General features: G+C 40.8%; 2 protein-coding genes across 2 annotated transcripts; one reads left to right on the forward strand and one right to left on the reverse strand.

Moving 5' to 3' along the window:
* Positions 1-25,496: 25,496 nt before the first annotated feature.
* Positions 25,497-68,194, reverse strand: LOC144597671 (uncharacterized). The gene is made up of 21 exons (XM_078407195.1): positions 68,143-68,194; positions 67,557-67,613; positions 66,668-66,794; positions 63,422-63,511; positions 62,457-62,480; positions 62,253-62,306; positions 60,355-60,542; positions 60,207-60,249; positions 57,774-57,879; positions 56,937-57,034; positions 54,706-54,857; positions 52,684-52,760; positions 46,962-47,078; positions 45,283-45,368; positions 44,610-44,674; positions 40,116-40,192; positions 39,070-39,161; positions 37,783-37,921; positions 35,332-35,394; positions 28,941-29,001; positions 25,497-25,654 (listed from the first exon to the last, which is right to left on the reverse strand). The coding sequence occupies exons 1-21, from the start codon at positions 68,192-68,194 to the stop codon at positions 25,497-25,499; spliced, it is 1,926 nt and encodes a 641-aa protein (XP_078263321.1).
* A 19,416-nt stretch (positions 68,195-87,610) lies between these two features.
* Positions 87,611-90,095, forward strand: six6a (SIX homeobox 6a). Its single transcript, XM_078407197.1, has 2 exons — positions 87,611-88,324; positions 89,008-90,095. The coding sequence occupies exons 1-2, from the start codon at positions 87,753-87,755 to the stop codon at positions 89,186-89,188; spliced, it is 753 nt and encodes a 250-aa protein (XP_078263323.1). The 5' UTR covers positions 87,611-87,752; the 3' UTR covers positions 89,189-90,095.
* The last annotated feature ends 54,084 nt before the right edge of the window (positions 90,096-144,179 follow it).

Below are 144,179 nucleotides of genomic sequence, written 5' to 3' on the forward strand. Positions count from 1 at the left end.
TTCACTGTACCTTGTTACACATGACAATAAACTAGACTAAACAAGGGTTGTGAAGGTCGGTTCTAGAATCCACTGTTGTGGGAAAGAAGCTGTTCCTGAACTTGGTGGCATGGGTTCAGTACTGATATAGTGCTTCACTACTAGAGATAGCATTCATCAGCTGAGTTATTGAACCCCTCTTCACCCCTTGAGGTAGATGCAAACAAAATTAGGATTTTATATCAAAAGAGAGTTCCAGTAACCTGGAATATTTATATCTATCACAACCAAATTGACTGTTTATTACACATTATTATTTGTTACTTTACAAATTGAGTGTTGTGTTTTTTACAGTGCAAAAGTGACTTTACCACAAAAGTATATATTTGCTTCTGAATCTCTTCAGATGTTCTGCTGAAGCTGCGAAAGGCACTGTATAAATGTGAGTCATTATTTTATTAAGTTCACTATATTTGTTTCACAAATCTTTGAAGAGGTCACCAGGACGATTGATGAGGACAGGTTTGTGGGCATTGTCCATATGGACTTTAGCAAGGCCTTTGACAAGATCCTGCATGGTACTGGTGTGAAATGTTAGAGATCATGGAAATGGCAAGCTGGCAAGTTGAATTCAAAATGGCCTTAGAGGAAGAAGTCAAAGGGTAGCTTTTCTGATTGGAGGCTTGTGACCAGTGGGTTATTGCTGGGTCCGCTGCTGTTTGTTATCTACTTTAATGATTTGGATGGCAATGTCATTAAGCTGGAAAGAGGGCAAATAAGATTTACGAGGGTGTTACCAGGACTTGAGTGGCTGAGCTATAGGGAGAGGTTGGGCAGGCTAGGATTTTATTTCATGGAGCACAGGAGGCTGAGGTGTGATCATGTATATACTCACGAGGGGAATAGATAAGGTGAATGCCCAGAATATTTTACCTGGGGTAAGGGAATCAAAAACCAGAAGACATTGTCTAAAGGTGAGAGGGGCAAGATCCAATTGGAACTTGAGGGCAATTTTTTCACCTCAGAGGGTATTGGGTATATGGATTGAGTTACTAGAATAGGTACACTGGGACAGGTGCACTGACAGGAAAGGTTTGGAGGTATATGGGCCAAATGTGAGCAAATGGTATTTGCCTATAGGGAGCATCTTGGTCAAAATTGACTTGTTGGGCTGAAGGGCCTGGTTCTGTGCTGTGTGACTCTGGGACTTTATGACTCCAGCCAGGTGTACAATATCATGAAGGGCATGCATAAAGTGAATTCTCACAGACATTTTCCTAGCATAGAGGATTATAAAAACAAGAGGGCACGGGCTTAAGGTGAGAGGGGAACAATTTAAGCAGATCTCTGGTCTGTAACTGGAATGAGCAGTGAGAGGAAGATACAGAAGCAGATACCATTAAGACTTTTAAAATACATTTAGAAAGATAAATGGAAAGGAAGGATTTAGGGGGATATGGGCCAAATGCAGGGAAATGGTATTAGCCAAGTATGCCAATTTGATCTGCACGGACAAGTTGTGTCGAAGGGCCTGTTTCCATGCCATACAACTCTACGACTCTATATGTTAATAATTAATATTGGAGATTTTAAAATAGTGGATGTTGGTGTAACTTAGTTTGATTGTATGAGCTCATTTAATATGTATTAAGTAATCATTGCAGACTATTTTCTCACTAACCTAACCTGAATCTAAAAAAACATGATATTTTCTTAGAGACAGAATGCACTTTCTCAATGAATATTTAGAATAGAATGTGTTGTCATTATTGAGAATAGCTTTAATTTGCATGCATATATTTACTGTGGATGTCTAACAAACCATCTGAGCTTTGTAATCCTTATTAACTAGCAGATTGTCCTTTTAATCACTATAAAGAACATTATGTTTTATGAAAATAAAAAAATAATCATCTGATTTATTGGATAATGAATTTCATAGAGCCATCGTTTATGTTTTTCATATTAATTCTGAAAATTTGGAAAAGTGCTCATTCTATAATAATGTGATCCTATAAGAAGTGACTAAATTGATTTGTGTGAGAAGGAACTGTAGATGCTGGTTAGAACCAAAGATAGACACAAAAACCTGGAGTAACTCAGCGGAACAGGCAGCATCTCTGGAGAGAAGGAATGGGTGACGTTTCGGGTCGAGACCCTTGACTTATTGGATTTCTACTCACCCATGTGACCTTTCTGCTAATCTCGAATTGTTTCTCTTTATCTAGGCAGGCCGGGACAGCAGCAATGTTATTCTGGTATTGTTTTATTATTGTCACGCACACCGAGATGCAGTGAAAAATGTTATTGGTGTGCTACCCAGAAAGTTACCATTGCATGTATATAGTAAAATGGAACTACTCACAGCACATAGCACACTAGAGCACCGTGTGGTAAACACAAATTCCTTTTTCGTATGTAGTCACGGAGCACGTGAGGTGTAGATAAGAGTTGATATAAAGCGCGTAGTATGCTTTGTATCTGAGAGCATCTGCCCAATGACCTGCGTCTCCCAAGTTGGCCAATTTGTAATAAAGACAGTTTGTTCTGAAAGTAAACCCTGGACTCCGTGTGCATTTTTCCTGTCTATAGAAGGCACAGCTGATGAGGTGCAGAATATGTTTTTTCAAGGAAACAATCAGCACCTCATATTCCACCAGTGTAGTCTACAACCCAATGATATGAGCATTGAGTTTCCCAATTTCAGGTAACCTGCATTCCTTGTGCTTCTTCCTCTCTCTATCTGACAATGTTAAATGAACAGAAGTAGTTTGAATACTACAATGTAAGTGTGGAATTCCAGTATTTATGTATAGTTTAGTTTAGTTTAGTTTAGAGATACACCACGGCAACAGGCCCTTCTGCCCACCGAGTCTGTGCCGGCCAGTGATCCCCCCCACATTAACACTATCCTACACACATTAGGGTCACAGGTAGAACGTAGAAACTCCTTTCAGACAGGCACCCATAGTCAGGACGAACCCGGGTCTCTGGTGCCGTAAGGCAGCAACTCTACCGCTGCGCCACCGTTATTGAAGGGGCAGTAGGATAACTGAATGATCATGACCAAAATGAAATAAATTGTTGGCAGATTAATGATAGGCGTGCTACATTGAGCAATGTGTAAAACAAGTGGTGAGAGGGCAAGATTAGAAACTTTTTCACTGACCTTAAATATGTATGTGAGGTCATTGAATTTCTTGTGGCATTACCTTTGGGCTTGAATCTTTACATTAAGCCTGACAGCTATCTCATTCTCTTTCCACTTTAGCATGCCTGGAGATAATTATTATTTCTCTTCTCATCTCCTCCTCCCATCATGCCTGCTGTTGCTTGCAAAGGCTCATCAGAAAATCTAAGCATTGACTTTCACTGGGATCTGACATGTCTTCCAGCAAGATGCTAAAACCTGCAGATTAGTACCTTTATGGCAGCTAGTGCATAACATAGGAGATAAAAGCTGAGTTTATACAATGTTTAAATTCATCTGGTGCTAGACAGTAACCAGATGGGCCGTAACATGTAGATACACTTAAACAATCACCAACCTTAATTACTGAAATCTTGGTGATGATAACTTTGTCCGCACCCTTTATCAGGTCAAGGGATGTGGGGCGTAATTGCACATTATGATCTTGGTGACTCTTCCAGTATTGTATCACTTTGCCTGTGTGGATTATGAAGAGAATTTTGGAAGAATGTATCCAAATTGAGGGGCACCAAGATAAGAATTGTCCTTATAAAAAAATTCAGTCAGTAATTTTTGGGATAATTTTTGTAAAGGTATTGAAAATAAGGACATTAGACATGAGCTAAATAATTTACATTCTCATACACAATAAAACTTAATGCCAGTGTATGCTTGAAATGCTAAGTGATCCTATAACTGAATTTGCTTCAAACCAAAATAGTCGTGCAAGTTTGGATTCTGTACATTTTTCTCTTCATTTTGTAAAGCTATTTTCATGAGACATTTGATGTACTAAAAATGTTGCTAAAGCACTGTAGTTCTATGGAACTGTCTTGGGTGGCACTAAGGACATTGAGGGTTTTTTTGCACTAAATCTGTGGTTATTGATTTTTAAAATTTTTGTTCATTACATATTATCTATGTGTATTTTGCTTACAGGCCTTTATGCTGTTGCAAGTAAGGATTTCATAGTTCTGTTGTAGGTACATATGACAATTAAACACTCTTGACTTTTAACTCACTTGACTAGATAAAGAAAAAATAGTTTTATACAATTCTTGCTACACATTTAAGAAAATAGAAACTCCTGTTTCTATTTTAGAATTATACTAAACCTAGAATTATACTAAACCTATGTACTTCTTAAGAAATGAACCAGATATTGCAAGTTTACATCAACAGTTCTGAATGAAGTTACCAGACGTTATCTGTATGAAAGCCAACTGGTCTGAGATATCCCTGCATAGGTAACCCATCTTATCAGTATTATTAGCTTGAGGTTTGCCAAAGTTATCTGGCTAATAAACTCCCTTGTCCATGGTTTATGATAGATAACCTATCCCATGGTGATGAGGAGATTTAGAATTTACAAAGAATTGCTATCTGTTTAGAGTTCAAATTAATTCTAAATGTAATCTAACAAAACTAGAGATGGAAATATGTAAGGTTATCAGAGCCTGAACTAAAATATGAGTTTCTCCTAGCTTTAACATGAAAATATTCTTCACCTTTTAATGTGTTTGTATTTATTATTGGGAATATTCAAGAAAATGTAATTTGATTCAATAAAGTCCTTTAAACTTTTTACCTTTGGTCTCAATTTTTTACTAACATTGGAAAATGGTGTATTAAATGTCACTTTATATCTGTTCCAGTGACTGTCCTGCAACTGTTTTGAAATACTGGATGAAATTACTCAGCCAGCAGCAACGAATTGTCAGAAACATCATCATGGCCCTGAGCATGAGTTACTGAAGACAGAGAACATAAAGTCAACTCATAATCCAATCTTATGCCAATGTATTACTTTAAACTTAATTAATCTTGGCAGCATGGAGGCTGATTTTCCTCTCTAATTTCCTTTCGTTATGAAATATTTATGCTTTTCAGGGCATAGTCAGACATTTTCACAATATTGTGATAGCAAACAAATGAAAAGAATGACTATATTTCTAATAAAAACTGAAAATATAAATATTTTTCTCATCAAAGATTCCTAATCTCAAATCCTTTTTTCCCATTGAATGCTATGGTAGATCTTTGTAAAGCACACAATTCAATCACAAAATCAGAAAAAATGCTTTATTATAGTATGAGAATAGCAAGGATGCCAGATAATGAAGACTTAGAATGCGACATCTATTATAAAGTCCAATGAAAGCAATTAGAGAAAGCAATTCATGAAAAATAGCGATTTTTAAAAGAAGTTAATAAGGAATTAAATTAATGCTGGAAATATTCAATAAGTCAGACAGGATAAATGTTAAGAGGGTTAACTTCTCTGGACAATCAGTCTTGATCACAACTAGTGATTATTAACTCAGTAATGTGCATAAGTAATAATAATGGGTATTGGAGATAACATGTTGTGCTTTGTATAACTAAAGTTTTTCTGATATTTGAATGTAAACTGTATTTATTTGTTTGCATTAAGCACACCCTCTTGGAATTGGTAATCAAAATTCATGATCTCCCATTCCCTAAAACTGTAGAGGATGAATTGACAGTTTCTGTGTGATATTGCATCCATCACAAAGTTGGGCAGGATGTTACTATAGGTGATTATGCTAGCATGTCTGACCTTTTCCATGCATCTGACATGCATGAATTGAGATCACCATTTGTGTATTTCTGGCCATCCTGCCACATACTAGAGCTTGAAGGTGGAATCTATCAGCACCATGGAACATTGTCATGGTCATTGCTGGTGATTCAGACTGTGCTCTTCAACTAACACCAAAGAGAGAAAAAGTAATTGGTACAAAAATACAATGATTTATTCCATGAGAGAGGATGGTTAATTAAGTTGCTAAGTCTAAATATTGGATATTGATGTAGAACAAAGCTGCTGAATAAATTAACAAGCTAATATAAATCAACAAGCCAAACTCACTTTAGAGCTTTGATACATTAGTGCCTTTTCATACCTCATGAGTCAAATATTTCAACTTAACGCAAAGGTAAGTGGTAGAAGTTGAAGTTAAAGTGCCATTAAGTTCTCTTTATGACTGGGAGGGTTCGACAGCTGTGCGATCATACAAATGCAATGGGTTTTATAAGCAGGAAGCCAAATGTAGAAATATTAACAACTAATACATTTTCAACAACTGTTTTCAGCTAAAACTATTTGAATGATCTTAATGTAACGTGTGAAGTATTATTATTGAGTGTCTGCTGAATTTTGAAAAGGTGTCCTTTAACAAAGGCAAGTGGAGAGTGGGAGTGGTTTAGGTTATTCATTTGGCTTAATGCCAACACCTGTATTAATATGCATATGAAACCATGACTTTAGTTATTGGGATCAATACCTGCGCAAACTGGAAGTGCACTGTTTCCTTGTTAAATATATGCTTTATCCAAATATTCCATGGATATAATGTGCAGCAATTTTCATCCCAGTGCTTTGGTCTTTAACTTTCAATAAGTGCAATGAAAAATTACAAGAACAGGTTTTGCCCCCATCATCTTGCTTCATGATTATTAAGTTAATTAGTCTTTAATGACTACAAGTTACCATTACTGCTGGCTGCTAATATAGTATGGAAATTATAAACTGGCAGTATGCCCTATCCTCCAAAAAAACAATAACCGCTGGAGCTAAATCTATTCAAGTGCTAATGCCATTAGGAATACCTAGTTCAAGGTCAGTAAACCATTTTCATAAGTTTTCCAGAATGCTAATGAGACTCAAGGAACGAGTCATTTGCCAGCTAGGGACACATACAATGAACAAAATTATTTTTAAAAATTCTAATTAAAAGACCATTCTTTTCCTTTGACGATAATTCTTTCAGTTTACCATTTTTTGCATTACATTTTCAAAGGGAGACTGGGTGGATTAGCTGATGGAATGAACCAGTGAATTTCAAATCTGTTTACAATTTCAGTGTCAAAATTATATATCGAACCACTAACGACGACTGCATTTGCATGTTTAATTTAGCCATTAATTGGTAGAAACTATTTGTCAAAGATGAATTAAATAATTAACCTAAACAATAGGACACAATCTTAATAATCATTTAAACCCTACATTTTAAATAAATGTTACCATTAAATTAGTTTTAATTATAATATATTTATTTACATTGATGCATTCACTACATTAATGTGAAACACAGTAGGGATAACTATATAAATGGACTGTAATTAATATTTGAAAAAATATATATAATAATACATGTACTTTGAAAACACAGAAACCTTTGAAATGTAACATTTTGAATGAAAGTAAGGGAAAAGTAATTTTAGGATCACTTTTAAAGGAAAAATATTCTTGGATCTTATTTTGAATTAAGCAGTATTTCAAAATATCTTTTATTTTAACATTGCAAATATCCTTGCAGGGAGGTTTGCCTGTGTTACTCATGTGGGTTTAATGTAATCTGGCAGGGCATTAAACTTGTGGGAACCAAAGTAGTAGTGTGTCAGATGAGAACGATGAAGCAAATATGGAGATTAAAATAAAAAAGTCCAGTGTGCAGTCAGGGACAGGACAGGGAGCAACACAGGCTAAACTGCATTTACTTTAACACAAGAAGCCGCATAGGTAGGCAGATGAACTCAGGGCAAGGGATTGTGTTGTTATAGCTATTATAGAAACATAATCGAGGGAGAGGCAGGACTAGCAACACAGTGTTCTGAGGCATTGATGTTCTGGCATGACAGGTGGAGGTAAGAGAGAAGTGGGAGACCATCATGACAGAACTCAGAGAAGATATTCCAGGGGGTATTTCTGGCAAAGCCATATCAGTAGCTTAGAAATAAAAATGAGGGATCATTTTGATGGGATTATACTATAGGCTCCCCATTAGATAGTAAGAATTAAAAGAGTATAATAGGGAAATCATAGATTGTGTAGAGATAATAGGGTTTTAATAGAAGGTGATTTTAACTAACTGGAATTTCCTTAGTCCTAAGCAATCCGATGGAGCAGAATTGGTTGAGCTTCCAGGAAAGTTTTATTTTAGTTTTAGCTTAGAGATATAGCATGGAAACAAGCCCTTCAGCCAACCAAGTCCACGCTGACCATCGATCATTCATTCACACTAGTTCAATGTTATCCCACTTTCTTATCCACTCCTTACACACTAGCAGTTAAATTACAGAGGCCAATTAACCTGCAACCCGCATGTCTTTGAGATTTAGAGGGACCTGGAGCTCACAAAGGAAACTGATGTGGTTGCAGGGAAAACATGCAAACTTCACACAGAAGTTGTTTCTCCACACTGAAGATGTTTCTCCACACTGAGGTCAGGATTAAACTTTTTTTCTGAAGCAAAATGTAGATGTTCCAACATGAGAAGTGTCTACACTCAACTTCCTCCTAGGAAATGAGGCTGCACAACTGATCTATATGTTGGTGGAGGAGTACTCTCTGACCAATAACCATAATTCTGATGTTTCAAGATAGTCATGGAAAATTATAGGATTGGCCCTCAAGCTAAACTCCTAAATTGGCAGATAGGTTAGTGGGTCCACTGATGTTTATCACATATATATTAACAATGTGGAAGATAATGTATTTCATATCATATCATATATATACAGCCGGAAACAGGCCTTTTCGGCCCACCAAGTCCGTGCCGCCCAGCGATCCCCGTACATTAACACTATCCTACACCCACTAGGGACAATTTTTTTTTTTTTTTACATTTACCCAGCCAATTAACCTACATACCTGTACGTCTTTGGAGTGTGGGAGGAAACCGAAGATCTCGGAGAAAACCCACGCAGGTCACGGGGAGAACGTACAAACTCCTTACAGTGCAGCACCCGTAGTCAGGATCGAACCTGAGTCTCCGGCGCTGCATTCGCTGTAAAGCTGTAAAGCAGCAACTCTACCGCTGCGCTACCGTGCCGCCCTATTTGAAATGGCTAGTAGGTTTGTGGATGACACCAACATTTGTGGTATTGTGGACAGTGAAGAAAGTTATTTAAGGTAACAGCAGGATCTAAATCAACTGGGAGAGTGGGCCAAAAAATTGCAGATGGAATTTAACTTGGACAAGTGCAAAGTAATTATTTTGGGGCAGTTAAGCTGAAGTAAGACATATGCAATGGATGGCAGGAACCAGGGCGTGTTGTTTGGGGGTGTAGGGGTACGTACACATTTCCCTGAGAATGGTTACACAGGTAGACAGTGTAAGATTTGAGAAGTTTTCCTTCATTCTGCAAAACAACAAAACTAAAGAGCTGCAGTTTGGACATTTTAAACGGGAGACTGGGGCTGATAGCGGAGAAAGGCTGCGGTCAGTTTACCAAGGGATGTCACAATCAGTGGGTCCTAAGATGGTCGCGGGACCTCGTGACCAGCCACAAAAGCAAAAACCTTACAGCCCAGTCTCTAGGTTTCTGCAAAGCCACGGCCAGAACAATGGATGGATATTGGCCGTGCAGAAACCTGCGAAACCAGGTCGAAGTCCAGACACTGGGGCGCTGACATCCACATACTCACAATGCCCCAAGCCGACCTACACATTTAATCTCGTTAAGGGGGCACAATAGCCCATAGAAACCTACCTGGCAGGAGATGGGAAACCAGTTAAACCCATCACCTCTCAACGAGAAACAGATTAACAGACCGTCTGGCCATCACCGGTACCCCCGGACATAACGCAGATCAAAGAGAAATCACAAATACCCATCTTTGAAACAAAGAGATCCTGAGATCTGGCGGGAGATAGGACGAGTCAGAATAGTATAACTGGCCACGACTTTTGGGTTTTAAACTCATGCAAGGAACGCAAGCCAGGAGGGAGAAGAAACTCATGCAAGACAGAAGTCAGAGGAGGCAACAAACGGCACGGAGAACGGAGACTCACCGAGAAGAACAGAAGGAAGAAACTCACGGAACAAGCACGATCCTCACGGAAAACAGCGGAGAAGCAGCACGAACAGCCAGTAACCCCAGTAATAGCCCCATGGTGAGCATGTACCCCGATCCTGCACATCCTGGACATAGTTTAGTGTAGAGGGGAGGGTGGTTTAATTAACGTGGGTGTATAAGTAAATATGTGTTGGCCAATTTTGCGATGTGTCGTACGTTCCCCATCTTACAGTCATGTATATGTCTTGTAGAACTACGTTTTAGAATTCGGAGTCAAAGGTATTCATGTATATGTCTTGTAGAACTGTATGTTTTATGATTCATAGTCAAAAGTATTCATGTATATGTCTTGTAGAACTGTGCATTTTATGATTCATAGTCAAAAGTATTCATGTAATTCGGTATGTGTCTTATAGATATGTCCTATAGAACTGTGAAGAGCATTCATGTACAATAGTCCCAAGCGCTCAATAAAAGTATTTTCCATTTAAACCCTGGTCTTCAAATCTGGTCTGGTTGAGTTTTTCTGCACTATCAACGCTCCTGCATCTAAGTCCAGTGTCTAGAACCGTAGGGGGTGAGTGGGTCGAACCACTCACGGGGAACCAGTGTGCGCGGCCTGGTCAAGGGATCAGAGCAAGGCACGGGGACCTTAGGTCGGGCGAAAGCTCGGCGCAGGAAACCCCTTACAACAGAACGGTGAAGAAGAAAGCGTATTGCATCCTTGCCTTCATTAGCCATACAAAGGTTGGGGCAGCATGTTAATGTTGTACAAAACTTTGGTTAGACCGCAGTTGGAATATTGTGTGTAATTATGTTCAGCACACTACTGGAAAGATGTGATTAAGGGTGCAGAAACGATTCACAAGAATTTTGCCTGGATTGGAGAGTTTGAGGTATGAGGAGAGACCGAATAGACTGGATTGATTTCCCTGTATGTGAGATGTGATAAAACAGAGGTATATAAAACTGTGAAGCATAAATAGGACAGAGCCACAAGTGTCTGCAGATGCTGGGATCTTGAGCAATAAACAAAGTGTTGGAGGAATACAGCAAGCCACGTAGCATCTGTGGAAAGAAATGTTTCGGATCGGGACCCAGGGGATTACCTGTCCTTTTTCCCTCCAAAAATGCTGCCGGGCATGCTGAGTTCCTTACGCACATAGATATGGTAGAGTCTGTTTCCCCATGGTAGGAATATCTAAAACCACAGGGCATAGTTTTAAGATGAGAGGTGAGGAGGTTTAAAGGGAATCCGAGCTGTGAACTTTTGCACAAAACGTAGTTAGTATGTGGAATGAGCAGTCAGAGGAGATGGCAGAGGCAGGAACAGCAACTACATTTAAGTGTCATCTGGACACTTAAAGAGATACAGCATGGAGTTGTGCATTGGGAAAATAGGATTAATGTGGACAAGTGGGATTAATATTAATTGTCATGATAGTTGGTATCGATGCGGTGGGCCGAAAGGCTGCTTCTGTGATGTACAACTCTATGACTGCATGACTAAATTTTCAACAGGTTCAAACTGTTAAGACTGGCATTGAACTTTAAATTGGTGGTTTATACATAGTTTTGTGATTTTCAAAGTAAAAACAAAAAAAATCCTGGATGAACTCAGCAGAACCAGCAACATCTGTGAAGAGATTAAAATATAGAATGCTTTAGGTCAATGATCTTTCATAAGAACTGAAAAAAAAGAGAAAATAAGCATGTTTTAATTTTTGTAGATGAGGGAGGGGGCGGGGTGGGGGGGGGGGATGGAGAAAAGAAAGGGAATGTCTATGATTGGGTGGACACAAAGATAACGTAGATGGCACAAATCTGTTGGAAAAATCTATGGGCAGTGAATGTTTTTTTGTAAATTAAACATCTGTTTAAGGAGATGCAAATTGAGGGAGATTAATCTTCGAGGATAGAAGAGGTGGTAAAAAAACAAGCAATGGTAGAATTGTGAGATACTGAACACAGCTTTTCCTAGAATCTGTAATCAAGGGGAATGTTAGAAATTCTTTGCAGTTCAGGTCATGTCTGCAGAGATAGAAAAAACTGAATTAGCACAACTTATTGGTGACCTTACATTAGAACTGGCCGGTCTGGTCATATGGTAAAAGTTTTTAAATTCACTATTGAGTCCTAAGAACTGCAATCTGCCTAAATGGAAGAGGAAGTGCTGGTCCTCGAGCCCACCAGCAACATTTGGGTCATCTGGATTTTCTTTGTCATCTCTATCATTGATGTTCCCTATTTTGCCTTCCACACCTGCCACTTCTCAACAAATAACAATCCGCCTTTTTCTCACTTTTCCAGTTCTGTTGAAAAATCAGTGACCTGAAATGTTAAATCTATTTCTCTCTTCACAGATGCTACCTGACCAGATGAGAATGTGCAACATTTCTGTTTTCTGTTTTTACTTCAGAGTTCCAGCATCTGTAGTTAATTTTGCTGTTTGCAGTTTCCAATTTTGTTAAATAGGAAAAAAATGCATTAAGGATTGGGGAACTTCAATTACTGGAGGAAATATAGACCTAAAGAAGTTAATAATGCAATTTCTGATCAATAAGTCTGAAAATTTATATCAGTTTCCCAATTAAACCATATAAAGAATAATGACAAAATTCCAATTACATAATGTGATGAAAATAAACAGATTAATCATAGAAAATGTATTACCCAGGATTTAATCTTGAATAAAAACTGCAATCTTCTGTCTGAATTTGAATTGAAGAATTTTGGCATTATATTTTGTGGCAAAATGCCAAACACGATTCGTTTTGCAGATTTCCAGTAGTGTTACTTTTTTTCTTACTCCATACATAAATGTCTGTTCATAAGACTCATGAATTAACATTTAGTATAAAAATGAATATTATAAATGGCTGAGAAAACGCTTTTTTTTAGTATTGTTGCTTTTAGTAATAGAGGCTTTTAAATTTTGCGACAGTTTTTCTAAATTTCGATTCAGATGGTTTGATGAGTAGAAACTTCAGTTGGTGTCATGTTCAGTTTCCTTAGTCGAGATAAAGAAAGCATGCATTCCATGTTGCATTTTATGTTATCATGAATTGATAATTTATATCAAATTTAATTCTAGAGATTAGCAGTTAATGAGTATTTTCTATTTTAATCCTTTTATATATAAACCAAAAAAAAGCCATTGCAAGTGCAGCATGAATTCTAAGTTGAGAAGGGAGAGATTTAAAGAAGATCTGGGGCTTGGTTTTACATGCCAAGGGTGATGAATGTTTGGAAAAGGCTGTCAGAGAGGATTGTGGAGACAGATACTATTACTATATTTAAAAGGCATAAGGCCAGGTACTTGGATAGGAAAAGAGAAGAGGAATAGGAAATTAATGCAGGCAAATCGGATTAGTATAGATAGGCATGATGTAAGGCTGTAAGGGCCTGTTTCTATGCCGTATGTTTCTATGATTCTATGATTGTTAAATTAAACAGTTAAAGTTGATTTTTGAATTAAAGTCAGATGACGGAACCATTGAAAAAGCACTACAGTGTTTTTGATTTTGCTGTTTAATTAAAAATGGGTTAATTTGCATCGCAGTAAACATTTGCTGGGGATGTGATCCAGAAACATCACTGAACATTGAAAATCATGAACACTATTAATTTGTCACTGATTGCAGGAGATGACTTTGCAGGTGGAGTTTGTAGTGTTTATTTGATGGGGAATTTGCCCTGAATTCGCTCATAGAAGTAGATCACTTGAACACTGATAGAGGCACCAAATCTGGGCTATTAGTGGGACATCTAACACTTGGCCAACAGTGGAATAACTTGTTGGGGAAGGGTTAGGCTGTTTGCCACCGTGTGCAAAAACTTTGCATTGTTAAAAATAAAGGAGAAACTCCAGCGTAAATCATCTGATGGGTCAAATGACTAATTTCCTCATTAGCAAAAGTATCAATAGTTTAAGTATTTTATCATGCTATACTAGGGGGCTTTAAGGACTATAAGATGCAACTGTTGGTAGATGGGTGCTGTACTGGAGGGTTTCAATAACTAATTTATGAAACTGTAAAAAGATAAAAGCAAAAGTTAAAAGTTTACTGCATTGAATGAATTAGTGTGATAAACAGCATGCAAATGTACTGTTTGCATTCATTTCGAGAGGACGAGAATATACAATCAGCCATGTAATGCTGAGGCACTGGTCAGAACACATTTGGAGTATTGTGAGTGGTTTTGGGCCCGATATCAGAGGAGGGACGTGCTGGTGTTGGAGAGGGTCCAGGGGAGGTTAATGAGGATGATCCCGGAGATGATTGGGTTAATGTATGGTGAGAGTTTGATGGCTCTGGGCCTGTACTCGCTGGAGTTTAGAAGGATGAGGGGGATCTCATTGAAACTTACCGTATAGTAAAAGGCCCGGATAGAGTGGATGTGGAGAGGATGTTTCAACTAGTGGCAGAGTCTAAGACCAGAGGGCACAGCCTCAGAATAAAAGGACAGACCTTTAGAAAGGAGATGAGGAGGAATGTCTTTAGCCAGAGGGTGGTGAATCTGTGGAATTCATTGCACGGCTGTGGAGTCAAGGTATTTTTAAAGCGGAGATTGATAGGTTCTTGATTAGTAAGGGTGTCAAAGGTTACGGGAAGTAGGTAGGAGAATGGGGTTGAGAGGAAAAGATAGATCAGCCATGATCGAACCAAACTCGATGGGCCTGATGGCCTAATTTTGACTTATGAACATGATCATTAAGAATATATTCATATAAATGGCATGAACATAAATAGACATTTAAAATTATATCAAATATATCGATTCTTGTCGTGTTTAGAAATCCGCAATGTCTTTAATTTAGTATAGATGTGTGGATGATTTACAGATTATTTACATTTAATGGATAACAGGTGGCAATGCCATAATCTTATTAAGTGATTTCAAAACAGATTGCAAATAACTGGCTGGATTAATAGAATGAAGAATACTTTACTTCTGGATCACATGATTTCATCAGTGTATTAAGATGGTTTACAGCCACAATGACAATTCGGGAAATTCAACTTTAGTGCTGCAGGGTCAAACAGCTCACCAGAAAAGAGCATCATGCACTGTTTAAATCAAACCCTACTCAAATGGGCATGGTACAGGGTCAGGGAAGCTACATGCCAAGAGGCGATTTCACAGCAAGTTGTTCACATCAGAAGCACTGTAAGTGATGTGTCTGGAAGCAGAGCAGCAGAGCTGAGAACAACCTGGGTGTGAGTCACAGAGTATTAGAGAAAGCTCTCTCCACCGGGAATGAGGACTTTGATTGCTTTTGACTCATGTCATCTCTTGGGCCATCAAATACAAAACATAACCGAGAACCAAACAACTAGAAATGAGCTCCTCGGCCATACGATTCACTGGGAACGATCTTTTAATAGCTTATTTTTATTTGTTCTCCATATTAAGTAATTATTTGTAATTTAATTTTAATATGATAAAGGTTTGGACATTAAAAGATTTCAATATCATTGTTTTTGAACATTGTTTTAATACGAGCAGTATTTTTTCATTCGAACTCTACCAAAAATGCTTAATAAATTGATTCTTGGTAATATTAATAAATTGCTTAATTAAATTTCATTTTTGTGGTTACGGGACAATTTTACTTCAGTAGCATCAGATGGTTATTACTCTAACTTCATCAAGCCTTTCAATCTACACGGTATTCATTCATACAATAGAACAAACTGATAATTATGAGACATAGGTTGAGGGTCAAAGTAATTTTTTTTCAATGTATGATGATTCCCAGGAGGAGGTTAGAACATCCCTATAGATTCTTCAATAAATATGAAAAAGCTCTTTGTTGATCGTGAAACTTCTTTACTTATTACCTAATGTTTAATATTTTCACTTTTATATTTAAATATAATATTTGTGAATTTGTAGGAGTTTGTTTTTCACGTATTATACCTTAGTTGATACCAAGGTACAAGGGAAAAGATGGTAAAAGAAGATAAGGGACACAAACTCAACGGGTCAGGCAGCATCTCTGGAGAACATGGATAGGTAAAGTTTCAGGTGGAGACACTTCCATAGACTAATTGTAGGGAGGGATAAGAAATTTGGAAAAGGGGAGAGGCAGGACAAAGCGTGGCAGGTAATAGGTCGTCATCTGCGAGGCAGGTGGGTTTGATAGTCAGATGGTTGGAACAAAAGCCAGATATAAGAAAGAATGGTGTGAAACAGGTTTGAAGAGTTGCAGATTATAAAGCCAGACGGAGAAAAGTGGAGGGGGGGAGACGAATGGAGGGGAGAAATGGGTGGGAGTCCAAGTGGGGCACCGGAGAGTGAAGGGGGAAGGGGACAAAGAGGGGGGTTGTGGGGTAGAAAGGGGGAGTTGATGGAGGGTATTAATACACAAGAAGATAGCTTGTGCATTATATTGCATACCCCAGGCTTTGCCTTCTGTCAAAACCTGTTCCAGGGCAGAACATTCACACAATTGCCACAATGCCTCGTCTTTATTTGTGTGCAGCAATTCTGTGTAGCCAGCTAAGAACCAAAGTTCTATAAAGCTGCAACATGACTTCCTATTTCTTAAACTCAAGGCCTGACCAATGAAGGCAAGCATACCATATCCCTTCTTTACCATTCTATCTGCTTGTGCTGTTATTTTCAGGGAGCTTTGACTTTAGACCCCAAGATCACGTGTTAATTAATGCTGTTAAGGTTCTTGGAATTAACTGTATATTTTTCTCTGACATTTGACCTTCCAAAGTACAACACCTGTCACTTGATCAGATTAAACTTCATCTGCCATTTCTCTACCCATATCTGCAACTGATCTATATTGTGCTGTATTCTTTTAATACTTTCTTCACTATCCCCAACTCCACCAAGTTTTATCACCTGTAAGCGTACTAACCGAGCCATCTACACATTCAGCCAAGTCACTTATATATACAAATCACAAGTAACAGCTGTTTCAGCATAAATCCTGTAGAACACCACAGGATTGTAGGCCTCTAGCCAAAATAATATCTTCCACCACAACCCTATGTCTTCAACGGTTAAGCCAGTTCTGATTCCAATTTACCTGGCCTCTGTGGATTCCATTCATCAGAATCTGCCTACCTAGAGGCACCTTGACAAATGCCCTACTAAAATCCATGTAATCAACATCCACTTGCCCAACTCTCATCAATCACCTTTGGCATCTCCTCAAAAAACTCAGTCAAGTAGTAAGAAATTATCTGCTACAGATAAAGCCATTGGGGTCATCCATAATTAGCAAATTCTCTTCCAAATGTAAGTGAATCCTATTCCGGAGTTCTTATTAATAGTTTCCTACCATTTATGTGAGGCTCACCAGCCTGTAATTTCCTGGATTATTCCTATTTCCCTTTTTAAACAAAGGAACAACATTGATTACTCTCCAGTCCCCTGGGACTTCCACGGTGGCTAGAAAGGATAAAAGTATGAATGTCAAGGCTCCAGCAATTTCCTGTCTGGCCTCCTTCAACCTGGGATAGATCCCACCCATCCTTGGGGACTTATCCACCTTAATGCTCTCCAGGTGACCCAACACCATCTCCTTTTAATCTCAAAGTGCCCTTGTATATTAGTATACCCACACTAATCCCCAATCCTCCATGTCCTTGTCTTTGGTGAATACCGATGCAAAATACTTGTTGAGTACACCACCTACATCCTTTGACTCCAAACATAAATTCCTTCCTTTATTCTTGAGTAGTCTCCAAAGTTATCCTCTTGTTTTTAAGATATTTTTTCAAAAGCCTTGAGTTCCAATTTGCCATTTCATAGCCCCTTCTCGTCCTCCTATTTCCCTTCTTTCTTTATATTTCTAAAAGGACTTGTCTGGTTTCATCTTCCTAAGAATTCCATATGCTGCCTTTTACTTATGGACAACATTTACAATCTCCTTCATCTTCCTAAGTTCCTTTATCTGGCCACTGTTGTCCCTCCTCCTGATCTCTGTTCCACAAGTCTTTACATGACTCCCACAGGTCACTTACCCAATCATAGTTGCTCTTAATTTACTCCCCTAGCTCCTGTCTAATAATGTTGTGATTAGCCCCACCCCAATATCTTTCATTCATTTGTTCTATATCTCTCCCCATCAGCGTCTATATCTCTTGTTTCCCTTTCCCGTGACTTTCAGTTATTTTGCTTGTGCAGCTTACAACCCAGTGGTATGAACATTGATTTCTCTAACTTCAAGTAACTCCTGCATTTCCTCTCTCTCCATCCCTCCCCCACCAAGTCGCACCAGCTTCTCGTTCCCACCTAGCAAACAGCTAACAATGGTGTGTTTCCTTTATCGTCGTTACTTTTTTACATACCTTTCATTCATTTGTTCTATATCTCTCTACATCATCGCTACATCTCTCGTTTCTCTTTCCCGTGACTTTGTCTGAAGAACGGTCTTGATCCGAAACGTCACTCATTCCTTCTCTCCAGAGATGCTGCCTGTCCCGCTGAGATATTCCAGCATTTTGTGTCTTTCCCCAATTTTGTACTTTATCATGTCCATACTGATGCCTTCTCGTATTTTGTTGTCAACAGTTTGACTGGCTAACTGGTCTTTGGTGCATTCTCTGCAGTCATCTCCCTAAGAACCCTGAGCTGTAGGTGATCAGATATGTAAAATGTTGCCAGAGGAAACATGTAGAGGCCAATGCAATTGCAATACTTGCAGACATTTGGATGACATCAGGTGTATGAATAGTAAAGGTTTAGAAAGATATGGGCCAAAGGTAGGTAGACATCTTGGTGGGCATGGAAGGCTTAGGTCGATTTACCGTTACAATTCCTCAACTCTATCCACAGTGACTCTACATCGTCAGTCCCTATGTCACCCCTCACAAGGGACTGAATTTCATCCCTCACCAACAGAGCTACCCCACCTCCCCTGCCCACCTGCCTGTCCTTTCTGTAGGACGTATAACCTTGAATATTCAGTTCCCAGTCCTTATCCTTCTGCAGCCACATGTCTGTAATCCTCACAATGTCATATCTACCATTAATTCTGGGGTCTTTCTTCATTTTTCCTATACTCTCTTTCCCTTGAACTCCATCCTTGTCTATCTCATTTGAACCCCCCTCCACTATTTAGTTTAAAACCACCCGTGTAACAGTGTCAAAATTGCCTGCCAAAATGCTGGACCCCGCTTGTTGAGGTGCAACCCGTCCCTTTTGTACAATTCACCCTTACCCCAAAACAGATCCCAGTGGTCTAAGAATCTAAATCCCTGCCCTCTGCACCAGCTCCTCAGCCACACATTCAGATCCCCTATCTTCCTGTTCTTGCCCTCACCAGCACAAGGAACTGGAAGCAAACCGGAGGTAAACCACCCTGGAGGTCCAGGACTCAATAGACTATTTCTTCCTCTGATTGTCTTGATCTTAATAGAAGTAATTCTTTCTATTTTTGTAGAATTTCTTGATTTTATATATTTTTATGTGCTTCACCTTTCAAGTGAAGTTTTGTAACAATGTTTAACTTTTTTTAATGAATTGATTAAGGATTATCATTTTTCAATTAAAATGGATAGACTGTATAGTTGTCATCACTTCCAATATATATTTTCCTTCCTAGCCATTGATTCCCCATTCACCTCCCAATCCATTGTTCGGCTGAACCAGACTGCTTACAATCTGAGTATTCAGTTTGACATCCAGGAGCCTGTATGTAACAAAAAATACCAATTTCCACCTGAGCCCATCCAATACTAAAACGCAAACAAATTCTTTATCCTTGAAGACTCAATTACAAACTGCTTTTGTCGATGTAATATAAAATCTCTATCACTTGCAAATTCTATTACTCATATCTGAATGAGTGGGATGAGATTTTTGAGAGTGCTGCCTTGCAATCACTCGGAATGAATTGGCAATACAATGTTCTTTCTTATTTTTCATTCGTATTCAATAAACTGTTCATGTTTCAGAAAATAATTGACTTTCCCCATTTTAAACTAATTATCAATTTGGCTAACAAAGCTTCTTGCAATGTGTAGTTTGCTTTTCTTGACAACTATGTATGTGTAAGTACAGAAGCAATCCATTTTCAGTTTGTTTCTCAGCAGTTGTTCTATGAAATATTGACTTAATAGCACAATATCATCCCCACGGTACTGGCAGCAAAATCTAGTAACCTAGGTAAACCCATTACTGTGTTTACCAGCCAAATGACTCACTCATTTGCAGTACAATAAAAACTAATCTTCATTTAATACAGAAGGACGAAGGGGATTAACTGGCACTTGGTACTGCTAAAATCATCCTGCTGATTGCTTTAGGAACAATTTTATTACAATTAACATTTTATTATTTTGCAATGAAAACATACTGAGAAAAAGATAGAAATCAAATCATGCAAAACTAATTTCAGCATTACATAAGTGAAAATTGATTTTACCAGAAGTAAAATGCGATAACAATCATTTTCAGCCACTCTGGAAATTTGTCCATGCACCTCCCTGGGTGCACTTGCACATCTGATGTGGTTTTCTTGTCAATTGTGTACCCCAGGATGACAACATCCCCATGGAACACTCATTCAGGAGCATTGTGAGTGAGGAAATAGTCATAGCATACAGCATGGAAGTAAGTCCTTTGGTCCAACTCATCCAACTCGACCAAGATTCCTCATCTAAGCTAGTCTCATTTGACTGCATTTGGCCCTTATTTCTCTAAATCATTCCTATCCATATACCTGTCCAAGTGTCTTTTAAATGCTCTTATAGTATATGCCTCAACTACCTTCTCTGGCAGTTCCTTCCATATGCCCACCAACCTCTGAATGAAAAAGTTGCCCCTCAGGTTCCTATTAAACCTTGCTCTCTCAACCAGCCTATGTCCTCTAGCTTTTGATTCTCTTATCCTGGGAAAAAAGACTGTGCATTCATCATATCTACTCCCCTCATTTGAAAAATTCCCCCATGGTAGGCTGATTAAGATGCATGGGATTATCAGTGACTTAGACTATGGATTCAGAACTAACTTACTGATGAAATACAAATGGTTGTTATGGACGGCTAGAGATCTATGACCAGTGGAGTTCCACAGGGATCTGTGCCGGACCTCTGTTGTTTGTGATATATATAAATGACTAATATAAACGTAGATGGGTTGGTTAATAAGTTTGCAGATGACACCAAGGTTGTGGATCGTGAGGACGGCTATCAAGATACACGGCATGATATAGGTCAGCCATAAGACTTTGTATGTCCAATTAACAAAACCACATAATCATTGCTTGATCATCCTTATTTTTCTTTGATACATTTGCCTGAACTACGACTTATGCAGTGTTCCCTGAGTGCCTGCAACTAAATTGGTGGATGGTTAGACATTTGCAGTAAAGAATATTACAAATAACAGTGAAGGGCAAGTATGAAAAGCTGGAACATTAGCTACGAGATACTACACAGTTCTTAATTCTACATTCCTTGCACAAGGCTGTGCTCTGCTTCCTTGCTGTAAAGGATGGATTCCTTTATCCAGAATACCATCACCTTCAATAATCTCTGATTCTCTGCAGGTTCTGGATCCATAATTCTGAGCCTATTGCTAACTGACTTGTGGCCATGATAAGCTCCCTCCTGCCCGTGACTGCAAGCAGCAATTTCATGTCACCTTCTATAGCAAGAAAGAGATTATTACACTGTGTCTGTATGATGTGTGTGTGTGTGTGTGGTAAAAGCATTTGTGTGATGTGAGACATGTGCATGACTGTTGTAGTCACAGTATATGATTTATCTTGTATTAGGCCAATGGTCTTCATCAAGGAGCGTTAATTACTGATGATTATTGAGAGTTAAGTGTTCAGGGTGTGGTGCATTAACAGGGTATATGTTCAGTGGTACATTTCAATGCAGACGAACCTTGTTGATATACTTAACCATGCATATTACGTTATTAAACTTCATCCGGTATTAGGATTAGATCCTCCATGGCCATCAGCTCTGAAGAAGGGTCTCGACCCGAAACGTCACCCATTCCTTCTCTCCCGAGATGCTGCCTGACCTGCTGAGTTACTCCAGCATTTTGTGAATAAATATTTGTACCAGCATCTGCAGTTATTTTCTTATAGCTCTCACTACTTCTTCATTTTGAAGGCTTGTTGGGCCCCTAGATGTTTTGGAGCTCTTTCACAGTTGCTTCACTTTGACCAGGATGCTGATGAAATGGAATACCAGCTCCCAGACGTGTTACAGTATTATAATACCTGTGCACCTCAAGCAGTTTATTGACTTCAGGTTTTTTTTGTGGACATGAATTTGGGTATTGGTTGGTAGGTAGTAAATCTGGATCTCAAAGGCTCAAAGGAGCACAAGGAGTTAAGATCAGATGCTGGAGCCAGACACACGTAACTGAAAGATCCACTGCCCATAAATGTTTACAAGTTAAAAGCCACTGAGTACATGAAGGATCCAGAAGCAATTTTACCAACCATTGTGAAATACAGTAAATACTCAAATGCTTTCAGTAATCAGCTTTTTGATTAAATTCATTGTGCAGTGCATGTAAATATTGTGCCATTCAAGAACATTTCTTGGCCTTTATTCCTGTGTCTTATTGATGTGTAGCAAATTATTGATGTCTGAAATTTCTATGAAATCTGCTTCTTTCAAGTTCTCGGTGACTCAAGTCCTGCTTGCTGGATCTTATAAAGCCATCGCTTTGCTAAAGGAAAGCATAGAGCAGCACTCTTTCCTGGTGATCATAGTCCAGAGAATTCAGAGCATCATTGATAGATGTCATGCAACTGGACAAGTTTATTTCAGCAAGGCAGTTATGAAGAGCAAGGCTGTCTATTTATTAGAGATTCAAGTGAATGTAAATGCTGGAATCTGGACCAAAAAATAAACTGCTGGGGGCAGTTAATGCACTAACTGTATGGTTTATACATGATCGCCAACATATTAAGAGAGCAGATTAATGCCTGGCTTCCCAATCTGAGCCCAAGAAGGGTTTACATATAGAATGGGACTTTTGATTCAAAACTCAAATGAGTTCTGAAAAAAAAAGAGATTGTGAGGCATTGGTAGTGATCTTTCAAGAATCACTGGAGTCAGGAGTGGTGACAGAAGACTGGAAAACTGCAAATGTTACTCCACTGTTTAAAAAGGGAGTGGGGCAAAAGAGGGGAAACTGTAGGCCAGTTAGCCTGATTTCAGTGGTTGGTAAGATTTTAAAGTCGATTATTAAGGATGAGGTTTCCAAGTACTTAGAAGCACTTGATAAAATAGACTCATACCACAAATTTTGTGCCATAGACATTACACAAAGAATGACAAGAGACAGAAAGATCCCAGAATCAACGATGGCTTCGGATGCAATTTTATTGTGCCCTACAGAAATATCAGAATAATATATACCAAATCATTTATGCCCCTTTTCAGTCCATGATTCTTTCTAATGTTTTGGTTTGTGATTTTGTGGAACTATTTTACCCAATACCCAATATGAACTTCAATCACACCCATTTCTGCTGTCCTAATTCCAAATCGAATGTCACCAAAAAATTGTTAAATTGAGATATTGTAGTGGCCTGGCGGAGGCCAGAGAAAAGGCAAGACGCCAGGCAGTGTTTAGTGAGATTCTTTATTAGGCTGTGAGCTCCTGCCCACAGCGTAGTTCTCCTAGGGATAAGATACGCCTTCCCTTGGTCTGGCTTTTAACCCCTTTCGCCTGTCCGTCACGTAACGAGGGGGCTGACCCAAGGAGTGGCCTGATCCGCCACAGGACCCCCCCAAGAACCGGACCCCCCCCAATATCCTCTTTTTAAGAAATCACAACTGTGTTTAGTTCCTTTAAAATGACAACTTGCATGTTCACTGATGGCAGCTAGTGCCTAATCTCCCAGTTGCTGCTTTATTCATGTACTGCTTATCAGGGAGCAAGTCAGGAATATTGCAGTGATGTCTTTGGGGTGGCGTGGACATGAGGGAAAAGGAAGGCAGTGGAGAGAAGGAGGGAAGGCAGAAAATGGGGGTAAATAGGAAGTAGAAGATAGGTAGGAGAGGCATATTAAGAGAGTGTATATGAATATCAGAAGGAAAAATAATAACTGGGGGATAATCAAGGCAGGGAAATGCTTTGGTTCCCCTTACTACAGAGAGGTCCAATTACGCACAGTATTCTCCATAGCATTCACCAGGGCCAGAGATCACAACACCTTGTTTAAAGGTGCTGTCATCTTTATAATATCTATAAAAAACAACACATGAAATTGTGGTATCATTGAAAATGGAAATTATATCCCATTGGGAACCCATTAATTCACAATTGGTTCCTGCCTTTCTGCATGATTTACTACTTTATTAACGATGAATTAATCATGAATATTAGAGGTCATGGCCATTTGATCCAATTTCTGTTGGTGAATCAGAAACGTGCACCATCCGTTGCTAACTTGATCATGCATAAGATAAAATGCAGTTTTGACATTCATGTTAGAGCGAATTGTGTTTAGAAGCACCAACTTCCTGATGAGGAGACTTCAACATTATTTCTTTGCGTGATTTATGTAGAAAATCAGGTGTTTCTCATTCCTAATTCAATTTCTAAAACAATTAATCAAAAACTTTATGTTTCTTGCACTTTTCCTACTAAAATCAAAGCTGAACCTGGAACAGAATTATGATTGGTGTTTATTTAGATTGCAATTATGTAACAATACAAGGGTGGAAATTCCAGGTCGCCTATGAAAACTATAGATATATTCTGCATTGATAATATTTCTTTACAGTAATCTTTTCAAATCAGTTTCATTTTATTTTTTTATATTTAAAGTATGTCCAGCTTTGCTTTGTCCGTGCATTCAATAGTTATGGTGAATTGAAAATATATAAATTTCTGAAATAGGAATTTTAGAATCTGGTGGTTAAATAATAAGATGAACAAATAAAAATTATATGACATTTATTTTTTATATGACCATTGAACAACACTCTAAGCTTTCATGTTAATGACATATCAAGTAACTACATAATCAAATTACTTTAATCTTATGAAGTGACTATGAACAATATCTAAAGTTGCTTTTGTAAGTATTCAAGTACAATTTTCCATGTCCTTTTATTTATGTTAACACCATTACTTTCACAGAGTCGTATTAAACTAAAAGAACACGTTTTTTCTTGCACAACAGCTGGTGCCAAATTTGAAATGTTTCCGTTTTTCATAACTAATAACCAATAGTCAAGCACTCAAATCAAGTAGTAGATATAGAAAGTATTTTAAACTGGGCTCCCAAATGTTCTTGTTAGTTCTTATTTGCAGAATTTCAGTATAAGACCCAGTAAATGACATTGTAATCATTTTTGTAAAGACATCTTCATCAATTACAACCAACAAAAACAAAATTTCAAGAATTTAAAATAATATTACAAATATTTCAATTAAGACTCCATAACACAAATATTATAAACAAAGATGCAAAACTGGATAACAATTGTTAATTGACCATAGAGGCTTATTAATAAGGAGTAGGTCTGAAAAGGATGCACAATTTTAAAAGAATTTGAATAGACCTGGCTGGGTTGATCTCTGATCTTGTCCAAATGAAAAACCAAAATTGAAGTCATCTTTGCTGTTTCCATAATTATTTGAAGATAAATCAGATTGAAAAGAAAATGTAAATGGTTGTTCACTTGATGGACTCATCATCCCTATGAAAATTCAAAGTAGCATTTTTAAAGTACAATTTCAAGGTAGTTACATGTAATCAATAAAAGTTATACACTCAAAACGAATGGGAGAAAAACAGATGGCATTGAGTATAATGTACTTTTATGTAGCAGGAAATTGCTTCAGGATAAGACTGACGGGAAGAAATGTGGATGTTATTGCAGTTCAGAAGGGGTAAGCTTTGGATAAGGCTAAATACATGTATATGATGAGCGTTTAACGGCATTGGGCCTGCACTCGCTGGAGTTTAGAAGAATGAGGGGGGACCTCATTGAAACATATTCAATTGTGAAAGGCGTGGATAGAGTGGATGTGGAATGGCTGTTTCCACTAGTGGGAGAGTCTAGGATTAGAGCTCATAGCCTCAGAATTAAAGGACGTTCCTTTAGAAAGGAGATGAGAATGAATTTCTTTAGTCAGAGGGTGGTGAATCAGTGGGATCCTTTGCCACAGAAGGCTGTGGAGACTCAGTCAATGGATATTTTTAAGGCATATATAGATATATTCCTGATAAGTATGGGTATCAGGGGTCGTGGAGAGAAGGCAGGAGAATGGGGTTAGGAGGGAGTTACAGATCAACCATAATTGAATGGCGGAATAGACGATGGGCCGAATGGCCTAATTCTGCTCCTATCATTTATGTGCTTAAGATGTCAGCTCCTGCAGAGTGATAGGATGGAGTAGTACCTTTTGAATTTCTTCTTGGTGAAGCTGATATTAGGAGATTGAACAAAAGTAGAGCCATTCAGAGAAACTCCTTTATTGAATGCATTAACTCTTAATCAATTGGTGAGACATAGCGTAGGCTTGGCGACCATTTCACTGAACATTTACGCTCGGTCCGCCAATGGATCTCCCTGTTGCTATCCATTTTATCTCTTGTTTCGCATTCCTAGACTGACCCTTCTGTCCTGGGCCTCCTCTATTGCCAGAGTGAGACCACATGCAAATTGGACAAACAGCACCTCATATTTCACTTGGGTAGCCTATAACCAGTGGTATGAACATTGAATTCTCCAATTTAAGGAAACTACTACAAACACCCTCCTTCCCCTCCCCTTCCCCTATTTTCCCTCCCCCTTCCTCCATTAAAACACCATTAACCAGTTCCACAGTTCACAACAATGTATCCCTCTTGGGCTCACATTGTCTCTCACCAACAATCGGCATATCAGGGAACCTCCTTGCCTGAGGTTTACAGTTGCTGGCCCCGATTTGTTCTGATTTTTTCTCACTTCCAGTTTTCCCTGTTCCCCTCCACTACAATCTGTCTGAAAAAGGGTCCTGATCTGAAACATTACTGATCCATTTTCTCCACAGAGCTGCCTGACCTGCTGAGTTAGGCCAGTGTTTTGTGTCTATCTTTGGTATAAACCAGCATCTGTAGTTTCTTTTTATTACAACTAAACAGCAATGTCTGCCACAACAATGTATCAAGGTTATAACAAATGGGATACTCAGTTCCTTAAGTTAACCTTGTACGTCTATAAATGTCATAGCTTCCTATCCAAGTATCCCTGCAATCTGTACATTATTGGCTTACCTTTAAGTTTCTTTTAAGGACAGGACCACCACATAAAATTCCTCAATCTAAAGGTGTGATTAGTTGATGACTGCAGACATAGTTGAACTTTGTGCAGCCTAGCTTGGAAGGACAGGTGAAGAAAGTGAAGGAACCAGGAGAGGTCACAAGGGGCACCAGGGGGGGGTGTCACAAGGTTGGTGGAGAGAGTTTCAAATGGGATCATAGAGGATTGTGAAGGTAGACTCATGGAGAGATTGTGAAAGTACTAGGAGTCAGGAACCACATGATGAAGAAGGGTCTCGACCCGAAACGTCACCCATTCCTTCTCTCCAGAGATGCTGCCTGTCCCGCTGAGTTACTCCAGCATTTTGTGTCTAACTACATGATGAAGATAGGCAGCAGAACTCAAACAAGCATGTGCTTCAAACAGTACATGTACATCATAAAGTTATAATTCTCATAAAATTCCACAGATTGAACAATTAAAATGTGTTGATAAAGTTTCCACTACACAGGCATGTGAGTGAGATAAAAAATAAGAAAAGATCCGAGCGCTTGCACAAGGCGTACAACGGGGGTCAAATATTTACACACAAAATTACCAGTTTCAAGCCTCATTTAGTGCATTTCAAAGTAAAAACAGACATTACAAAATAATGTGAATATGTCACTGTACACTAATAACATTTTGAAGTAAATTCACACATTAATTGAAAATCAGCCCAAAAAGGTGGTAATTGGCTTTTCTGCTGTTTTATATTTTAACCCTGTCTTAATTAATTTAGTTATATAATCTTGCACTTAAATTTAATATTTACTCATTACAGTTCCACCACTGATTTTCTGGCTCTCTTGGTTCCAGAGCTTTGCTGGTTTATCCAGCAGGCCAAGGAAGACGGCCATGGGGATAGATTTGCTGGAAGATGAGGTCGAGATTGGCTGCCTTGCCCAGCCGAGGTGCCACATTTTCGGGAAGAATTCCACGGTGCGGGGGATTTCTCGCGGAACCCCTAGCGACCGCTAGCAACTGAATTGACAAATTGGCCATGGAAGTCCTGATTAGGTCGAGATTGGCTGCCTTGCCCAGCCTAGGTGCCACATTTCTGGGGAGACTTTCCGGGGGGGATTTCTCGTGGAACCCCTAGCGATCTCTAGCGGAACCCAGTGTTCATTATAAGTCTAAACATTGTTTTTTCGATCCGATTTCTCCGTTTATTTGTCAAAGTGAAAAACGCAGAAACCATGCAAAAAGCGCAGAAAATGGATTTTAAAAACGCGGAAATCCACGGAAACACGGAAAATTCACATGCCTGACTACATCCTCAGCCGCTTTCTCCCATTTCTTTTTGCAATCCACTGTACACTCAAATGAAAGCAAAGGGGCATAGAGCAATGGGTATAGTGTCATTTTGGGAAGTAGGGAACTTTAAGTCAGGATAACAATAACTGTTAAGATACCTTCAAAGAAATATTGATGTTATTGGAGGCAAGCTTTTGTTGCTCTTCTACCTAGAGGACCCCATTCTCCATTCCCATGATACAAATTACTTTAACACTATTCCCTCAAGCTGATACATCCCAATCACATGCCAATAGAATGCCTGGAAGTTTGTTTGTGTTAGTCCAGATATGGCACATAGACCAAGGTAAAGTTATAGACGGATAGATAACTTTATAGATAAGATGATAGTTATACACAACTAAATGACAGTGTTTCTGTTCTTTCGGGCTAGGCTACTTACCAATATCTTTTGGAGGTGATTGAAGATTGCTTGTCACATTAGTTGAGTAAGCTTTTTCAGGCTGAAAAATATAAGTATTTGATTACAATCTCAAGTCAGATTACAAGCAATCATATGTGACAACACCTGTCAAAAAGCCTCACCAGTCTATTTTTGTATTTAAATGTAGTTTAATTTATACCCATCACTATTTCTATGCACTATTTCCATTGCATTTTATTTATTTCTTCACTGGCCATGCAATCTATTATTTAAATGTTGACATGATTGCTGCTTTGTTTATAATGGGCCACATTCAACAATATCACAACCCCTTGTTTTTAAAAACCTTTACACACATATTACTTTGTAAAATTTTACATTTAATTTGCTATCCATTTACATTCTAAACTCTTACTGGAAACAGTCTGTTCCTTTTCACAATTTCTTATTCTCACATAATTGGACAGAAATTGTAAAACAAGAAATCGCAGATCTGGAAATCAGAATAAAGCATCAAAAATACTGGAAATTTCCATCAGCATCCAGTAGGCTCGTTCTTCGCCATGAAGAATGAAATACGGTCAATGCTAAGGTACCATTCTTTCCAGTTTGTATCAGAACTGGCCAGCTGTAAATGCTGAGGGCATTTGAGGCTGAGGACAACTTAATAGAAGTATATAAAATTATGAGTAACATGGATACGGTAGATAGTCAGAGTCTATTTCCCATGGTGGAAATGTCAAATATTAGAGGCAAAGATTTAAGGTAAGAGGGGAAGTTTAAAAGGGATTTGCAAGGCAGGTTTTTGACAGTGATAGGTGCCTAGGATGTGCTGCCAATGGAGGTTATGGAAGCAAATATCATAGAAACATTTAAAAATCAGTCCGACAGGCACGTGATCATGAAAGAGGATGGAGGAATATAGACCACTAGACCAAGTGGACCCGTTGGGCCCAAACTTCTCCAGCATTGGTGCAGCACCCTCTCCTCCCCCCTCCCCTTCCCCTCTCTCCCCCCCTCCCCCCTCCTCCCCCCACCCCCCACTCCATCCCCTCAACCCCCCTTATCCTCACTCCTCCTCCCCTCCCTCCCTCCATCCCCCCCTCCCTCCCTAGGAGATAGATGTAAACTTTAAAATGTGAATAACTTTAAAAATATGACACCGATTTCAATGAAACTTCTTCCATTAGCACCAAAGGGACAACGGTGAGTAAGGTGGGCCTAAAATTGTCACACTATCGTGTACCGTTTTGGCTGTAGTTCAGGAACAAACGAACAAACGAGAGGTTTAGTATATAGATGTTTAGGCAAATGAAATGAGTTTACAATGGCATCATGATTGGCACAGACATTGTGGCCCGTAGTTCCTGTGCTGTACAGCTCTTTTCCTGCAGCCCTTGTGGCTAAAGGGATCAGGGGGTATGGAGAGAAGGCAGGTACGGGATACTGAGTTGGATGATCAGCCATGATCACATTGAATGACGGTGCAGGCTCGAAGGTCCAAATGGCCTACTCCTGCACCTATTTTCTATGTTTCTATGTTTCTATATTCTAAGTGCATTTCATCTGATCCGGTCATCTTTAAATTCAAGAGAGGTGCCGGAAGTCTGGAGGGTAGCAAATGTTGAGCCTCTATTCAAGAAGGGCTGCAGGAAAAGTGCTGGGAACTATACGCCAGTGAGCTTGACATCTGTAGTTGGAAAGTTGCTAAAGAGTATTCTGAGGGATAGGATATACAGGCATTTAGACGAACAAGGGCTTATTAGGGATAGTCAGCATGGGTTTGTAAATGGGAGGTCGTGTCTCACAAATCTGATTGTTTTTTGAAGACGGGACTAAAAATGTCGATGAGGGCAGAGCTGTAGATATTGTATATATGGACTTCAGCATGACGTCGGGCGGAAGAGGAAGGAGGTGCTACAGCGGGAGTTTAGAGAGTTGGGAAAAGCACTGAGAAGTAGGACGTCGAAGGTAGTTATCTCTGGACTGCTACCGGTACCTCGTGCTAGTGAGGCCAGGAACAGAGAGATAGAGGGTATGAATTTATGGCTGAGGGGCTGGTGCAGAGAGCAGGGATTTAGATTTCTGGACCACTGGGATCTCTTCTGGGCTAGGGGTGACTTGTACAAAAGGGACGGGTTGCATCTTAACAGCAGGGGGACAAACATTCTGGCAGGCAGGTTTGCTAGTGTGACACCTGTGGCTTTAAACTAAGTAGTGGGGGGGAGGGGTTAACAAATTGTGAATATGAAGATGAGGTAAAAGGGAATACAGGAGATATTGCAAAAGACTCTCGGAAGAATGGGAACAGAAGTTCTAGAGCGGAAAAGAAATTAAGGGCAGGGCCAATTGTGAACGATGTGAGAGGGGAGGTAAATACAGAAGTTAAAGTGTTGTACTTAAATGCGCGTAGTATAAAAAATAAAGTGGATGAGCTTGAGGCTCAGTTAGTCATGGGCAAGTATGATGTTGTAGGGATCACTGAGACATGGCTACAAGAGGACCAGGGCTGGGAACTGAATATTCAGGGGTACACAACGTATAGAAAAGACAGACAGGTGGGCAGAGGGGGTGGGGTTGCTCTGATGGTAAGGAATGATATTCATTCCCTTGCAAGGGGTGACATAGAATCAGGAGATGTTGAATCAGTATGGATAGAAATGAGAAATTGTAAGGGTAAAAAGACCCTAATGGGAGTTATCTATAGGCCCCCAAACAGTAGCCTCGACGTAGGGTGCAAGTTGAATCAGGAGATAAAATTGGCGTGTCAAAAATGTAATGCTACGGTGGTTGTGGGAGATTTCAACATGCAGGTAGACTGGGAAAATCAGGTTGGAAATGGACCCCAGGAAAGAGAGTTTGTAGAGTGCCTTCGAGATGGATTCTTAGAACAGCTTGTACTGGAGCCTACCAGGGAGAAGGCAATTCTGGATTTAGTGTTGTGTAATGATCCTGATCTGATAAGGGGACTAGAGGTAAAAGAGCCATTAGGAGGCAGTGATCACAACATGATAAGTTTTACTCTGCAAATGGAAAGGCAGAAGGGAAAATCGGAAGTGTCGGTATTACAGTATAGCAAAGGGGATTACAGAGGCATGAGGCAGGAGCTGGCCAAAATTGATTGGAAGGAGGCCCTAGCAGGGAAGACGGTAGAACAGCAATGGCAGGTATTCCTGGGAATAATGCAGAGGTTGCAGGATCAATTTATTCCAAAGAGGTGGAAAGACTCTAAGGGGAGTAAGAGACACCTGTGGCTGACAAGGGAAGTCAGGGACAGCATAAAAATTAAGGAGAGGAAGTATAACATAGCAAAGAAGAGTGGGAAGACAGAGGATTGGGACTCTTTTAAAGAGCAACAAAAGTTAACTAAAAAGGCAATACGGGGAGAAAAGATGAGGTACGAGGGTAAACTAGCCAATAATATAAAGGAGGATAGCAAAAGTTTTTTTAGGTACGTGAAGAGGAAAAAAATAGTCAAGGCAAATGTGGGTCCCTTGAAGACAGAAGCAGGGGAACTTATTATGGGGAACAAAGAAATGGCAGACGAGTTAAACCGTTACTTTGGATCTGTCTTCACTGAGGAAGATACACACAATCTCCCAAATGTTCTAGGGGCCGGAGAACCTAGGGTGATGGAGGAACTGAAGGAAATCCACATTAGGCAGGAAATGGTTTTGGGTAGACTGATGGGACTGAAGGCTGATAAATCCCCAGGGCCTGATGGTCTGCATCCCAGAGTACTTAAGGAGGTGGCTCTAGAAATAGTGGAAGCATTGGAGATCATTTTTCAATGTTCTATAGATTCAGGATCAGTTCCTGTGGATTGGAGGATAGCAAATGTTATCCCACTTTTTAAGAAAGGAGGGAGAGAGAAAACGGATAATTATAGACCAGTTAGTCTGACATCAGTGGTGGGGAAGATGCTGGAGTCAATTATAAAAGACGAAATTGCTGAGCATTTGGATAGCAGTAACGGGATCATTCCGAGTCAGCATGGATTTACGAAGGGGAAATCATGCTTGACAAATCTACTGGAATTTTTTGAGGATGTAACTAGGAAAATTGACAAGGGAGAGTCAGTGGATGTGGTGTACCTCGACTTTCAGAAAGCCTTCGACAAGGTCCCACATAGGAGATTAGTGGGCAAAATTAGGGCACATGGTATTGGGGGTAGGGTACTGACATGGATAGAAAATTGGTTGACAGACAGAAAGCAAAGAGTGGGGATAAATGGGTCCCTTTCGGAATGGCAGGCAGTGACCAGTGGGGTACCGCAAGGTTCGGTGCTGGGACCCCAGCTATTTACGATATACATTAATGACTTAGACGAAGGGATTAAAAGTACCATTAGCAAATTTGCAGATGATACTAAGTTGGGGGGTAGTGTGAATTGTGAGGAAGATGCAATAAGGCTGCAGGGTGACTTGGACAGGTTGTGTGAGTGGGCGGATACATGGCAGATGCAGTTTAATGTAGATAAGTGTGAGGTTATTCACTTTGGAAGTAAGAATAGAAAGGCAGATTATTATCTGAATGGTGTCAAGTTAGGAGGAGGGGGAGTTCAACGAGATCTGGGTGTCCTAGTGCATCAGTCAATGAAAGGAAGCATGCAGGTTCAGCAGGCAGTGAAGAAAGCCAATGGAATGTTGGCCTTCGTAACAAGAGGAGTTGAGTATAGGAGCAAAGAGGTCCTTCTACAGTTGTAACGGGCCCTGGTGAGACCGCACCTGGAGTACTGTGTGCAGTTTTGGTCTCCAAATTTGAGGAAGGATATTCTTGCTATGGAGGGCGTGCAGCGTAGGTTCACTAGGTTAATTCCCGGAATGGCGGGACTGTCGTATGTTGAAAGGCTGGAGCGATTGGGCTTGTATACACTGGAATTTAGAAGGATGAGGGGGGATCTTATTGAAACATATAAGATAATTAGGGGATTGGACACATTAGAGGCAGATAACATGTTCCCAATGTTGGGGGAGTCCAGAACAAGGGGCCACAGTTTGAGAATAAGGGGTAGGCCATTTAGAACGGAGATGAGGAAGAACTTTTTCAGTCAGAGGGTGGTGAAGGTGTGGAATTCTCTGCCTCAGAAGGCAGTGGAGGCCAGTTCGTTGGATGCTTTCAAGAGAGAGCTGGATAGAGCTCTTAAGGATAGCGGAGTGAGGGGGTATGGGGAGAAGGCAGGAACGGGGTACTGATTGAGAGTGATCAGCCATGATCGCATTGAATGGCGGTGCTGGCTCGAAGGGCTGAATGGCCTACTCCTGCACCTATTGTCTATTGTCTATTGTCTATTGTTAGATCGCATAGGATCCAAGGAGAGATAGCTGAATGGGTAAAAAAATTGGCTTCATGGAAGAGAGCAGAGGGTGATGGTGGAAGGTTGTTTCTCGGACTGGAGGCCTGTGACTGGTGGTGTGCCTCAGGGTTCGGTGCTGGGCCAATTACTACTTGTCATCTATATCAATGACTTTGATGAGAACATACACAGCAAGATTTGCAAGTTTACAGGTGATACAAAAGTGGGTGGATTTGCAGCTAGTGAAGATTATTGTGAAAAATGGCAGCATGATCTTGATCAATTGGCCAGGTGGGTTGATGGAATTTAATGCAGAGAAATGTGAGGTGTTGCATTTTGGGAAGTCTAACATGGGCAGGACCTACACAGTGAATGATCGGGCTCTGGGTAGTGTTGTAGAGCAGAGGGATTTAGGAATGCAGGTGCATGGCTCACTGAAGGTGGAGTCATAGGTAGATAGGATGGTCAAAAAGACATTTTACACATTGGCCTTCACCAGTCAGAGTATTGAGTATAGAGGTTGGGTCATGTTGCAGTTGTATAAGACGTTGGTGAGGCCGCATTTAAAGTATTGTGTTCAGTTCTGGCACCATGTTATAGGAAAGATGTTGTCAAGCTGGAAAGGGTACAGAGAAGATTTGTAAGGATATTGCCAGGACTAGAGGGTCTGAACTATAGAGAGGGATTGAGTAGGCTGGGACTCTATTCCTTGGAGCACTGGGGGATGAGGGGTGATCTTATTGAGGTGTATAAAATCATGAGAATAGATAGGATAGATGCACAGTCTCTTGCCCAGAGTAGGTGAATCGAGGACCAGAGGACATAGATTTAAGGAGGAATCTGAAGGGTATGGGTAAGGGTGGTGGGTGTATGGAACAAGCTGCCAGAGGAGGTAATTGAGGCAGGGACTATCCCAGCGTTTAAGAAACAGTTAGACAGGTACATGGATAGGACAGGTTTGGAGGGATATGGACCAAATGTGGGCAGGTGGGACTAGTGTAGCTGGGACATGTTGGCCAGTGTGGGCAAGTTGGGTCGAAGGGCCTGCTTCCACACTGTATCATTCTATGACTATCTAACAATATAAAAATTTGTAATTGCATTGATTTTTACCGTTTTCTTGAAAAACAAACTCGAGAATTCAAACTGATTAACATTGATGTGGGTGTCAGTCTCCTGAAATAAAGGAGGTAATTATTCTTAACAGTAACAATCTGATATGTAAAATAGGAGAAGAACATGAATTGTTCAATATTATTTACAGTCAATTGCAGCCTTGAAGTTGGAAAATCAGAAGAAATTGATCTATTCCTATTTGAAATTTCTGGTAGGAATAAATCTGACATTCTTTTCAACAATATCTTAACATTTTTTGATTTAATGTGATATGTTGGTTTAAATCTTTCTAGGTGCCATCCTTTATATGAAAGTGGTATTAGAGCAAAAATGTCAAATATTCAAGAAAACATATTTTAGTTTGTTGAAGAATTGTCATTCTATATACTTTGGTACAAATACATGTATACCTGGAGAAACTGTATGCAAAAGAGTCTGGCCATAAAAATGGAACAGCACTTTGCTCAGTTGTGATCAAAGTGAAGGTTACATTGACAACAAAATGTTTGCATGTGCTGTAAAATTAACTCTTACATTAAATTTAGAAGGAAATGTTAGCATTGTTCCTACACCCTCCTCTGTCTCTAGAATAAATGGGTTTGTGCTGGGTGGAATGTAAAATTGTTAAAACAGTGAAATCCAAGTCCTATTTTACTTTCTTACAAAGATTAGGTTGATGATAGAGGGTGGTGGGGGTTGAGCAGGGGGAGTGGTTGGAAAAGAGGGGTGGCAGTGGAAGGTAAGTGGCAACCAGTTCACAGTGGACAAAATAGTCACTTAGATATTTTAATAAGGTTAAAGCTTTTAAATGTCTGATCTGTTTAAGATTAACCCATGCAAGCTGGATTTTCTAGGATTTGGGAAATCTAACACTGAGATCTGAGGACTGCTATATTTAGGGATGACCTGAGCTGGTTAACAGTATTTATCCTTCTCTTGCCATATCTTAAAAATTTCCATCCTCTTTTTTTTGTTGTTGCTATAATTATTCACAGTTGGTTTGCTTGTCTTATTATAATTCTCTATTGATTCAAATGATTCCTTTTAACCACTAATTTCTCCTTCCCTCCTCCCAGCCATCTATCTTTCCATTTTTACTTTCCTTCCCTCACAACCTCCATACAATTACCTTAGTTCCTTGTGTCTGCTGTGAAGATATAATATCTTCCAATTCCAATTAAAGGTTATCAGTCTCCATGTATAGAAGGAAATTGATGTATGGTGGAAAGTGTACTACTGGCAACACCAGTTTAATGTCAGGACATTGTCATAATATTTTTCTTTTATTTCCAGCCAGCCAAATTTTGAGACAAATGACTGGCTGTAGATAATCCAGCTGCAGAAATTTCCAGATGGGTTCTCTTGCAGATAATCTCTTCCTATCATGTACTAGAGGTTGGAGGTTCACAGAGGGAACAAACGTGAATGCCAATCAAGAACATACGGGGATCTAAATGCAAAAGAGATTGAAGTACGATGGAGAAAGTAATATATTTTTAGATATTAAAGTAATCAAGACATTTTAATAGCATTCTACAGTTGAAAAGATATTCAGATTTATGTTTAATAGTTGACGACAGGGGAGCCCAGTATTCAGAAAACATAGCAAAATATATCAGCCGGCAATATTAACTTGGGCTATAATAAGTGGGAGAAATTGACGTTAATTATCAATTCTCTTGAGATTTTGATTACCATAATACTGATGTGACATTGCCAAATGAAAACTAGAAGTATCTAAACAGTTTGTAAGGAAGAAAATGTTAGCTTGCTTAGTTTAGTTTAGTTTAGAGATCCAGCTTGCAAATAGGCTCTTCAGCTCACTGAGACCACGCTGTCCAATAATCATCCATATACTAATTCTATCCTACACACTAGGGACAATTTACAAAAGCCAATTAACTTACAAACCTGCACATCTTTGGAATGTGGGAGGAAACTGGAGCACCCAGAGAAAACACACATGGTCACAGGGAGAACGTACAAACTCGGTACAGACAGCACCTTGGTCAGGATAGATCCCAGGTCTCTCGCATTGTAAGGCAGCAACTCTCCCGCTGTCCCACTGTGCCGCCCTTTGCTCCAATAGACAAAGTTGGTTAGGGCACCTGAAGTTTACTTGATTTATTCTGATAAGTCTCAATTACAAAATGTGCAAAAGTAAAAGATTAGCCATGACCAAATTAAGTGGTAGAGCAGATACAAGCATATGTGTCTGCAATGATTCCATCAATATTCATTCCACATATAAAAGCAATACAGTCTGGATATGTGTATAATGTGCCTCCCCAACAGAGATCACATTTCATTTTCCATGCATACCTCTGCTGGAAGTTAAACTTGTGAAACGGATTTCACTTGTAATAATGGTATCATATAAATTATTTTAATCTCTTGCAGTCAAGAGATAAATTTCAAAATGCACTTTACATATTACAGAAATATTACCTGCTCAGGGGTATCAGTTAGGTCAAATGGCATTCTTCCAAATAAATTAAATCCAGTTGATTTAGGTGTAGTAGATGTATTCAGGAAGGAAAAGCCAGAAGACTTTAATGGTGTTTCCTCAAGAGGCAAGTAAGAATTCCTAATGTAAAAATTATATATTTTTATTTAACACTTTTCCTTTTTGAAGGATAAGAATGACTGGTGATACAATATACAGCAATATCAATTTAAATTATCATTGGAAGAATAAAAAGAGAGTAATCATCTATTCTGCTTAAGTATTCAGTACCACACTGATCGGACAATCACCAAACCAGGAACATTCAAACATTTGTTAAGGAAGGGGATACCTACTGCTCATTAGATTTATTCTGACGGGTTTCAGGTAAACTATATTGGATGTGTAGCTTTGTAACTGTAAAGAACTATAAACCAAGGAGAACATCTGTGGAAATATTAATATGGTAGTTCAAGCATTCTTTTCTTAAAGGTAGACCATGTTCAATAAAGGATTTTCTTTAATGGATTAGAAATGTTTTTAGTGACTCTCCCATCTGATGTCAAGTAACAAGTAGGTTTTTATATGGGTTGAGTGAATGAAGAATATATTCCTAAGGCACATGTTTTCTATTGGATGTAACTTGAGCGATTAATTAGGGAACACTATCTACACTACGTGGGCCTAATTGGCAATAACACAATTTTGGTCGGGAATTAGAAAACCACTTGAAGGTTACTTTGGAAATTGACAAGCAGCAAAAAAGCTGTCTTGGATTTAAAAGTAGAGGGGAGGGGGAGAAATGTTGCCATGGAATCTCCCCACTGTAATCAGATACCATTGTCTCTTAAAAACTCAGCTGCTACTTTGACCGTGGCTGGTCTTTCAAGTTATAGCAATCTCTTATATTGACACTTGTGCCAAGATACTCTATTAAACAATGTAACACATAGCTTATAGTATTTTTAGCTTGCACTTACAAAGTAAACTGATTGCCATTGAAAATCCTGTGGAAAAAGTAACATTCGTTGTGCATCTGAAACTCTCTTGCCCCTAACTCCCATTTTCCCATTGATGGAATTGTCTTTATAACATGATCTTGTTTAAGACAAGGTTTCTTAGGAGCGTATTGATTTCCTAACAGCAGAACTACCTGTATTCTATCCTGAAAGGAAGGCAATATTTACTCTTACAAAGTAGTAAATACTAATTTTTTTTAACAGAAATATAATGACTGCCAGATAACAATTATTTTATGACGGTAACTGTATTGTTAACTATATCATTACATTTCAAATTCCTTTTGCTCCATTTCATCCTGTTCAGGCGGTCTTGAAAAAATCTGTGGTGTGACATTTGTCACCTCTTCTGTGCCACCTGTCTATGAAATAATAGGAAAAGATTATCTAATACATACTGAGAACCGCAAGTGCTTTTGCGATTCCAAAGTTATTGTCATCATATAGTTTGGATGTGATATGTTAGCCCAAATTTTCATGTAACATTATGTGAAATCCCAAATAACACCCTGAAAACATTCCACCAACTTGGTTTGAAAATGATCAGTAACAACAGTCTACTGAGTCCATTTGCAAGTTGCCAAGGTATGGTGCCTTCTTCAAATTACCAGCTGCAGCTGGCCACAAAGGCCCATGGCAGCCGTCATGTCTATCCCAATCACCTTCAAACTGTTGCCCCTCTCCTCCCCCAGCCACCATTGGCCTTTGTGTCCAGGGGTGCCTCTCACAGCTGACTTTGAGGGCACAGAAAGTAAGACCTCCGGTTCCTTCTTACTGGCCCTTTGTCCAGCATCTGCCACCATTGCCAACTCCCTCCACCCTCCTCCCCGGTACCTGGTCCTCAGAGGCAGGCAGGAGATGAGGCGAGCATCGGGCAAGGCTCCCCCTCCTGGCATGTTCCCCAGTGAGTGAGCGCGCCCTGATGCCGGGGTATGGCAGCGGCACACAACCCTCTGGGAGCTTTTGCCGCACGCGGCCCATCGGGAGTTTATGTTAACACGTGCCAGCAAACATGCTTCTAGATTAGTAATGATGGAAATGCATTAGATGTCAGACGTTCGTTCTTTAATGTCAGGGTCCGTAAAGGGATACTTCATATCTTTTCTCTCAATTTAACTAAGTTTTCAATATTTTAATTTCTACCTGGAATTTTCATGCCTGAGTAGCTGCAGATGTCTTGTGACACCTAATTTGATGGAGAGGCTATGTTCTTTTAAGTTTTGAGAGTGAAAGAAGGTGCAAGGAGAAAAACAAAGATGTAATCAACTAACGTTCTTGCTTTAATATTTGTTCCAGTTTTACAACCTTTTGTTTACCTTAGAGATATAAGTTGATTCAGCACGAACAAAAGCCTTGCTCTGATTAGCATCCATTTTCCTCATTGTTCCATCATCTGCATTTATTATAAAAAATAAAATCCTTGTATGTGTGTGTTCCAATATATAAAATTACTTGTTGTTCAAGATAAGAAAATCATTGATTAAATTTTATTCTAGAAGTATGACACATTTTCTTGGGGTGTAATAAATGGGATATTAATGCTAAGTATTTCAAAAGCACCAAACTAAAACAATACCAGGATGTTTAAAAAATATCTCTATTTATAATGTGTATTTCAGTTTCCCATTTCAAGACCTTGGGATGAGCAAGAATGCCCATCTCTATTAGGTGAATGCTGTAGGGCACGGACCATGAGTTGAAATTCTGGGAATTGAGCGGGTCTAGGAAGATCTGGCCTATTCTGTATAAAGAACCAACTGGCATTTGGCATGGTGATTGCTTTAAAATTAAACAATTTAATGTCATGGTAATGACATTTCCAATGGGCGATTTTGAAGTTACAGATTTATTCATAATCAATTATTTCAGCAAAACAAATTTACTTCTCAGAATATAATGGATATTCCTATTTTATTATATTTCATTTCAGAAACATAGAATGAAAATTCATGTTTCCATATGAGTGACTTTCATTAATACACTAATCTTCAAGGCTCCTTAAGTATTAAAATTTATTATGGTTATGTACAAAATATTGAAGCCAATTTGCACAAAGCAATATCTTTGCACAAAAAGGGTCCAACTGCACTCCTGTTGGGTCAAAGTCTATAACTTTGTTAGTTGACAAGGTCGCTTGGCTCGAGGTCTAGCTTCAAAATTAATGGCATCATTTTCAGCTCATATGGCCTCTACACTCAAGCACTGTACACGTTGTTTGTTCAGAATTAATTTCTCACATCTCTTTTGTGTTATTAGATCTGAGGGTCATTGGCAAGGATAGTATTTGTTACACATCTTTAAATGGCACTGAGAAATAGCATTTAAGACGGTGTAACAAATGTGGACCTACTGATCTGCCTTCTCCATTATCCCATCCAAACTCATCTCCAAACTCCCGGACCAAGTAATCTGCACATCACTCTACCATTTGTTCCTTGACGTTCTGAACCACCGACCATAGTCAGTGAACATAGATGACAACACCTCCTCCACATTCATTCTCACACTGGTGCCCCACAAGAATGCGCTCTCAGTCCCCTACTATATCTCCCATGCACTCAAAATTGTATGACCAAATTTGGTTTTAACTCCATCTACAAGTTTGTCTCAGTGGTGGTGGCATGGTGGTGCAGCGGACGAGTTGGTGCCTTCTAGCGCCAGAGACCGGGGTTGGATCCTGACCATGCGTGCAGTCCATATGGAGTTTGTACGTTCTCCCCTGGACCGTGTAGGTTTTCCCTGAGTGCTCCGGTTTCCTTGCACACAGCAAAGATGTACAAATTTGTAGGTTAATTGGCTTTGGTAAATATTGTAAATTGTCCCTAGTGTGTAGGACAGTGCTAGTGTATGGGGATTGTTGGTCGGTGGGCCAAAGAGGCTGTTTCCGCGCTGTGTCTCTAAACTAAACTAAACTGAACCAAATGACATCACTGTAGTGGGCAGGATTACGATAAATGATGATACGGAGTACAGGAAGTGGATAGAGAATTTAGTAATATGCTGTCAATACAATAACCACATCCTCAATGTCAGCCAGACGAAAGAGCCTAAGTTATCGACTTCAGGAAGCATGGTGGAGTACATGCTCCAATCAGCATCAATGGTGCAAAAGTGAAAATGGTTGAAAGCTTCGAGTTCCTTGGCGTTAATATCACGAATGATCTGTTGTGGACCAACCAGATTGAGGCGACAGCTAAGAAGGCACAACGACATCTCTACTTCCTGAAAATTTGGCATGTCTCCAATTACTCTTACAAAGTTCTACAGATGCATACTATTGGGTACTGTGTATTCCTGCTGCTAATTATAATGAATTAAAAATTTGTACAAGCATTCCACTTCTGATATTGTAATGAAGGAAATATTGTTGATGAAGCAGACGAAGATGATAGAGCCTAGCATTTTGCCTTGAATCACTCTTCGAGTCTCTTCATGGTACTGAGACAATTGTTCTCCAACAGCTAAAATCACCTTCCATCGCATAATTCCAGCCAGTGAAAAGGTTTCATCTATTTTCCTATTAACCTTTGCTGGAGGTCTTTGATAACATTCTCAATCAAATGATGCCTTGATGGAGGGGTAGTTTAATCAGAAATTAAATTAAATCCATGGAAAAAGGCTTATAAGGTTGCCACAATAAAACGATAAGCCTGAGGATTGGGAGATTTTTATAGTTCAGTGAATGATAGCCAAGAAATTAATAAAGGGAAAATACATTGTGAGAGTAAGTTAATGAGGAATATGAAAACAGCCTATGAAATCTACCATGATTATGAAGGAGAAAAAAGATTAGCAAGTGAAAATGTGGGTAACTTATAGATAATGGCAGATGAATTTATGATTGGGAAATAATAAGTGGCAGAGGAAATAAACATACATGGGTTATGAATGTTCAAACTTGCGATCATGCCTACATATGAACAAGCTCCCATAATTAAATTCAGAATTTGCATATACGTTCATTTCTGTGAATGGCAGAAATAGTTTCCTCTCTCTCTCTCCACTTTGAGGAATTGGGCTTTCTTATAGGTCTTGTGTGCATTTGATGCCATTCATTACAATACTGGAGTACTATAGAGGTATGGTTACCATTTCGAGTGATTTTTGTGTATTATCGACTTACAGACATAATCTGTCAAAATGGAAATTGATTGTTACCCGAGGATGACCAGTATATTTCATCTTCACGAATAAAGACACAAAAAAATCTTTCAAGTAATGCTAGAAAATCAAGGGTCAAACACTAATGAATAGCTTTATCAGGTGGCAGGCTCATTACTTCTCTCGCAACTTTTGTGCTCGTATTAGTAAAGCCTGATGTCTGATAAAACCCAAGGAAATATTAGTCTACATCCTAGAGTTTTGAAAGAGAAGGCTCTCGAGATAGTGGTTGTTTTGCTATCATCTTCTGAAATACTTTAGTATCAGGAATGGTTTTTACCCCAAAAATCTGTGGATGAAAAGTCTGCAAGTACATTTGGAGTTGAGGTAAAGTTTGATCAGAGGGAAATTGAAGTATACATTGAACATGTTGGAAAATGTTCAGGTCAGAGAATAAATCAGCAATAATCATATTTAATTATTCAGCTGTTTTCAAAGCCATTATGACCTTCTCCTTTCTTATGTTTTGAACAAATACTTATTTATATAACTGCACTGTACATTCAGCATGAGAAATGAAATGTCATCTTCAAAATGCATTGCAATTTCTTGCCTCGGTTACATGAAGAAGTATCTCCCAATTCCTCAGTTTCAATCACCAGAAAGAACAAGGGCAGCAGGCACATGAGAACACTATTACCTACAGGATCCTTTCCGGGATACACATATATCATATCATAGCATATACATACAGCCGGAAACAGGCCTTTTCGGCCCTCCAAGTCCGTGCCGCCCAGTGATCCCCGTACATTAACACTATCCTACACCCACTAGGGACAATTTTTACATTTACCCAGCCAATTAACCTACATACCTGTACGGCTTTCCACATCCTCCTGACATGGAAATAAATCACACTCACTGTCATTCAGCCTAATCACAATAATTCCTCCTTGGCAATACTGGGATTACCGTCATCAGAATGTGGCTCACCATCACTTAATGGGCAATTTGGCTTGGCTAATAAATGCTATTCTGGCTAACACATCCAAATTCAGCAAATATTTCAAAAAGTAATCACTAACTGCATTAGTCTCCTCGAAAATTTAATAGAATTAAGTTAGCGAAAGGCATTAAATCATTTGGGCTTTATATTATATTTAAAATAATACTAGACCAAGTGGACCCATTGGGCATAACCACCCCCCTAGGGTACAGCAACCTCTCCTCCCCCACTCTCCCCTACACTCTCCCCCCACACCTCCCTCCCTCCCTCCCTCCCTCCCTCCCTCCCTCCCTCCCTCCCTCCCTCCCTCCCTCCCTCCCTCCCTCCCTCCCTCCCTCCCTCCCTCCCTCCCTCCCTCCCTCCCTCCCTCCCTCCCTCCCTCCCTCCCTCCCCATCTCCCTTTCCCCCTCGTCCCCCCTCCCCTCTCTCCCCTTCCCACCTCCCTCCCCCTTCCCCCTTCCCCCTCCCCCCTTGGGTTGCCTCTCCTGCATTGGTGCAGTACCCTCTCCTCCGACACACCGCCCTCCCTCCTCCCCACACCCTATGATGTTCTATGACTTCTTTACATGGTATTTCTAAAGGTTATTATCATCAATTCTATACACTAATATTTTTAATTAACTATTTATGTTCAAATTACTGATTATCAGATCAAGATCACCCAACAGTAAATTGTAATTTAATACTGATATATCAGATTTACCTGAAAGTGGCAGATTATTTTCTAACCAAGATCCATGGGCTTCTTGGTCCTGTGGAACAAATGGGCTAGTGTAACAAAAGAAGGGTAGAAAGTTAAAAGTTTTTCAAATTGTAAATTTTCAGTTTTTCAGTACCACGGTAGGGTTGCTGCCTTACATGAAACCCATGTTCGATTCTGACTAAGGGTGGGGTCTGTATGGAGTTTGCACCTTCTCCCTGTGACCCTGTGGATTTTCCCCGGGTGCCTCCCACACCCCAAAGACAGACAGGTTTGTACGTTAATTGGCTTCAGTAAAAAATATTTATTGTCTCTAGTATGTAGGATAGTTCTAGTGTATGGGGATCGCTGGTTGGCGCAAGGCCGAGAGGCCTGTTTCCACTCTGTGTCTCTCTAAATAAACTAATTTTCTGCTTTGCTTATATTTTCAGACCGAAAGATGATATTAACTGATTACACGGGAGAATATGCAAATGAAGTGAGGTTATCTCTATGTATCATTTTCAACAGGGATGCTGGAGTAAAAGTTCATATTTTGTTTAAATGTCTTACCTACAACTGATTTATATTTTCTTGGTTAATCTGTCCACATGCGGGTGTAACAAGTTAAAAGTTTCCGAAGATTCAAAAAGGACAGGCATGATATAGTATAAGTAAAATCTTAAAGATTTATTACCAATATTGAGCTTGTCCTTGATTCTTTGTTGCTAATGCCATCTGAAACTTGTTCTGTTGATGGCTTCCACTTAACTCTGGAGTCTTCTATAAAATAATAACTTTTTTTAAACTCTTTTTTTAAAAACATTTTTTTAATTCAGTATTTACTAATTTTACAAGCAATCTATAGTAAAACACTATGGACACTGAAGTTTATAAATTATCAGATGTTATTTCTATTAATGCCTTATCACATACTTAATTATCTTTTTCTGTAAATGCTGCACAGTCGGGTAATGAATTTAAAAGCAACATGGGAAACAAGGTCCTGGTAAGTTTAAAGGGAGTGTGTGAAGCAGAACCAGGTAAGGATCAAAAGAGGGTGAGTTTAATGAGAGCATGGGAACTGGGGCCTCAGCAAGTGGATGATAGAGTAGGAACTGGGGCCCTGGAGAGTAGAAGGACAGCATGGCAATTAGGCCCTAGGTGAATGGAAAGGAAGCCAGACACCCACGGTCTGGGTGAATGGAAGGGTAATGTAGGAACCAAATTTCTGCTGAATGGAAGGGGTGCAGGGGGATTGAAACCCTGGTCAGTGGTCCAACACTGTGGCAAAAATCACATGGGAAATTATAGATGAATAATAATACTATTTTTTAAAGCATTAGTTTTGGCACTTGCTGTATAATTCCACAATTTAAGTAAAACACAATGTAACTCTGAACATTATGCCATCTATCTAGGTTGCTGATGTATTCAGTCATCACTGTCGCTGGATTTGGTGACAAGAGGCACAACTATAGATCTGGCCACTGATCTCTGAAAAAAACATTACTAGCAATTGGGTTATGCCTCAGTTAAACAAGGTCCATTCTGGTCAGCAACTGTTGTGTCTTCAAGCTAACTGAGCAGGCACTCACGTTAAAAAATTCTCATGCATAGCAAACCAGGATGGAAATCGCATAACTAGTTCAAGTAACGATTAGAAATGTACATATGATTAAGGTATAGTTGAAATGTTGTTAAAATCTTTTTAAAGTACACTTTATTATTTTAAAATACATTTTATAGATAGGCACTAAATTTAAAATGTGTTTGGTGGGGAATGGGTAGGAGGCTTAGGCTGTTTGATAAGTAGCATTATGAATTAATAAAATAAAAGCAGAAGTTTCTGAAAATGATCAGCTAGTTAGGGAGAATTCATGGACAAAGAAACAGAGCAAACATTTTATTAGTAATCAATCATAAGATGAAAAGAAAGCTGTAAAGAGCTGTGATAGGATGGAAGTCTGGAGGGAAAAATAGTGAGTGTGCAAGGTGAAAGATGTAATGTAACAAGTAGAGAAGAAAACGACAGCCTGAAGCTAGGCGAGCAGAACAAATAAATAAAATATGTAGAAAATATACTTACAAGAAATGTGTCTTATCTAAAATTGTAAAGAAGGCTACAAAGGGTAGGCCTAGGAAAAGCAGAGTCTCCAGCAACTGCTTGAGATTGCTGCATTAAGAATATTGAAGCTGCCAAGAGTTGAATGTGCCAAATTGTTACAATCACAGAATGTGCAGAAATTCAATTTGTGTGCATTGTTTTTCTAACATGCCTTCTTTAAACATCCATCACTTATTTCATGAATTGGGAAAACAACAGTACAATTTTTAAAAATTGACGTAGCATGAGGAAAAGAAAAAAATTCTTACCATGGAATTCTGAGTATCTTGTGGAACTGCAGCAGAAACATTTACCAGAGATTTTTCATGGTTTGGTAGAGAAGTGCAGAATTCCATTATTGGGGCTTGAATATTATCTCCAGAGACCTAAAACAATAAAAAAAATAATAATAATAATAATAATAATCCTTTATTCGTCCCACAACGGGGAAATTTGCAGGGTTACAGCAGCATAGTGGATAGCAAAAATAAATAAGCATTCATTAAAAAATAAAATAACGGTAATTATCTTTATTTACTGGTTTGCTGGGAGCAGTGTTGATTGTGCAGTCTGACGGCAGCAGGAAGGAAGGACCTACGATATCTCTCCTTCACACACTTGGGGTAAAGAAGTCTGTCACTGAAGGAGCTGCTCAGTGCAGTGACAGTGTCCTGTATGGGGTGGGAGTCGTTGTCCAGCAGTGATGATAGCTTTGCCATCGTCCTCCTCTCTCTCACCGCCTGCACTGTGTCGAGGGGGCATCCCAGGACAGAGCTGGCCTTCCTGATCAGTTTATCAAGTCTCTTCCTGTCAGCAGTTGAGATGCTGCTGCTCCAGCAGACCACTCCATAGAAAATGGCTGATGCTAATGATAAGTTCATGATATAGAGAATATTACCATCCAGTGGAGTTCTACAGGGATTTGTGCCGGGACCTCTGCTGTATCTGACACATATAAATGCTTGGGCACAAAATGTAGAGGGGTTGGTTAGTAGATTTGCAGATGTCACCAAGATTACTGGGTCGAGGACTGTGAAGACGATTGTCAAAGTGTACTACTGGATATATATCAGTTACAGAAATGGACATAGAAATGACAGATAGAGTTTAATCCAAGCAAATGTGAGGTGTTGCACTTTGGGAGGCCAAATGTAAGGGGAGATTATACAATTAATGATATGACATTTAACAACACTCATGTACAGAAGGATCTTGGAGTGTAATGAACCTGATCTGATAAGGGGACTCGAGGTAAAAGAGCCATTAGGATGCAGTGATCACAATATGATAAGTTTTACTCTACAAATTGAGAGGGAGAAGGGAAAATCGGAAGTGTCAGTATTACAGTATAGCAAAGGGGATTACAGAGGCATGAGGCAGGAGCTGGCCAGAATTGACTGGAAGGAGGCCCTAGCAGTGAAGACGGTGGAACAGCAATGGCAGGTATTCCTGGGAATAATGCAGAAGTTACAGGATCAATTTATCGCAAAGAGGAGGAAAGATTCCAAGGTGAGTAAGAGGCACCCGTGGCTGACAAGGGAAGTCAAGGACAGCATAAAAATAAAAGGGAAGTACAACAAAGCAAAGCAGAGTGGGAAGCCAGAGGATTGGGACTCTTTTAAAGAGCAACAGAAGATGACTAAGAAGGCAATACGGGGAGAAAAGATGAGGTACGAGGGTAAACTAGCCAATAATATAAAGGAGGATAGTAAAAGCTTTTTTAGGTATGTAAAGAGGAAAAAAATAGTCAAGGCAAATGTGGGTCTCTTGAAGACAGAAGCGGGGGAATTTATTATGGGGAACAAGGAAATGGCAGACGAGTTGAACCGGTACTTTGGATCTGTCTTCACTAAGGAAGATACAAGCAATCTCCCAGACGTTCTAGTGGCCAGAGATCCTAGGGTGACGGAGGAACTGAAGGAAATCCACATTAGGCAGGAAATGGTGTTGGGTAGACTGATGGGGCTGAAGGCTGATAAATCCCCAGGGCCTGATGGTCTGCATCCCAGAGTACTTAAGGAGGTGGCGCTAGAAATTGTGGACGCATTGGTGATCATTTTCCAATGTTCTATAGATTCAGGATCAGTTCCTGTGGATTGGAGGGTAGCTAATGTTGTCCCACTTTTTAAGAAAACGGGAAATTATAGACCAGTTAGTCTGACATCAGTGGTGGGGAAGATGCTGGAGTCAATTATAAAAGATAAAATTGCGGAGCATTTGGATAGTAGTAACAGGGTTGTTCCGAGTCAGCATGGATTTACGAAGGGGAAATCATGCTTGACTAATCTTCTGGAATTCTTTGAGGATGTAAAAAGGAAAATTGACAGGGGGGAGCCGGTGGATGTGGTGTACCTTGACTTTCAGAAAGCCTTTGACAAGGTTCCACATAGGAGATTAGTGGGCAAAATTAGAGCACATGGTATTGGAGGTAGGGTACTGACATGGATAGAAAATTGGTTGACAGACAGAAAGCAGAGTAGGGATAAATGGGTCCCTTTCAGAATGGCAGGCAGTAACTAGTGGGGTACTGCAAGGCTCGGTGCTGGGACCGCAGCTATTTACAATATACATTAATGACTTGGATGAAGGGATTAAAAGTACCATTAGCAAATTTGCAGATGATACAAAGCTGGGTGGTAGTGTGAACAGTGAGGAAGATGCTATGAGGTTGCAGGGTGACTTGGACAGGTTGTGTGAGTGGGCGGATGCATGGCAGATGCAGTTTAATGTGGATAAGTGTGAGGTTATCCACTTGGGTGGTAAGAATAGGAAGGCAGAGTAATGAGAGGTCAGAATCTTTTCTCCCAGGATGGAAAAATCAAATACTAGCGGGAATAACTTTAAGATGCAAGGAGCACAGTTTAAGATGAGTGCTGCATGTTTTTTTATACAGAGGGTGGGGAGAGTGCCTGGAACACAATTCTGGGGGTGGTGGTGGAGGCAGATACGATAATGGCATTTAAGAAACTATGGATATGCAGGGAATGGAGGTATATGGATTATGTGCAGGAAAATAAGAATTGGTCTTGTCATTATGTTCAGCACAGACAGAGAAACATAGAAGAAACATAGAAAAATAGGTGCAGGAGTAGGCCATTCGGCTCTTCGAACCAGCACCGCCATTCAATATGATCATGGTTGATCATCTAAAATCAGTATCCCGTTCCTGCTTTTTCCTCATATCCCTTGATTCCTTTAGCCCTAAGAGCTAAATCTATTCTCTCTTGAAAACGTCCAGTGAATTGGCCTCCACTGCCTTCTGTGGCTGAGAATTCCACAGATTCACAACTTTCTAAGTGAAGATTTTTTTCCTCATCTCAGTCCTAAATGGCCTACCCCTTATTCTTAAACTGTGGCCCCTGGTTCTAGACTCCCCCAACATCGGGAACATTTTTCCTGCATCTAGCCTGTCCAATCCTTTAAGTATTTTATATGTTAGACGTTGTGGGCCAAATGGTCTGATGCTGTACTGCTGTACTGTACTATGTTCTAGTTCTTTTGTTCTCTGCCTCTGAACCAATATTGGATCCAACTTTCCACTCTCCCTTGGATCACTTCAATGGCTGGCTATCCATGATTAATCTGTGCTTTCTAGCTGAAGGTTCATGCTGTCTCCAAGAATTATTCCAATATCTTGCCCAAGACGGAGGTAAGACTAACTGACCTATTATTATAGTTTATCCTTTTTTCTCTCTTTAAATATTAGGATATAATGTTGGCATTTCTACAGTCCTCTACCACCACACCTGAAGCCAGGAAGGATTGAAAAATAATGGTGATGAGTTCTGCAGGTTCCTTTCGTGCTTTTTGATTTATCTATTTTCAAATTTTCTAAACCACTTAATACTTCGTCTAATGTATATACCATCCAAAAAAAAATTTTTTCTCCTTAATTCACAATTGTCTATCTCTTTTGTGAATAGTACCACAAAATATTCATGAACATCTTCTACCTCCAGGCATATGTCTCTAGTTTATTCAACATTTTCTTCTGTTATCCTCTCGCTCTTCATTCTTATTACTCTCTAAAAATATATTTTAATATCCTCTCTTTGTTTAAAAAAAAAATCCTGTTAATTCCATTTTTGATTGGGGTGATTAGGAACATGCTTACCCCTCTTGAATACCGCCTATTGCTGATTTAGCTTTAATAGCTTTTGAAGTACACCTTTACTAAAACAACCCTGCCCTAATAAAATGGTTAATTTCCCCCTTTAGAAATTGAAATAAATTAAATCTTATCTGTGTACTTTCCATAATTGCAAAATGTAACTTAAGTATGATTACAGAACTATATTCCTGACACCTAGAGTCCATCATTGTCTAAAATAAAATTTTAGAGTCCATCATTGTCTAAAATAAAATCCAGGATTGCAACCTTCCCATACCACCAGCTCCACCCCCTGATCATCCTTCCCCAACCTCCTCCTTGCCCAAACCCATGCTTTATTTTATAAGCCTGACTACATACTGGCTAAAAGGATCTCCACATCATTCTGATACTTCATTTCATAGTTCAAGGCAAATGCTCAGGATCTGACCTTTTATGTAATTTAGCAGGTTGGATGTCAAAAGGTAGCCTACAAATTGCTTTACTATCTTTCAAAGGCATTAAAACATTATTGTGCATCACTCAATCACTGTAGAAGTAACAAAAAGATTAAGTGGGCTTTACAGAAGTCATTTCATATTTCCTGTACAATGCTGTACTGCACAGCTTCAATGCAATTTATTCTTCTGATGTACTTATTATAAGTTCTCACAGCTGTCAGCATTTAAGGAAGGTACCCAGCTATCAAAAAGCAGGCACACAATTCTAATGAGTATGTAGGAGTCAAATGCAAATTTGGGAGACAATTTTGCAGAATGGACCACTGGAAAATGTTGCAGGAGAAGTAATAAGGGGGAATAAAGAAATGGCAGTTGAATTGAATACATTTTTTGCATCAATCTTCACAGCAACCTGCCTGAAATTCAAGAGAATCAGGGGCAGAAGTTAGTGGAGTTACTATTATTAAGGAGAATGTGCTTGGGAATCTGAAAGGTCTGAAGGTAGATATGTCACCTGGGCCAGATGGACTACACCCCAGAGTCTGAAAAAAGTAGCTTTAGAGATTGTGTAGGCATTAGTGGTGATCTTTCAAGAACCACTAGAGTCAGGAGTGGTCTCAGGGGACTGGAAATTGCAAATGTTACTCCGTGGTTCAAGAAGGGAGCAAAGAAGAAGAGGGGAATATCGGCCACTTAGCTTGACTTCAGTGATTGGTCAGATCTTAGAGTCCATTATTTAGGACGAGGTTTCCATGATAAAATAGGTCCAAGTCAGCATGGTTTAATGAAAGGGAGATCTTGCCTGACAAATCTGCTGGAATTCTTTGTAGAAGTAAATAGCAGATAGATAAAGAATCAGTGGATGCTGTTTACCTGAATTTTCAGAAGGCCCTTGATAAGGTGCCGCACATGAGGCTGCTAAAGAAGATGACTGCCATTGGTCTTCGAGGAAAGATACTAGCATGGATAGATGGTTGGGTGAATGGCAAAAGGCAAAGCATGTGAATAAAAGGAGCTTTATTCCCAAGGTAGGTGAATCAAGAACCAGAGGATATAGTTTTAGCTGAAAGGGGAAAGGTTTGATTGTCACCTGAGGAACAACTTTTTCACACATAGGGTGGTGGGTATATGGAACGAGTTGACAGAGGACATAGTTGAGGCAGATACATTAACAATATTTAAAATGCATTTGGGCAGGTGCATGGATAGGAAAGGTTTAGAGGGATATGGACAAACATGGGTAAATGGAACAAGCTCCGATGGGGCATCTTGATTGTATCTTGTATCTTGTGGTCATCACTTCCGAAGAGTCCACCAGGCACTATACTGGCATGAATAAGTTGAACCGAAGGGCCATTTTCCATGCTGTATGACTCTAATATCGACTAATTGACTCTGATTTCTAATATTGACATTCGGACAAATATCTTTCATATTTACCTCACTTTTTTTTTGCAATGAATTAAGTTGTGAAACCAGAACATTACTTGTTTGCAGATTCTTATGTGTTCCATTTTCTAAGGCATAAATTATGATTTTAAGGACAAATTAGTTAATCGTGTTATTCGTATGAATATTGTCATCTTATATCTTCCAGAATACATCACTTCATTCAATTGTAAATTGGAAGCTTTGAATATTCCAGAAACCACAATATATATCACAACAAGTGGACGCCAGAGCAAAATACTTCATCAAATTATAGTATGCACATAAATGCATTGGTGGTAAAGTTGAAATTAGGTTAACCATAACAGAGTAGGGTTGACAGTATACTCATGAAGTGATATTCTTTACATATTTTTTTTAAGGAACTAATAATATAACAAGACATTCAAAGCACATAAAAATCTAACTGCAGGAAACAAGAAATATTCTTTGACTATGTTAAGTAAATTCAAGTAGAGCTAATTATGTAAGATAAAAAGTGCATTGTGAAAGATATAAAAAAGCAAGCAAATTTTAAAAATAAATGATGTTAGTCCAATCCTTTTAAAACAAGAGGTCTAATTCAAATTAAATAATTTAGTTTTATTGCGTGGAGAAAACATTTCTGTGTCTAGATGAAAAATGGTGGTATGGTTGTTAAGTAACTGGAAAGGCTAAAAGGAGACCAAACGGAATACATTCTGATATTTCATAATTGTTTTAAATTAATATTAAAACTTGAAAGCTAGACCCATAGAAATTTGGTGGACTCTTAACTGACCTCAAAAAAAAAAGCTCAGCAAGTTTCAAATCTGCTCTATTAAAACAGAGTGGAGAAATCGAGATCAGCCTATGCACCAGACTTGTACATGCAAAGTTGCTTGCAACCCATTGTTCCTGAATAGACATCCTCAAGTATATGTGTAGCATCAAATTTGGGATAGCTGCCTCATAGACGAACAAAGAGGCTGCCACAAATTCACATTCAAAGAATTATACCTTAAATACAACATGGCAGTATCCTTCAATAAATTCTATTAGTACAAAAGTAGTAGACTGGGAATCCTCATTGTTCATTCCATGGCACGTGAAGTTGTGTGGCATTAGATCAAATAAATCTTTTGCTAATCATCCATTCTTCTGCTGATGAATTAATGCTGCTCCATGCTGAACCACTCTTGGAAGAAGAATTGACAAAAGCACAAGCGCAGAATGTGCTTCGGATAGGGGACCTCAATGTCAATCACCAAGACTGATTTGATAGCATCGTAAATAAGAAAACTGCATTATTTTGAAGGATAATGCTGCCAGATTGTGTTTGTAGTGGGTAGTGAATGAACCAACATAATGATTTTTCACATTATCCTGCATTTCTTACCACAGATGCTGCTTGACCATCTGGCTATTTACAGAGATTTTTGATTTTTTGAGTGATAAACTGACTTGAGCTTATCCTTTCTAAACTACCGATTACAAATGCACCATAGAGCACAGCCTGAATCTATGACCTTTTGAATTAGTCAAGAATATTTCCCACATTTAAACAGTATTAGAATATCTCATGGCATAGCTGGAGGATGCTGGAAATGGAAGAAAATTCCATAAACAGCACTTTGTATATGTTTGTGCAGTTACCAAAAAAATTGATCTATCTTCTGTTAAAAAAATTATGTGGAGCTAGCTGAAATACTTTTTAATGTCCAGGTCCAGTTAATCCTGATCTCTAATTCCACTTCATTTGAAACCCACTTCTTTTCTCAATTCCCTTTTCTTGATATTCAATGCTGAACAAAAACATAAATGGTCACTAGACTTCTATTAAAATGTGGTATTTCTTCAATTATAGAGAAGCTGAAACAATCATCTTAGAATCTATCATCAGAAAAATTATTGTCTTCTGCATCTGGGTAGGTATTGCTAAGATTTATTACTATGATTTTTCTCTGATCTTTTAAAAAGTAAGTTCTAAAGTTGTAAGAAAAACTTAAGAATCGATACATATTTATATATTTTTACTTAAAATGAAGGACATACCTGATTCTGCCAGTGACTGTTGCCGTGCAAGTTTGAATGGCTTCAAAGGTAATGTTGATTTCTGATTGACTATGACATGTTTCTGAGATTGTGCATTTTCAGGACTTACCACAGTGTCCAAAGTAATCGAATATTCATGTTGCTGGTAAATCCTACAAATAAATTTCAGATTCAATTAAACTAGGTTTACTTTTTCTAGAATCGTTTACAATCATAATTACACATGCTGAGGTTATCTCAACATTTGGAAGACCATCTGCTGAATAGCTGAACACCTTCATTCATTCCACAAGCATGAACTAATGATTCTGTTGCTTATCACTTTAACTGTATCCTATTCCAATGCTGATATCTTTGCTCTACAGTATTCTAGTCTAACTCAATGTAAACTCAAAAGCATTTTCCCACCACACATTTTCACCCTTCTGAATGCAATAATTTGAACAGTTTCAGATAATAATTTTCCTGCTCCTGTATAAAACTCCCTTAAACCTATCTTCTGTTCTAATTGAAGGTAGAAACAAAATGCTGGAGTAACTCAGCTGGACAGGCAGCATCTCTGGAGAGAAGGAATGGGTGATGTTTCGGGTCGAGACCCCTCTTCAGACTGTTCCAATTGATCATTATTACTTATATTTGCCTTCCATCGTGAAAGCTTTTGTCATTTAAATTCTTTGACATTCTGTTTTTTCTTGCTCCTTGCCCATCCCTACAAAGCCCCGCCCCAAATTCTCCCATCCCTTTCTCTAATCACTATTCTTTATTTCTGATGAATGGTTATAGACTTGACATTTTAATACTTTTCTGATTCTGCCTGAATATTTGCACATTTTCTGTTTTTATTTCCAGTTTCCAGAATCCACAGAATTTGCTTTTGAGTACCATGTTGAATTACTAAAGGATAATTTAGTGAAACGTATCAAATATTCTTCTTTATAAAATTCCAACATACAATATTCTCCCTGTGCAAGCATTTTAACACCTACCCTGTCATATACCTTTAGGATCTTATATTTCAGTAAAATCATCTCTCATTCTAAATTCTAAAATATATATATTTCTAATATCTTTAGCTACTTATGATATGATAACCATTTCAATCTGGTAATTAACTTTGTGAATATTTTAGCGAATGCCATTATATCCTTTCTCGAACATGAGGACAAAAATTGTGAACAGCATTAAGGTGATATCTCACAGGCATCCTGCATGAATGTAACAGTACTTTACTATTTCTAAACCAAAACCCCCTTGCCATAAAGGCCAATATGCCATTTGTCTTCCTGGACACTTTTTGGGATTTATGGGATTCTTTTTAGGATTCATGCACAAGAATATCTAAATCATTCTGTACATCTCTCATCTTCAATTTTCTCCATTAAGATAATAATCTACCTTTAGAATCCCCTTACCAAATAAAAGGAACATTAATCTCCATTTACCTAGTTTGACCCAGCCATTTAACTTATTTGTGTTCTGTGCAAAGTCCAAAAATCCTTACCAAAATATTCTTTCCCACCTATTTCTGTATAATCAACTGACCAGGATACCCTATGGATATCATTTAGTTACCTTTGGTCTTCATTAACAAGACCAGTTACTTTGTTTTAATAATACAAGTGGGCAAGAAAAAGAATAGCGCTGGATATATATAAGCTTGTTCATGTGGAATGTGAATGCATGTGGACAATTAAATGGATGATGTTTGCAGCCTCATGAAATGGCTAAAATCATCTAGGCACATTAGCTAAATGTGCTGGGATGAATGGGATATGGCTTCGGAAGTCAAAAGCATACCAAAGTCAACAGTAATTGAGTGAGTAGTAATGGACTTGCAAACATACCATTATAGTCAAGCACCCAACATCAGTAATCAAGTTATTCAAAGTTAGGAGATCAGTAAAGTTACATGAAGGAAGGACTAACAATGTGACACATACAAAGTAAGTTAAAACAAGGAAGACCAAACTGCATTGATCTAAATTGAGATATCAAAGTTGTTTTATCTGCTAATTCATTTCCCTGGAAGTTCCTGTAAATTCTCTACAGGAAATTCTTACATCCAAACCAATCTCATCAAATATTCTTGTAGAGGGTAGCCTTGATCACACATTATGATGATTCAAATAAATGGCCAATTCATCAAAAGAATATAATACTCCTTGTATGATACAATGTAGAATTCGTTTGATTTATTTGCTACCGCCATTTACCAAATGTTGACGCCATACCTTTGAACTTGTTCCTTTGAAGTGACAATATTTGGCAAATTGATATGAGACATATCTGATTGTCGTTCGTTGATTTCTTCACTCTCAGAATTATCAATCTGATGGAGGTTAAATGAAAAGACTTCAAATACAGAGATTGCAGAAGCTAAGCTAGTATTTTAACTATCCTCTTTATTAGTATTTTATTGGGATATTTTCTATATTATGTTAAATACATTAAGGAAAGTGACAATTGTTTTTTGGTTCGAAGATTAAAATTTCAGATTCCATACAGCCATATTACACTTTATATATCAAGGTATGGTATCGCTTATTACAGTAACTGCAATAAGGAACACTAATAATTTCCCCTTTAGACAATAGACAATAGACAATAGGTGCAGGAGTAGGCCATTCAGCCCTTCGAGCCAGCACCGCCATTCAATGCGATCATGGCTGATCACTCTCAATCAGTACCCCGTTCCTGCCTTCTCCCCATACCCCCTCACTCCGCTATCCTTAAGAGCTCTATCCAGCTCTCTCTTGAAAGCATCCAACGAACTGGCCTCCACTGCCTTCTGAGGCAGAGAATTCCACACCTTCACCACCCTCTGACTGAAAAAGTTCTTCCTCATCTCCGTTCTAAATGGCCTACCCCTTATTCTTAAACTGTGGCCCCTTGTTCTGGACTCCCCCAACATTGGGAACATGTTATCTGCCTCTAATGTGTCCAATCCCCTAATTGTCTTATATGTTTCAATAAGATCCCCCCTAATAATTCCTACTGATGTTTGCACAATGCAATAACATATCAATTACTTTCAAGTTGCAATCTAAATTAAGAAAGACATAGGTTACCTGTGTAGCCTTCTCCGGTTGTTCATATGGATCTTCTGATGGCTTCTCTTTTCTGAGTGTATCAATTTGCCCCAACATGTTATTTGTGTCTATTTTTAACCTGGCACTGTTGGTGTCAGGTGAGTAATGCAAAATAAACTTTTGTGGAATTATTCTTATGATTGGAACATAATATCAGATGATATCAGCAAAATGTGTTCATGTAATGAGTGGATCGACTTATTATAAAATTATTGGGTATAAATTTTGTATCAAATTGAAAACATTTTGAAATCCATTAGTTTAAGGTTGATGCTCCATTGAGATTTTCCTACAGATACTGAAAGTGTTTTAGTGGTTACTCAATAAGAAACATATAGCTTCTACGGTGTTTAATTTTAATATCTGGAACAGAAATTACCGCAAATTGAGCATTCTTTACTGCTCTCTCTTGTGATACAAGGTTTATAGAGTACAAATAGCACAGATGTAATGAAGATTAATGTAAATTTATGAACATAAAGCCCTAATTTCCAACAATGATTTTCATAAAAGAAAATCAAATCCCAAAATGTAACAGATATGAACCATATTTTAATAGAGTTGGGGTTGGATGAACCTTTCTTCCTCATCTTTCAGAATCTTGCATTGATTACTCAAATGCAACAAATCACTTTGACTCTATGGAGCATCAATTTGAGTACAGAGTTTAAATTAATTATTTTTATAAACTGAGGTATTGAATACAGGGTTTGGAACACTTGAAATTCATTATAATCAAGCAATTGTGGAAGAGCATCACTGCAAGGAATAAATGAAAATATGCACCATTTTTTCTTGTCTTTCTACAACTGGGTGATATGGCATAACTGCTAGGCAGAGGGAAGAATATTCCGGAATATTTGATTTTACAATTGTGGCTCTGAAGGCCTTAAATTCTGCTGTGGAGGGCATTTGTCTCAAAATGTTAATGAATCAGAAGCTTAGCTATGTCTGTACAACACAATGTGATGTAAAAAGGTTGCGGGTTCCCAATAACATTGAAGCTGTTACTTGCCCTGCCAACTTTTAATTCAATTCTGTCATGCTTTATGTAGCCTAGAATCTACATTTTTTAGTGATAGCAAATTGCAAAATCTAAAAATGACCACAAAATCTCTCAACTGCACCTATGACAGAGTACTGTAACAGAATCAATGAGCTTCTTCCTTTATTGAAAAATGCAAAGCTATGTCCTATTCTGAAGATGGTCTCAAATGTCAGCGTGTTCAATTGCATGGAATGTCATAGCACAAAGAAAGTTTAATTTGATTCTGTTGGATATATGCTTAAAAACACAAGGTGATCTTATTTTTCTGATGCACAGATACTAAACTTTACACAAGGGACCTATGGTAAATAGAATGAGAAATTTTAGGTATCTCATATATAATCATTTAGCCAGAACTTAATTGCAGCAGTAAACCCCCTTGCTTACCACTCCAATTTAGTCTGCACTGAAGCCAACACCAACACTGTAGAATTTTTTTCCCCGATATAAATAACACCACCCACAAGAATGCTGAAATAATCTTTGGCAGCGAGCCAAAGTATGATTTATGGCTTTGCCAGCTGTCAAAACTGTCAAAGTTTGTCATTTTCCTTGATATTTGGAAACATTAACAATTATTTGAAAAACTATTTGACTTTAAAAAGTTAATACACTTATAATATGCAACAAACAATTAAAACATATAAGCAATTCAATTAAATCAAGAAAACTCATTAGTTGATACGCGTTACCCCATACAGCAATTCTCTACTATAATGAGTCAGGTTTCCGCTTTTGTGACAGATTTAATTCTGTCCAAATTCAATAGGCAGACGTTAGAGTTTGGTGAGGAATTGCTGGAGATTTGAGATCCACTGCAGAATTCTTTATGAACTATGGTGAACCATTGTTAGAAAGACCTATCAGTTTCATGAGGATTTTGCAGGAAAATCCAGGTCAATGTACCTTCGGTAGCTCACAACCATTTGGATTTTCTGAATCACAATAATACTCAACTTTGAAATTAATTTCCTGACTGGAAAAAGAAGCACAAATATATTGAAATATCTACCAGATTAAATTTGATTAGGGATAGTGCAGTTAATAGCTTGGAGAATTAATTGGAAGTTTGGGAACAATGCTTAACTCGTCGATTTGATTATTTCATGATTAATAGTACTTCAATAAAAGAATAATGCAATCTTATTAAAAATATATATATTTTGTTAAGAATGAAATAAATAGTAGATAGCAGAAAACAAACAAATTATTTTGTGAAGAAATTATTCCTCTGTTACTTTATAATTATTGTTCTGATCCCAAATACACACCACGTGGACAACTGACAGCATTTTATGCACCACAGTGCTAAAACCAATTAAAGATGGCACTAAAAAGGTATCTCAGTGGATCTCAGTGGATACATTTCTAAAGTCCATTCATGGAGCGATCCAAAAGACGGTGGCTCTGTTAAATAGATTAAAAATATTATTATTTTTCTTAAAAATAGACATATTTTCTGATGAAGGATTTTCAGTCTAATTCTATTACACTAGCCAGTCTTTTATTTACCTAGCAGTTCCGCAAGGAACTCTGTCTTTTGTTTCATTTGTTCACTGCAGTCCAATACTCGACATCGAATTTCTTCCAACTCTACTTTTTTTTTTAAAAACACCTTAGCATGTGGAAATTCAGAATACTGAGATTGATGTTGCTGTAGAATATCTCTATATTGCTTTATATAATCCTGGTACAATTGCCTGTCAAAATATTATTTGAGGGTTAGATATCTCTTAAGCAATGAAAACTCAAAACATGTGCCAAACAATAGTTATAACAATTCAATAAAATATTCTGAAAATAGACATATAATCAATTTCTTATATGTCTCAAACACAAACTTTCCACTAGCCCATTCTCAAACAACAAATAAATCAAAACTTGTCTTCTTTTAAAATGTTACAGTAGAAAAGCTATCATTATCAGTAGAAAGGCTATCATTTATTCCCCAAAGGTACTCGAGAAAATGGTATTTCATAGGTCAATGTAGTCCATCTGGTGAAAATACAAGTACAATGTTTCAAGTAGTGAGTTCCTGAATTTAAATTCAGTGATGCGAAGGAATGATGATGAATATCCAAGAACAGTTGGCGACTCAGATGGGATTGTTTCACAAAAACATATACACATAAACATTTTAAATCATGTTAGAACATTCCTACACTTTTTTATAGAAACACATACTGCTAAGTTCATTTTTGACGAATGAGCTTCCGTCAGCTGATCAGAAAGACTGGTTATGGTTCATTATCCCACTCCCATTAGCTCCATTAGCTTTCTTGGCCAAATTCAAAGACTGATCACGAATATATGAATGACTCGACTGATCTCTGAAATTCTGTTCAACTCAGAGCTGAACATAAAGAGGAATATCCTATTAAACCATACTTTCACTTTGCAATGTCATTGATCTTCACCTTTATCTCTTACTCCATCCATCACTGAAACTCTTAACCACCTCTGGCTAAGAATATATTTTTCTCATTAATCACCTCATCATTCTCTGGGAACTCCAAAACAAAAAGAGCCTTTACCAAGTTCCTGTCACAAATTATCATTACTCATTACCTATGAGTTCTCCCTAATCACTCATCATGTTACATTTAGAATCCTTGTCCATGTCCTTAAGATTTATCCATTTTCTCAACTTACTCCAGCATCAATTCTCCAAAGCCTTACTTCTGATGTATACTGATTGCTCTTTAGTCTTTCTTGATGCTTTGCTCTCCCAAAATTCTTCTCTAAATTCATTTACAAATTTGCAGATGACACTGCCTTGGGGAGGGGGGGGGGGGGGGGGTGGTGGTGGGCGGATATCAAACAATATCGAGACAGGGTACAGGAAGGAGATAGAGAGCTTCATAGCATGGTGTCGAGGCACCAAGCTCTCCTACAATTTCTCCAAAACAAAAAAGCTGGTCCTCAACTGGAGGAAGTGGAATTGGAGTACAGGGCCCAGTCTGTATCAATGGCGCTGAAGTGGAGATGGTCAACAATTCCAAGTTCTTACGTGTAAATATCACCAACAATTTGACCTGGTCTAATCACATCAATAATACGATGAAAAAAGCACACCAATGCCTCTACTTCCTCAGAAGAATATGGAAATTTGGCAGGTCCCTAAAGACACATATTAATTTCTACATTTGCACCATAGAATGCATCCTAAAGAAATGCATCAGTTTAGTATGGCAACTGCTCTGCCCAAGACCGCAAGAAACTGCAGAGAGTTGCGGACACCATTTATACTTCACACTACCTCAGGAGAGCAGCCAACATAAGGACATCTCACATCTTGGTCTTTCTCTCTTCTCCCCTCCCATCAGGCAGAAGATATGAAAGATTGAAAGCATATACCACCCAATTCATGAACAGCTTCTTCCCCACTGATATCAGACACTTGAACAAACCTCTTAAGGATGTATTCCCGGTCTTTCATTATACCTTGTTGCAACCCTTGCAGTTTTTTTGGGGTTTTTTGTGTTGGTTTTGCGATTGTGTGTTATTGCTTTATTTTTATTGCTTCTTATTGTTAGACTGTGAGTATCGGAATTTCGTGCAAAAGACATGTTTTTTGGATGACAATAAAGGCTATTCTGATTCTGATTCTGATTCTTTTATCTGCACTTTCTTTGTAGCTGTAACACGATATTCTGCACACAGTTTTCTTTTGCAGGACATACTCATACATGGTTATGATTTGACTGGATAGCATGCAAAGCAAGGTTTTTTCACTATATCTTGGTACATGTGACAAAGACAAATCAATACCAATATCTCTTGTGACAGAGCATTCAGCTACCTTGATGCTATTTATACTTTTCTACTTCTTTATGCCCTTAAAAACTCTACAAAAAAAGCTTTCCTGATTTTGACCTCCATGGCAGAAAGAACTGTTCTATTATATATTGTCACTGGTAATCTCCCAAATATATTTATTTACTTGAAGTGAACCAAGGGTTGTTAGCTACAGAGACATATAAAAATGTTCACATAAGTATAGGATCATTGTGGGAAAAATATCTGGAAAAAACAATAGTACTCTGGATCTTTGTCTGGATCATGATATTATTACCAAACCTAACACAAAAGGTTACCAGGGTAAATGAAAAACATTAATGTATAACATTGAAGTAGGGTGGGTGCAGAAACAATTCACAGGAAGGTTGCCTGGACTGGAGAGCTTGAGTTGTAAGAGGTTGGATAGGATGGGACTGTTTTCCCTCTGGCAAAAGGAAGTTGAGCGGGTAACCTAATGGAGGGGCATAGATAGGATAGATATTGACAGACACTTTTTCCAAGTGTAGGAGACTCTAAAACTAGAAGACAGAGATTTAAAGTGAGAGAGGAAATATTTAAAGGGGATTTGCAGGGCAAATTTTCAGACAGAAGGTGGTGGGGTATATGGAATAAGCTGCCAGAGGAGGTGGTGAAGAGGCAGGTATACCGATAGAAAAGATTTGTAAGGATATGGACCAAATGCAGGATTGGTGTAAATGGACCTCTTGGTTGGTATGGATAAAGTGGGCCAAGGGACTTATTTCCATGCTGTTTAACTCTATGAATTTATATTGCTTACTTATCTCTCACAGTACAGGCATGCTGTTCTACAAGCTGTTTCTCAAAATTCTCTTCATGCTGTGTTAGAAATAAACGTGTTGGCTTCCACCTAATCCACAAGAAGAGATATTAGGAAAACATTTCAACATATTAACCTTTAGTTCCAACTGCACAATACATTGGCGAGTCCACACTAGGAGACACTTTGTCAAGGAAGGATATACTTATAATGGACGCAGATCAGAGTATATTCAGATTGGGGCCACATTGAAGTTCAGAAGAATGACAGGTCTTCTTATGTAGGCACTGAGGATCAAGGATGACCTGCTTGAGTTCTATGGGCGATGAGTGACTGATGTGATTAACATGGGACCTGAAGACTCTACTAAAAATTGTCAAGTGGTGCTGGAGTGGACAAGTGGGTAGTTTAGAAAATGATATGGTTCTTCTGCCATTTTTGCCAGCCTTCTGCATACTCTTGGTGAATTAGCCTGAGGTTCTCTATGCCATCCTGAAATCTCCTTCTCAATTTTGAATCACCATGACTCCAGGATTCCCACAATCCTGGCTTAGGTTAGTTAGTTAGTTAGTTAGTTAGGTTAGTTTACATATTTTCCAAGGATACTTTGAAAATGTGCTTGTATACTTGTATCTACACAGATGGTAATGTGTATGAGGACTCTTGGTCTTTTCCTTCTTTCCAAATGTGGGAAATAAGATTGTCAATTTGATCCTGGCATTTATCTCTGCCAAGTATTGGAATGTCAGCAAGTATACCATCTGTTCCCAAAGCCTTGTGCTTTTCAGTCGACTTATCTATATACTAAAACTCGTTTGTTTGTTTGTTTGTTCCTGAACTGCCAAAACGTTACACGATAGCGTGACAATTGTAGGCCCACCTTACTCACCGCCGTCCTTTTGGTGCTAATAGAAGAAGTTTAATTGAAATCGGTGTTATATTTTTTAAGTTATTCACATTTAAAAATTTAAATCTATCTCCTAGCGAGGGAGGGGGAGGGAGAGGGAGAGAGGATAAGGGGGTTAAGGGGGATGGATTAGGGGGAGGGGAAGGGGAGGGTGGAGGGGAAGGGGGAGGGGAAGGGGAGGGGAGGAGGAGGGGGAGGGGAGGGTAGGGGGAGTGGGTGGGGGGGAGAGGGAGGGGAGGGGGGGAGGAGGGGAGGGAGGGGGAGGAGGGGAGGGAGGGGGAGAGGGGAGGGGGGTGGAGAGGATGCTGCACCAATGCAGGAGAGGTTTGGGTCCAACGGTCCACTTGATCTAGTGGTTATTTAAAATCTTGATTAAACAAAATAGCTTGCTGTGGAATTAATCCTAAAGTGGGAACATAAAGAACAAAATCCTGTGTTTAATAGATGTACCTCTGTTCTTCAGATCGAACCTTAGGTATTTGAGCCAGAAATTGATTTATAAGCATTGAAAGTATTTACATGTGTCATGGTCATCAGCGAATTTCTCAACCATGTGTTTTTTCCACCCAGCAGCTGCTTTTTAGGTAACAGGTTTTCTGTTACATTTTAACCTTCACGTGCCAATAAAACCGTCAAAACTGTTTTTATATGCCTCGAGGCATGGTGATGCTTCTAACCCGAACACCTTAAATTTCCAGTTAATTGAGCTCCCGGGTGTCATGAGCCTCTTCATTTTGTTAATTATATGAAAACATTCTGCTTCCTGTTGGTTGGGGAATCAGCAGAATTTCTATGACCCATTGTCTGAGAAGAGTAGTCTTTTCAGAATCCTTGAGACATTCCACATTGATTTTCATATACCATTTCTGTTGCCACCATGAGTTTGAAAATGGACTGATGGAAATTAAATGCAAAACTTGTGGGTTAAAGTTAAGCAGCATTCCTTAATTGTAGTCTTCGTCGAACAAGTATACTATAGCACTTCCAGAAGTTGTATGCCATTAGTAGCCACATTCACCTGCTGCTGCCTCAACCTTCTGTAACAGCAACATCAATCACTCTCAATAAAATGGCTGAGCACAATATTCCTTCATTATTACTGTCGGGAGTGATGCAGGTGAATGGCCTAGAGTAAAAAGGAGTTTTATTCAAAAATGTTGCTAATAACAATGTTAAAGATGAAGAGTGTGAAATATTCATGGGATAAACATAGAAAGAGAAGAAGCACAGGGTGTTTGCAGGCCGTTAAGACCAGTATGTTTGAGTAGTCAACCTGGAGTTTAGTGAGGCATTTGATAAATTCCATATAATGAGGCTAATCAAAAAGTAAAAGCCTCGGGGATTCAAAGATAAATGTTAAATATGGTTTAAAAAATGGCTCAATGGCAGGATGGCAGGAACCAAATGCTAAAGATTGCAAATGGTAAAGAACGGTAAAGAGGCTTTGAGCCTTGAATATTGTTACCAGCATGATTCTACAGGTCTTAGTATTTTGTTCCTTGCTTTTAGGCATATAACTAATGACTTAGACATAAGTTCTGAGACCATAAGGAAACATTTGCTGGTAATATAAAATTTGGCTTGGTGGTTGTCTGGGAGAAGAAAAGCTTTAGACAGCAGGAAGATGTAGATGTCCAGAGACTTGAGACAAAAGTATGTGGTACTTGCACAGCACAAAATGCATTAAACGTGCCACAACGTATTCCTACAATTAACATTATTTGAATAGATAACCAGCTGCTTGAAGGTTGAATACTGACTGCTATTGGATGGTTCTAAACTTCTTTATAGAATCATTGTTCCTAAACTAAAGAGACAATTAAGGGCCGGCCACCATGATAGGTCTGGAGTCACATAGGTCTGAATGGGTATGGGCAGATTCCTTCTTCAAAGGAAATTAGTGATCAAGTTTGCATTTTGTGAGTATCAATCAATTCATGGTTACAATTGCTGAGTGCAGCTTTTTTCTTCCTATTCCCAGATTTCATATAATTGGATTTTCAGAATGGTGAATATTTTTTGAATTTTAGATTGTACATGAATCGCATTGAATGGCGGTTGATCAGCCATGATCGCATTGATCAGCCATGATCGCATTGAATGGCGGTGCTGGCTCGAAGGGCTGAATGGCCTACTCCTGCACCTATTGTCTATTGAATCATTCTTCATTCAGTCTATCCCTATATTGCTAGGGAAACTTCTGAAACCTCTTTTGAGGATTTGAGTTGAAAATTGTCCTATAATCCCTCCAATCTATTCGTAATGCATCACACAATTAGTGTTTATTATTCTATAAGTATTTCACTGTATTTGAAGCTTGATTTTTAAAAAAATCTTACACTTTAAAGTTCTCTACAGTATGTGTACTTATCTTCTGCATTCGATTAATTTCATCATCAAGCTGGCTACTTTTCACACGCAGGTCATCAATATGTTCCCTTTTCTTTAATATGTTTTCAGAATGTACTAGAAAACACACAAAACAAGATAGAATTGAAAAATCTATTTATTTTTTTGTTTATCAATTTGGTCTGAAGTACAACAAAGCCTGTTTTATCTTATAGTGCTACCTTCAAAACAATTCAGTCTGCACAGGATTATTCTGTGGTTAACAACTGCAAAATTCATAATTATATTTTGATGCTAATCTTCGGATACATTTTGCCCACACTGGCCACTTCATGATAGTGATAGTATTGTATTGTTGAATAATTGCTGAATAATTGCTGCACCTACGTGCAGCGCAGGTTCACTAGGTTAATTCCCGGAATGGCGGGATTGTCGTATGTTGAAAGACTGGAGCGACTAGGCTTGTATACGCTAGAATTTAGAAGGATGAGAGGGGATCTTATTGAAACATATAAGATTATTAAGGGATTGGACACATTAGAGGCAGGAAACATGTTTCCAATGTTGGGGGAGTCCAGAACCAGGGGCCACAGTTTAAGAATAAGGGGTAGTCCATTTAGAACGGAGATGAGGAAAAACTTTTTCAGTCAGAGTTGTAAATCTGTGGAATTCTCTGCCTCAGAAGGCCATGGGGGCCAATTCTCTGGATGCTTTCAAGAGAGAGCTAGATAGAGCTCTAAAGATAGCGGAGAAGGGGAGAAGGCAGGAACGGGGTACTGATTGTGAATGATCAACCATGAGCAAAGATTTTTGCTTAGATCCCCAAATTATAAGCTATACTTGCATTCTAGTGTATTTTTATTGACATTTAATACTTACTCTGAATCTGTTCCTTAATTCCTTTTTGCCGTTGTGAACCTTGATCCACCTGAAATACTAGCCAAATTTACATAAGCATGAATAACTTTAAAAACTGAAAACTAAAATATTAAATGTTAATGACATACTTTAAATTGTATTCTTTATTTAATGAGTTGTGATTCGATTAGTCTTGAAATTTAATGAGTTGTGATTCGATTAGTCTTGAAATTTAATGAGTTTGTGTGTTATATGTTATATGTTATAAAAATCGTGCCTAACATTTCTGTGACGGTATACTGCAGTGTCAGAGCCTGCCTTTTGGATAAGACTTTAAAGAAATCTACTTACAGGGATAAATATAAAAAGATCATGTGACAGTAATTTGAAGAGAGTTGAAAATTAATCACCAATATCTTTACAAATATTTATTCATCAACCTACATTACCCAAAATAATGTTATTTGTTATTATTTTGTCATCTTAGAGCAAATTGCGATGTTCAAATTGAGTGACATTTTTTCTACATCAGAACAGTAATCACATTTCAAAGTTCTCCCTAGGGTACCTTAAAAATGCATGTAAGGCACCAATTGAACATTCTTACCTAGTTTCAGTAAAATCTTATCCAGATTTGTTAGCTTATTTGTATTATCCATCTCTCCTGAAAGTTATGAAAAAAACAACTTAACAACTTGAAAATATTAAATATTCCAAAAGAAACACTATTACTTTAAAGAAACAGAAAATGCTGGAAATGCTCAAAAGTTATAACAGAATTAATATTTCAAATTGATAATCCTGAGGCAGAACTAATGAACTGTAAATTTTGCTACAAACCTATTAAATAAAAATTTTAGTTGAATATGTTATGAGCTGAGAGCAATCCCAAAGCAAAATATTGCAAATTCTGGAAAACAGAAATATAAACAGAAAATGCTAGAAGTAATCGGCAGGTATCACAAAAGAGTAACTCAGCGGGTCAGGCAGCATCTCTGGAGAGAAGGATGTCGGGGGGGGGCGGGACAAAGAACGGATATAGGTGGAGACAGGAAGACAGTGGAAGAACTGGGAAGGGAGAGGGGAAGAGAGGGACAGAGGAACTATCTAAAGTTAGGGAAGTCAATGTTCATACTGCTGGGCTGTAAGCTGCCAAATTAATTTCCATCTACCTCGACTCCATCCTATCCCCCCTGGTCAAATCCCTCCCCACATATGTCCAAGACACATCACATGCTCTCCGTCTCCTTAATAACTTCCGGTTTCCAGGCCCCCACTCCCTCATCTTGACCATGGATGTCCAGTCACTCTACACCTCCATCCCCCACAAGGATGGTCTTGAAGCCCTCCGTTTCTTCCTCGACCATAGAACCAGCGAATCTCCATCTACTAACACTCTCCTCCGCCTAGCAAAGCTGGTTCTCACCCTCAACAACTTCTCCTTTGACTCCTCCTACTTCCTCCAAACCCGAGACGTAGCTATGGCCACTCGCATGGGCCCTAGCTATGCCTGCCTCTTTGTCTGGTACGTCGAACAATCCCTGTTCCAGACGTACACTGGCCCTATCCCCGAACTCTACCTCCGCTACATTGACGACTGCATTGGTGCTACCTCTTCTACCCAAGCAGAACTCACTAACTTCAGACATTTCACCACTAATTTCCATCCTGCTCTTAAATATACTTGAACCATCTCCAACATCTCCCTACCGTTTCCCGTTTCTGGATCTCACCATCTCCATCACAGGAGACAGACTAGTGACTGACATCTACATCTACAAACCCACTACTCCCACAGCTATCTGGACTACACTTCTTCCCACCCTGTCTCCTGCAAAAAGTCTATCCCCTACTCCCAATTCCTCCGTCTACGCTGCATCTGCGCCCAGGATGAGGTGTTTCACACTAGGGCATCAGAGATGTCCTCATTCTTTAGGAAACGGGGCTTCCCTTCCACCATTACAGATGAGGCTCTCACTAGGGCCTCCTCTATGTCCTGCAGCTCCGCTCTTGCTCCCCCTCCCCCCATTCGTAACAAGGACAGAGTCCCCCTTGTCCTCAACTTCCACCCCATCAGCCAACGTGTCCAACAAATTATCCTCCAACATTTCCGTCACCGCCAACTGGATCCCATTACTGGCCACATCTTCCCATCTCCTCCCCTTTCTGCTTTCCACAGAGACCGTTCCCTCCGTAACTCCCTGGTCCACTCATCCCTTCCTACCCAAACCACCCCCCCCCCCCCCAGACACTTTCCCCTGCAACCGCAGGAGATGCAACACCTGTCCCTTTACCTCCCCCCTCGACTCCATCCAAGGACCCAGTCTTTCCAGGTAAGGCAGAGGTTCACCTGCACCTCCTCCAACCTCATCTATTGTATCCGCTGTTCCAGATGTCAACTTCTCTACATCGGCGAGACCAAACACAGGCTCGACGATCGTTTTGCTCAACACCTACGCTCAGCCACCTTAACCAACCTGATCTCCCGGTGGCTGAGCACTTCAACTCCCCCTCCCACTCCCACTCCGACCTTTCTGTCCTGGGCCTCCTCCAGTGTCATAGTGTGGCCCACCGCAAATTGGAGGAACAGCACCTCATATTTCGCTTGGGCAGCTTACAGCCCAGCGGTATGAACATTGACTTCTCTAACATCTAGATAGTTCCTCTGTCCCTCTCTTCCCCTCCCCCTTCCCAGTTCTCCCACTGTCTTCCTGTCTCCACCTATATCCTTTCTTTGTCCCGCCCCCCCGACATCATTCTGAAGGGTTTCGACCCGAAACGTCACCCATTCCTTCTCACCAGAGATGCTGCCTGACCCGCTGAGTTACTCCAGCATGTTGTGATACCTTCGATTTGTACCAGCATCTGCAGTTATTTTCCTACAGAAGTAATCGGCATGTCAGATCACACCTGAAGTCAGCTCGATAACCTTTCATCAGAACTGAGAAAAGCTAGAAATGAAACAAGTTTCAATAGCAGACAAAGGTGAAGGTGACAAAGAGAAAAAAATAGGGTGGGGTCCAATTTTGATGCAAGTGATAATAGCGCTAGAGTATAAAAGTGTGCCCGGAGGAGCCAAATCTGAAATGTGAGGCTAAACATTGAAAAGATGAGATAAATGAATGGAAAGGCTGAATTTCTGCTACTGTTGAATTCAGCGCTGAGTTTAAAGGCTGTCATGACCAAAATCAGAAGATAAAGCATGTTCCTTGAGCATATTTTAGATTTTAATGGACCAGGAAGCAAAGATGGTGGTTAGAGTGCAAGTGATGCACAATTAAACTGGCAGGCAACTGGTTAGTGTCACCCTTGTCCTGACTTCTCCAAAATAGAGATCACATCATGAACATCAAATAATGTATAGTAAATCAAGTAAATTGCCAGAAGGATTTTTTAAATCTATGGATGATCTTAAGAATGGAAGGGCAAGATGTGCATCTGCCCTTTACTTCCATTGCATGGGGAGGTGCTGAGACGGAGAGGTGTTGGTGGGAGATGGGGAGAATTAGTACACCACAGAAGGCACAGACCTCCTCGGATTACCACATGGGGAGGGGAAGGGAAGTTAAATTGGGTGGGGAGGGATTATTCAATGGACAGGAATTACTGGACAGTCCACAAATGTGGACAACAGTCTGGTGGAAGATGGGGATAAGCACATCCCCACCTTTGTTCTGGGTGGGAGGTGAATTTTTGCAAGAATAGAAGCGAAGAAAATGACACAGACTTGATCGAAATTCCGATTCATTGTGATGCAAGAGAGAGCACGGAAAAGTGATTTCCTCTCCAATACAGTTCGCCGCATTTTTTTGGACAAGAACTATGGATCCTAATCTAGAAAGGTAGAGATAACTCAGTGAGAGGCGGTGTGCATTTGTTCAGGGAAAGGTCCTGTCTGGTGTAAGAATCTATACATTGAGAACCCGGGGGATACCGCAGGTCTGAGAAGTGGCGCTCGGACCGTCGTTGCTGCTCCGATCAATGTGTTTGGAACCGTTGCGGGCGCGGGCGCGGGCACGATCGCAACCGTTGGTCGGCCGCGGCCGCGGGGCGCCGCGCGCAGGAATTCAAATCCCCCCCCCCGCGCGCACGAATTCAAACCCCCGCGCGCCGACACGTGATTGCGCCTCGGCTGGCGGGCGACGGTGTAACTCCGCGGGACAGGCAGCATCTCTGGAGAGAAGGAATGAGCGGCGTTTCGGGTCGAGACCCTTCTTCAGACTGAGAGTCAGGGGTTGAGGGAGACTAGAGATATGGAAGGGTACGGTGTGAAAACGACAGGTCAAAGCAGACGAAATGTGTGCTTCTCCTTCATTCTCTCCAGCGATGCTGCCTGTCCCGCTGTCGTTACTCCAGCATTATCTTGGACTTAGGTCAAAGCAGACGATGAGCTGGAGACCCGGGGGAATCACAGAGGGGGAGCAGCGAGAGAGGGTGTTGCAGAACTCTCCTCCGAGAGAGAACTTGTTCAAAGTAGGTAGGCACAAAATGCTGGAGTAACTCAGCGGGACAGGCAGCATCTCTGTCTGGAGAGAAGGAATGGGTGATGTTTCGGGTCGAGACCCTTCTTCAAAGTAGGCATACCTTGAGGAGATTTTGCAGTGGAGCAGATAAAATATGTAGGAAGGAACTGCAGATGCTGGTTTACACTGAAGGTACATACTGTTAGTGTAACTCAGCGGGACAAGCAGCATCTGTGGAGAGAAGGCACAAAATGCTGGAGTTACGCCGTCTCTATTTGCACCCCTCTCTCCCCCTCCATCCCCGGTCTGAGAGATCCGGCATGGTGGTGATTGCAATAGGTTTATGAAGTTTGGGTCGTGGAATTCATGAACGAAAGTTGTATTTCTTTTCAATTTGAGAAGCAATATTACGAATAATTATCAGGCTAATATGACTGCAAACATAGGAGCCTAAGTGGTGATGATCAGTGGCATCACTGGCTTATCCTATCCAGGCCATGTTAGTGAGGAGATTAGTTCAGGAGATTACTGATGCAAAAGTCGGTGCAAATGGAGGAAGAGGTGAAAGAAAGCAGGACTTTATGCTAGTGCCTTTGGTTGTGATGGTACAAACAGGATAAAAGGCTAAGTTCATCTTTGCATGCTCGACCTTGTCTTGGGACTGGGACTGGGCAGGTCATGGAAGTGTCAGTGGAGAAAACAGTGGATTTTAACAGTAAAAGACAAGACCTGGTGAAAGGAGATTGGTAGCCACTAATTACGAGGCGAAAAGAACATCAGATGTAGGGGCTAAAGAATGGACATAGGAGGAGCTCAAAGACAATACATCCCTGTAAGGGTATGGAGCAAATACAAAAAAATCAGGGTACCTTGGGTAACAAAGGATGCTGAAGGTGTGCGCAGAAATCAGAAGGAAACATATGTCAGGTATAGGTATTTAGTTTTGAGTAGATCACCTTGGGGACCAAAACAGAAATTTATAAATGGAGCCAGGGGTTAAACGCTCAATCCTAAATTAATACTTCTCATCAGTATTTACCAGGCAGTAGCATGTGGAAGATGGAAAATTGAGAGAGGGATTGATTTATATTCTGGAATACATCTTTATTAGAAAGGAAGAAGTATTAGAGACTTTGGCACCCCTTAAGTATAACAGTATAACAGAGCTTTAGTTGTCATTCGGTACCGAAGAACCGAACGAAACTACATAGCAGTCATAGAAAAAAAGAACACAAGACACATAACCCCAACACAAACGTCCATCACAGTGACTCCAAACACCCCCTCACTGTGATGGAGGCAACAAAACTTCCACTCTCTTCCCCACGCCCACGGACAGACAGCTCGTCCCCGACCGACCCGCACAGTCCCCGCAAGGGGATGGACGTCCCCGCGGCCGAATCGCACCGGGCGCTGAAACGTCTCGCGGCCGAGCCGGGCGATGAAAGGCCCCGCGACCAAGCCTTGCGCAGCTAAGTCCCGTGGCCGAGCCGCACCGGGCGATGTTAAGTCCCGCGGCCGAGCCGCACCAGCGATGAAAAGTCCCGCGGCCGAGCTGCACCGGGCGATGTAAAGTCCCGCGGCCGAGCCGCACCGGGCGATGTTAAGTCCCGCGGTCGAGCTGCACCGGGCACTTAAGTCCAGCGGCCAAGCCGCACCGGCGATGTAAAGTCCCACGGCCGAGCCGCACCGGGCGATGAAAAGTCCCGCGGCCGAGCCGCACCGGGCACAGTTAAATCCAGCGGCCAAGCCGCACCGGGCGATGTAAAGTCCCGCGGCCAAGCCGCACCGGGCGATGTAAAGTCCAGCGGCCAAGCCGCACCGGGCGATGTAAAGTCCAGCGGCCGAGCCGCACCGGGCGATGTTAGGCCCCGCAGCCGAGCCGCACCCCGCGCCATGAGGAAGAGAAAAGTTTCCCCCACCCCCCCCACCCACACCACCACCCACACCACCACCCCCCTACCCACACCACCACCCCCCACACATACACAACCAAAAAAAAATACAAAAACCATCCCAACACCGACACACAACAAAAAAAAAGGAAAAAAGACGAACAGACTGCTAGCGAGCCGCAGCCGTTAGGCGCCGCCACTTCCACAATGGTGGATGCATCCCCAGGGCCTAATGGGATCTATTCCAGGATACCAATAGAAACAAGGGAGGAGTTTGCTGGGGATCTAATGGAGATTTTTGCATCGTTATACCACATGATTTGATTCTAGCTAAGGCTAAGGGCAGTCGGAATAGACTAGAAAGCTACAGACTAGTGGGCCTTAAAACAATAGGAAAATATTGGGAGAAATTATAAACAGCATGATTTATGTTTACTTGGAAAAGCAGGGTCTGATTAGGAGTCAATTGGTTTTATGCAGAAGAAATCCTGTCTCATGAGTTTTTTTGAGGAAGTCACTTAGAAATATTGATGATGACTGTATGTAGATATAGTTTATATGGACTTTAGCAAAGCTTTTAACAGAGTTCTTCATGTTAGGCTGGTCCATAGGGTTTAGGGCACATAGGCTAGTCCAGTCCTACACTTCTTCCCACCCTGCTTCCTGCAAAGATTCTATCTCATAGAAACATAGAAAATAGGTGCAGGAGTAGGCCATTCGGCCCTTCGAGCCTGCACCGCCATTCAATATGATCATGGCTGATCATCCAACTCAGTATCCCGTACCTGCCTTCTCTCCATACCCCCTGATCCCTTTAGCCACAAGGGCCACATCTAACCCCCTCTTAAATATAGCCAATGAACTGGCCTCAACTACCTTCTGTGGCAGAGAATTCCACAGATTCACCACTCTCTGTGTGAAAAAAAACTTTCTCATCTCGGTCCTAAAAGACTTCCCCCTTATCCTTAAACTGTGACCCCTTGTTCTGGACTTCCCCAACATCGGGAACAATCTTCCTGCATCTAGCCTGTCCAACCCCTTAAGAATTTTGTAAGTTTCTATAAGATCCCCCCTCAATCTTCTAAATTCTAGCGAGTACAAACCGAGTCTATCCAGTCTTTCTTCATATGAAAGTCCTGCCATCCCAGGAATCAATCTGGTGAACCTTCTCTGTACTCCCTCTATGGCAAGAATGTCTTTCCTCAGATTAGGAGACCAAAATCTCCTACTCTTAATTTCTCCGTCTACACCGCATCTGCGCCCAAGATGATGTGTTCCATACTAAGACATCCTTGTCCTAATTCTTTAGGGAATGGGGGTTCCCCTCTCCCATCATAGATGACGTCCTCACTCGTGTCTTCTTGGTACCCCGCAGCTCCGCCCTTGCTCCTCCTCCCCCTAGTCGCAACGGAGACAGTCCCCCTAGTTCTTATCTTCCACCCCATCAGCCATCGCATACAACATACAATTGAGAATATAAGTCGACTGATTAGTATATTTGCTGCAGTAGTAGATAGCAAAGACGATTATGAAAGGGTACAGAGAGACATAGATCAGTTAGAAAGTTGGGCAAAGTTGGATGGAATACAATCCAGACAAGTGTGAGGTAATGTGTTTTAGGATATCCAATACTAACAGCACACATATAACAAATGACAGGAAGCTCAGGTGTTGATGTACTGAAGGACCTTGGGGTACAAGTTTATAGTTCCCTGAAAATGGTGACACAGGTGGATAGAGTAGTGAAGAATCTATTTAGTATGTCTGCCATCAAAGGCTGAGGCATTGAGTGTAAGGTTGGCATGTCATCTTATAGCTGTTCAAAACTTTGGTCAAGTCACACTTGGAGTATTGTCTATAGTTCCAGTCACCACACAACTTAAAGATGTGACATTAGAAAGACAGCAGAAGAGATTTGCCAGCTTGTTGCCAGGATGGAAGGCTTCAATTCTAAGAAATTGGATAAGGTTGGGCTTATTTGCACTGAAAGTTAGGGGGCTGAGAAATGAGTTTATAAAGGTTTATAAAATTATGAGGGGCATAGATTACAATTTGAACAGGGAAAAGGACAGGAAAGTAGAGGGAAATTAACCTAATGCAGGCAAATAAATTAGTATGGTAGACATTACAATTCACATGAATAACGGGCTAAAGAGCCCTTTTTAGTTTAGTTTACAGATAAAGCATGGAAACAGGCCCTTCAGCCCACTGAGTCCGCGCGATCAATGATCACCCATATACAATTTCCATCCTTCACAGGGGACAGTTTTACAGAAGCCAATTAACCTACAAACCTGCATGTCTTTGGAATGTGGGAGGAAACCGGAGTACCCAGAGAAAACCCATGAAGAATGTACAAACTTTGTATAGACTGTACCTGTAGTCAGGATCGAACACGGATTTCTGGCGCTGTAAGGCAGCAACTCTAATGCTGCACCACTGTGCTGCCCTAAAGGGCTGGAAAACTCTGACTAAATTGAATCAATTTATTGATGCACTACCACAAGACCTTATACCGTGGCCAATAATTTGAATCAAAAACATATCAACCATGACATGTAATGTTTGTAATCTATTCCAACTCTATAATGAATTTCAGACCCATCGGCTAAAGTTCAGGAATGCCATATTTCCCCTGACACCAGTTTCCAAATGTAGGTTGTATCCTGATGATGCTAGAATGCCACTTTTGCCTTTTTTGGATGTGGTATCATAGCCAAGCATAGGTCAGCAAAGTCTTCCTTTACGTTTTAAGGTCAGAAGGAATAGGAGTAGAATTAGGCCATTCGGCTGATCAAGCTGCTGCTAACCTCCTGTCCCCCCCCATCCGGACCAAACTCAGATCCTGGGGGGACAGGGCTTTCTCCATCGCTGCTCCCACCCTCTGGAACTCACTACCCCAAACCGTCACTCACCACATTTAAAACATTTAAAACACCACTGAAGTCTCACTTGTTCAACACCGTCTTCAATCATTGACCGTCGCTCCACCTTATTCATCCTTTTCTGTTCGTTTATTTATTTATCTTTATGTTAGATCTAATATGTAAAGCGTCTTTGGGTTTTTAGAAAAGCGCTATATAAATATAATGCATTATTATTATTATTATTACTCCGCCATTCAATCATGGCTGATCTATCTCTCCCTCCTAACCTCATTCTCCTGCCTTTTCCCCATGACCTCTGACACCTGTACTAATCAAGAATCTATCTATCTCTGCCTTAAAAATATCCACTGACGGCCTCCACAGCCTTCTGTGGCAAAGAACCACAGATTCACCACCCTCTGACTAAATAAATTTCTCCTCATCTCCTTCCTAAAAGAATGTCCTTTAATTCTGAGGCTATGACCTCTAGTCCTAGACTCTCCCATTAGTGGAAACATCCTCTCCACATCTATTCTATCCAAGCCTTTCACTATTCCATATGTTTCAATGAGGTGCCCCCTCATTCTTCTAAACTCCAGCGAGTACAGGCACAGTACCGACAAATGTTCATCATAGGTTAACCTACTCATTACTGGGATCATTCTTGTAAATCTCCTCTGGACCCTCTCCAGAGCCAGCACATTCCTCCTCAGATATGGTGCCCAAAATTGTTCAGAATATTCCAAATGCGGCCTTACCAGTGTCTTATTGAGCCTCAACATTACCTCAACATTACATCCCTGTTTTTGTATACAAGCCTTCTTGAAATAAATGTTAGCATTGAGTTTGCTATCTTTGCTACTGATTCGATTTGCAGATTAACTTTTTGGGAATCCTGCATCAGCACTCCCAAGTCCCTTTGCACCTCCGATTTCTGGATTCTCACCCCATTTAGAAAATAATCTTCACCTTTATTCCTACTTTCTAGCCAAGTTCTGCACATCAACCATTATGGATTTTCTAGCCACAAGATCAATGGTTTGCTGCATGAACAACATTTTGCTGATACTTGAGATGGAAAAGAAAAGTGAAGAGAGATTAATCAATTCTGGTAAAGGTAGGTGTAGCATTCTGTGTTTTGCTCTTCCAGTTTATCGGGCACATCTAGGTATCGAAATGGGAAGAAAGTTAGTGTGTGGCGCTGAGAATCTCACTGGAGCTTATTACTATAATGAATAGAGATTGATTTTCAAGATGGCTATCAAAAATATTTTTTGTTAATTTACTGCTTCAAATTTCAGTCACGATGTTGTGTAGAAATACAAAAAGTCAGATTTTTCTTTAACTTTATAATCAAGGACTCTGTTTTAAGACAATTTTAGGGAAAACACTACATATGCATTGAAATGAGAGTATTCATTTTTTTGCCTGAGTAAATATTTTACAATAGTAATTATTAACTGTTATGTTTACCTGCACTGCTCCATAATCCATGCTTCAAAAAAAGCAGAATTTCAAATTCTTAAACATAAATATTAAATACCATAGCTCATGATTGCATTTTAAAGAAACTGTTATTGACAAATCTATATTTATTATGTTTAATACTTCATTTTTACATCAAATATTTTAGTATTGCAATAAATCCTAAAGTACGGTTTACTCGTAGAACAATATAGATTTATATACATATTTATCACCACGTTAAAGACAGCAACATCTGTGAGGTTAAAATTTTTAAACTAATGCAATGTATAGAAAAATTATACATAATATTAATTTATTAATTTAAAACAGAAACACAGTTTTCAAATTACATTCAATTAACTGTGGAATTAATTAAAAAATTGTCCTGCAATTAATAGATAATTTCTCCAACTTGATGACATAAAATGCTTTCTCCAATACCAAATAGCAGGTAACATTTAAACGTAATATTTTAATCTCATTAATGAAAGTACTCTGTGTGAAATATTTGCATAGTTATAGGCACAACATTTTCAGTTCAGTTTAGTTTATTGTCACGTTTATTGTCACCAAGGTACAGTGAAAAGCTTTAGTTGCGTGCTAACCGGTCAGCAGAAAGACAATACATGATTACAATCAATCCATTTCCAGTGTATAGGTACATAATAAGGGAATAATGCTTGGTTCAAGGTAAAGCCGGCAAAATTCGATCAAGGATAGTCTGAGGGTCATCAAAGAGGTAGATAGTATTTCAGCACTGCTCTCTGGTTGTGGTAGGATGATTCAGTTGCCTGATAACAGCTGGGAAGAAACTGTCCCTGAACCTGGTGTGCATTTTCACACTTCTATACCTTTTGCTTGATGGGAGAGAGGGGAAGAGGGAGTGGCCAGGATGTGACTCGTCCTTGATTATGCCGCTGGCCTCGCCAAGACAGCGTGAGGCATAAATGGAAATTTGACTGTAAGTACCTTGGGGTAGTTCATAAAATGTGCATTTGCTCGGGACATGTGGCTATCTGCCCACCATAAATATCAGGTTAAACATACTGAATACATCATGACTGATATACTTGTCCTGATATTTGATGGTGTGAGCTACAATATTGAAATCAATCATGGCCAGTAAAACAAAGTTTAAAAAAAGCATTTGATGGCCAGTTTCATGTTTTTTCACATATTCCAAAAACCTTTAGTGTTCATTGGCACACTTTTCTGTGATCTATGGTTTATGAACCAGATCTACAGGCAGCTAAACCATAAAGTGGCCGGTGCCTGATATATAGTATAGGTCCCTGCAGTATAATGTCATATTTCCAGCCCTACCCATTTAGATGAGATATTTAAGTGCATTGTTTTATCAGAATATAACGTTTTTGGGAGTGAAAAAACACCCAAAGGTTTGGAGTTATGTGACTAACCATCTTGTATGTATTTATTATTTATCAGATGTTAAGTTACAGGTTTCCCTGTGACGAACCATTTATATAATTTTACAGGAGCTATGTGTTCATGAAAAATACCCATCCGATGTGTCAGGTCAAGCTGCCAATTTCCTACATCAGTAATCATATTGTCAGTTTAAAGCATTAAGGTTGTATTGATTTTGAACTTGTTTTAATTACAGACAGGAATTACCAGAATGATTTTCATTTGCGTGGTGGATTGCCAATTTTTGTATTGAAAAGTTAAAAATATATTAACAAATTACATTTTCCTATAAAACCATATTCAAGTTAAAAAAGAGGGCAGTTTAAGGAACTCAGCCGAGTCAGGCAGTATCTGTGGAGGGAAATGGAATCAATGTTTCGATTTGAGACCCTGTTTCAAGGGAATTATAAAAGATGCTCTGTGTTTCTTGTAGTCCTAATTAAAAATCAAAACTAACTAAATTAGACCTCTGCTGAAAACAAATATGGTCGTATTTTGAGAATTTCAATTCAGTTTTAAAATATCTCAAAGATATCATCAAAATGACAATGGTGCATTCAGATTGTTATAACATCACAAGTTGGTTGACTAATGCACTCCAGAGAATTGGGCTGTTGTTTTAACTGGTTCTGGCATTAATATGACTCGTTAATTAACTCTTAACTGCTGCCAAATTCAGTTATTGGAGCAGATAAGGATGGACAAGAAATGCTAGAATTACCATTGGTACTAACATCCTGAAATTGAATATTAACAAAGCAATCCACAGACTTTTGATGAGCAAAAACATTACAGCCATTTCTAACAAAGGTCTCAACATTATCTAATATCTGCAGCAGTAAATTCATTTACCATATTATATTAATGTAAAAAACAATTCATTCTTTATAAAATGGGTATTATCAAATACATTGTTGGCATCCTTGAAAATCCACTGTTGTAAGTAGGTTTATTTATGCCAGTGAAGTTGAAGCTAGGACATTAAATGCACATTTCTACATAAATCCATAAAGCATTGTGTCTTCAGTGCTACCTTTTGTGGTAGGTATGTTTTTTAACAAATTGTTACTGATGTGGAGCAGAATCTTCATATGATCCTAAGTCCAAGACTTGGAGATTAATATATTATGTATCTGAATTTGAACTTATTTCCTCCACCAGGCTGAAATAATGCAGCTATTTACAAAGAGCACTTAATGTGAACAAAATATCCTGATCTTCGAAGTTTACACAATCTGTCAGGTCATGTATTCCAAATCCTTTAAGAAAAAGAAGCATACAAAAGCAAACAGAACACTACCTTACATAGATTTAACCTGTATAACGGAGCAGGAAGGACATCCCTCGGATTTCCTCAGGAACGTTATGCAGATAAATGAACTGGATCGTGCCCCATATTTATATAAATAATATTTTTCATTAAATAATTTGTTTTATATTTCGTTTATAATTATGCTGAAAGATTGAAAGCTATACTTAATATTATGTACAGGCGAATGAACGTGGACTCAGTGGTTTCGGATAACTAGATCTGTAGGAGCCATTTTGCATTTATTAGTTATTTTAGTATATTATATTATTTTGTATCCTGCTGTATCATTTTGGACACTAAGAGGTTAATACTATGCTTACGTATTGGTGGGGCGGAGCCAGAGAATGCCCAGCTCCGATGTATTTCTTGAGTTCACTCGAAGAAGCGGCTGATAGAAGTTCAGCCAAAAGAAGCTGCTGATGTAAATCGGCTAAGGAGCCGACTGATAGAAGATCAGTAAGAAATCTCTGCTGGAGATAAGATCTGGCAGTTTGTATAAGTCACGTCGGGTACGGTAGGACATTAGATTTTTACCAGACTAATCAATAACAAGTCGATGACAAGAGATATGCCAATATGTTATATTGCAACTTCAAATAAACGACTAACTTCAAATGAAACGTTGTGGAGATCTCTATTGTTGAATTTTTGCGTATAAGAAAATATCTTTCCAACTATCCTACGTCAACGGCAGCTTTAGAGCTTGATAAGAAAGACGCAAAGCTGGCCGTAATATCGTAAAAATCTACCTAAGCTGGAGAGATTCAGCTGGAATTTACTCTTCAGGAATGTTCAGTCAGAACTTGCCTTCGCAAGAGACGAAGTGTGAGATCTTATCTGACCTGGAGTGATTTATTGTAAAACCTTCCTCAGCCGGAGTGTATAGATCACGAGTTATCCTCAGTCAGAGAGAAGATAAAGTAAATCCATCTCTAAAGAGTCATTTTAAAAGGAACTAGCTCTAGGAGTGGGGCTGAAGCTTGTGGAAGTCAGTAACTAAGATTGTTTTGTCGCTAAAGCTTTGAAGCCAGAAACAGAAGAGTTTCTGCGTAAATCAGACTTCGGAGAAAGGAAAGCTTTGAAGGCCAGTTAATTGCAGTAGCTTTATAAGAAAGCTGTTTTTCAAGAGTTGTATAAGAAAACTACGACTGAAAAATGTTGAAAACAAAGAAATGACCTTGTGCAGTACCAACTATCAGCTTGTTTTGAATTCCAAAGATATGGCTTTGTGTCAATACGTCTTAAAGGAATATTGACGTACAAGTGTGCTTGTACGTAAATCTGATGGTCGGCCAGCACGTGGCGCCATCAGAATGGATTCCCAAAGGGACAATGATTTTTCTTCGGTAAGTGATCTTCAAAGTTCTCTTACGTCTTGGAGTGGGTTGCCTTCCTGAAAAGCCAGCATGAGATTGAAGAAGAAAAACAGAAAAACTCAAGATATAAACAAGCTACCAAGTTAATAGAAATGATAAAGAGAACATGGAATCAGGTGAAAATGTAAATGGAGTACAATCTAACCTGGTTCAATTAATCAAGGAGACACTGGTAAAGTTACCACTGCCTGAAAATGAGCTTGAAAAGCAAAATCAGTGGATTCACTAACTCTCAAACTCTAAATTGATCTTCAAATCTCGTTCTTCACCTCGTGCATCCTGGACGCACTCTGCTCGTATTAAGGCTAAGGCAGACCTGGCCGTTCTCGCAGAACACGCTGCCCTCATGGAAGACAGGCATGAGATTGAGGTACAGGAACAGAGAAAGGAGAAAAAACAGAAGAAATTAGATGAACAATTGAAAAACAAGGAAGAATAGAAGAGAAGACAATTGGAAATGGCATTCGAAAGGAAGAGAAGACAATTAGAATGGAAGAAGGTGATCAGGTGAGAAGATGGAAGGAACGATTGGATGCTGTGGTAGCAGCAGCCAAGATAAGACTCAATGTACTTAAGGCTAGGAAATCAACAAACAACTCTACAGTAGCTGATGGGATGAACTCTTATTTGAAAAGAGGAACTGTCAAAGGCCCTACCTTTGCTAAGGCAAGAGAAAAGCCGCAAACAGCCAAAAGCACTTTGGCAACAACTACAGAACCTGTAGAAGCACAGGTGCAAGAAGATCATCCTGAAATGCTTCGTATTGAACAAAAGGACATGGAAAAGAAACCAGAACAGAATGAATAGTCAAGTGCGAGTGATGCTAATCTCCCATCCCAGACATGTGACCATATCGGGGCCGGTGATGAAACCTGCATCTTCTCCAAAGTAGTCCAAGTTGATCCATCGGCTGGAGAATCTGGTCCTGAAAATACTTGTCTGTACACAGAGATGACTGAGACTAACTCGGAACTAATACCAGAAAATTGTGAATCTTCGGATCAAGAAATGATAGAACTGGAAACTTCAGGGGGGTCCTGCACCAGAAAACCCAGCACACGTTTCAACCAAAGTAATTGCTGAAAAAACTGGTTCCACAGAGAACTCTGCAGTTTTTGTCGATGGTGGAAAACTAAATGAATCTATCACCAGCGAAACTGAAGCAAACCATCCAGAAATCTTTGTTACAAATGGAACTACTCTGGATGGTGAACTGAGAATAGACCACGACAGCAGGGATAGGAATGGCTGCCTTGCTGCTGCTGTGAATCGAATATCTATTGCAAGCCAAGAGGAGCTTCTGGTCAAGCAATACAATCATGACTTCATAATGGGAAAATCCAGATTTGACACAATGCTGCGAAAAGAATTACAGCTTCAACTGGACAAACCCATCTTCTGGATTCTTAAGCACATCAACAACGAAACCAAACGCTTTCAAACATCTGTAGCTAACAGAATCTCCTTCGTAAGGGATGCTACTGATGTATCACAATGGAGATATGTTAGCACAAAGCAAAATCCTGCAGGTGAAGCATCAAGAGGACTGACAGTAGACTGCTTCTTAAGCTGGAAGAGAAGAAGATTGAAGAACATTCTGTCTAATGGCCAGAATATTGGAGGCTGTAACAGAAGCATAAGGTTTTGTGCGCATAGTTCGACTTCAGACTAAGAACAACATCTTGGAAAGACCAATAACAAAGGTATGTCTGCTACTCGAAGCTCATACCTGAGTATGGACTGGTAATCTTGAATATTGAAGGATCACTTTCATAGATTAGATGCCGATATATAGTGCACACTTTTTTGATTATGTATACTATTTTCATGGCACCTTTTAATATTAGTGATTGTTGCGTTATACACATAACAATTAAGGGCCGGTGTGTAGGAGCCATTTTGCGTTTATTAGTTATTTTAGTATATTATATTATTTTGCATCCTGCTGTATAATTTTGGACACCAAGAGGTAAATACTATGCTTACGTATGGGCGGGGCAGAGCAAGAGAACCTCCAGCTCCGACGTATTTCTTGAGTTCCCTCGAAGAAACGGCTGCTAGAAGTTCAGCCAAAAGAAGCTGCCGATGTAAATCGGCTAAAGAGCCTACTGATCGAAGATCAGTAAGAAATCTCTGCTGGAGATAAGGTCTGGCAGTTCGTATAAGTCACGTAGGGTACGGTAGGACATTAGATTTTTACCAGACTAATCAATAACAAGTCGATGACAAGAGATATGCCAATATGTTATATTTCAACTTCAAATAAACAACTAACTTCAAATGAAACGTTGTGGAGATCTCTGTTGTTGATGTTTGCGTATAAGAAAATATCGTTCCAACTATCCTATGTCAATGGCAGCTTTAGAGCTTGATAAGAAAGACGAGAAGCTGGCCGTAATAAGATCAGAAAATGCTTTTCTATTCCATTGTACTCACTTGAATATAAAAAGATATACTATATCAAGATCATTATATGTTTATGTTTCTAAATAATCCTCACATGAAATGTATTCAATCGTGCAACTAAACATTAGAGACTACGAATCTGTACCGATAAATTCTGTTCAGCGACTTAGAATATCTTTCAACACGTGAAAAAAACCCGTTTATGTTGGGATGTTCTATTGCTGCAAGCTTCCTGACATAAACTGACCCACACTGTCACGTATTATAGCAGATTAAATAGATGCTTGTGACAAGTTTGTACAGAGAGCATTTTGTTTGCATGTCTGATGCAGCCTTGGTTGCAAATCTGGATATAATGTAACCAATACAAAGGAATGGAATGCCAATTATTAACACAAATCGATTCAATTATGTTAGCATTTCCAAACATAATAATCTATGCAGTAGAATAATCACAGGTCGCCTACTTATTTAGCAGATCCATGACGAATGAAAAATGCACACATTATTTATCATATACATTCCTTGATATGTCCAGAAATATTGCACAAAATGCACCATTGAAGGCAATATTAAACTTATCTCAATTTGGACGGGTTGGGGATTCAACACCTCGTTATGGGTTAATTCTAAATGATAGAAGAACCAATGTTGACATGAACCCATTGAACTACTTGCAATGAAAATCAGACAGAAAACAAATATGCAAATCATATTTACTACCATTTCAGAATTCATGTAGGAAAATATTTTCTCTTCAAATTGTATTGATATGAGCAATAAAACATCCTTGGATAATTATTGGGACCCAGTATTTTTTATGGAAATAAATATTTATCTTGATGGAAAATTTATGTATTTGTTACCTTGTGTATTCTGTCTGTGTCTGTACCTATAAGATAATTACTGGCGCGACCAGAAGTTGTTTTGCAAGATCGCTTACCAAAACTGTCTAGGGCACAAGTAATGAACAGGTCTCAGTCAGCTATCTGATGATTCCTTTTACCCCGAGGGACTTATCAGTTGCCATTGTCTCGACGCTTTTTGGTTTTCAATTAATGTATAAAAGAGATGTGTTGCAGCATTAGCACGGGGGGGGGGGGCTCGTACAGACTCCTGTGCTTTCTCTCTCTCTCTCTCTCTCTAACGTTCGTTCAGTTGTACCTCAGTTTTTGTAATAGTCATTTGTTGGAAATTTTCTAACAATCTCTTTTTGAATCCATCATTCTGAACCCAATGCCACTTCACCGCGAGGCGTTATTTTACTCCGGCAGGTTCGTTTTCCAACTACGGTTTCATTTTGTAAAGTGACTGTTTCAACCGAACTAGCTGTTGTCAGGTTAGACGTTTGGTTTTCATGCACCAGCGACGCATATTGGTTTATACAATAGCATAATACACTGAGGGCATTTTTAAAATCCTCGGAAATCACTCGAAATAGCTGGAAGGGATATCTTCAAGTCAACTCAATGGAAATGTGATATTAATGGAAACGCGGACGTTAAAAAAAAAGTCTCTTATTTTGAAACCAGCAATCATTTAAATACAAAAACAATACATTTCATTTTAAATCCTTGCATTTCCAACCGAAGAGAGCAACATTTTACTATTCCCGTCGCCATTCAGATTTTGGGGAAGATTTGTTGAAGATTATTTTGAACAGTCTACAAGATTTGCAACTTTGTTTTTTAACCTTTTCTCACAAAGGGTCAAAACATTTAAAGGAAGATCTATTGCTGGAGACAGGAAAGGAACCGAATAGTTCGAAATATCTCAGATCTTTTTAAGTAGATTGTTTGACCATTGGAATTTCTCCCGTCACGGATGTGAACTCAAATTGTGCATGTCTTACTTTTAACTTTATTCTTTATCTTTAAGAAAATACTATATTTACATTAAAAATAAATGTGGTGTATCGTACTAACATGCTGGCAGCAAATTAAATGTGATGAAATACATGCATTTCTACCCGGTTTGATAAAAAAATGCCCCAGCATCCTTAATTCTAATTATTCACAAAATGCTGGAGTAACTCAGCAGGTCAGGCAGCATCTCGGGAGAGAAGGAATGGGTGACGTTTCGGGTCGAGACCCTTCTTCAGTCTGAAGAAGGGTCTCGACCCGAAACGTCACCCATTCCTTCTCTCCCGAGATGCTGCCTGACCTGCTGAGTTACTCCAGCATTTTGTGAATAAATCGATTTGTACCAGCATCTGCAGTTATTTTCTTATATCCTTAATTCTAATACGGTTTGTAATATTTGGGAACCCTATGTAACCATTGTACATAGGGATAATGCCATTGACATAAGAGGCCAGATAACAGACCAATCTACCGCATTATTTTTTATCTTTGTATCGTGACACATTACATATAATTACAGGTAAAAAAAACATATATACTTACTGAACCAAAATTGTAGAGCTCAATTTTGCCACCTGAATTAATATTTCACACTGGTCCATACACAATTCAAGCCATCCGACATATGAATCTTAGATTGGAAAACGGCTGTATTGTGATTTAGGAAAGGCTTAATATTAAATTACTTCCCCATTTAGCACGGAAATGTTTTTATCCGTACTATCAATTTTTCATTGCTTTGTGTTTTGTTGGATTTATCAAATGTTGAAATGAAGGTCAGCATGTTTGCTTTTCCAACAAGCGCTCTGTTTATTTGGAGGTGATGAAATTGTGACCCTCGCTTCTGGTTGATTGGCAAATCTGGCAGTGATTGACAGGCAGCCATGACAACCAGGCACCGAATCTGCCAAGTCCAATAGAAAATCAGATGTGGGTTGAATCCTTTTTTCTCCGGCTTTTAACAGCATCTCATCATCACAGCCGCAAAGGATCTACTGCTAGCCCTGGCACTTGGAACACCAAGTTCATATTTGGCGTGTGGGAATCTAACCAGAACGTATCGCCTATTTTCTTTGCCCTTTAGAATTCGTGCCGTTAATTTGAGTTTACATTTACTTAGCTTCGAAATAAAGAAAAATCAATGTTCCAGCTTCCAATTCTGAATTTCAGCCCTCAGCAGGTGGCGGGGGTTTGTGAGACGTTGGAGGAGAGTGGAGACATTGAGCGCCTTGGCCGCTTCCTCTGGTCCCTGCCAGTGGCCCCAGCAGCATGTGAAGCACTCAACAAAAACGAGTCCGTCCTCAGAGCACGGGCCATCGTCGCATTCCACACGGGCAACTTTAGAGAGCTATATCATATCTTGGAGAATCACAAGTTCACGAAAGAGTCACACGGCAAGTTGCAGGCCCTTTGGCTAGAAGCTCATTACCAGGAAGCAGAGAAACTACGAGGTCGCCCCTTGGGTCCAGTGGACAAGTACAGGGTAAGAAAGAAGTTCCCCCTACCCAGAACCATCTGGGACGGCGAACAAAAGACTCATTGCTTCAAGGAAAGAACGAGGCATTTGTTGAGAGAGTGGTATCTGCAAGACCCTTATCCGAACCCGAGCAAAAAACGAGAGCTTGCTCAAGCAACTGGACTTACACCAACACAAGTGGGGAACTGGTTTAAGAATCGTAGGCAAAGGGACAGAGCAGCAGCAGCTAAAAATAGGTGGGTATATATGTATTTCTTAAATATCTTTATGCATCGATAAGTAAATATCTGGCGGAATGGATTAACCAATCTGTCAAATGCAGCAACAGTGCACTGATTTTTTATAAAGATCGTATGGTTTTACTTAAATATATCCTAAATTGTAATCATGCATGTAATTGAAAACCTTTTTTTAGAATAATATATTTTAATGCATTAATTAATTAATTAATAGAACGTAAAATCGAATTTACTGATCTATTGAAGCATCCCTTTGTGTGCTCAAAAATGTCCACCAAAGTGAACTCATAAATCATAACTATCGCTCGGTGATACTTAAGTTGCAGTTCGTGCAATAGAACTGATATGAAGCTATCATATTAACTCTGTAGAATATTTATTTTCAAATAAATATTTAGATTTCCTTACGAAACAGGTCACGGGCATAGACCAACAAACGTAATCATTCTTATGTCTTCTGAATTTTTCAGAATGTTATGAATTTATTTATTCTATGTGTATGTTTGAGTGTTTAATGCGTAAATCGAGGTTATTTGTTTATTGTTCGAAACTCATTTTACATTGAATTGATTATTTTATTAATGAATGCCACTGATATTGAAGCATGGTTGTACATCAGTGCAGATTTTTGCTACGTTAGTTTATAATTCTGGATGTGTTCTTTCTCCTCACGCGAGTAGGCTGCAACAGCAGATTTTGTCACAGGCAACCGTGCGCTCTTTGAACGAGGAAGACCCTGCCGTGGAACCACTGGTGGGCGCCTCAAGTCCTGCCACTAGCCTCTGCAGCGTCTCGGGGAGAAGCAAAACCGCCACTTTGGCTATTTCCATCACATCGAGCGACAGTGACTGCGACATCTGAGGGGGAGAAAAAGCCCGCATCTTGAGAGTGCCTCCAAATTCCTGTGCAATGATTTGGGCCAAGACTATCAGTAATCACAGTCGCCACATGCTTGCATTGATTTCTTAAGAACGACTGTTTTGCTGTAAGGCAGAAGATTTTAACGACAATGGTCTTAAAAACTAGTTATTGCCTTTATTGAAAGGATATATATATAGAAAAAAATACCGAAGTGATGCCTCAAAAACCATTTCTGTCAAGCTGCAACATTTTGAGCACCTGCCCTGTACCTTCGTGGGTATTTCATGTTGAAAGTCGGTGTTATATTGTTACTTTACTTTAAAGTTATATATACATATAAACATATGTTTTGTTTATCTATTGAAAGGGGTTGCTTTGTTAGTTTTTTTTAAAATATTTGTTTGTTTCCCTGTGCAAAGAACGTTTGTAGAATGTTGTATGTTAGCTAGCGAATCCACAATTTGAAATAAAATAAAATATTTAACGACGGGCTTTTTTATCTGGAGCTTCAGTTTTTCTGTGCTTTCAATAGATTGCAATCGTAAATTTAAATTCCATAATGTTTTCCATAGACATTTTGATGTTTTTATCTGAATAAATTTAATCTGAATGAATCGTTTAATCTTATACTGTGAGAGAGAGGCAAACGTTATGCTTCTGCCCCCTTAAAACTAACATGGTTTTGCATTATACAATTTAACATTGATCTTTAAGCCGTTGAGCAGTGCTCTATTTGCTCTTGGCGGCTGTTTTCATTTGTGTTTTTCTACCAGGAATTGAATTTAAATATTTTCAGTGTAATTTGATTTGTCTGTTATTGAACCCTTAAGAATTATAGAAGGATATGTTGTGACCATGTACATTTGCGCTTATTGGTAATCGGGAAGAGCGATATGTTTAGTTTGTTGTTGACTATATATTAAACCCTTCCATAACAGCTTAGGTGTTATAATTGAAGCCGATATTGATATAAAAGAAAGAGGCAATTGAATATATCCACCGCACTTTTCTTTAAAATTGTATCACTTGCTTAAATGCGAAGCAGGTTGTCAAACAATTTATAGTGTAATCATTTTTGAAATCGTGTGGAGAAAGTAAGGGGACATTTTGCTTACTTTCTACACGTCGCTACAACAGAAAATGCTGTAGACGGTTTAAAATAAACATTGCTATAGGGAATGGTACAATGCATATAACATCGCTAATGTTTGCAGCAGTTTACGAAGAGACTGGCTGCAATTACTTTCTTTCAAATAACAACGTTCTCGAAAATAGTCCCCACTATAAACAAGTATTTGTTAAGAAATACTATGGATCAATACTTGGCAAATTTGTATGAATTACGTTCCTATTGTTTTATCAGTTTACACGTTTTATTTATGTTGCGGGTTGACGTGGTTTTAAAAGCAGCGTAGCTGAACAGAAATACAACATGAAATGCTGACATTTCACAGATGATGTTTGAACTGCTGAGTATTTCAAGCATTTCCTGTTTTTTATTTCAGATTTCCATCATCTGCGGGTTTCTGCCTTGCATACTAAATAGTATGGAGGTTCCCATTTCTTCATTTAATTAAAATGCACGTGTGCGTTTAACAAACGTTCAACATGTTTAACAAACAGAATTGCTCTTAATTCTTTAAATGTTGTGTATAAAGGAGGACATCTCGGCTTCCATTAATGCAAGTGAACGTTTGCCTAAAATATGTTACTGAAATGCAAAACAGTAAAAGCTACGGTATCTTAAACAATCTATTATTGTCAACTATTCCTACTTGTTTATTTTCTGGTATGAAAGCAGCGATGTGTCAGAAGAATGCGTTAAACTAATAATACAATCTAGAGTGTTATTTCATATTTATCTACTAAGAACTTCGCCTTTTGTTTCCCTTTGCGCGTCGTGTCTTCGCACAGATGCTTGCGATCTCCCCAGATTTTACAACAATCTATACTGTTTACCATGAACGCCATTCTAATGACAGTATGCTGATTAATGCGTTAATTCCTTTTATTTATAGTTATTTTTAATTAGATGTTTGTTTATTGTATACAACATTAGCGTAGGCATATAGACAAAACCTACAGTTTAGCAAGATACGTTTTTCCGTTTAGGAATACATTTTTGGTGAATTACATTTTTGCTTCAAAGTACATGTTGATTAGTTGTTATTTTATTGCAATTGTGTTATGAACGGAGATACTAAGCAACCAAGGAATGATGGCTAAAATGCAATCATTTTAGTCTGCCAAATTCCCGAGGCCTGTAAAGATAGTTCACAATGAGGAATAGTAGCTGTGTTAATCCAAGTAGTTTACTGCAGGTAAAGGCTTACCCAAAGTGGATTGTTAACGAAAGGCTTACAAATTAGTTTCTTATATTTTAATGAACAGAGTTGAATTTTATATTTTGGAAATGTTAGGAAATGATTCTGAAAACATTACTTGGTGTTGCAATTCGTTTTCCATAATTCTGCAAGGCCTATTCGTCTGTTATCTTTATTTTAAACAATTTATTTGACGTTGCTTTGTGTGGAAGTCTTTTTCTCGAAAGGTCCACTCGATGTCAATTCGTTCGGGCATTAGAGTAACGTCTAGTTTCATCAATTTGCGTTTTAAGAGATAACTTAATAAGGATAATTTATCATTATCATGATGCCGATTACAGTGAGGCTCAGAACTACGATTGGTCGACTTCACCCGTCAAGATAATGTAATCTGTTCCATCTGGTTATTATTCAAATCGAGCTGATGTAGTTAGTAAAATTAATTCAGTTATTAACTCCAATAAGATATTTTATAATTTTTAACTATTATTTGTATATCTATGACATCACCGAGAGCCAATAAAGATGGAGTATTCAGTAAGTGTATGGTATGAAATTTAGTGGTACTCGCTGTACTCGGTGGTGATGCTGACAAGACATTTGACCAATCAATATGAACGTTGCCGAAATCACCCGATCAGCCTTGCGAGAGGGAGATTTTCCACCGGCATTCAGAATGGTACAAAAAAATTGTATAAGGTTGTGGCCTTTTTAAGATGATGCAAACTATTTAATCAATAAGAAAGATCAACAACAAAATTGTATTCCCGTGCTCACATCCGAAGGCAGCGCCGCCGCCCCCCCCCCCCCCCCCCCCCAATATTTAAGAATTACATCTAACCATACAAAATCGCGGATCGTTTCATACGTTTGATGATTAGATGATTTCACGAAGCTGCAGAACTAGAGGCAGGCTGTAAGACAAACCAGGAAAAGATTATGTCATTTCCAGTTAATTGAGGACGTTATAGTTGCGAAAATCTTTCTTAAATAATCACTTGATTGGTTGGATAATATCGATCAATTATGTGCTGATCCGCAGTTCATTCTTGTTTTAGATGCTGCGCGACCGGCCGAGTTCCTCCAACAGATTGTTTGTTGCTCCAGATTCCAGCATCTGTAGTCTCATGTGCATTCAGTTTCATAACCCGTTTCTACTTAACAGTTATATTCTCTGAAAATGTAGGTTTTCGTGAGAACTCCGTTGTCAAGTAGACGTTTCACTGTGACATTAACTACATGTGATCGTGAAATTAGATTTAGCAATGGACACAGTGGGAGGAAGGTTCTGCGAACCTTCAACTGATTAACGAACGTACACCAAATAGCACACAAACATAGCAAATATGTACTAAATAACACAGGACATTGGGGACTATGTTTTTGTTTCCATTTTTTTTTAGGAAAAAAATCACATTCGTTGTCTGTTTCTGGCTTTTAACAATATGAAAGAAATACCTAAAAGCGCAATTGGTGTTTTCTCGAAAGTTGCTGATATAAAAGGGACGGAAAACATTGTGCTTTGACGTGATTGGGAGAGATGTGAATCCTCTTATTCTCTTTTGTGCACGAGCAAGGGAAATATTTGAATATTTCCGTTTCCATTCAAGCGTAGGGTGGACCTCGACGGGAATGAATGAAAAAGTCTTGTAAGCAGTCAATGACATTGTCAAACTTCCCTGAGTAATAAACGCTAATGATGGGATCTCGAGTCCTTGGAGGACAAAGGGCGCCCTAAGTATTTTGTGAAGTTGTATTGGCTAACGAGGAGCTTACAAAAGATTTACCAGGCAACATTTTTGAATCCACAAGAGGCAAGCAAAGCAAAAGGCTAGGGTTCAGACAGCAATGAACCATACATAACAAAAGAGTAAGAAAACGAGAGAAAGGCAAGCGTACGACTGAATGGGTGAGCACGTTTCCTTAAATGAAAATATTTTAGAAATCAGTTATTTTTAAAGCTGCGGTAATAATTTAAGGTTTAAATATTATGAATTCTCTTATTTGAGAAACATTCGATGATCTCACTGGTGCTTTCTGATTTAGCCTGGATATTGGTTGGTTGCATTTGAGTCAATAAATTTGAACTGACTTGACTGTATTGTTGTGTATACAAATAAGATTTGAACTGACTTGACTGTATAAAACTATTGTTTTAAAGGCTTCAAAAATTGTGGTTAAGATGGAGACACTTTTGTAACATTGTAATTGAAGTGAATTTAACTGAATTATTACATCTAATCTCGCCAAAAAACTTTAACGGAGTCAGTAATTTGCATTGATTAGAAATTTTATCTAAATTGTTATGGGATAATATTTTAATGTCTACATTTTATGGCAAATAAAAACGCATCTCTAAAAATCGGAATAGATTTTCTCCTCCTCATGTCGATATCCATTGATACCGAGTTACGCCTCAAGAGAAATAAAGCTGTCATTCCCGTTTAATTACGTGTATAATTCGAAGTAGGTGTGTAACACAGAAAAAAAAATCTGATACAAATTGCCATTGAATTATCAAAATTAGTTCGTGCTTTCTATTTTTTGGCAATTTGTTACTTATATATCACTCATTTTTTTAAATTAATAACGAGTAAATAAGATTTAAATCAAACAAATTATAAACAATGTTCCATTGTCTTAATTTACAGCTTTAAATGCAAAATTAATCTCATGTTTATGACAGTTCTCAGTTTGCTGAACTTGAGAATGTGAGGCCTATCTCCATATCTCTTACATTGTTTAAGTTCCTAAAATCTATTCCCAGCCTTGAATATCAATTAAAACCTCCCAGCATCAATTGACTTGGGTATATAATTCAGAAATGCAACTCTGAATAAAGCACCTTTACCTGATATATGACTTGGAAAGTTGATGCATGTAGATAATTTGTTTAGCTTTCCGCTATATTTGACCAAATTTGACAATTTTATTGGTCAATCCAAAGCGAATCATAAACAACCAAGTTCTGATTTGTTTCAGATTCGGTTGTATTTCACTCAGGATGGCCACAGACGCTCAACTCACTTGTGCATACACCTGATGTTATGTCAACAACTTATATTTCGATTGTCCATGTTTTTATCCTAACTGGGAAAATATTTCAAATGTTTATCGCTGAATGCGTAAAGAGGCCTTATTTAATTTGTAAGTGATTCCGATATATTTGACGTGGTCCGATTTCTCTGCTTTACTCTGGGCTGATCTATGAGTTTAACATGTTATAGTGTTTACAAGGTCATAGATCCTATTAGACTACTTTGTAGATATTAAATCTGACGTTTAACATTACCTCACAATTCCTTTAAAGTGCCTTGTTGCTAAACTCTGCACCTGTTACATGGGTTTTTTTAAATCTCGCGGGGTAGGGTATATTGATATGAATTGAAGTTTATCTTAAGAAGCATAGCTTCTGAAATAAAATATCGATTTGTTACATCCTGTCAGTCTTATAACCCCTTTAATTGCTTCGTTGCATCATTCAGATGTTGAAATTGTGATTCCCCAGGTTCATATTCTTTTTCCAATTTCCTTCCGTTAAATGTTTATTTTGATGCATATTTCTGCAATCAATTTCCTATATATTGTGTCTGACAACATTATATTTAGTCTGCCATGATTCTATTCTAACAATGTGTTCCTAATCTATTCTTGATACGTTTTAAATTCCACTTTTGAATATAAATATATTATGGAATATTTAAAAGTGCTCGTAGGTGAATTTACTTGATTTTCTGCTTATGGTGGAAATGTACTCGCGATGAATATCAACGCGCCACACGAGGAGTGTTTAAGTTTTATATTATTTTTAAATCAAGTCAGCTATTTCTATTTAGAATCGCCGGATCCAAAAGTTTTCAATTCCTTGCTGAAGATTAAAGGTGAGCTATATGATAATTTTGCAAGAGTTGTTAATATTAACGTGAAAATATTCAAATGGTAATGCTACATGAAAATTGGGGAAACTAATTTATTCTTGATACGTTTTAAATTCCACTTTTGAATTTAAATATGCGACATATCATAAAACTTATTTAGCCTATCCAACTTATTTTTCATGACCAGATAAAATCTTTATGGATTATTATTAAAACAACATTCTGTAATGACTGTACATTTTATCCATATCATCTGTTATTTGGACGCTCTATCTTTTTTCCCGCCAACCGTGTGCATTCCGCAATTTAATTGACAGCAAACAAATAATTATATTTATTTTTGCCTCAGGTAAAGTGAAAGGAACATGAACAACGTAGCTTGTCTTAGATTGGAAACGATCTCATAAAGCACGCTGATGCAACTTGGGTATTGAAGTAGAACTTGGGTATTAAAGTACAGCAATACTAATATGTAAATACTGTTCAATGCCACAAATAGAAAAATCTGGAATGGACATTATAGGATATTCATTTTTGGTAATTGTCATTGCTTCCTTTCAATGTAATTATGATAGTTGTAGAGTCTCCGCCAATAATATCTGGATGGTTCATATTAAATGTATCGTCAAAGGGTCTGAAAATGTACTGCGTATTTATTAATACAAAAAGGCCATTTCGGAGCAATAAATGTAGATTGCTGGACAATTGGAATGATTGATCTTTAATCTGCATGGCATTTTCACAATTTAACAAAAAATGAAAAGCCTTTAACAATGCGATATTAAAATATGCAAGTCACACGAGGTCCTGAAATCAATAGTATTTCATTGCTGCAAGAATTTTTTTTTTAATGTGAATACATTTAGTAAATTGTCTGCTACAATACGTAATGTTTTCATAACACTATAATGTTCAACGTGGCAATTTGGATAATGCTGAGGTTTATTTTTACAATTACATTACTTCGGTGCTGGCTCGAAGGGCCGAATGGCCTACTCCTGCACCTATTGTCTATTATCTTCAAGGTACAACTTATTCAGCGGAAATATTGCATCCCTCTTGAAATATTGATGTTCTCTGAGGAGGATACATTAGACACAAATGCTCAACGATCTATAAAATGCATACAGTCTTTGAATTTAATTTCCAAATTAACCATATAACCCAATCTCATTCAGCTCGCCGTTAATAAAAAAACCATCACATGACGAAACATTTATTTTTGATAAAAGTTCACCAGCTTTCTTCACGTATTTACTATTAATGCGTAAACACAATATGTTATCGAAACGTCAAAAATATGACATTGTTACCGTAATTTTCATAGAAAAAAAAATCTGCCGTGTTCTTACGCTCCATGCTTAAGGCGAACCAGTCCCCATAAAACATTCAATATTTGCATATGCTTAAATTGACATGATCAAGCCAGTGTAATCTAACTATAAATAATAATTAAATACTAATAGGTTTTGGTTTAGGTGGCGCGACTGGTTCACCTATAGGTACAGATTTAGGTAGAAAAGCCGTTCACAACTGTTAAATGGGCAACTTTAATTTATGGGGATTTTGTAGTATAATTCATTTGGGTTTTTTTTTGTAAGGATTTGTTCCATAAATTGAATCAAAAAGGCAATAAAGAACACAAGCTTAGTGGTTGAAAAACTGGGCTATCAGGCAGAACTCCCGACCACTGGAGATACGAGTTTGAATCATACCGTAGTAGCTGGAAATTTTAAATTCATATTATTAAATAGACTTGATTTTTAATTTTTTTAAAAAGTGGTTTGAAGTCATTGTAAGCACAAAACTCATCAGTTTCACTCATGTCTTTCAGGCCGTTGCCAACAGGAGTTGCAGAGTCACATGACCCATTAAGCCCACTTCCTCTGAAGCTGAGTAGAAAGGCTGAAACTAATAGTGGTAGTTTTATAACAATATCTACCTTAAAATAATTCTGCTTTAGATCACCAACCTGCATATGTGCATTAAATTATTCCTTGTCAAACCCTCAATCAACTTTTTTTATTTTACCAAGGAACGGTTGCCTAAGATGAAAAGAAAACTATTAGAATTAAATGAGGATAAAATGAATATAATAAAAAGACTGAAAGTCCGTCTAGTTTTTGTTTCCCGCCACCTTGATTGTTGAGAATTCAACGACAATGCAGCTGTTGACTAATCGTTTTCTTCTCAGTTTACAACAGACCTAGCAACGACAAAAAGAAAGCTCCGCCGGTGGAGATCTTTGAGATCCAGGGGCCAACGTTATAATTTTCCTCTCATACGCCATGTCTCAGATCAAACTGTAACCTTACATACTGTATTTGCAATTAAACTATCTGATTTATATTCGAAATCGTTTATTTAATTTTGGAAAGTGTTGGATGATCTTGCTCACCTTTGAGAGATGGTCGGAAAGGGTAGATAACCCCATCGTCTGACATTGGATATTTAACAATCGTTGGTTAAATTCATAGAACCAATTACATATTTTAGATCCACAGTATTTGTAGGTCTAATTATTCTTTCTGGGAAGATAGAAAATATCAATCGTGTTTGTTGCGTTAAATTACCATGCAAAACGTTCCAGCTCAGATGTGGCGACTTATGTAGATTATCCTCGCATTCTGTTTCTTCACGTGGTTTCAGATTAATTTCTCAATTGCAATCAGACAAACTGAGAAGAAATGCTTTTCACAAGTTGATAAGGACGGCAATTCCAACATGCATTCGAATAAAACCGAGGTAGGAGCTTGATTTTGTCACAGTTTCGGGTGCTTGATGTGCCTTCTGAAGCGATTACCACAACAAAATAACCCAAACCACATTTTATGTGAATCTGGTTTCAACCATATCTGTACTATGACATGTAATAGAAAAATTGCTTTATATTTTAATCGGACTGATAATAACCTTGATTAATGACAAGAGAACCTGTCATGGACCGACGTTGCTTCTCTTTCAGGTCTCATTGTTTTTCCAGATGAAAAGTTTTTAGGAATGTCTTATTTCCCAATAATAAGAAAGAGGGGTGCCAAACTCCGCCCGGCACGATTTCACACTCTTGTTTTTGCGCCTTCTCTGGGTTTGTGTCATAACAACGGCGTGGCAGCAATGCTATCGTTGCAAAATTAATGATCCACAAAATTTGTCTTTTATAAGATAGGGATGAGTGGGAAGAACTTATCCAACGTTTCTCCTCAATATAAACGATCTTTAAAAAAACGTACGCTTGTTTACACTGATGGACAATTGACCAAAGTTTCCGATCGGGTTTAAAGAATCAGCTTGTGATTTTACCTGAACATTCCCTGAGCAAATGAAGGTTTAAAGCATGCCAGATCGGACGATCATAAAGTAGCGGGGCAAGTCAGTAATTGGAGAGGACGTAGCGTAATTAGCACAATTAACAACATATGTTTAAGAATATTTATGTTTAAAGCAAATTAAAGTACAGCTCTAAAACACGTAATTCGGAGTTTTATTTGATAGGAATGTATAACAAAAAGTGAACACTTTTAAGCTTTCTACGTCTGTTATGTGTACATATCATAATGCATTTCTTTGTGTTCGAACCTTTTTGTGTCCCAAAGCATTAAATGTAACCTCCGCTCATTGTATTTTGGCAACTACTGTAGTAATGTTCTCAATCAAAACCTCGCAGATACTGTACAATTCCTAATCCCGAGCCCCGCCTAGTCAATTAGTGCCGCTGTTGGAGTTGTTTATTCAGGCGTTGTCCTTGGTATTTGCCCTCCTTTCTCTTCAGCCTCTGCGGGGAATCCAACATGGCAATCAGGAAGCAATTTGCGAATTGGTAGCTTCTGTAAATAATCAGCTACATTTTAACAAAGAAGCCATTTCACGAGAGTTTATTGTCTCTGGACAATTTTTAAGTTAAAGAAGAAATGTATTAGCTTTTATTCCCTCTGCATGGCACGTTTTGTGCAATAAATGACTGTGTCCACTTCTCATTCAATGTATATTCTGGCCTTTGTTCGGCTCCAAAGGACGCCGAAAGACGAAATGAGTACATTGGCATTCACAATACCCTACCTCTAATTGACATCCAACATCTAGTGTTGCAATTGACAGATAACAACAAACTGGCCCTATTTACTAAATTTGCCGAGAAGGCCATGTAAAACCATTATTTTGAAAACCTTGTTGAATTGACGTGCAGCTGTAATCACTACTCAAGGCAACACATTTTAACCTGTTTACATTCAAAAGTGGCGACCGACTTCTTCAGAGCACGTATAGCTCTGAAAAATTAATCACCAATTCCAGCATAACTCCTGTCATTCAGTCACGCGCGATTTGCCGCTTCAAAGAAGGCACCAAAAGACATCTTTGTGAAGGAAATTGAACTATAATTTTAGTTAAATGCAGGCTTTATTGTGAAAAGAAGGACATATTTTGTAAGGCTTTCAAACGAAGTTGGAAACCAGAGCAGTTGTAAAGTGCCGGTGTAGTGCGGGAAAGAGCCCTGCCATGACGGTAATGGGTCAATCTATCGTGCATCTGGAAACACTGCAGCACCGACGAAGTTAGTGGAAATTTAGCTTTGTTTTCGAAGCAAATGATCCTTGTTCCTAAGGCGTATATCAATAATTTATATGAATATATCTTCTTTGAGTTAATCAGACTTTGTAATGTTGAAAAACTGGAGGAAAAGCAGCAGTCTCAAAGCAATTGCTTCCGATCGAATGTGGCAACTTCTTCCAACTGCAAGTAGCTCATAATTAACCTCAATTGTGTCCCACAATTAATTTATGTGGCTTTAAATTCATTTTTATCAAGTTATGTATAATGAAACTGCAGGGCCAAAGTTGTAGCTTATGTAACATACCGTTATAATATAGCATTGCCATATTTGTACTGCAACGCAAGAATGATTCTGAGATATCACTCCATGGGTTTTTCCATAGCCAAACAATACGCTAGTCTACAGAACAACAAAGTTATCTCAAACGTGGAGAAATGTTCTAGGATATATCTTATGTGATATTAACTGAAACATCAACTCTGTTTCTCTCTGCATAGATGCTGCCTGGCCTGCTGAATATTTACAGTATTGTCAGATCTGAAAATCAGTGGTGGGTAAGTTATTGGAGGGGATTCTGAGAGACAGGATCTGGATGCATTTGGAAAGGCAAGGATTGATTTGGGATAGTCAGCATGGCTTTGTACATGGCAATCATGTCTCATGAAAGTTATACCATTTTTTGAACAGGTGGCCATGAAGATTGATGAGGACAGTGTGGAAAACGTCATCTACATGGAGTTTGGCAAGGATTTTGACAAGGTACTGCATGGTCTGGTCATAAGTTGGTCTGGAAGACTAGAACACATGGGATCCAAGGTGAACTAGCCAATTAGATACACAATTGGCTTGAAGGTATGAGAATGAGGGTGGCATAATTAGAGGTGTACTACAGGGATCAGTACCAGGTCTGAAGAAAGGTCCTGACCCAAAATATCACCTGTCCATTCCTGCCACAGATGTTGCTTGACCCGCTGAGTTCCTCTAGCACTAAGTGTTTTGCTAAAGATTCCAGTATCTGTAGTTCTTTGTGTCTCTAGGTCTGCTGTTGCTTGTTATTTATATTAACAATTATATGTGAATGCAGTTGGTATGGTTAATAAGTTTGCGAATGACTCCAAACTTGGTGGTATAGTGGACAAGTGAAGAAGGTTGTCCAAGCACAAACCAGAGCAAGAATTACACAGTAAAAGGTATGGCATTGAGGAGTGTTGTAGAACAGAGAGATCTTGGGGTACAGGTACATTCTTCCATGCAAGGAGTGACACAGGTTGGCAGAGTGGAGGAGAAGACATTTGGCATGCTTGCCGTCATCAGTCAGTTGGTGGGATGTCATGTTATTAGCTACACAAGACATTGGTAAGGCCATATTTGGAGCACTGTGCACAGTTTTTGTTGCCCTGCTATAACATGTCATTAAACTGGAAAGGTTTCAAAAATGATTTGAGAATGTTAACATATCTGAAGGCTTTAAGCAATATGGAGCGGCTGAATAGATTGGGTTTTCAATCCTTGGCATGTAGAAGGCTGAAGGGTGACCTTATTTGAGGGTCATAGATAAGGTGAATGGCCCCAACCTCTTTGGGAAAGTGGAGTCGAAAGCAAAGTCTTTGATATGGATCCCCATGGTAGACTGCTTTGGAAAGTTAGATTGCATGAGATTCAGAGAGACTGGATACAGTATTGGCTTTATGGTAGGCAACAGAGCGTGATAGCGGAAAGCTGTTTTTTGGACTGGAAGCCTGTGACTATTGGTGTGCTTTAGGGATTGGTGCTGGACCCATTCCTGTTTGTCATCTATATCAACTATTTGGATGAGAATGTACAAGGCATGATTAGTAAGTTTGTAGATGACACTAAAATAGATGGTATCGTAGACCATGAAACATAGAAACATAGAAAATAGGTGCAGGAGGAGGCCATTCGGCCCTTCGAGCCAGCACCGCCATTCATTGTGATCATGGCTGATCATCCACAATCAATAACCCGTGCCTGCCTTCTCCGCATATCCCTTGATTCCACTAGCCCCTAGAGCTCTATCTAACTCTCTCTTAAGTCCATCCAGTGATTTGGCTTCCACTGCCCTCTGTGGCAGAGAATTCTACAAATTCACAACTCTCTGGGTGAAAAAGTCCCTTCTCGCCTCAGTTTTAAATGGCCTCTCCTTTATTCTAAGACTGTGGCCCCTGGTTTTGGACTCCCCCAACATTGGGAACATTTTCCTGCATCTAGCATCTAGCATGAAGAAGGTTGTTAAGAAGTAGTGTGTGATCTTGATAGCTGGACAGGTGGGCAAATGGAGTTTAATATAGGTAAATGTGAGGTTTTCTATTTTTGGAAATAAAACCAGGGTAGGACCTTCACAGTGAACAGTAGAGCCTGGGGTGTGTCATAGAGCAGAGGGATTGAGGAGTATATGTAAACATTTTGCATGTAGACAGGGTAGTGAAGAAGGCTTTCGGGATATAACATGCAGGCAGCACTATGGAGAACATGGAGAGTTGACGGTTCGAGTCAAGACACTTCTTCAGACTCCGAAGAAAGGTCCTGACTCAAAACGTCACTTATCCATGTTCTCCAGAGATGCTGCCTGACCTGCTGAGTTAGACTTTAGGCTTCAGCCCACCAAGTCTGTGCCAAGTTTACTCCTGCACTTTATGTCCTTTTGCCTATTAACTAGCATCTCTCGTTGTTTGTTACTACATTAAGGCTTTTGGAATATTAGGCTCAATCAGTAAGGGAATTGAGTATAGAAGTTGTACACAATATTGGTGAGATCACACATGGAGTATTATGTGCAGTTTTGGTCAACTTGCTATAGAAAAGATGCAATTATGCTGGAAAGAGTGTAAAGAAGATTTATGAGGATGTTGCCAGGATGTGAGAGCCTGAGTTATTGGGAGAAGTTGGGCAGGTTAGGACTTTATTCCTTGGATTGCAGCAGGCTAAGGGGTAATCTTATAGAGGTATATAAAATCATGAGGGGAATAGATAGAGTGAATGCACAGTCTTTTTCCAGGGGGAATCAAGAACTAGAAGGCATAGGCTTAGGGTGAGAGGAAAAAGATTTGATGAGAACCTGAGAGGCAGGGTTTTCACACTGAGATGCTATGTATATGGAATGAGCTGCCAGAGGAGGTAGTTGAGGCAGGTAAAATAACAACATTTAAAAAACATTTGGACAGCAGCAGCAATCAGCAGCAGCAGCAGCAATCAGCAGCAGCAGCAGCAATCAGCAGCAGCAGCAGCAATCAGCAGCAGCAGCAGCAATCAGCAGCAGCAGCAATCAGCAGCAGCAGCAGCAATCAGCAGCAGCAGCAGCAATCAGCAGCAGCAGCAGCAATCAGCAGCAGCAGCAGCAATCAGCAGCAGCAGCAGCAATCAGCAGCAGCAGCAACAATCAGCAGCAGCAGCAGCGGCAATCAGCAGCAGCGGCAATCAGCAGCAGCGGCAATCAGCAGCAGCGGCAATCAGCAGCAGCAGCAGCAATCAGCAGCAGCAATCAGCAGCAGCAATCAGCAGCAGCAGCAGCAGCAATCAGCAGCAGCAGCAGCAATCAGCAGCAGCAGCAATCAGCAGCAGCAATCAGCAGCAGCAGCAGCAGCAATCAGCAGCAGCAGCAGCAATCAGCAGCAGCAGCAGCAATCAGCAGCAGCAGCAGCAATCAGCAGCAGCAGCAGCAGCAATCATCAGCAGCAGCAGCAGCAGCAATCAGCAGCAGCAGCAGCAATCAGCAGCAGCAGCAGCAATCAGCAGCAGCAGCAGCAATCAGCAGCAGCAGCAATCAGCAGCAGCAATCAGCAGCAGCAGCAGCAATCAGCAGCAGCGGCAATCAGCAGCAGCGGCAATCAGCAGCAGCAGCAGCAATCAGCAGCAGCAGCAGCAATCAGCAGCAGCAGCAGCAATCAGCAGCAGCAGCAATCAGCAGCAGCAGCAATCAGCAGCATCAGCAATCAGCAGCAGCAGCAATCAGCAGCAGCAGCAATCAGCAGCAGCAGCAGCAGCAGCAGCAGCAGCAATCAGCAGCAGCAGCAGCAATCAGCAGCAGCAGCAATCAGCAGCAGCGGCAATCAGCAGCAGCGGCAATCAGCAGCAGCAGCAGCAATCAGCAGCAGCAATCAGCAGCAGCAATCAGCAGCAGCAGCAGCAGCAATCAGCAGCAGCAGCAGCAATCAGCAGCAGCAGCAATCAGCAGCAGCAGCAGCAGCAGCAATCAGCAGCAATCAGCAGCAGCAGCAATCAGCAATCAGCAGCAGCAGCAATCAGCAGCAGCAATCAGCAGCAGCAGCAATCAGCAGCAGCAGCAATCAGCAGCAGCAGCAATCAGCAGCAGCAGCAATCAGCAGCAGCAGCAATCAGCAGCAGCAGCAGCAATCAGCAGCAGCAGCAGCAATCAGCAGCAGCAGCAGCAATCAGCAGCAGCAGCGATCAGCAGCAGCAGCGATCAGCAGCAGCAGCGATCAGCAGCAGCAGCGATCAGCAGCAGCAGCGATCAGCAGCAGCAGCGATCAGCAGCAGCAGTAATCAGCAGCAGCAGTAATCAGCAGCAGCAGCAGCTTGGGAAGTATTGTGTGGAGATAGTAAGGAGTAAGACCTGTGTAATCTCCCGGACAAGTTTCGATCGCCTAGCTTGGGGTCGGAGAGGAATTTCCCGGATTTTTTTTTCTTTCCCAAATTGGCCTGGGTTTTCAATCCGGTTTTTCGCCTCTCCCAGGAGATCACTCAGTTCTTTTGGGTGGGCGGTTGGAGCGGGTGGAGCAGCGGCGGGGCAGTAGGTTTAGTAACCGAGCACGGGGCTTTGTTTGGAGAGTATGAGTGCTAGGGCAGTTTATTGTTCTGGGTGTCGGATGTGGGGAATCTGGGAGTCTGATAGTCTTCCAGACATCCACATCTGCGCCAGGTGCGATGAGATGGGGCTCCTAAGGGACCGTATTAGGAACCTGGAGCGGCAGATTGATGACCTCTGTCTGGTCAGGGAGAGTGAGGAGGTTATAGAGAGGAGTTATAGAGAGGTGGTCACTCCAAGACCACGGGAGGTAGACAAGTGGGTCATGGTTAGGGGGGGCAAGGAGCAGAGGCAGGGATTAGAGAGTACCCCAGTGGATGTACCCCTTGGCAATAAATACTCCTGTTTAGGTGTTGTTGGGGAGTACAGCCTACCTGGGGGCAGCGACGGCGCCCGGGCCTCTGGCACGGAGTCCGGCCCTGTTGCTCAGAAGAGTAGGGAATGGAAGAAGAGAGCGATAGTGATAGGGGACTCTATAGTGAGGGGGTCAGATAGGCGATTCTGTGGACGCAGTCGGGAGACCCGGATGGTGGTTTGCCTCCCTGGTGCCGGTGTCCGGGATGTGTCTGAGCGTGTCCAGGATATCCTGAAAGGGGAGGGAGAGGAGCCAGAGGTCGTGGTACATATAGGTACCAACAATATAGGTAGGATAAGGGAAGAGGTCCTGAAAGGAGAATTTAGGGGGCTAGGAAGAGAGTTAAAAAAAGGACTAGGTAGAGGATTGAAGTGCAGGACCTCTAAGGTTGTAATCTCTGGATTACTCCCTGTGCCACGAGCTAGTGAGTATAGAAATAGGAGGATAGAGCAGTTTAATGTGTGGCTCAGGAGTTGGAGCAGGGGGGAGGGATTCGTTTTTCTGGATAATTGGGCCTGTTTCTGGGAAAGGTGGGAACTGTATAGGCCGGACGGTCTCCACCTTAACCAGAGGAGGACCAATATCCTGGCGGGGAGGTTTGCTAGCACTGTTGGGGAGGGTTTAAACTAATTTGGCAGGGGGTTGGGATACAGCATGGAGCTAGTATAGGGGGTGAGGAGAAGGAAAATATAGAGGAAAAAAATGGTCAGATTGGGAGGCAGAACAAGAATGCCCCAGCACAATGGGGTAGGGCAAGTCTGAACGGCATTTATTTTAATGCAAGGAGTATTGGAAGCAAGGGGGATGAATTGAAGGTGTTACTGAACACATGGGAGTACGACATTGTTGCCATTACGGAAACATGGTTGAAGGAAGGGCAGGACTGGCAGCTCAATATTCCAGGATATAGAATCTTCAGGAGAGACAGAGAGCAGGGAAAAAGGGGAGGGGGTGTTGCAGTATTAATCAAAGAATCTATTTCTGCTGTAAGAAGGGATGACATATTAGCGGGTTCCTCAAATGAGGCTATTTGGGTGGAATTGAGAAATAGAAAAGGGGCATGCACCTTACTGGGTGTATACTACAGACCCCCAAACAGTCAGAGGGAAATAGAAGAACATATTTGTAGGCAAATCTCGGGGGGGTGTGAAAACAACAGGGTAGTAATAGTAGGGGATTTCAACTTCCCGAATATTGATTGGGATAGCCAAAGTGTCAAGGGCCCTGAGGGTGCAGAGTTCCTAAGGGTCATCCACGAGGGCTTTTTGAGCCAATATGTTGAAAGTCCAACAAGGGAGGGGGCGGTATTGGACTTAATCTTGGGAAATGAGGCCGGACAGGTGGCTGAAGTGTCAGTGGCAGAACATTTTGGTGACAGTGATCACAATTCAGTGATATTTAAGGTGGTAATGGAAAAGGATAAAGAGGGACCAGAGGAAAGAGGAACATTTCTAAATTGGGGCAAGGCCGATTTTAATCTGATAAGGCAGAAGTTGGCCCTGGTGGACTGGGATCAGCTCCTCGTGGGGAGGACCGCATCAGAACAGTGGGAGTCATTCAAAGGAATAATTGAAAAAGTACAGAGGAAGCATGTTCCCCTAAAGTTTAAGGGTGGGACAAACAAGTCCAAAGAACCTTGGATGTCGAACGATATAGTAGGATTGATTCGGAAAAAAAGGGGGGCTTTTGGAAGGCATAAAGAACTTAAGGCACAGACATCATTAGAGGAATACAGAAGGTGTAGGGCGGTTCTTAAAAAAGAAATTAGGAGAGCAAAAAGGGGCCATGAGATAGCACTAGCGGGCAAAATAAAAGAAAATCCCAAAGTGTTCTATAAGTATATCAAGGGTAAGAGGATAACGAGGGAAAGAGTGGGGCCCATCAGGGACCATAGTGGAAAGCTGTGTGTGGAGCCAGAGGATGTAGGAGATGTTTTAAATGAATTTTTTGCATCTGTTTTTACGAGGGAGGAGGGCGATGCGGACTTAGAAATGGAGCAGGAGGGTTGTGATGTTCTTGAGCATATTGCTATTGACAGGGAGGCGGTGCTGGAGGCTCTGGCAGGCTTAAAAGTGGATAAGTCTCCGGGCCCTGACGATGCTGAGAGAGGCAAGGGAGGAGATTGCGGGGGCTCTGGCACAAATTTTCAGAGCCTCTCTTGCAACAGGGGATGTACCGGAGGACTGGAGGATAGCTAATGTGATGCCATTATTTAAAAAGGGCAGTAGGGATAAACCTGGGAACTACAGGCCGGTGAGTCTGACATCGGTGGTGGGGAAGCTGCTAGAAAAGATTCTGAGGGACAGAATCAGTCTTCACTTGGAGGATCGAGGGTTAATTAAGGATAATCAACATGGCTTTGTTAATGGAAGGTCATGTCTGACTAACTTGATTGAATTTTTTGAAGGGGTGACCAAGGAGGTAGATGGGGGTAGTGCAGTGGATGTGGTATACATGGATTTCAGTAAGGCTTTTGACAAGGTCCCACACAGGAGACTATTCAAGAAGGTAAGAGCCCATGGGATCCAGGGCACCTTGGCAAAATGGATAAAAAAACTGGCTTAGTGATAGAAGGCAGAGGGTGATGGTAGAAGGTTGCTTCTGTGACTGGAGGCCGGTGTCCAGTGGGGTGCCGCAGGGATCGGTGTTGGGTCCCTTACTGTTTGTAATCTACATTAATGATCTGGATGTCAATGTACAGGGCATAATCAGCAAGTTTGCAGATGACACAAAGTTAGGGGGGGTGGTGAATAGCGAGGAAGGGATCTGCAAGCTGCAGGAAGATATAGATGAGATGGTCAGATGGGCGGGGCAGTGGCAGATGGAATTTAATCCTGAGAAGTGCGAGGTGATGCACTTTGGCAGGAATAACTTGGAGAGGGAGTACACCATGAATGGAAGGACCCTAGGGAAGACAGGGGTACAGAGGGACCTTGGAGTACAGGTACACAAGTCCTTGAAGGCAGCAGGACAGGTGGACAGGGTGGTCAAAAAGGCATATGAGGTACTGGCCTTCATTAGCCGGGGCATCGAATATAAAAGTAGGGGGGTAATGATGGAATTGTACAGAACACTGGTGAGGCCACAGCTGGAGTATTGTGTACAGTTCTGGTCACCACATTATAGAAAGGATGTGATAGCTTTGGAGAGGGTGCAGAGGAGATTCACCAGGATGCTGCCAGGGATGAAGGGCCTCGGCTATGAGGAGAGACTGAGCATACTGGGGTTTTCCCTGGAGCAGAGAAGGCTGAGAGGGGACATGATCGAGGTGTACAAGATCATGAGGGGCATAGATAAGGTAGATGGCAGGGAACTTCTTCCACTGGTGGAAGGTTCAACAACGAGGGGACATAGATACAGGGTAAGGGGAGGAAGGTTTCGGGGGGATGTGAGAAAGAACTTTTTCACCCAGAGGGTGGTTGGAGTTTGGAACTCACTGCCTGGGGTGGTGGTGGAGGCGGGAACACTCGCAACGTTTAAGAGGCATTTGGATGGGCACTTGAAATGCTACAACATTCAGGGCTACGGTCCAAATGCGGGAAAATGGGATTAAAATTAGACTGTGTTTGGTAACGGGCGGCGCGGACACGATGGGCCGAAGGGCCTCTTTCTGTGCTGTAGGACTCTATGACTCTATGAGATACATGGATAGAAAATGTTTAGAGGCATATGGGCCATATGTGAAAAAAATGGGACTAGCTTAGATGGGGCATCTTTGTCAGCATGGACAAGTTGGGACAAAAGGCTTGTTTCAATGCTCTTAGGTCATTGAGACTCGTGAGTCAAGTTTTTCTGCTCATTTTGCTACTGCACTGCAAGATGTTGAACAGTTAACATTGAACATAGAACAGTACAGCAGAGGAACAGCCCTTTGGCCCAATATATCTGTGCTGACCATGATGCCAATTTAAATGACACATCTGCCTGCTCAAGGTTTATACCCATCTATTCCTTAACATTTTGATCCTGGAAAAAATATTCTACCCATTAACTCTATGCCCTCTAGTAAAAGATTTCTCCAGTATGCCTCTCATGATTTTACGTACATCTATCAGGTCTCCCAGTCTCTGATACTCCAGAGAAAACAATCCATGTTCGTCCATCCTCTACAAACTTACTAATCAGCTTACCTACATTTTCCTCCAATCATATCACAAGCAGTGATTCTAGCACTGATCCTTGCAGAAAACCACCTTCACAAACCTTCAGACTGAATAACACCACACCACCACTATACTCTGTTATCTATATCCCGGCCAAATTTGAATCCAAAATTTCATGAATCCCATGTGCCTTAATTTTCTCGTTAAGCCTACCATGAGGGACCTTGTCAAAAGCTTTACTAAAGTCCATGTCTGCAACATCTTCAAAGCTATCCTCAACAATCACGGCTAAAACATTAAAATACCAAATAGAAAATGCCTGTAATTTTGTAATTGCTGTGGTGATACTTTGAAATCTTTCTCTTTCATTAAACTTGCCAAGCCTCGTAGAGAGTTAATCACTTATCTTTTAATTATCCCACTTAGCTACATAATTCTTCCTGAATTATGGACAACCTTTATACAAACCTTCAGCAAGAATAAATAAGCTTTTGTTTGTTAATCCATTTGAAACGGACTTTGCTAAACATGGAGAGAAGAATCTTTTAGAAATAGCATGTCATATTTTGCCCACTTGAATTGCTAAAATGAATGAACAGTGGAAAATATGGTCCAAGGTGTTTAAAGGAATAGAAATAGAAATAGATTATGTTTGTGTATGGAATGCCTTTTACTGAGGGAACGAGTTGTCATGGTAATTGGCATTCCTTTCACCATATCAAACTTACCCTGTATAAATAATTGTGAATGTCTTTCCAAATTAGTGCCATTTATCTGGTGAGTGTTGCAGGTAAATAAATGTGAAAGCTAAAATCCGAGAAAATGGGCAATCTGCTGTGTGTAATAATGCATGTTGTGGAAAAAGCTGCTTATGGACAATTGCTGTAGCTTCAAAGCTTACAGTTGTATTACATTGAAGATAGACGCAAAAAGCTGGAGTAACTCAGTGGGACAGGCAGCATCTCTGGTGAGAAGGTATGGGTGACATTTCGGGTCAGGCCACTTCTTCAGACTACCAATTTAACACCAGTAGCAGTGGTGTGAAATATTGAAGAATGAGGAAAAATTGACACTTGTTTGGAAATTGTAGAGTGATGGACATTATCGTTAACAATTAATGTAATTAATTTTCTTTACCGAAAAAAAATAAAGGGAGATCATGAAAAGGTTATTTTAACTTGCAGGCAGATAGAAGGCAGCTTGAAGATGTACTTTGCGATCATGAGAATGGTCATGGGTGATTAACAAAGACATGTTTGGGAATTTGATTCTATGCCACAATGAAAAAAAATTGCTCTTAGTGAAGCTAACTTGGGTCTCAAGATCGACTGTAAAGAAATGTGGTGATTATTATCAAAGGCAGCTTGACATCCAATAGGCACTTATTTTTCCCAGGACAATTGTATCTGAAATCGGCGGAGATCACTGTCAGTTTAGGTTGGTGGATTATGCTCTTTGGGCAAGAACTGGAATCGGCTTTAAAAAGAAAACAAATCATGATAGTGCATTGATTATTTTCATATTAAATGCAAACGAAAATGGTCTTGCTTAAAGTGAGACCAATGACAACTGCTATTTATTTTCACCTTTTACACAGAACAACATGTCGCTTTTTTTCCAGAACATTGAACATAGAACATTGAAATGTATAGCACAGGACAGGCCCCTTCAGCCCACAACATAATGCTAAGATAAACTAACCTCATCTGCTAACATATACAGTGCATTCAGAAAGTATTCAGACCCCTTCACTTTTTGCACATTTTGTTACGTTGCAGCCTTATTTTAAAATGGATTAAATTCATTTTTTTATCATCAATCTACACACAATACCCCAGAATGATGAAGTGAAAACAGGTGTTTAGACATTTTTGCAAAGTAATTAAAAAGAAACAACTGAAATATCGCATTTACATAAGTATTCAGGCGCTTTGCTATGACACTCAAAATTGAGCTTAGGTTCATCCTGTTTCCATTGATTATCCTTAAGATGTTTCTACAACTTGATTGGAGTCCACCAATGGTAAATTAAATTGATTGGACATGATTTGGAAAGGCACACACTTGTCTACATAAGGTCCCAATGTTGACAGTGCATGTCAGAGCAAAAACCAACACATGAAGACGAAGGAATTGTCCGTAGACCTCTGAGACAGGATTGTGTGGAGATTGAGATCTGGGGAAGGGTATAAAACAATTTCTGCAGCATTGCAGGGCCCGAAGAGCACAGTGGCCTCCGTCATTCTTAAATTGAAGAACTTTGGAACCACCAGAACTCTTCATAGAGCTGGTCGCCCGGCCAAACTAAGCAATCGGGGGAGAAGGACCTTGGTCAGGGAGGTGACCAAGAACCCGATGGTCATTCTCACAGAGCTCCAGGGTTCCTCTGTGAAGATGGCAGAACCTTCCAGAAGTACAACTATATCTGCAGCACTTCACCAATCAGGCCTTTATGGTAGAGTGGCCAGACGGAAGCCACTCCTCAGTAAAAGGCACATGACAGCCCATTTGGAGTTTGCCAAAAGGCACCTGAAGGACTCTCAGACCATGAGATACAAGATTCTCTGGTCTGATTAAACCAAGATTGAACTCTTTGGCCTCAACGCCAAGCATCACGTCTGGAGGAAACCAGGCACCGCTCATCACCTGGCCAATACCATACCTACGATGAAGCATGGTGGTGGCAACATCATGCTGTGGGGATGTTTTTCAGCGGCAGGAACTGGGAGACTAGTCAGGATCGAGGGAAAGATGAACGGAGCAAAGTACAGAGAGATCCTTGATGTAAACCTGCTCCAGAGTGTTCTGGACCTCAGACTGGGGTGGAGGATCACCTTCCAACAGGACAATGACCCTAAGCACACAGCCAATACAATGCAGGAGTGGCTTCATGACAAGTCTGTGAATGTCCTTGAGTGGCCCAGCCAGAGCCCGGACTTGAACCCGATCGAACATCTCTGGAGGGACCTGAAAATAGCTGTGCATGGACGCTTCCCATCCAACCTGACAGAGCTTGAGAGGATCTGCAGAGAAGAATGGGAGAAATTATCCAAAGACAGGTGTGCCAAGCTTGTAGCGTCATACCCAAGAAGACTTGAGGCTGTCATCGCTGCCAAAGGTGCCTCAACAAAGTACTGAGTAAAGGGTCTGAATACTTATGTAAATGTGATATTTCTGTTATTTATTTTTAATTACTTTGCAAAAATTTCTAATCACCTGTTTTTGCTTTTTTATTATGGGGTATTTTGTGTAGATTGATGATTAAAAAAAAAGAATTTAATCCATTTTAAAATAAGGCTGTAATGTAACAAAATGTGGAAAAAGTGAAGGGGTCTGAATACTTTCTGAATGCACTGTAATTCATATCCCTCTATTTCCTGCAAATCCGTGTGCCTATCTAAAAGTCTCTTAAATGCCAGTATCATATCTTCCTCTACCACCACCCTTGGCAGCAAGTTCATGGCACCCATCGCCCTCAGTGCAAAAATATTGCCCTGATAATTTTCTTTAAACTTTGCCTCTGTCAACTTAAAGCCATGTTCTATTGTTGGTTCCATTTCCACCCTGGGAGAAAGGTACTCTGGGAAACTTTACCTGCCACCAGGAAGATTGAAGAAATAGATATTTTTTTAAAAATCAGACTAACTTCAGATGGGTTTGTGTTTGTTCCATCCCTGGAGAAAACCCACACAGTCACAGGGGGAACGTACAAACCCTGTACAGACAGCACCTGTATTCAGGATCTAATCTGGCTCTCTGGCACTGTTAGGCAGCAACTCCACCGCTGCGCCCTATCATAATGCAGCAAATATCACTGAATCTGAACAGATAGCCATAGCAGATGTTCAATTAATCCTGGCATTGCGGCAGGTTAAAGGGAGATTCTGGAATGTGTTGGTAATAAGAAAGAAAACTGTCATGAAAAGTGAAATCTAGGTGTTGGGGCATGGATGGATAAATAGGAGTTTACTAGCAGAATAGGAGGAAAGTCCTAGTGATGATGGAAATTTTAAAAAAGGAGAATACTAAAATTAGCTCTGCATTTCACACCATTGTGCCAGTGCTACTACACTTCAAACTCTCCCAGTTGACTGTGCATGAACCCCTCTGTCAGTGGATCATGAACTTTCTGACAGACAGGAAGCAGCATGTGAGGCTGGGAAAGCACATCTCGGACCCGCAGACACTTAGCATAGGAGCACTGCACTAATTGATAGATGAGATATATTCTGCATTTTAATGGTATCATCACACATACTGTTCCCCCAAAACACTGATTACACTGCGAGAGGCATAGCGAACAGTTGGTTTTGCCTACTAAAATGGCGGACGTTACGCTTCTTTGCATACTACACTTCAGTATAGCAATTTCAACGGAGTGGTCCATCTTGTTCCTCTAGTATCTTTGGTTTAGACCATAATGTTGAATCCTTATTGTTTCGGTGTTTATGCTTGATTCTTAATTGTTACCTGTATGTTTGTGTTGTCATTTGTGAGCGGAGCACCAAGGCGCATTCCTTGTATACGCACATACTTGGCCAATACACTTATTCATTCATTCATTCATTCATTACCCAGCATGTTAGGCAGCATCTATGGAGAAAGAAACAAAATTAAAATTTTGTTGTTATTCTTTCAATTCCTATCAGATCAATGACATGTCATTTGGCCAGAGTGAGTTAGAGATAAACAAGTTTTAAAATGCAGAAATAAGGAAAGGGGATGTGAGAATGAAAGGACCCTGATAGGGCATTATGGGGAGATTACTTTACAAAAGGAATAATAATTTCGAGTAACAAAGAGTCATAATGGGCCAGTAATGAAGAAAAAAATATGTAAAGTAAATGGTAGAAATCAAATTATTTGAAATTACAGTTATTGTGGTAAATCAGAATTAAAATGGAAAATTCTGGAAATGTCCATTATGTAAACTTACTGATGGTGGAAGGCTATAACATGCTTAGTCAAGAAAGAGAAGTGCTGCTCCACAAGTTTCAATACAGCTGAGTAACATATCAGGTGGCATGATGGCACAGCAGTAGAGTTGCTACCTTACACCGCCAGAGACCTGGGTTGGATTCTGTCTATGGGTGCTGTCTGTACGGTGTTTGTACGTTTTCCCTGTGACCACGTGGGTTTTCTCCGGGTGTCCCAGTTTCCTCCCACTTTGCAAAGACGCGCTAGTTTGTAGATTAATTGGCTTCTGTAAATTGTCTCTAGTGTGTAGAATAGAAATAGTGTATGTGGTTGTTGGTCAGCATGGTGAATGGTGGGTCGAATGGCCTGTTTTCACGCTAAATTAAACAAAAATGGAAACTTAAAGATACAGATGCTATGTATGAAAAGCAGTGGGTAGTGAGAGAGAGCAGGAGGGGGTGGAAAGTGATGAAAAGGTGCAGGTGCTGAAGTCAGGAAACAAAGAATTAAGGGGACATAGGACAGATAAAGATGGCAAAGAGAGAACAGAGTGACGCCAACATTACCATGCCCAGAACATTTGGGTCATTATTTCAGGTCATGAATTGTATTTTGTATGTAAGTGTAGCAGTGAGTTTCCTCATGAATAAGGTTGGACAAACTATACCTAATAAACTGCTGCTGATGATAATTTTGTTTTGAATAATGGAGGCAAATCCTGAACTAGGGAAATATTTTAAACTCAACTTTCAAACTCCCCACTTGAAGTAGTCAGTCACATTTGCTGGCTGCAGCTGACAGTTCCAAAGGAGAACCAACAGCTTTTAGCTGTTCAGCGCACAGACTCGTTGTAAGTCCCAGACATACTGTTTCTATTTGTGGAGTCTGTACTTGTTGGAATTCCCCAGATATTACTGCCCCTCTATTTGATAAGTAGAATATGTTTTAAGTGGTGCTAGATTGAATGGTATTAATTTGAATGGTATTCATTTTTAAGTGATTTGTGGTATTATTTAATGATTGAATGGTATTTATGATTGAATGGGTATAAGTATTAAAACTGCAGTATGCGTGTACACAAATCACGGAAAAAGTAACACGCAAGTCCAACAAGCAATTCAAAAAATAAATAAAACATTGGCATTTCATTGTAAGATTGGAATACAAAAGTAGAGACATCTTTCTGCAATTATACAGGGCACTGGTGAAACCCTCTCTAGAGTTTGTGTAAGGTGTATTCCTCTTCTGAAAAAAAGATGTACTTGTAATTGCAGGAGTGCATGGGAAGTTCACAGATTGATTTCTGCAATGGTGGTTTTGACATGAAGCAGACTGGAGCTACTGTATATTCTCCAGTTTAAAAGAATGACATGCAGAATTTCATTAAAATGCACAATATCTTTACGGGCTCTAGGCATGACACGATAGATGCAAGAATGATGCTTCCTTCACCAGGGTGCTTGGAACCAAGGGTTACAGCCTCAAAATATGGATTGTAGGACCCGGTGGGTCGAATGGCCTGTTTCCACGCTGCATCTCTAAACTAAATTAAATAAAAATGGAAACTTAAGGTATCCCAATACTTGGGATAAAGGTATTGCTGTTGGTTTATTATTGTTATGGCTTTTCATCAACTGGAGTGCAGTCTGGACCTCCCATCTACCACATTGGAGACCTTTGAGCTATTTTTAATGAGACTTTATCGGACTTCAATATTACATCTTGCACTAAATGGTGTACCCTTTAGCCTTTATCTGCGCATTGTGGATGGCTTGATTGTATTCAGTCTGTCTGAAGAAGGTTCTTGACCCAAAACGTCACCCATTCCTTCTCTGCAGAGATGCTGTCTGTCCCACTGAGCTACTCCAGCTTTTTGTGTCTATCTATAGTCTTTCCTTTGACTGGATAAAAGTTTTCATTGTACCTCTGCACACATGACAATAATAAACTAAACTACTGAAATACAGTGAGAAGAAATGTTTTCACTAAGGTAGGAAATTGTTATCAATCCCTACCAAAAAGGGCTGCGGATACTTGATCACTGAATATCTTCAAGATGGAGATCAAAAGACTATTTGATATTAAGGGAATTAGATGGCATTAAGTTTTGTACAGAATAGTCACATCACAAGTAAAAGGTCAGCCATGATTTTATGGAATGGTGGAGCATGTACATTATATGAAACGTGATCAAGAGTTCTATCGACAGCGAGAGAATTATCTCATGTATTTCCCTTTGTTCCCATTCCCTCACCTCCTTGGCAGAGTAGGAATAGAATTCGCTTGAGCCTCACCTGCCATCCCAACAACCGCTGAATTATCCTTCATGATTTCCACCAACTTCAACTTGATTTCATCGCCAAACATATCTAGCCGATTCCTTTCAGCATTTTAAAGTTTCCTTTGTACCTCCTTGGTCTGCTTTTCCTTCCATTTTCCCATTTCGCCTCTTTTGATGGCACTTTCCCATGTAACCAATGGAGATGGAGAACCTGTGCTTTAACCTCATCTCTTCCCATAATGTTAATACCCAAACAGTCTTTCCAGATTAAGCAATGAATCACTTGCACCTCTCTGAGTGCACCACATTCCCTTGAATAGAAAGAACAAACCCTGTGTGGATTATTGCTTTGTGGAGCATCAGTGTTCAATCGGCCAGGCAACTCTGACCTTCCTGCTGCTTGCCACTTTAATTCTCCATTCCGCTCCCATTCTGACCTATGTATCTGAGGCGTCCTGCACTGTTACCACAAAGTTCAATGTAAGCCTAAGGAACTGACTTTCAGCTCACATCAAGGCATTTTGTTGCCTTACATACTCAATATTTAATTATAAAACATCTGGTAATTCACATTCTATGTTTCTTCAAAATTTGCCATGAGTATTTCCAGCATTTTCTGTTTTTATTTCAGATTTCTAAATTACTTTAATATTTTAATAACTCTCATGTGATGCCACTGGTTTAATTTTTAACATTTGAAAATAACTCATAAAGATTGACAGCAATTTTAATAGTTTTTAAATGTCTCAGAATACCAGAGATGTTTAAGAACATGTTGATTCTTCTTACAAACTTGATGGAGACAAAGCTCTTTACTCAGTTCTTGCCTTCCATCAAAGGTACTTCATGGCCATTCCAGCACCAGTATCAGGGCTATGGAGGTCATAGGTAACTCAGCGGGACAGGCAGCATCTCTGGAGAGAAGGAATGGGTGACATTTCGGGTCGAGACCCTTCTTCAGACTGATGTCTGGGGAGTGGGCGGGACAGAGATATAATGTAGTCGGAGACAGTAAGACTGGTGGGAGAACTGGGAAGGGGAGGGGATGGAGAGAGAAAGCAAGGGCTATTTGAAGTTAGAGAAGTCAATGTTCATACCACTGGGATGTAAGCTACCCAAGTGAAATATGAGGTGTTGTTCCACAAATTTACGCTGTGCCTCACTGACAATGGAGGAGGCCCAGAACAGAAGGGTCAGATTTGGAATGGGAGGGGTAGTTAAAGTGTTGAGAATCCGAGAGATCAGGTAGGTCAAGGCGGACTGAGGGAGGTGTTCAGCGAAACGATCGCCGAGCCTGCGTTTAGTCTTGCTGATGTACAGAAGTTGACCCCTGGAACAGCGGATACAGTAGATGAGGTTGGAGGAGGTGCAAGTGAACCTCTGCCTCACCTGAAAAGACTGCTGGGGTCCTTGGATGGAGTCAGGGGGAGATAAAGGGCAGGTGTTGAAGCTCCTGCGGTTGCAGGGGAAAGTGCCTGGGGAGGAGGTGGTTTGGGTGAGTTGACAGGGAGTTGTGGATGGAATGGTCTCTGCAGAAAGCAGAAAGTGGTGGAGATGGGAAGATGTGGCCAGTAGTGGGATCCTATTGGAGGTGGCAAAAATGTTGGAGGATTATATGCTGTATGCGACGGCTGATGGGGTGGAAGGTGAGGACAAGGGGGACTCTCTGGTCAATGGAGAACACTGCCACCTATCTAGGTAACTTAACTGGGTAAACTCAGCCATATGTGTAGGAAGGAACTGCAGATGCCGGTTTAAACCGATGATAGACACAAAAAGCTGGAGTAACTCAGCAGGACGGGTAGCATCTCTGGAGAGAAGAAATTGGTGACGTTTTGGGTCGAAGACTGAAGAAGGGTCTCAACCCGAAACATTACCCATTCCTTCTCTCCAGAGATGCTGTCTGTCCTGCTGGGTTATTCCAGCATTTTGTGTCTAAACTCAGCCGTATGGTGCGCAACAGCACCATCTAGTGTCCAGATCAAGCTTGCAAACCTCAATCAAGTGAAAGGAGCAGGGAAGATTTTATGGAGACACAAGGAACAGCAGACCCCAAGCCCATCTCCTCACCTTCCTCTATCAGCTATCTCCCCTCTACTCCATTAACCTGAAGAAAAGTCCCGACCTGAAACATCATCTGTTCATTTCCCTCCACAGATGTTGCCCAAGCCACAGATTTCCACCAACAGTTTGTTTTTCTTGGCAAGACTTTGTGGTTTTACCTATGGCAGAACTGTCAGTGTTCACCTTCATGCACCAAAGCAACTATTAGAGCCTGCATATTGTAGCTAAACGTTGACAAATACAAAGTTTTGACCTCAAGCTCACCTTGAACTCTGAATATAAACAGAAAATGCTGGAAAGACAGTGCAAGTCAGGCAGCATCGATGCAAAGAGCAACAGAGTTAATGTTTTAGATGAAGTGCTCTTTCTCTGAGTACATATTCTTTCTTAAACTTTGTTTCAACATAAACTCTTCTACCTACATTCACAATCTGTCCCTTGGTCTTGTCATTTCATGTGGCCACTCCAGGCCTCCAAAGCCAAAGACAAGGTTAGCGAAGCCTGGTAAAAACACACACTGTCACAATGCCTTTGTTCCTGCAATGTGGGAGGAAAGATAAAACTACTGTGGTTTATTCACAAAATGCTGGAGTAACTCAGCAGGTCAGGCAGCATCTCGGGAGAGAAGGAATGGGTGACGTTTCGGGTCGAGACCCTTCTTCAGACTGATGTCGGGGGTGGGACAAAGGAAGGATATAGGTGGAGACAGGAAGATAGAGGGAGATCTGGGAAGGAGGAGGGGAAGGGAGGGACAGAGGAGCTATCTGAAGTTGGAGAAGTCGACGTTCATACCACCGGGCCGCAAACTGCCCAGGCGAAATATGAGGTGCTGCTCCTCCAATTTCCGGGGGGCCTCACTATGGCACTGGAGGAGGCCCATGACAGAGAGGTCAGACTGGGAATGGGAGGGGGAGTTAAAGTGCTGGGCCACCGGGAGATCAGTTGCATTAATGCGGACCGAGCGCAGGTGTTCAGGGAAGCGATCGCCGAGCCTGCGCTTGGTTTCGCCGATATAAATAAGTTGACATCTAGAGCAGCAGATGCAATAGATGAGGTTGGAGGAGGTGCAGGTGAACCTCTGTCTCACCTGGAAAGACTGTTTGGGTCCTTTGATGGAGTTGAGGGGGGAGGTAAAGGGACAGGTGTTGCACCTCGTGCGGTTGCAAGGGAAAGTGCCCGGGGTTAGGGTGGTTTGGGTAGGAAAGGACGAGTGGACCAGGGAGTTGTGGAGGGAACGGTCTATGCGGAACGCAGAGAGGGGAGGGGATGGGAAGATATGGCCAGTGGTGGGGTCCTGTTGTAGGTGACGGAAATGTTGGTGGATGATATGTTGGATCCGCTGGCTGGTGGGGTGGAAGGTGAGAACGAGGGGGATCCTGTCCTTGTTGCGAGTGGGGGGAGGGGGAGCAAGAGCGGAGCTGCGGGATGTAGAAGAGACCCTAGTGAGAGCCTCATCTATAATGGAGGAGGGGAAGCCCCGTTTCCTGAAGAACGAGGACATCTCGGAAGCCCTAGTCTGAAACACCTCATCCCGGGCGCAGATGCGGCGTAGACGGAGGAATTGGGAGTAGGGGATAGACTTTTTGCAGGGGACCGGATGGGAAGAAGTGTAGTCCAGATAGCTGTGCGAGTCGGTGGGCTTGTAGTAAATGTCCGTCACTAGTTTTTCTCCTTTGATGGAGATGGTGAGGTCCAGAAACGGGAGGGAGATGTCAGAGATAGTCCAGGTATATTTAAGGGCAGGATGGAAATTGGAGGTGAAGTGTATGAAGTCAGTGAATTCTGCATGGGTGCAAGAGGTAGCACCAATGCAGTCGTCGATGTAGCGGAGGTAGAGTTCGGGGATGGGGCCAGTGTACGTCTGGAACAGGGATTGTTCGACGTACCCGACAAAGAGGCAGGTGTAGCTAGGGCCCATGCGAGTGCCCATAGCTACGCCTCTGGTTTGGAGGAAGTGGGAAGAGTCAAAGGAGAAGTTGTTGAGGGTTCAGAAGTTGTTCAGACTAGGGCTTCCGAGATGTCCTCTTTCTTCAGGAAACGGGGCTTCCCCTCCTCCATTATAGATGAGGCTCTCACTAGGGTCTCTTCTACATCCTGCAGCTCCGCTCTTGCTCCCCCTCCCCCCACTCGCAACAAGGACAGGATCCCCCTCGTTCTCACCTTCCACCCCACCAGCCAGCGGATCCAACATATCATCCACCAACATTTCCGTCACCTACAACAGGACCCCACCACTGGCCATATCTTCCCATCCCCTCCCCTCTCTGCATTCCGCAGAGACCGTTCCCTCCGCAACTCCCTGGTCCACTCGTCCCTTCCTACCCAAACCACCCTAACCCCGGGCACTTTCCCTTGCAACCGCACGAGATGCAACACCTGTCCCTTTACCTCCCCCCTCAACTCCATCAAAGGACCCAAACAGTCTTTCCAGGTGAGACAGAGGTTCACCTGCACCTCCTCCAACCTCATCTATTGCATCCGCTGCTCTAGATGTCAACTTATTTATATCGGCGAAACCAAGCGCAGGCTCGGCGATCGCTTCGCTGTACACCTGCGCTCGGTCCGCATTAACGCAACTGATCTCCCGGTGGCCCAGCACTTTAACTCCCCCTCCCATTCCCAGTCTGACCTCTCTGTCATGGGCCTCCTCCAGTGCCATAGTGAGGCCCCCCGGAAATTGGAGGAGCAGCACCTCATATTTCGCCTGGGCAGTTTGCGGCCCAGTGGTATGAACGTCGACTTCTCCAACTTCAGATAGCTCCTCTGTCCCTCCCTTCCCCTCCTCCTTCCCAGATCTCCCTCTATCTTCCTGTCTCCACCTATATCCTTCCTTTGTCCCACCCCCGACATCAGTCTGAAGAAGGGTCTCGACCCGAAACGTCACCCATTCCTTCTCTCCCGAGATGCTGCCTGACCTGCTGAGTTACTCCAGCATTTTGTGAATAAACCACAGTAGTTTTATCTTTCCTCCCACATTGCAGGAACAAAGGCATTGTGACAGTGTGTGTTTTTACCAGGCTGGTGGGGTGGAAGGTGAGAACGAGGGGGATCCTGTCCTTGTTGCGAGTGGGGGGAGGGGGAGCAAGAGCGGAGCTGCGGGATGTAGAAGAGACCCTAGTGAGAGCCTCATCTATAATGGAGGAGGGGAAGCCCCGTTTCCTGAAGAACGAGGACATCTCGGAAGCCCTAGTCTGAAACACCTCATCCCGGGCGCAGATGCGGCGTAGACGGAGGAATTGGGAGTAGGGGATAGACTTTTTGCAGGGGACCGGATGGGAAGAAGTGTAGTCCAGATAGCTGTGCGAGTCGGTGGGCTTGTAGTAAATGTCCGTCACTAGTTTTTCTCCTTTGATGGAGATGGTGAGGTCCAGAAACGGGAGGGAGATGTCAGAGATAGTCCAGGTATATTTAAGGGCAGGATGGAAATTGGAGGTGAAGTGTATGAAGTCAGTGAATTCTGCATGGGTGCAAGAGGTAGCACCAATGCAGTCGTCGATGTAGCGGAGGTAGAGTTCGGGGATGGGGCCAGTGTACGTCTGGAACAGGGATTGTTCGACGTACCCGACAAAGAGGCAGGTGTAGCTAGGGCCCATGCGAGTGCCCATAGCTACGCCTCTGGTTTGGAGGAAGTGGGAAGAGTCAAAGGAGAAGTTGTTGAGGGTTCAGAAGTTGTTCAGACTAGGGCTTCCGAGATGTCCTCTTTCTTCAGGAAACGGGGCTTCCCCTCCTCCATTATAGATGAGGCTCTCACTAGGGTCTCTTCTACATCCTGCAGCTCCGCTCTTGCTCCCCCTCCCCCCACTCACAACAAGGACAGGATCCCCCTCGTTCTCACCTTCCACCCCACCAGCCAGCGGATCCAACATATCATCCACCAACATTTCCGTCACCTACAACAGGACCCCACCACTGGCCATATCTTCCCATCCCCTCCCCTCTCTGCATTCCGCAGAGACCGTTCCCTCCGCAACTCCCTGGTCCACTCGTCCCTTCCTACCCAAACCACCCTAACCCCGGGCACTTTCCCTTGCAACCGCACGAGATGCAACACCTGTCCCTTTACCTCCCCCCTCAACTCCATCAAAGGACCCAAACAGTCTTTCCAGGTGAGACAGAGGTTCACCTGCACCTCCTCCAACCTCATCTATTGCATCCGCTGCTCTAGATGTCAACTTATTTATATCGGCGAAACCAAGCGCAGGCTCGGCGATCGCTTCGCTGAACACCTGCGCTCGGTCCGCATTAACGCAACTGATCTCCCGGTGGCCCAGCACTTTAACTCCCCCTCCCATTCCCAGTCTGACCTCTCTGTCATGGGCCTCCTCCAGTGCCATAGTGAGGCCCCCCGGAAATTGGAGGAGCAGCACCTCATATTTCGCCTGGGCAGTTTGCGGCCCAGTGGTATGAACGTCGACTTCTCCAACTTCAGATAGCTCCTCTGTCCCTCCCTTCCCCTCCTCCTTCCCAGATCTCCCTCTATCTTCCTGTCTCCACCTATATCCTTCCTTTGTCCCACCCCCGACATCAGTCTGAAGAAGGGTCTCGACCCGAAACGTCACCCATTCCTTCTCTCCCGAGATGCTGCCTGACCTGCTGAGTTACTCCAGCATTTTGTGAATAAATCGATTTGTACCAGCATCTGCAGTTATTTTCTTATAAACTACTGTGGTTGTCCGCTGGGCGGCACTGACTCGGTGTTTCCACGCTTTACCTGTAAGCTAAACTAAGCTAAAATTGTTCCTAAACACCATTTGTTCCATCCACCTAGTGGTCATTCCGTTCCAAACAACAAACTTGTCTGCTACAGATTTGGTTTGCTACAACTGAAATCCTTTGCAAAGAGGTCCATTAAAACAAAGGTTTGCAGTATACCCTTTTTGGATACTGTTAGGGGGGTGACCGTGCAGGAGATAGCAGCAGCAGCCAGATCTGAGGTACCTGGTCTGGCTCTGATGTATAGTGGCGTAGAGTGAAGTCAGCTAGGGGTATAATGATAGGAAACTCTGCAGTGAGGGGGATAGACAGGAGACTCCTCAAACGGGTCTCAGGATGGCGTGTTGCCTCCCTTGTGCCAAGGATCAGGATGTCTCAGAGCAGTTGCAGAAAATTCTCGAGGGGGAGGGTGAGCAGCCAGAGGTCATTGTGCACATCGGTAGGAAGAAGAACGAGGTCCTGCGAAGTAAATATAAAGAGTTAAGAAAAAGCAGGACCTCGAAGGTGGTAATGGCTGGGGGCAATGGGGGAGAAGAAACCAGTGCAAGGCCAGTCAGGGTTCAGGGGAAGAGAAAGTTCACTGAACTCATCTCTATGTACTTTGATTCTATCCTACCCCCCCTTGTCCAAACCCTTCCAACCTACATCTGAGACATCTGACACGCCTAATGTGTGCGCCTGTACAATGGCGAGACCAAGAGTAGACAATTTTGCCTTACACTGTTGCTTGATCTGCCAAGGCTGACTGGGTCTCCTGGTTCCCAACCATTTTAACTCTCCTTCCCATTCCCATAATAACCTTTCTGTCCTGGGTCTCCTCCTACGCCAGAATGAGACCATACGCAAACTGGAGGAACAGCATCTCGTGTTCTGCTTGGGGAGCTTACAACCCAAAGGTGTGAACATTGAATTCTCCAATTTTAGGTAATTTTTACATGCTCCTCCCTTCCCCCCTCAAAACAGCCACACATCTGTAGGAGGAGGGGTGCCAGAAATGAATGACATGCACAGGTTAACTTTGATAACATATACAAAGACAGTGTTGCATGAGGACACATTGAAGTTTGGAGAATGATTACATTCTCCACAGGTTGTGAATGAATTATGTATGAAAGATCTGCAGATGCTGGCTTAAATTGAAGTTAGACACAAAATGCTGGAGCAACTCAGCGGGTCAGGGAGCATCTCTGGAGAGAAGGAATGAGTAACGTTTCCTTCTCTCCAGAAATGCTGCCTGACCCGCTGAGTTGCTCCAGCATTTCGTGTCTACCTTGTGAATTAATTAAAGGTAGGCACAAAATGCTGGAGTAAAACCCCTGTCCCACTATGACGATTTTTTAGGCGACTACAGGCGACTAGGCTGTCAACACACGGGTGTCGCCTGTATGGTCATGAGTAGTCTCTAAAGAGGTGTAGCATTTTTCTGGTCGCCGCTGGATTTTGAAATGTTAAAAAAAAATTGCCGACTGTTGGTTTGACGCCAATGATAGTAGCTTGATGTCTCCGGACGTAGGCGCTGTCGTAGGTTGTCGTCAGGTTGTCACCAGGTTGTCGCCAGGTGACGTAGGTTGTCGCCAGTGCTGACTTCGTTGAATTCCATTGGCGACCACCTACATCAACCGGCGACAGGTACCGACGTCAAAACCGGAGGCGAAAATTACGTGAATTGACTTCAGTTGTTGCCGGCAGGGTCGTAGCTTGTCGTAGCTTGTCGCGGGTAGACGTAGGTTGACTTCAGTTGTCGTACGTTGTCACCTGTGTGGTCGTAGGTTGTCGTAGGTGCGGTCGTAGGTGAACGTCCTAAGTCGCGATGATTGGGTCACCGGTTGTCGGTAGCTTGCCCTAGCTTGACGTCGACTAGGTTGTTGTAGCTTGTCGTAGACATTGTCGTAGGGGGGGGGGGGCAGTCACTGTTTTTTTGGCGAACTGCTACGACTATTGTAGTCGCCGGCAGTCGCCTAAAAAAACGCCTAAGTGGGACAGGCCCCTAACTCAGTGGGTCAGGCAACATCTCTGGAGAGAAGGAATGGGTGACATTTCGGGTCGAGACCCTTCTTCAGACTGATGTCAGGGGAGGGGGAGGGACAAAGATAGGATGTAGTCAGAGACAGGAAGACTAGTGGGAGAACTGGGAAGGGGGAGGGTATAGAAAGGGAAAGCAGGGACTATCTGAACTTGTGAATGAATTATGTACATATACAGAATTACTTGTATGAGTATAGCCAAATCCTTTAAAGCACTATTTACTTGCTTTGTGCTACCAAAGAAACATTTATCACCTATCCTTTCCAGCAAAATCAGTATCTTCATTGAATGACATAATTAGACTTATCAGAATTCAGTTTTTATTGATTTGAACAGGTAAAATCTAAATTTATTTGCATGGATTTATCTAAATATTTAACTATTTGGATTTGCTGGATGCTATAAAATTAGAGTTGTGGAGGCAATCAATTTAAAATGGGGGCATTATATGAAAAGCTTTGCATCACCTGTTCAAATACAAAAAGTGAGTAACCATGAGTCAATGAAATGAACTTTAACTGGTGTTTATGACTACCAGGCAGAAAAGCAACCTACCACACATTCAAAGTATTTGCCAACTTTGGTTTGCCACATAAAATTGATATGCCGATGAGAGAAAGTCGCTGACTTCTTATCCTGTGACATCAGGCGATACAGTGGCGGAGCATTAGAGTTGCTACCTTTCAGTGCCAGAGACGGCTTTGATCCTGACTATGGGTGCTATCTGTTCAGAGCTTGTACGTTCTCCCTATGCCCACATGGGTTTTCTCTGGGTGCTCCGGTTTCCTCCCACACTCCAAAGGCGTACAGGTTTGTAGGTGTATTGCCTTCTACAAAATTGTAAATTGTCCCTTGTGTGTAGGACAGTGCTAGTGTATGGGGTGATCGCTGTTCAGCCTGGACTCGGGGGCCTGTTTCCATGCTGTATGTCTAAATTAAAAAGAATGAAACTATCACCAGGATACATAGCACCACTGCTGCTGTTGTGGAGTAGACTAGGGAATTTATTTTGGTTGTTTTGGGCGGCACAGTGGCGCAGTGGTAGAGTTGCTGCCTTACAGCACCAGAGACCCAGCTTCAATCCTGACTATGTGTACTGTCTGTGCAGAGTTTCTACATTTTCAAGAGAGTTTTCATGAGAGAGTTAGATTTAGCTCTTAGGCTAACATAATTAAAGAATATAAAGAAAAACCAGGAATGGGGCACTGATTTTGGATGATCAGCCATGATCATATTGGATGGTGGTGCTGGCTCGAAGGGCCGAATGGCCTACTCCTTCACCTATTTACTATGTTTCTATGTTCTCCCTATGACCATGTGGGTTTTCTTCGGGTGCTCAGGTTTCCTCCCACATTCCAAAGATGTGCAAGTTTATTGTTCAATTGGTTTCTATAAATTACCCCCAGTGTGTAGGATGCAAAAGTGGCATAGCATAGAACTAGTATATCAGTGTGGACTCAGTGAGCTGAAGGGCCTGTTTCAAGGCCGTATGTTTAAACTAAAAAAAAAACGATTTTCCCATTATAGTATTGAGAGTGCTGGTGAGCTGATAGTGGAACCAATTTTCTCAGAAGTGTCTGCTCTATTTTAAATAGATTGCTAAAGAATCAATATGCTCCTGTATCTCTAGCCTCATGAAACAAAACATTCACATCTTACGATAACCAGTGGAAGCATTTGTTCTTGTCAATCTGTGCCTGTGAGGTGAAATCAACACTTATTCATGTTCACTCATAAAAATATTGAATCCCACCGTGTCTAATTTGGTCCCAGCTGTCTCTATTATATCTGTTTATATAACCCGTCTACATTCCTTTGCAGACATTGTCTCCTTCACCCAGCTTACTTTTCCCATCTTGCTTTGTCAGCAAACGTAGCTGCATTGCCTGGGTCCCTTCATCCAAGTCATTGTCATAGATTATAACTAGTCCAAGGGACCAACAACAATGTTGTGGTAGCACATAGTATTCGGAAAGAAAACAATTATACATTTACTTGGATTTCGGTCCTTTAATCAATTTCCTTTCTATTTTCAGTATAGCACCTTTAACATTGGATTTTTGACTTCCTTTTATTTCTGGTAAGTTTGTAATACAGCCGTAGAGATATACAACACAGAAAGAGTTAAGTGTCAAGAGTATTTTATTGTCATATGTCCCAAACAGAACAATGAAATTCCTACGTGACCCTTCGGACCACCGAGTCCATGCTGACCATTAACCTTGCTTTTACACTAATCCTACATTAATCCCATTTTAATCTCCCCTATTCTCATCAAATCTCCCCTGGATTGTACCATTCACATACACGCAAGGGAAAATTTATTTTGTTCAATTAGCCTACGTGCCCGCAAATTTTTTGGGATAATGTCTCTACAGATTGAAAATATGGGTTTAACGTAAGCCATTTCCTTATTTCCCTTATAGTCTCCAATCTCTACTCAAAGAAACCCATGTTAACCTTGATTCCTCTCTTTCTCTTTATATACTTGCAGTTCTAACATTGTTTCTTGTGAGATTACTCACTGTAATCTCTTTTCACCTTCTTTATTAATTTCTGGCCATTCTTGGCAACATTGTAATCCTCTAATTTTAATCTCTTCAACCTAATTGATGGGACAGGGGTGAAGGTAAGGTTGAGGGGGGAGGGAGGGAGACTGGTTTGTATGATGTACTGGGCTGGGTTAATAACTCTCTGCGATTTCTTATGGTCTTGGGCAGAGCAGTTGCTTAACTGAGCTATGATGCGACCCTAAAGCTTCATTGAAATTGAGCCCTGCTGAACTTTCTTCGTCTTGTGAGGAAGCAGAGATGTTGGTGTGCTGTAGAGTCAGTGTGGTTGAACCAGGACAAGTTATTGGTAATACAGTATTCACACCTTGAACTTGAGGCTCTCCTGACATTGAGGGTGAGGTTATTGCCTTGATACCATGTTACTCAGCTCTCTTCTTTCTGTACTCCGTCTCATCATTGTTGAAGATCCGGCCTGCTATGGTGGTGTCATCTGCAAACCTGTAAAGGCGTTAGAGCAGAATTCAGTTGCACAATTGTAAATGTGTAGGGAGTTTAGTAAGGGGCTGCGAACGTAGCCTTGCGGGGCATCGGTGTTGAGATTTATTGTGGAGGATGTATAGTCAGCTGTCCTTACTAATTACAGTCTATTGGTCAATAAATTGTGGATCCAATTGCAAAGGAGTTACCAAATTTGGTTAGAATTATGGTGTTCAATGCAGAGCCACAGACAATAAATAAGAAAGAGCCCAATGTGTCCATGTTTCCAAGATGAATATAGGGTCAGGGAGATGGCATCTGCCATGGACCTGTTGTGGCAGTAAACAAATTACAATGGATCTAGACTGAATGGTTTAATGGGAGCTACATCCAGTCTCTCAAAGTCCTTCATGACAGTGGATATCAGAGTCATTGGTTGGTACTCATTAAGACCAGCTACCGTGTTTTTCTTTGGTACGGGGATGAGAGTGGTCTTCTTGAAACAAGTGAGAGCCGCAGACTAGGGAGAGGTTAAAGATATCCATGAATACTCCTGCCAGCTATTCCGTACAGTTCTAAAGATGCGGCTGGGCACTCTATCTGTGGGTTTACACTCAGGAAGGCCAACCTGACATCTGTCGATTGTCAGTACAGGTGCACCCGAGGCTGTTGGGGTGGGTGACAACTTTGCATTGCCCTGCTGTTCAAAATGAACAAAGAAGTCAAGGGCAGCATAAAAATAAAATAATAATAATAATAATAATGCATTACATTTATATAGCGCTTTTCATATACTCAAAGACACTTTACAGGGATTTAGAGAACATAGGGAAGTGAATAAATAGATAAATAAGTAAACGAACAGAGAAAGGAGACAGAAGGTGAGGTGAAGAAGTATAACATAGCAAAGAAGAGTGGGAAGCCAGAGGATTGCGGCTCTTTTAAAGAGCAACAGAAGATAACTAAAAAGGCAATACGGGGAGAAAAGATGAGGTACGAGGGTAAGCTAGCCAATAATATAAAGGAGGATAGTAAAAGCTTTTTTAGGTATGTGAAGAGGAAAAAAATAGTCACGGCAAATGTGGGTCCCTTGAAAACAGAAGCTGGGGAATTTATTATGGGGAACAAGGAAATGTCAGAATAGTTGAACCGGTACTTTGGATCTGTCTTCACTAAGGAAGATACAAACAATCTCCCAGATGTTCTAGTGGCCAGAGATCTTAGGGTGACAGAGGAACTGAAGGAAATTCACATTAGGCAGGAAATGGTGTTGGGTGGACTGATGGGACTGAAGGCTGATAAATCCCCAGGGCCTGATGGTCTGCATCCCAGGGTACTTAAGGAGGTGGCTCTAGAAATTGTGGACGCATTGGTGATCATTTTCCAATGTTCTATAGATTCAGGATCAGTTCCTGTGGATTGGAGGGTAGCTAATGTTATCCCACTTTTTAAGAAAGGAGGGAGAGAGAAAACTGGAAATTATAGACCAGTTAGTCTGACATCAGTGGTGGGGAAGATGCTGGAGTCAATTATATAAGACGAAATTGCGGAGCATTTGGATAGCAGTAACAGGATCGTTCCGAGTCAGCATTGATTTACGAAGGGGAAATCATGCTTGACTAATCTTCAGGAATTTTTTGAGGATGTAACTAGGAAAATTGACAGGGGAGAGCCGGTGGATGTGGTGCACCTCGACTTTCAGAAAGCCTTCGACAGGGTCCCACATAGGAGATTAGTGGGCAAAATGAGAGCACATGGTATTGGGGTAGGGTACTGACATGGATAGAAAATTGGTTCTCACACAGAAAGCAAAGAGTGGGGATAAACGGGTCCCTTTCAGAATGGCAGCAGTGACTAGTGGGGTACTGCAAGGCTCGGTGCTGGGACCGCAGCTATTTACAATGTACATTAATGACTTGGATGAAGGGATTAAAAGTACCATTAGTAAATTTGCAGAAGACACAAAGCTGGGTGGCAGTGTGAACTGTGAGGAAGATGCTATGAGGTTGCAGGGTGACTTGGACAGGTTGTGTGAGTGGGTGGATGCATGGCAGATGCAGTTTAATGTGGATAAGTGTGAGGTTATCCACTTTGGTGGTAAGAATAGGAAGTCAGATTATTATCTGAATGGTGTCAAGTTAAGAAAAGGGGATGTACAATGAGATCTGGGTGTCCTAGTGCATCAGTCACTGAAAGGTAGCATGCAGGTACAGCAGGCAGTGAAGAAAGCCAATCGAATGTTGGCCTTCGTAACAAGAAGAGTTGAGTATAGGAGCAAAGAGGTCCTTCTGCAGTTGTACAGGGCCCTAGAGAGACCACACCTGGAGTACTGTGTGCAGTTTTGGTCTCCAAATTTGAGGAAGGATATTCTTGCTATTGAGGGCGTGCAGTGTAGGTTTACTAGGTTAATTCCCGGAATGGCGGGACTGTCATATGTTGAAAGACTGGAGCGACTAGGTTTGTATACACTGGAATTTAGAAGGATGAGAGGGGATCTTATCGAAACATATAAGATTATTAAGGGTTTGGACACGTTAGAGGCAGGAAACATGTTCCCAATGTTGGGGGAGTCCAGAACCAGGGGCCACAGTTTAAGAATAAGGGGTAGTCCATTTAGAACAGAGATGAGGAAAACCTTTTTCAGTCAGAGAGTTGTAAATCTGTGGAATTCTTTGCCTCGGAAGGCAGTGGAGGTCAATTCTCTGACTGCATTCAAGAGAGAGCTAGATAGAGCTCTTAAGGATAGCGGAGTCGGGGGGTATGGGGAGAAGGCAGGAACGGGGTACTAATTGAGAATGATCAGCCCTGATCATATTGAATGGTGGTGCTGGCTCGAAAGGCCGAATGGCCTACTCCTGCACCTATTGTCTATTGTCTATAATGCATTGAGCTCATTCGAGATGGGATGTGTTGTTACCAGCAATGTTGCCCAACTTTACTTGGTAACCTATTGTAGCATGCAAGCCTTGGAGGGAGGGGGGGGGGGGGTTAGGGGGGGAGGAGGGGTGGGGGAGGGGGGGGGGGAGGAGGGGAGGGGAGGGCCGGGGAAAGATCACATCTGAGATTGGAGAATTCCATGTTTATATGGTTGGGTTGTTGGCTACCCAAGCGGAATCTGAGGTGCTGTTCCTTCAGCAAGTGGTCTTCCTTGGTCTCACCAACGTCGAGGAGGCCACGTAAAGAGCATCGAATGCAACAGATCTTTGGCCATCAGGAATTTGAGGGGATTGTCTAATGTGGTGGTGGAACCTGATTCAGAGCCTTTAAAAGAAAAAGGAATTCAAAGAAAGACATTCAAACACATCTAAAGTTAACCATGAAAATGTTTGACTGCAAAAAGGAAGACATGTCCATCAATTCAGTTGGGAGTATAACAGAGGTCGGTGAAGTCCTGTTAACTGTAGAAAATAACTTAAATTGGAAAAGACAATTATTTTCATATACATGAAGTGCATAGCAATGAACAGTTTTTAAACAGCAATATATGTTTTATTGATATTGTGTTATTAATCTTTATATTTCTCCTCTGATTGCTTCTATTTTGATTGTAATCATTGCTGCCCTTATCTCATTAAGTAAAAACCTGTCTGGAATGTTGAATGATATTTTTATCAACCCTATTTATGTTCCAAATGTCTTCAAGAAAGAAAATTACAAATTATTTCAATGTTTATTTATTTTACTCCAATTATTCAACTGATTTATAGTGTCCAGCATTATTAATAATCAGCAATATTATTTCCAAATGCATTATTCACCTAGTACGTGTATGATGTTTTGAATAGCAATTTATTTTCTCACTGTGGAAGTATCAATTCCTAATCCCTAGAAATGTGCTATTCACCTACAACAACAGACCAGAGTAAAACAAGGGGGAAACATTTGTTTCCTTTAAGATTACAGGCTGCAAGGAAATTTGCTGCATATGTAGCATGTCATCACTGCTCAAAAAACAGTATTTTTCAACGTTATGGAATTGTGGACACAAGGAATAACAGATGCTGGTTTACAGAAAAAGACACGATGTGTTGGAGTAACTCAGCAGGTCAGGCAGCAACTCTGGAGAACATTTCACCTCGGGACCCTTCTTCAGTCTGATTCTGTGGAAGGGTCCTGACCCGAAACATCGCCTATCCATGTTCTTTAGAGATACTGCCTGACATGCTGAGTTACTACACCACTTCATGCCTTATAATGGAATTGTTGTTGTGTCCACAATCTCCAGTTGGCATGGTAATATAAAATCTCAGATAAAATAATCCCACAATACAATAACTCTAAAGACCTGATTAACCCACCCAGACAATGCAATGCAGTACCTTGGAAGAACTAAACAAATGAAGAGCACGTCTGAGGTCCTTCTCCTGCCTTCACCATTTTGAAGCTTAAGAGGAAGAACCGTCAATAGGCATCCCTTAACTAATTTCATTAATACAGGTTACCTGTTCATTCCCTTATTGCTGCTTGTTGGATCCAGCTGTATCATAGACCAAACTTGGAAAAAACACAGGATAGAAATAGGCCATTTGGCTCACAATGTCTGTTGGCTGCTATGATTTCATCGGCGGCACGGTAGCGCAGCGGTAGAGTTGCTGCTTTACAGCGAATGCAGCGCCGGAGACTCAGGTTCGATCCTGACTACGGGTGCTGTACTGTAAGGAGTTTGTACGTTCTCCCCGTGACCTGCGTGGGTTTTCTCCGAGATCTTCGGTTTCCTCCCACACTCCAAAGACGTACAGGTATGTAGGTAAATTGGCTGGGTAAATGTAAAAATTGTCCCTAGTGTGTAGGATAGTGTTAATAGTGTTAGTATGCGGGGATCGCTGGGCGGCGCGGACTTGGTGGGCCGGAAAGGCCTGTTTCCGCGCTGTATATATATGATATGATATATGATATGATATGATTTCTTCATTACAATAACAACTTTTCAAGAATATTTATTTGCAGTAAAATTGTTCGAGGTCAAAAAAGGAACTTTTAAAATCACTTGCTTTTTACCTTTAAAATGTTCTAAGGACATGTGGCAGCCTTCACATACATGGTTGCATGTCTCGAAGGTCTTATTTTATAACTTGGCTTGCATGATATATATGTGCAGATGTCTGTGATTAGGCATTGAAACAATTTATTTTGAACTGAGAAAGTTATCAGATTCTGGAACACATTTAATGCCTCCTTTAAAAATTGCGCTCTTGGACTGTACTTTAATCATATATATTACCCAGCCGAAACAAAGTGGTATTATCCGAATGACATCTACAATAAAAATATATACTCATTATTTTCTTAAAGGCCATATATTATGTTCGGATTTATAGCACCAGCTGCTGCCGTTGATTCCAGATTTCAAATTCCACAAGTAAGAACAGGAAGTATGTTTCAACCAAGGCATAACTGAGGTCCGGTATCCTGCCCCATGTTGGTGTATTTGGCTGATGAAGACATAAATGAGGATATGTTACCAAGCAACAATTGTACAATGCTCATGTTTTATGTGATCATGTGAAATGTCTGAGCCACGCACTCTGGTGCAATAGATTTTGACGCATGTTCTCCTGTCTCAGTAAGATTAGCAACAAGTTTTGAATTTTTCTGCCTGGTACTATGAACATGCCATTGCTGAGTTGCTCCATATTTCAAGAGTCAAGAGACAATAGTGTGTTATTGTCATATGTCTCAAAACAAAACAATGAAATTCTTACTTGCATGAGCACAATAGATTTTTAAGCATTTCTTATAAGAATTATGAAGCAGCGTTGCCAATTTGCAGCGGTTTGGGTTTTATCCCCCAGGTTTAATTATTAGATTTAATGCAAAGTATCACCCTTTTCACAGGGAGACCTGGGGATTTATGAAACTACCAGGGCTCCAAGGTGAACTCTGAATTACGAAAATCGTAAGGGCTTGTCCCCACCCTAACAGCTGTATACACCTAGCTGGAGGTGAAGCCATGAAGCATGGTGTTTTCCTGCCGTAGGGGGAATGGTGGTGGTGAAAGGTTTAGATGGTGGGGTGCAGATGTTGTAAAATGGGGGGTTGAAGAGAGGAAGGGAGAGTGGGCTGTGAACGTTCCTTGGGAAAGAAAGGAACTTGGAAGGTTCCATAATGGGGGCTTGGAGTAGGGAGACGTTGGGTTGAGAAAATTAGTTCAAAGTGGGAGAGAAGACAGAGGAATACTTTACACAGAGGAATTGCACTAACAAGGAACAGCAGATGCTGGTTTATACCAAAGATAGTTACAGAATGCTGGAGTAATGCAGCGGGTCAGACAACATCTCTGGAGAAAATGGATAGGTGATGTTTTGGGTCGGGATTCTTTAGATATTAGAGATACAGCACGGAAATAGGCCGTTCAGCCCACCGAGTCCACGCCGACTAGCGATCACCACTACACCATCCTACTTACTGGGGACAATTTACAATTTTACCAAAGCCAATTAACCTAAATTAACCTAATAAATTGCACGTCCTAGGAATGTGGGATGAAACCACACTATCCTGAGAAAACCCACGTGGTGACGGGGAGAATGTACAAACTCCGTATAGACAGCAGTGGTAGTCAGGATCGAACCTGGATCTCTGCCGCTCCAAGGCAGCAGCTCTACTGCGGCTTCTTCAGACTCAAATGATGGGTCAAGACCCAAAACATCAACTATCCATTTTCTCCAGAGATGCTGCCTGACCCGCTGAGTTGCTCTTACATTTTGTGTCTATCTTTAGCGCATGACTAAAATATTTTCCAAGATTCTTCAAACTGCACAGCAGGCCCACATCACATTTAGCTTGCTCTGTACCACTCATCAGTGGCAGCCCTCCAGGACTGTGGTGCCAGTGAGTCTGAACAATGTAACTGTATAATTTATTATTTGTGTCTCAGTGCACCTCCAAGATAATAATCTGTCAATTTGTCATGCATTTTTATTCATGCAACTGTTAAAACTTTTCACTACACTAGTGTACTGCATTTTTTATTATGCTCGCAGGCTGTGTATCCATTGATTTGATTTAAAAATCATGCTTGACCTAGTTTAGGGCCTTCATTTATTTGCAAAGGCAGCATGCCAGATACCTGCCTAATTGCTGAGGACCTAAAGCTTAATAATTTAAGTCAAGGAACTATCCCTTTACATACTGCTCCCAGGTATGCTTGCACATATTAAAAATGCTGTGTTTCATCTATTTCCTACAACCGCTGAGAAAATATAAATGATCATCAAATTAAGTCTCAATTTATGTAGGAACAGCAGAAGCTGGTTTATACCGAAGATAAACGTAAAGTGCTGAAGTAACTCAGAGGGTCAGGCAGCATCTCTGGAGAAAAAAGATGCATGACATTTCAGTTTGGAACCCTTCTTCAGACACTTAAGGCTCAATTTAGTCAGGGAGGTGTAAGGCATGTTAAAAATCACATTGGAGTAGAAATTCACCCTGATATATGTACTGAATGCACAACATTAAGGCATATGTGAACTGTATTCTGCTGACTAATGGACACAATTTCCGAAGCTGCATAATGTGTATGGAACATCTGACCAAAGTTTTACACATTGGCTGGAAATTTTCCACTCACAGCAGAATTCACCAGTCCTATGGAGAATAGCAAGTTTAAAGGGTGTGGCAATATCGTTGCATTGCCATAACACACAATATCACAATCACAATTAAAAACTTTATTAGCCAAGTATGTTTTGTAACATACGAGGAACTTCATTTGCCATACAGTCATAACAATAAAAAGCAACAGGACACACAAAATACATTTGAACATGAACATCCACCACAGTGACTCCTCCACATTCCTCACTGTGATAGAAGGTGAAATAAAAGTTCAATCTCTCCCTCCTTTGTCCTCCAGCGGTCGGGGGTTCTAACCTTCCATTAACGGGATGATCTTAATCCCATAGCCGGCGGCGAGCCTTCCTCGTCAGGGCGATCAAGCTCCTTCTTCAGGGGGGGGATCTCAGCTCCCCCGCACCGGCGATCTACCCCGGGTCGGGACCAGTCGAACCTCGTGCAGCTTTTGGAGCTCCCGACCGGTCTCAACCCGAGACTGCGAGCTCCTGATGTTAAAGTCCGCAGGCTGCATTGGAGCGTCGATCCCAGGCAAGGGATCGCAGGCTCAGATGATAAGTCCACGCCCCCGCGGGGACTCAAGGTCAGTCCCCAGGGAAGACCTCCAGCTCCGTGATGTTAGACCGCAGAGCGACCAGAGATATAATCCGGAAAACAATCGCATCTCCGGCAAGGTAAGAGATTGAAAAAAAGTTTCCCCCAACCCCCTCTCCCACCTCCCACATAAAACAAACCAGAGAACATTTACACAAACCTTTAAAACTTACCAAAAATAACAAAAAGAGTTTGAAAAGGACAGACAGACTGTAGGTGAGGCAGCCATTGTGCGGCGCTCCCCCAGTGTCCTTGGTCTACTCAGGGTCCCTCTGCAAGGTGTTGCAGATAATAAAACTGATGTTTTAACTAATAATTAGCCATACAAATTGAGTGCATGCTATTACAATGAGAGCATAAACACAAATTACCAATCAGGGATGACACTACCCTGATTGGGCTGATCCAGGATGGGGAGGAACCTGCCTACAGAGGGGATCCAAAATGGCGGCACTGCCCTAGCAGCTGCAGCTTACTTGCGGTCCGTTTGTCTTTGTGTTTTTTTGTTGTTTTTTGTCTTAATTGTAGTGTTTAGATGTGATGTAGTGTTTTTTTGTGGTTGTGTACTATGTGTGGGGGGGGGAACTGTAAAATTGTCTCTTCTGAACGGAGACCCGACCTTTGTTTTCTGGGTCGTGTCTCCGTTCCCGCTGCGGCCTACCATCGGCCAAACACCTGGAACTGGCGGCCTCCAGCTGGGACCACCTGGGGCTCTGGTTTGCAGAGCCCGCGGACCGGACTCACCATCTGCGGAGCTGACTGTCTTCGGAGGCTGCGGGAGTGGCTGCGACTCGCCTTCGGAGGCTTCGGCGAGGGCCGTGTGGACATCAGAAGCTCGCAGCCCCATGGGTGGTGGCCGACATCGGGAGCTCCGGCAGCGGCAGCGTCTTCACCTGCCCTGGATCGCGGGGCTTGGGTCGGCCCACCGCGGACCTTTCACCGTCCGGCCGCGGCCTGCAATAGGCTGCAGGATTTTCTCCGCCCAGCGGGGGCTTCAATGTCTGGAGCCACGACCGCCCCGACGTGCAGTGGCAGCGTCTTCGCCCGCCCCGAATCGCGGGGCTTGGGTTGGCCCGCTGCGGACCTTTCACCGTCCGGCGCGGCCTGGAACGTGGTAACTACAACAGCCTGACCACGGGAGAAGACGGCAGGGGAAGAGAAAATACATTCTGGCCTTCCATCACAGTGAGGAGGGGACTGGAGGAGACTCACTGTGATGGATGTTTCTTTTTTTGTTTTGTGTTGGTTTGTGGTTGTGTGTGTAATTGCTTATTTTATTGCTCTTATTGTTGGACTGTGGATGACGAAATCTCGTCCAAAAGACTTGTTTTTTTTGGATGACAATAAAGGTAATTCTGATTCTGATTCTGATTCTGATTCTGAAGTGACACAGCTGGCGTCCTGGTGCCAACACAACAACCTGGAGCTCAACGCTCTTAAGATAGTGGAACTAATTGTAGACTTTTGAAAAGATCCCCTTCCCCTCCCCCCACTCACCATCAACAACAACATAGTCACATCTGTGGAGTCATTTAAGTTCCTTGGAACCATCATCTCCAGGGACCTTAAATGGGGGGCCACCATCGACTCCACAGTCAAAAAAGCCCAACAGAGGATATACTTCCTGCGGCAACTGAAGAAACACAATCTGCCACATGCAATGATGGTCCAATTCTATACTGCTATCATTGAGTCCGTCCTCACCTCCATCATGGTCTGGTTTGGCTCAGCCACCAAGCACGACATCCGGAGGCTGCAACGGATCGTTCGCACAGCTGAGAAGGTTGTTGGCTGCAACCTTCCCCCCATTGACGAACTGTACACTGCAAGGGCCAGGAAGCGAGCGGGCAAGATCATCTCTGACCCCTCTCACCCTGGCCATAAACTCTTCGAAGCACTTCCCTCTGGAAGGCGACTCCGGACTGTCAAAGCAGCCACGGCCAGACATAAAAACAGCTTTTTTTCCATGAGTGATAGTTCTACTCAATAACCAAAGTCTGTAGTCACTTTTTCGCTCTGGTTTATTTTTACCCACATGTTTAGACCGTAATGTTGTATCCTTATTGTTTTGATGTGGTTATGCTTTCTTCTTAATTGTTAACTGTATGTTTGTGTTGTCATTTGTGAGCAGAGCACCAAGGCACATTCCTTGTATATGCATACGGTCAATAAACTTATTCATTCATTCATTCATTCATTCATTCATTCATTCATCCATTCATATGCACAACAGCAACAGTTGCAGATTACTCAACAGTAATAGATAACTATTATTTTCTTAGCCAGGAAAATTTGCCATTAGTTCTTAAATTTTCAATGATTTGCCAAATCGAAGACTTCCCAGATGTGCCAAATAGGGATTAGCTGTAGGAAATGAAGGCAGGAATTTCCCAGGTTTTCCTCATAATTAATGAGTGAGGAAAATTGAAACCTTGGATGGAAATGTTTTGGGGCTTGATTAATTAATTTGTAATTAATTCCAGGCCTTTTCTAATGTCGGCCATTGAAAGAAATTTGATTTGATTATCAAGTCCTTAAAACGTGGCTTTTCATACAGATATGGAACATTTTATCTTAAAACTGAGGAAAGGAATGGGACGTCTCATTTTACAGAATATTAACTCATGATTTGTGGACCCAATGAACTTTGTGACAGCATTTACTGTCTCCACCAGCTAAGGGATATTTTTATCTGCACTTGGGAATAAATGTACTTCAGAAAAGAACTTTCTTTACACTGGGAAAAGAAGTACAGTATTATTAATAAGATTTAATTGACCAAAAGTGATGCCGCTTCATGGCTCCAGCTACAGCTGTGTCAGCCATGGATCACAATGAGGTCCACAGCAAATGCCATCTCCCAGGCCCTAAACTTATCTCTGGAACATCTGGACAACAAGGACTTCTATGGTAATCTCCTAAGACTCATAGTTAGCAACCATAGCTCTGCCTTGAACATCATAATCACATCCAAACTCATCTCCAAACTCCTGGATCTAGGAATCACCACCCATCACCTCCCCTCTGCCACTGGATCCTTGACTTTCTGACCCACAGACCAAAACAAGTGAGGATAGTTGACAACACCTCCTCTACAATACTTCTCAACACCGGTGCACAGCAAGGTTGTGTTCTCAGTCCCCTACTGTACTCCCAAAACACTAATGTTTGTATGGCCTAATTTGGCTCTAACTCCATACCTCTATGGGAGGCTGGATCACGAGCAAAGACGAGACAGAGTACAGGAAGGAGAGAGAGAACTTAGTGACATAACATCAGGACGATAACCTCCCCCGCAATGTCAGCAAGATGAAGGAGCTAGTCATTGACTTCAGAAAGCGTGGTGGAGTACATGCCCCAATCAGCATCAATGGTCCCGAAGTAGAAATGGTTGAGTGCTTCGTGTTTGTTGGTGTTAATGGTACAATCTATCGTGGACCAACCACAATGATTCGGCAGCCTCGAAGGCACATCAACACCTCTACTTACTTAGGAGACTGAAAAGTCAGCATGTCTCCAATGACTCTTACAAACAGCTTCTATAGATGCACCAGAGAAAGTATACTGTCGGGTTGTGACCCAGCTTGATTTTGGAACAGGTCTGTCCAAGACCGTAAGAAATTGCAGAGTTGTCGTTGTTGCAGCATTGGTGAAAAATGAAAAAATGTAGTATCACAAATTAACAGCTTTCCATTGGAAGTCACCCCTGTCTCTTCTTCTGACTTGTCATTTTACAACCAAATTAAATTCAATTACTTCACAAGACTAGCTTATCCATGATTTTCTGTTTTGAACCAGGCAGAAGTCAATACTTAAGATATACACAAAATGCTTGAGTAACTCAGTGGAACAGGCAGCATCACTGGATAGAAGGAATGGGTGATGTTTTGGGTCGAGGCCATTCTTCAAACTGAGTCAGGGGAGAGGGAGATGCAGAGGTAAGGAAGTGTAAAGTGAGAAACTGAGTTACAGAGATAAGGACGTGTCAGGTGTGAAAATAAGTTTACAGAGATATGAAAATGCGAAGTGTGATAATGAGTTTACAGAGATAAGGAAGTGCAAACGTTTGATACTTGCTTTGTACATTAGTGAAGAATCAGACTGTGAGAGGGCATAACATTTTCTATTTGGCTTGATTTTTATTAAGTAAATGGAAATAAAAGTTAGAAGGGAGGCGTGGCTGCGATCTGCAGCTGCGGCTCACCGGCAGTCTCTCTGTCTTTTTTTTGTTTTTGTCTTTGTTATCGTTTAAATGTTTCTTTTGATTTATTTTTAGCTCTCTATATGTGGGGGGTGGTGGGGGGGGGTGGGGGAAACCTTTTTTTCCAATCTCCTCCTCAACGGAGATGCGGCCTTTACTGTGTCGTATCTCCGTTTGTGCTACGGCTTAACACCGTGGAGTTGGCGGCCCCCAGCTGGGATCGACCTTGAAGACTCCGGTCGCAGGGCCTGGACTTACCATCTCGGAGGCTTCGGCCGTGGGCCCTGCAGACCGCAACATCTGGAGTTCGCAGGTCCCTGGCTGGCGACCGGCTTTCGCCCCGGAGCGCAAGGTTTGATTGACCCGCTCGCAGGACCTTCATCGCCCTGCGTGGCCGTGGCACTTTCCATCGCCCGGTGGGGGCTCAGGACCTTCATCGGCCTGCTCGGCTCGGCCCTGGGACTTTCCATCGCCCGCTGGGGGCTTCAAAAGTCGGGAGCCTCGATTGCCTCATGGCACCACGGGAGAAGAATGAGGAGGAGATAAGACTTTTCTTTGCCTTCCATCACAGTGAGGGTGTGCCTGGAGCAATCACTGTGATGGCTGTTTGTGTTAAAAATTGTAATTGTGTGTCTTGTGTTCTTTATTGTTTACTGCCGGACCCTGACGTGAGAGGACGCTGGCGCTATTTGTTCGCCGCTTCTCCGTCAGGACAGTTCGTTTGTTTGTTTTTATGTCTTGACTGTTTTTGTAAAACGTCTTTGAGCATCTGGAAAAGCGCTATAAAAAATAAATGTTTATTATTATTATTATTATATAAAATGGATTACCATTTCCCTATCATCCATTTTACACTGTTGCACAAGAACCTTCAACGTGAATCCTCATCGGAAATACAAGCGGACCTGCTATACACTGTTTGCAATTGGCCCTGTGAATGCAAACAATTTTGGGCTTCAGCACATGTGCATCTAAGCTTACAAGGTTCAAGTGTGCTTATGTACTCTGCCAGAGTCCACATGGAGTTGATCAGTGAAACATAAACATGCAAAGATTCCTCAACACTTATACTTAGGAATCTGCACATGGAGCTTAAATCATATAACACTTAGCAGCAGAATCTGCATCCCCATTAATTTCAAAGTAAGTTTTGAAGCTCCAAGAAATAAAGGAATTAATAAATTGCAAGTGTTTACTTATTTGCACTTTTTTGAATGATTTTAATTATTTAATAATTTTTAGTGGCATTTTAAAAAATATTTTAAAATAATTATCAAAAATGTGTGTTTGATTGTTTATTTTATTTTAGCGGGTATTAAATGCATCTGAATTTCAGTTTCAGAATCATTTGAAAATGTGTCCACATTTGGCTATAAGAATTGGGATTCGGTGAGTATAAAGTAATGAAAAATCCAAGTGGCAAGTATGGATGGTGAGGTCTGTCACTATTTGCAATGAGGTTTCAGGTTGAAGGGCTTGGGCAACAGTGTAAAATCTCACCCAGGTAACCACACTGATTGTTGCTTTAATACCTGTTGTATGGATTTTCTCCTTTACTTTAACTGTACTTATCTTTAGGCCAATGAATTTCGTCAACCTTTTAAAATAGAATTGCTCTTTCTTTTAAACTAAATCAAGTGCTGGAGTAACTCAGCGGGTCGGGCAGCATCTCTGGAGAACATGTTTTGGGTCAGGACCCTTCTTCAGACTGATTGTAGGTGAAGGAAAGAAAGCTGGAAGAGAAGCAGGGCAATACAAGCCGTGCAGGTAATAGGTTGATACACGTGAGGTGATTTTCGGCAGCTGGTTGGATAAAGGGCAGAGATGAAGAGACAGCGGGTGTGAGACAAAAGGATTGAAGAGTTGCGAATTAAAAAACATAGAAACATAGAAAATAGGTGCAGGAGTAGGTCATTTGGCCCTTCGATCAATCAATATGATTGTGGCTGATCATCCAAAATCAATACTCTGTTTTGGCTTTTCCCCATATCCCTTGATTCCCCTAGCCCTAAGAGCTAAATCTAACTCTCTCTTGAATTTTTAAGCTACAGTAAGGAATATAGGCAGAGGGGGGAGGGACGAAATGTGCCAGTCTAGGTGGGGCATAGGGGAGATTGGAGGATGAGGAGGGGGAGAAAGAAGGGTGAGTGTGGGAGAAGAATGGAGACAGGGATTTGACAAAAATTGGACATTTTAACGTTCATACCATTGGGTGGTAAGCTACCCAAGTGGAATATCATGACCTGGACAGAAAGGTCAGTATGGGAATGGGCAGAGGTGTTAAAATGGGTATCAACCGATAGATCCAAAAGGCCTTTGTAGACCGAGTGCAAGTGTTCGGCAAAACGGTTGCCGATGTACCAGAGCCCACATCGGGAACACCGGATGCAATGGATGAGGTTTGAGGAGGTGCATGTGAACCTCTGCCTTACATAGAAAGACTGCTGGGGTCCCTGGACGGAGGTGAGGGTGGAAGTATAGGGACAGGTGTTACATCTCCTATGGTTGCCAGGGAAAGTATATGGGGAGGGGTGGTTTGGGTGGGAAGGGATGAGTGAACCAAGAAGTAGTGGAAGGGCAATCTCTGCAGAAAGGGGTGGAGATAGGAAGACGTGACTGCTGGTGGGATCACGTTGGACGTGACAGAAATGTCGGAGGATAATGTGTTGGATGCGGAGGCTGGTGGGGTGAGAGGTGAGGACCATGGGAACTCTATCCTTGTTCCTTGGGGGGAGGGGGGAGCGAGAGCAGAACCACGGGACACAGAGGAGATGCAGGGTCCATCTATGACAGCAGAGGAAAAACTAAAGAATGAGGACATCACAGATGTCCTAATATGGAAAGCTTTATTTTGAGAGCAGATGCAGCGGAGATGCAGAAATTGAGAGTAGGGGATAGCGTTTTTGCAAGAGGCTTTTGCAAGGTGGAATTGTAGTCCAGATAAATGTGGGAGTCGGTAGGTTTGTAGTAGATGTCAGTCAATAGTCTGTCCCCTGTGATGGAGACAGGGGGATCAAGAAAAGGGGGAGCGGTGTCAGATGTAGTCCAAGTGAATTTGAGGACAGGGCAAAGTTAGTGGTGAAGTAAATGATATCAACAAGTTCTACATGAGCGCACGAGGCAGCCCAGATGCGGTCATCAATGTAACAAGAAAGAGTTGGGGAATGGTGCTAGTGTACATTTGGAACAAGGACTGTTCGACATAACAGACTAAAAGGCAGGCAAAGCTAACCCCCGTGACTACACCTTTAACTTGGACAAAGTGAGAGGCGTCAAAGGAATTGTTGAGGGTGAAGACAAGTTTCACCAGGCGGAGTAGAGTGTTATAGAGGGAAATTGATAGGATTGATTACTATATTTCAGTTTGTTATTTGTCCTGAAGAACCTCGAGGATGAAAAAATCAATGCTGGGCACCATACAGGATATACAGCATAAGGCATACGGATATACAGCTGTCGGAATGGATTGTTTGAATTTGGCCCTAAGTCATCCAAGCACCATTGCCAGGCAAATCAGAATTCTGTTTCATCCCATTTCTGGCAATTTAGTGGCATTGCATTACTTATTTGTTTTGTTTTAGTTTAATGTTGTTTAAAATCACATCTTAGAATAAAGGGGAGGCCATTTAAAACTGAGGTGAG

Source organism: Rhinoraja longicauda, chromosome 10 (genome assembly GCF_053455715.1).
Source record: "Rhinoraja longicauda isolate Sanriku21f chromosome 10, sRhiLon1.1, whole genome shotgun sequence".
In the NCBI taxonomy this organism is placed as follows: Eukaryota; Metazoa; Chordata; class Chondrichthyes; order Rajiformes; family Arhynchobatidae; genus Rhinoraja; species Rhinoraja longicauda.

Excerpts from the sequence above, each read along its gene's own strand:
- LOC144597671 (XM_078407195.1), bottom strand. The coding sequence starts at position 68,194 with ATGGATAATACAAATAAGCTAACAAATCTGGATAAGATTTTACTGAAA. Across the intron at positions 66,795-67,556 it reads AATTAAGGAACAGATTCAGA|TACATTCTGAAAACATATTA; the intron begins GTAAGTATTAAA and ends TGTGTTTTCTAG. Across the intron at positions 25,655-28,940 it reads ATCACCTCCAAAAGATATTG|GGATGATGAGTCCATCAAGT; the intron begins GTAAGTAGCCTA and ends GAATTTTCATAG.
- six6a (XM_078407197.1), top strand. The coding sequence starts at position 87,753 with ATGTTCCAGCTTCCAATTCTGAATTTCAGCCCTCAGCAGGTGGCGGGG. Across the intron at positions 88,325-89,007 it reads GCAGCAGCAGCTAAAAATAG|GCTGCAACAGCAGATTTTGT; the intron begins GTGGGTATATAT and ends TCACGCGAGTAG.